The sequence below is a fragment of the Columba livia genome, chromosome 1 (assembly GCF_036013475.1).
Source record: "Columba livia isolate bColLiv1 breed racing homer chromosome 1, bColLiv1.pat.W.v2, whole genome shotgun sequence".
NCBI lineage: Eukaryota > Metazoa > Chordata > Aves > Columbiformes > Columbidae > Columba > Columba livia.
In genome coordinates, this window is record NC_088602.1 from 29462045 (window position 1) to 29583940 (window position 121896).

The window sequence follows — 121896 nt, forward strand, 5'->3', positions numbered from 1 at the left end:
CCCCATTCATTTTAGCTCGTCTGCCAGATCAGAATAATTAAGTTAAGCCACTGCCGCTTTTTTTCCAGTGCTCAGTTAAGTGTTCAAGGAGTGCAACACCCGTTAGGCACAGGCCACATCAGTGCCATGGTGTAATTGCTCAGTAGAGGTTAACCCCAAGAGCTGAAGTCCCAGCACAGAAAATCTTCCAGCCAAATCACACAATCATTCTTCCTGCTTCTTCCCAATATCATGCCAGGGACCAAACGATTACACTTGCTCTGTGGAGGGAGGGAAAAGTGCTTCACCAAGTCTCATTTCTAGCAAACCGTTCATACCACACAGGTTTGAGAAGACCGAGGGTGTCATCAGATGTCAGAGACACAGTTTGGGCTGGGACACAACCCCAGGGCTTGGCATTTACACCCCACTGAGAACTTCTCTGTTAACACAATAAATTATTCAGCCCCTCATGGGGTTTTCACCATATTAATTTCTATACTTCCCTTTGGGCAAGTGACCACCCCTGAGAAGCTTGGGGTTCTCCAGCCCAATTTCTGACACACCTGATATAGGGAGGAGAGACAAGGAGCCAGGTTCAAACCTGGTTGTGAACAAGTGCTTTGGATTTAACTTAATCAGTTCAACCACTGGCAGAGCAGGGCAACTTAAGCACTTGGGAAGCAGAAGTAAAAAAAGTGACAGGAATAGAGAGAGGTAATAAAAGTTATGCCTTGAATTTCTCCATTGCACCTTTGCAAAATGTATGGGTCCCTTTCATTCCCCCTTTTCTTCCCTTGTTCCGCCAACATGGAGTCACTGCATCTGCCAGGTCTTGTACCCTCCCCAGCACCTCCATCCCCTCCAAGATGGCCAGAGACCATCTGAAACTGCTGTGGTGGCACCAGACGGGTGGGAAATGGAGACTACCTGGCTGTGATGGAAAGTGGGGGTGAAGGAGCTTGGACTTCTTCAGAGTGTAGTGGCCAACCTGGGGAAGCCACAATCTGGAGTTTACAGTGCTACCAGGAACTACCACCGTCACCAACAGTGAGGCTCTGTGCCTTTGCCTGCAACTTTGCATTAACTCAGCCATCTCCACTCAACAAGACGTTCTCCTGCTACATACCCATTGTAGACACACCATAGGAAAAAATATCACCTACAAATCGCATGCAGACAACTTTCCCTGCAATTATGGGTTCAGGTCAGTCTTGTCCATCTTCCTGCTCTTCCCAGGGCTGCATCAATGGCCCCAGTCCTGCAGAAAGCCAGACACCTTTCCAGAGGGGTGTCACAGAGATACAGCATTAGCAGTGCATTAACCAAACCTCCACTTCATGCATGAAGAAGGAAATCTAAGACTGCAGGACATAACATGTGCTATTTTGCCTTGGACAGATCCTACTGCCAAATTCATTAAGTTACTCATAATACCACCTGACCAGTTACAAGAGGGGGAAAAACCAGCCATAAGAAAAACCCAAATGACTCCAGCGTGGGAATCACTAGCCACAGTGCTGGCTCTGCTCTGAGCAACGGCAGACAGCTTTTATCCTTTGGGCTGCAAAAGAGATGATTTTTTTAACGCTTTTAAGTGACTAATCTGTAAGCAATGCTTTAAATTCCTGCAAACCGGCTTCCCTTGGAACTATTGAGAAGTGCACACCCAGCCCCTCCAGCACACAGAAGCCCTGCCACTTGGGCTCTCCAGCAGCCCTGGTAGCATCCCTAAGTTTGCACAGCTAGGTCTCATTATTCAAATCCTGTTGCCTAGTATTAACTCTCAAATCTACATTTAAGCACCTAAGCAGGAATTAATACAGCTTCCCAAAGATCCTAAGCACAAAGAGCTCTTGTTAAGAGTTTGTTGAAGTACCGGTCTCCTAGTGAATCTGTTTAAACTACAACATTCACCTCGCTCCAGGGCTGTGAAATTCAGTCCTTCCCTACACAGCTAATGCTCCCAAGCCTCTTCCCGCAAGAGCCAAGCTTGTGAGTGTCCTGGCTTTCATATCAAAACACAGGTTAGATGCAAATACATAGAGGAGCTATTTCTAAAAGCCTGTAGTGTGTGAAGAGTCACCGTACCTTGTTTTAGAAGAGGCTTGAAATACAGTGGAATGCATCACGTTGGTAGAAATTCGTGAAGAATGGTATTTTTTAAGTAAAATGTATCTGGACATTGAACCAAAAACTAAAACTATCCTAGTACTAAATGGAGATACTCCGATATCATTCCCACTCTCTCCATTCCAAAGCCAGGAAGCCTCTGAAAAACTCTGCAGAATCTGAACCTTGCTGTTCTTACAGCTAGAAAGTCGAAAGGCTGCTTTTCCCTTCCACAGCCCGGGCCTTGCCCTTCGCCACAGGCAAACTCCCGTCCTGCGCATGAGCAGAACACAGCAACAACATTCCAACTCACAGAAAAAGGCCAACTCCTAGTTTTCCATTTGCTTTCTTGTAATTCCGATTAAAAATCCGTTTGACTATGAAGCCAGTATTTTATCATCATTCCACATCGACTCCAAGAAAACATAAGAGGACAGGGGCAGGACAGCTGATAAAATGACTAGAGTAAATGCGAGAGAACAAGGAAGAACAAAATATGTGAGCTGGAAGAGCTCTGAAAAATTAAACAGCAAGATGCAATCCAGGATTCTGAATGACCATGCAAGTAATTCTGGATGAAAAATTATCATGAGATAACTGAAGTAAAATATACTGCAGTTGCTTAAGAGATACAAAGGACGATAGACAATTAACTAAAATAAGGATAATCTAGAAAATAAGAAGTTATTTCACCAACATCAGAGGACTAGACAGAAAACAGCAGTGGCGTTGAGTGACAATCTGTAGGTGACAGCTCTCCTTGCCAGCTATGTCACGTCCTGCAGCTGCAGGGGATAAACAGCTCCAGACATTGCAGTCATCATAAGACTGCTCGCTCTAAATGAACAGAACTTTAAGGATTCTTTTCAACCAGAGCCATTTTTGAAAAACAAATGACAACAGGAAGTTTGTCAAAAGCTCAAGAATGGGTGGTAAAGAGAGATTTCCTGCACTTTTTTTGTGTAACTCACCAGTATTACACTGAGCACACATCTCAGGAATACAATAGCCTTTCGTTGAACAGATGAACTAGTAAGAATTAAATTCAAATGACATAGTTATTACCAAAAATTTCAAAATGAACTAACAAAGATAATTAGTGAAAGGAGGACAGAAAGGATTAATACCATCCAAATACCAGTGTATTTAATTAATTAGCAAAATGAAGTCTTACTATCTCAGTAACAGCTTTTCAAAATAAGAGCTGTTATCAGGAGTTTTTTAAAAACAAAAGCATTGCAACTTTTCCAGAATGGGAAAGACGATGAAACCTGTCAAGATACACACCAAGTGTGAAGGCTGTAGCAAGTGGAATTAGACCTAATATTTTCTTTGGTCAAAAGATTAGTTCCAAATTTAAAAGACAACAATTTTGATAAACTAAACTTTAAACACACATTCTACAAAAAAAACAGGTCCTTCCTTTTGTTGTCAAAAAATATTTACCTATACATGGACATACACACAGGAAAGTATGACCTTGCAGTTTATTATTTAAGATACAACTTTCAGGTCACATGATTACTATCCACTGACAATATTTCTATGATAAGAAAACATCAATTTCGATGCAATTTTTCTTCCTTTCAAGGTTAAGCACTTTCCCAAGCCTCAAATCTCTTGAAGATATTCCTTCTTTTCCTCAAAATACTTCTGAAACCACTCAATGTGTTCAATCTTCTGCTTAACGCTGAGGTACGGGTTTTTCGAAAGCCCACAGATGACTAGTTCCATGAAGTGGCGAATAGGTCCTTGCTTGGGAAAGTCTTCAAGGTGTTTCTCCAGAAAGATATGTTCATGGAATTCAGCATCATCCTCCATCCCTAACGGAAGGGAAAAAACCAAAAACAGACAAAATGACAGTCATAGTACAACAGGGAATTTATCAAGGTAAAAAAGGACACGGTGTGCAAGTAATCTTAAATTAATCAAATTATGGTTCGGTGTCTTTTAATTCTTTTGCACAGTTAAGCCAATAACGCAGAGGTGAAAGAAACTGCAGAATTTTAAGATATTAATTTCTCCCTCCACAAAAAATGTCAGCATGTTATCATACTACTGTCTACCATATTACTTCCGTTTTGTGCTCTCATTTATAAGAATATCGAATATTTAAATCAACTTTCTCGCTGGTAATCTCGCTGAAAGTTGATGCCAGGGCAGGAGCAGGGGGGATAATTCAAACAATAAATCAATCTTCTTGCTAAAAACCTGTTTGTTCAATATGTGAAAATTTTGATTTATCATGGGTCCACCTTTTAGATTGTGGACACTTTCTTAATAAAACACTGATTGCCTAAATTGACTAAAATGAGAAGACACAAGTGTACATGTAGTTTTTCTAGCTAGGATATGATCCATTATTTGGCAACACTAAATCAGGAGTATTAAAACTGAGGTAATTAAGCCATGTCATTCCTATGCTTCCTATTTTGTTAGAGCTTCTGAAGTTCCAGCAGAAAAGATACACAGCTCCTGGATGGAGAAGTCTCTAAGCTTGCATTCATTAAGCCTGCATTATTTCTTTCCTGTTTTAAAATGAGAAATAGTTCTATTTTTCCCACACATTTTTCCCAGAAATATACCAGCTATATGGTACTTTTATCTCTCTTGTCCTTGAAAAAGAAAGCACATTTCCTACTTCAGAAGCTCTCTTCTTTTCCCCTTATGTTAAAAGGAAAAATAAAGGTCATGTCAGCTTCAGAAGGTACATTTCCGCTGTGCCTGGAAACCTATGTCCACTTACAGAAGCAGAGAGATGATCCTTTTAGCATGCCACCCACACCGACTTTCCCCAGCAAGGGTAAGTGGAATCTCCCTGTACCTAGAAGCTGTTGATTGCTTTCACAAGCCATCATCCCTTCCAGATTTCCAGACTTCTGCTGGTCACAAAAATCCAAGAGAAATAAACCAATGAACCCACTACTGAAAGAATCTGAATGCTGCTGCTAGTAAAATTTGGTCTTTTGGATGCTTTCCTTTTGGGGATGGAGGGTGTCAGAAAAGATTACGTCTAATTAATAATTTCTCCAATTTTCATCTCTAACCTGAAAGAAATTAAGCCATGTATAGTCTCACACAAAAATTCAGGTCAGAAGGAATGATTCCTTTGATCTCCCATTTGTCAAAAACATGACATATGGCTTGGGGATGAAGTGCTAAGTCTAAACATTTCAGTTAAACCACATATTTCAGTCCTCGAGAAAGTCTAGTGTGTCTCACAAAAAGAGACCACAACTGCCCAAAGCATCAGAGGCTGAGACCTCTCATGGGATTAGATGAGATATGCTTGCATGGCTTCCCCACCTCCAGCAAGGCATAACTCCTGCTGCATGGGAAGAACAAGCCTGTCCCTTGCCCCCTCAGAAACCTGACTTGAAAGAACATGGTGGGAGTCTAAAGTAGAGGATTTTCTTTACCGACCTCAAAGCAAGAAGTCACTCACTCTCAATATCCTATTTCCAAACCCCTATGTAAACCAGAAAGTCCAGGGAATTTCTCTAGCTCTCCCAAGAGACAACAAACCTTGCCTTAAAGATGACATCTCAAATGCAAGTGTCCATCCTTACACAGAGTCTTGCTGACATACTCATCATAAATAAAGAGGACCACGTATCCGGATCTGGTGGAAGATGACCAAACAATCTGATCTAGTGAAAGATGTCCCTGCCCATGGCAGGGGAGATGGAACCAGATGATCTTTAAAGGTCCCTTCCAAACAAAACTATTCTATGATTGTAGGATTTTTAGAATTATAAATATCACGCCTTCATAGTAGGTCCCCAGGATAGACCCAGAATTATTAAAACAAACCAAACCTAAAATGATTGCATAACATCTGCCACCTCTCCTGGCAAACCGATGCAACGCTTCTCTGCTGAAAATAGCATCTCAGCAAACAGCCACAAGAGGAGTTGGCAAACTCTCGCCTACGGAAGCCATCTGGGACAACTGAGGCATTAATTTTCTGAGATTCCCATTAAACCCGTCACTTTTGCCATAACAATCTCTGGCCCACCAGAAGCATTTGCTCCTCAGAATGAGGTGCTAAAGCAAAGTAGCACCAATAATCTGCACTGTCCTTTTTAACCACTGCACTCCTCAGGATCTGAGTCATCAAGGCATAAATACACAGAAATAATTTTAAAGAGGAGCAGAAATCAACACTTTTCCCAACTTTTTGCCACGGCAAGTCATGGAGCAGAACTAAAGCTACTAGAAGGAGAAGAGGCAAGCAGAAAGGAGGAGGAGTGAGAATGATGTTACGCAAGCTATACTGAAGGTTTGCTAATCTGGGAAAAATTAAGCAGAGTTTGGAGAGATGTAGAGAAAAAAAGGTAGTTTTCTGACTAACAGTAACTTCAACTGCATCAGAGAAGGGAAAGGACATGCGGACGTGAGCACAGAACAGGGCAGCGGGATATGGGGAAAAACTGCTGCTGGCCACTGCAGCAACCCTTGTGTGCACCCACATCTTCAGATGTTCACGTCATGGACAGAGAAGTTTTAAAAATCACAGCCTTGCCCTGATGCCTCAAAGCACTCTAACTAGAACACCAGAGATGCTCTGGAGCCAAGAAAAACAGTTATAAGCTGTCTTCTTTCTCTTTTATACTTAAAATTTTATGGGCTCTCATAATGCTAAAAGTTGAGTATACATGCTTCCTAAATAGAAAATTTAATTACACGTGTGTTTTTAAAGCCATGTGCTTGTGACACAAAAGAAAAATCACACATTTCTTGATACAGAAGTAACGTCCTCCTATTGAGGGAAATAACTGCTACAAAGCTGCAAAATTAACAGAGGGAATGAGCATCTTTCTTTTGCAGAGCCACTGAAAGTACAGTATATGTTGAAATAATTGGAGTGAGGCTTTCAAGCTCTCAACAAGCGCTTTGACATACCTGACCTGATTAACAGCCTGTGGCTGGCAGTTTGATCGGCTGGAATTTACTGACTTGATATTTCAACCTGAGAGGGGATAGATTTTTGAATGCTCCACTGGAATTTTCCACGACTGGTCTTTGTGGACAAATCAATAAAGATTCTTGTTTAAGTATATGCAAAGACTCTTTGTCCATTCGCCACCCCATCCCAGACAGCACGGTTCCGGCCGCATTGCTGCAACAGAAACAACATTCGCTGCCAAAGACGCCCGGTCCACTTATGGTCCCAGACAGCAGGGTTCCAGCCACATTACAACAACAGAAAAACCATTGGTGGCAGTGGTTTTAAACTTGCAAGAACATGACTAGAATACACTCAGATGTCTACATGATGGAACAAATCAGTTCCGGGAGCAGTGATTAAATTCTGTGAAGAAACTGCAAAAATAGGATGAGAATAAGCATTAAGAAACAATGAACCACATTATGCAATTTGCAGCTTGGTAAAGGACAGATTTTCAAAGACTCTCAGCTTCAGATACTAACCTGTTTTGCTTTCAGTGACTGAATCATTCTGAAGTAGTTCTGTTTAATGTCTTAAAAAAATAAATAAACCACACACCACAGGCAAGCTCTACCTGAAGTTAAGAAGTCCCCATTCCTAAAGAGTACACTTGCTTTCTGCACATCTCCCCTTCCTTAACATTTTTCTCTCTCTCATTCCTGGCTTAACTTCACACAGAGTTTCTTCTTTTTTTTTATGGTAATAAAAGTAAATACAGTGCACAAAGATGTCTAGTTAAGACAGATGCCCAGAGCGAGTGAATATCATGACTGTTTTGCTTATGAAACAGACAGAACGAAGGGAGCAAACAGCTGTTTAACGCTCAGCCAGTGCAGATATGGAACTGGCAGAGAGCTGATGAGGATCCAGCCAGCCACTTGGGCTGAGAGCCGCACCAAAGAACAGAATGAGCATTATAAAACTCACACAGCAGCTTTAAGATTTTCCATCCTCTGCTAGAAGCTTCTTTAAAGAAGTTGCACAGTAAAAGGTATTATGTAATAGCCTTGAATGGCCTTTTGGTGTTGAAAGCGTCAGGACTGAGTGAGAAAAGGAGGGAGAGAGTTCCCCCCTTTTTGGCAGCAGCCAGTGCTCAGATCAGCCAAACCACCTGCAGAACTTCACCAGACAAGTGCCAGAATAAGTTCATCTGAAGCATCTCTGATTTGGGACAGTTGGAGAGTTATATTTGTTTACTATCAAGTGCATGACTCATAGCTGAAACACTACGTTAAAACAGTCAAAGGTCACAGCATGCTCTAATTCTCAAAAAACATAAATAGAGACAGATAATACAAGTTAACAGTACACATACCAGCTTCATTGTCAATTGGATATTCCCACAGTATTCCTTCTTTTGTCCACTGGATCATCTCCTCAAAACCGTTTCGAGGAGGCTGTGCAGTTACTGCTGCAACCTCCTTTGCAAATTCCAGATCCCAAATTGTTGGTGAAGATACTAAAAAAGAAATTTTGGAAAGATCTGTCAGGATGCCAAAGACTTCTCCTTAGCTAAAACAAAATCCTTTAACATTAACCTTTACACAGATTACAACTTTCAACTGGCAAATTTTTCTACTTCAGTTGCCAGCCTCACCTTTCTCAATAAGAATTCTCTGTTGAAATGGAAGTCCATTAAGTTCTTAAATGTCTGGCGAAAACATATTCTGGACTCCTAGGGGGCAATTTATTTTTAAAACTTTCACACAGTCATTTTTCTTTTTTGTCTTTCACAAATTGTACATATGACAAACTCTGAACTTGACTGGTGCACTCTGCTAAAGGAATCTTGCTTACTAGAGTTTTCAGGTACTTCACAACTATACTCAATCTACAAATGATGGCAATTCCTTCCCCAGCACTCCTAAGTTTTTGTCTCTTGGGTTTACGAAACCCTGATTTCCTATTCTTCTCTCAAACCCTTTAGGGACGCATCTTTCCTGATGCAAGTCATTATTTTATTTTATCCAAGTGCACTCATATGGCAGCAGAGTCACTCTGAAGCAGCTGCTGCCCCTCCGCCCAGGAGAACTGGTCATGAGCCCAGACTGGGCGGCAGGGCTGGAGCGCAGGGGATGAGCTGTCACCAGAGGACAGGGAGGAACTGCCGGGAGCTGTTGCTCCTGGAGCCGGCGGACATCCTGCTCCCCTCGGCTTTCACGTCTCCCCCAGTTACCAATTCACCCCGAGCTCCTCAGAACAGAGACCTTGATGTGAACTCAAATATCACAGTCCACATGAAACGGATCACAGCCAATCAGCTATTATTTTGCTACTCAGAAGCGTCTTTAAATCTTGGACGCAATTTCATCTTTGGCTCAGTGGCTCACAACTCTACTGGATTAAAAAAATCTCCGCTCTCCTTTAAGAAAAATCAAACCAAAAAGGCAAACAGTATTTTTACATACTGAAAAGTTTTTAATTTTTTTGTGTTAAATCAGAAGTTACTTTTTCAAATTATTTCTTATTTAGCAGGGAAGTTTCCAGAACTATCTTCCATAGCTGCCTTCTTTGATTTGAGGGCTGAAGGCAGGAATAAAATAACAGACAAAACATAACATGAGAAACCATACCAGAATGAAGTTACTGTCCACATCTTAAAGAATACCTTCCAGTAATAACACTACTAACAAATATTCTAATGGAAGAGAGCAGAAACTCATTTTTTCAAGCTTGAAGTAAACGTGACAAACATTTTCACCTCTGTGAAACTGCAAATAATACTGACAGTATATGTTAACAGTTACGAATAATTTTTCCACTATGCCAATTTACTTCCCAGTTAACATTCAGGTTTTCAAAATAAATATTGAATATACAGAATCAAGTTCTCTGTTATGAACTTGCTTTTCTGTAAAGTACAAACAATATTTTAACTCATTATCTCCATTAATATAAGCCAATAAAGTGAAAGCAAATGAATCAAGGTATCAAGTTATACGTTGCTGTTTCTTGAGATTAATGCAAAATAAATGTTTGTCACCAGGCTCAGTGAGAAAGCCAAATAATAAGCTTCCTGGCTTAGAATATATTGTAGATTTCCCCAAGGCTACCCAGAATCAAAGACAGAAACACCATATAAAAAGCTGAAAAAAAGCTTATTTCTTAATATCTAATTACAAATCCAATAAAGTCCACTTGTTCTCTTACACAATTTGTGCACATTCCAGTTCTCTGTTAAAAAAATAGTGTATCTCAACTTTTTATCTCGAGTCACCAGTATGTGCTGTTGCATCTGCATTGTGCTCATGCAAAAAAGAAAGGTTAAATTCTCACTGTTTTACCTGAGTAAATTTGATTCAACACCATTTACTTGAACAACGCAGTCGTCAAGATAGTTAAAAACAAACGCTGCATCATTCGTCATGTTTTTATATGTAAAAGGGACCAATTTTAAGGAAATGGGCAATCTTAAAAAATAGTAAATTGAATTCCATTCTAACAAGTAACTTTCATAGTTCAGCACCGAGGTTGTTGAGTTCAGAAAACTCACAGATGCTTGAAAATACGCAAATAGCACTGTCAGCTTCCTGAAGAAATTACATAAACAAATTAATTTCTCTCTGCAGTTTCAAGTGTACAAAAAAAAAAGGAGAAAATTACTCAGCTAGAATCCAGCAGAAACTAACAGTCTTTTTCTTGAAATGGAAACAAATATGTATCATTTTATAATCTATCAGAGAAGAATACTAATTCTGCAGATGCTGGCTTTATATACAGTTCTAAGTCACTTCACTGAAATAAAGTCTTTTTTCCAAAGGGCCCCAAAATAGCTTAGAAAAATCAGTGTATTAAAGGTCAGTGCTAACAATGCACAGTTTCACTGTTCAGAAAGAAGAGGGAGGGAGTTCTTTAAATTACTTGCCTGTATTCACACACTCTTAGCCAAAACCCAGTCTAGTAAAGCTAAGCCCTCACATGTGAAAGCCACCCCCTTACGTGGCATTAAGACTGTTCCTGCAGTGCTGTGCCTTTCAGGGAATATGAAGGTGGGTCACACCTGGTTTTGGTTTTATCTCATGTGAGTTTTGGCACATACATTTGGTAGACAAGGAACTGCCTGCACAGTCAGATCCAGAGAATAGTGGTCAGCGGCTCAACATCTGGATGGAGATAAGTGACAAATTGTGTCCCTCAGGGGCACATATTGGGACCAGTACTGTTTAATGACTTCATCAACAACATCATGGGATTGAGTGCATCCTCAGCTAATTTGTTGATGACACCAAGCTGAGTGGTGCAGTTGACATGCTTGAGGGATGGGATGCCATCCACATAGAGCTGGGCAAGCTCAAGAGGTGGGTCCATGTGAACTCCATGAGGTTCAACAAGGTAAAGTGCAAGGTCTTGCACCTGGGTCACGGCAACCTCTGGTATCAATAGAGGCTGGGGGATGAAGGGATTGAGAGCAGCCCTGTGGAGAAGGACTTGGGGATACTGGGGGATGAATGACTGGACATAGCCAGCAACGTGTGCTTGCAGCCCAGAAGGCAAATCTTATCTTGGTCAGTGTGGCCAGCAGGTCGAGGGAGCTGAATCTGCCCCTCTGCTCTGCTCTGGTGAGACCCCACCTGGAGTCCTGTGTCCAGCTCTGGAGCCTCAGTACAGGAAAGACATGGACCTGTTGGAGAGGGGCCAGAGGAGGCCACAAAAATGATCGGAGGGCTGGAACAGCTCTGCTGTGAGGACAGGCTGAGAGAGTTGGGGTTTATCAGCCTGGAAAAGAGAAGGCTCCAAGGAGACCTTACTGCAGCCTTTCAGTACTTTGAGGGGGCCTATAAGAAAGATGGGGACAGAGTTTTTAGCAGAGTCTGCAGCAACAGGACAAGGGGTAATGGTTTTAAACTAAAAGAGGGTAGATTTAGAAAAGATATAAGGAAGAAATCTTTTACAGTGAGGGTGGTAAAACACTGTCCCGGGTTGCCCAGAATGGTGGTAGATGCCCCATCCCTGGAGGTATTCAAGGCCAGGCTGGATGGGGCTCTGAGCAACCTGAGCTAGTTGAAGATGTCCCTGCTCACTGCAGGGGGTTGGACTAGATGACCTTTGAAGGTCCCTTCCAACCCAAACTATTCTATGATTCTAAACATTTATGAAGAGCTTCACAGCAGGTAAAGCAGGCACTTACAGGATCTTTCGAGCTACATATACAACACTAAACAAGAGAAGGCCACAAACCAACAAAATATATGGGCTTGGTGGTTTTGTGCCCTGCTTATGTGTAGCCACCCCAAGAGCGTTAGTTGTTTCCCTGAGATTACAGCCTTGTGTTTCTTTGCCATAAAACAAATGCAGCAAGTTTGCAACTAGACCAAATAAGCTACTGGAGCCAATTTACCCGTTCTCCAGGCTAGTTTTACACTCACAGAAGAAAGACTGGCCTTAGTGACAAAAAGCCACTTACTGTTCAAGTTCAGTAACAGAATGTCCTGATTAGTACAGAAAACATTAATGCCTGACACTGCATGGAAGTTTGCTTACTAAAAATCAGAGTTACATTACAGTATTTATTTTTTTATATGTCTGAAAGCAGGAAGTTAACAGGTCATAAGTCTCCTCCACAACAGTGAATCTCTTGATATTCTAAATATTCGGAACTTGGCTTCACTGGGGTTTCCATTATTGAATTTCCACTAACCTGTTTGCAGCGCCTTTTCTGTTTCTGTAGAAGCCTTAGTGAATATATTAAGTCTCCTTCCTACTTTGAGACTTCTATAAACAAAAAAGAAAAATCATATTAAGTATTTCACAACACTGCCAGATAACAAATTTAAAAGCACAAAATATTCTCATGAACTAACACAACTCTGGAGGAAAAAAAAAGAGTGGGACTCTCACTAAATCCTCAGACTTTTAACTGTTTGTCCGTAATAGAGCTTCTCAAAACATTTCCATGTGAAAGAATGAGCATAAATCAAACATCATATTTGCGGTCACTTTTTACGGAAATATTTGGGAATCTGAACAAAGCTAAACAGTATCAAACCACAGTACTCAAGCAATTTTACAAAGTTGCAACCAAAAAGTGAACCTGGTGATTTGTTTTCTTTTTCCCCTGTTAAAAATATTGCACAATTCAGGAAGAGAAAAGGCAACAGTTAAATCAAACAATTCCTGCTTTATGACATAGATAGACTTTTTGGAAGATTACACAGCCACCTTCTCTGCCATATGGCAAACACTCAAAGTATATCTGCACAGTATATTTTAAACAGCATCACCCTGATGCTCTCTTTTTTGAATATAAGAGTATTTCACTCCGACCATCTATTTTAAACCATGTTTATCTTTAGGCATGAGCCTGTACTATGTTTTTTTTAATCCAAGAGTCGAACAAGTAATCAAAATAGATTTTCTTATAAACAGAAAAAAGGAAAACCAATGCCTTTACTGTAGAAGACACTGAACTTTAGAACAAATAATTATTTTAAGCATACAATCTTCCAGGTTTCATCTGGAACTCTAATAGTTCCTACTTCATGTTATTACATATTCACTGTTACCCTGGCAATACTTGCCCTTCCTGACCTCAAAATTTCACCTCACTGGATTCACTACAGATTTCTGATGGCCACAAACCACTTCTGCAAACCTGCTCTTGCCATATTGCATTTTATTGATGTAACTACCCTGAATCTATTTCAGCACTGAGCAATTTCATTACAGAGCCTTAAAAGAATGTTGATTTAGGATTATATTTTCCTGTCTGTGTGTAACTCCCCATAACACTGGCCAAAGATACAAGCATCACTTGGAAGAAAATTCATTTTAAAATGACAACTTCAAATTACAATAAAACAACATTGCCAGTTAAACTTAGATATTCTTCCTAACCCACATTATCAACGTGTAAGTATACCTGTTAGATTTTCAGGGATGCAGGAACTAATGTAGGACTGAAACTGGAGACAGTTTGCTCATTACCAGGATTTTAAAAACTATTTTAAGATACTGTTCCTGAAGTGATATACCAAGTCCAGTTTCATCACACGAAGAGAGTAAGACAGCTTCTCAGGCATCACACATTTAATAAACCCTCTCAAACATAATTGAAATTAACTTTATCTTGCAGTAAGTTAGTAAATGAAAAGTTTAGCAAAGATATAAAGTAATATACACTGTACAAACAGGTAATAGCTCAGGTTTTCAGTTTCTACTTCTAGATCATATTATTTCTATTCTTTCAAACTTTGAAAAACTTTTAATCCAACGTCTTAAATAAAGTAATTTCTCACAGTCAAGAATCACAGCCTAATAACAAAATTACTTTCATGTGACTACCAACTCTGATAATTATCCCCAGATTAAAAATATCTATGGAGTTATTCAGCAACTGATAATGAAGTCAGTTCCCTTGTTCCTCAAACTGGCAGCTTATAGCCGAATTAAAATATCAGGACAGAAATATCTAAGTCAGGAGGGCTTGGTCTAGAACCTTGTTCCACTTCTTCCTTTCAGCTTCTATTACAAGAAGCCCCTCTTGTGCTTTCTGCAAGCTCCACATTAGGAAAAGACAGGACTGTTTGCTGTCTTGTAACATCAGAGAGGCCCCAGACCCAAACCTCCCCAACACACCTTAACGGTGTGGTAGTTCAAGAACAAGGAATCCACTCAGAAATATTTCAGCAAGGAAGCTAAATTCTTCCAATGACTGGCTATAGCCACTTCTTTGAGGTTTCTGCATGATCTACAGGCTCAACTCATGCATTTCAATTTGTTCCTTGTGGGACGTCACCACTCTCTGTTTACAATAAACTGAAATAGATGTCTGGGCCAAAGAAGGCAGAATATTGTACATTTACTCACCCATAAATTTATGTTTTGTTTTGCTTTTCCTTAGTTATCCAAATTCTGTCTTGGGCATTACCTATCTAAACACAAATGACTCCCTCAACTTCCAGCCCCTAACCTTAAGGAAAGGTGATTAATCTGCAAAAAGTGATTGAAGTTTGTGATTGCCAAGTAAGGAATTGTGTTCTGGATCCAGCCCAGCAGCCTCTGCTTAGGAGTCTGCTTCTCTGCTTCATCATCACCTTCATCCTCCCCCCAGCATGGGAATGGAGTAGTGGAGGATAAGGGTCCATATCAGGCCAAGGATCAACTTCAAGTGTCCATCAACTATGGCTTAACTATCGATGGAGACCAGCTTGGTGCTCTCTCACTGCAGGAACTCTGCCAAACTATAAGAGCACTCCTTAATTCATTGATAGACTGGCCACATAAACCAGCAGCAAGATAATTTTGAGGGATACCATGAAATCATCATGTAAGTTATAAAGTTCATTTCATAGACAATTACAATGTCACGGGCAATAAAGAAATCATAGAATGACTTATTAGTTGCAACAAGGTGGTAAAAAAAATTTTAAAAACCCCAAACTTTAAAGTCTCTTTAAAACCTCAACAGAACTGATGAAACTTCTCAAAATACGCAACATTTATGGAAGTTTTCCATTAGATGAAAGTAAGCCTTGGAAGTCTCCACTTCCCCTTAAAAAACACTTATATGAAACAGTATTACACATAAGTGAAAATAATTTAAACTACTTAAAACAAACACAATTACATTTCCACAAATATTTTTAATTATCTACAATTTAATATTTAAAAAATGCAAATTACTTGATTAGCTGGTTATCATTAACAAATCTGTGCTCACAGAAGTTTACTGCAATGCTAACAGCACTTTTCTTGAAAAATGCTTAAGTTATTCCTTTAAGCTCTTAAGTATCATGGTGGCATAAACATGTACAACTAGATTTTAAATATTATCTGTTAGTAATTTTTTGCACAGTCCTTCTATTAGAAGGGAACACAATAAAAATACCTTCTGGAGTCAGAAGACTGACGTGAGAGTCTTTCAGACTTGATTCTTTGCCCATCCTCATCGAAATCCACGGAAATACGATTGGATATCCTCACACCTCGCCGAGCTCGAGACTCCCTTTTAACCGCCATTTCTGAAATAACGTTGCTGAAATTAAAAACACAAATGTAAAACCTCAAGAAATTGAAAAAGCAAGGAAGTTTGTCACGTTTCATAAGCCTCTGTAAGACAACATCATAGATTCCTCACAAAATATACCCATTTTTAAGTTAAAGTTAAGTTAAAGTCTTACTTAATAAACCACTTCAGTTCTTACATTCTATACAGGTTAAATTAAGAGTGCTATTTTAGCCTACTAAATCTACAATGAATGCTTGCTTTGAAATTATTTAGTTTCCAACTAAAAGAAAAATTTCCTGTATCTGCATACCAATATTTGGAGTGGACTTGGTACATTTTGCTTAAGTAAATTAAGAATTTATCGGGATACAAGGAACCACCAGTTTTTTGGACAGGAACCAACACTGCTCAGGGACAGAGCTGAGCTGCTGCAGACCAAAAGGAAGCTTGCCTTCACACATCAGCTGACATGGGTCAATCATGTCACCCTAATATGTAGGTCACCTTTCCTGATCCACTGCAATCTCTCACATTGCATAATCACATTACAGCATTAACAGAGCACATCTTCCCTCATAATTCTGAAGTCAAAATCTTACGTGAAGAGCAAACTCTTTGATCTCTTCCAGCGTCGTGTGTGGCTCATTCTGAACACAAAGGGGAAAACACAGTGCCTTTCTGCCTCCGCCAATCCATCCCCTGAACTGGTAAGTCTCTTGCTTGGTAAAGACCAAGCTGGCAATCTTAGTCACAGTTATCCTCTCTGCCCAACCGCTTCCAATAACACACAGTAACCCAATATTGCAGCACTCAAGTTTTAAGACATAAATACTGTCCCAAAAAACAAAAATAGGGCAAGTCAAAAGCACTGCATATCCATTTTATGAAAATCTGAATGCAATTCAGACTATGTTTTTGGCAGCTCAAATCAAGAGATTTTACTGACAAGAAATAAATACTTTTGGAAAATTGTAAAAGCTAATTGCCACAGTAACTCAGTAGGATTTCTCTTCAGTTTTAAATGTGGTTTCAAACAACAGAACCAGAACAGCATAGTTCTTCAAGCACCTACTCTGAAAGAAAGGCATCAGAAAACAAGTTCTAAATAATTTCATTTTAATCATAAGGAAAAAACAATCTCAGATTACTTGCGTATCTCTCACCAGAAGTTGCTCTATGAAATGCCTAGCGGCATTGGTGAGCTGGTGTTGGATCAGAAGCCTGACACACTGGTGAGGGTCAAAGGGACGTAATTCCTAAGGCCAGTCACAGCCAGCCCAGCACAACCGCTTGACTTGGCTGTGACCTGCAAGGCTGGAGGGTTCCCATGCTACAGGGGATCAGGCTTCCTCAGAGCAGCCCTCCTCACAGCTGACTTCCATTTATTTGTGGTTTTGCACAGTAGGTCTAGATAGACTATGCTACTAAGCTCTCAGAATATGCAATCCATGGTGTCACATTTCTCACTGGGAAGTCCTAATGTCAACTCATCGTTGGTATATGAACATTTCTGGCAGCAACATTCATCACTCTACCATTAAAAGTGTCTCTGCATTAATTAAAAACAAAACTACAAAGATGTCTTTAAAGCATTTTTAACAAAAAAACATCAGATTACAAAGTCATACTCCAAGCCCAGCATACTTACAGTGGTCAGATATTACATGATATTACCTCATGTCCAACACGAGGTTAAAAAAATCCAAGTCCCTAGATATTTCTGCCTTCCAGAGATGGGAAGAGGTAGAGCTTTTGTAACAAACACAGATTCTCTCTCCTTCCTGATTACGAACAAATAATTACAATACTAAAAATGGAGAGACAAGGAGCTTTGGATATATTTTAGCTTAAGCTCTAAATTACCGCTCATCTTGTTCACCCAAAACAGGAGCTGAAATTTAAATTTGTAGTGCTGCTGATTTTATTCTAGTATAGTGCTGTTGTAATTTCCACTGAGTGAAACTTCATCCCACACTCAGAAAAATAAATTCCTGTATTATTAATATTTTCCCCTCCTAGCAAACACACTGTCCTCATGCTGTCTACAAAACAAGCCAAGGAGGAGACTGCAGACAACAGTGACCTCTGGAGGTCATGCCACAATCCTGGAAAAAAATTAGTACAAGTCAAAAGATCTGGACAACGTACAATTTACTATATAACATAAATCTCAATAACAGCATCCTCATTTTTTGCAGTTGAGCATTATAAGGCTCTACTGCTTGTGAAGTTGTGAATTGTTTTAATAACAGAGCAATACATATTGCCTTGTAAAATGGGTTAGTATACTAAATGCAAAACCTCTATAAAAAAAAATGAAAAGTTAAACTGCACATGTTCTCTTGTCAAATAAAATTCCACAGAAAATAATCATGTCTGAATAAAAGTAACTGCTTCCTAATATATTAGTGTCTTGTGTGGATTGAGGTATTCTGGAGTATGAAGTCGTGCCCCAGCAAGCCTGAGGGATGCTGGGCTTTTTAAAAATAAAAACGAAAACATTTTAAACACTGATCAGAAAGCTGAAAGTACCACATTTATCTCAGAGCCTGATTGCGAAAGGTTACTATTAACCAAGTTTTCAGTCATGAAAGTCAGCAGGAGATGCTGGTCTTTCCTGAAAACTCATCCACTGATAGGAGTTTCAAACTGTTACCTAACTAGTAAGGAAGAAAACAGAGCTTTTCAGCATAGAGTGGAGGGAAAAAAAATACAACCACCATATGTATATTCACAGGGAGAAACAAGCTACTTCACAAAGCTATCTCAGGGAGTAGAAACTGCCAACTCCAAGCACAGCAAGCCAGCCACGACATTCCTATTCAACCAAAAAGGCCGGTTTTGGTTGAAGAAAATGCATTTTTCTAACCACAGCAATTTATCCACAAGCCTGTTATAAAATATTGTAATAGCACATCTTAACCCATCAATCAACTATATAGAGTCAGTATACAGCTGCAAGGACTTCAGCTTTTAAATTTCTGAAGAACTTAAACTCCTTTTCAATAGAAAAAAAGCCTTTCTGCTTAGACTACAACTGCCTTAGACACTTTCTTGCACAGCAGCCACAGCCGGGTAAGTGCTACAGGGAAAGCGCAATGTGTGGTGAGGACAGTGAGCCTCTGATGCCAGCAGGCAGATCAGCCTGTTTAAAGAAGAGCACGTATACCTTAAGGAATAGATGCAGGTGCACAAGATTAACCACTGCACATATTAGCACAGTCAGTATCAGTATGGTCCTCCAACATTCTTAACAGGTACTGAAGCAGATTCTAATTACATTTAAGGTGGCCATCCACACCCAAGGCCATTATTAAGACATCTGCATGCCCTGCTCTTCTGAAAATCCCAGTGACAGAGATAGAACAACCTCACTGGTAATTAATAGTTAATATTCTTTATTTATTCCTTATTTATTCTCCTTAGATTAGGAAGTGTCTCTTAAGCTTTTTGGTAATACTGCACACATGAAGAGAAAAAAAAAAAAAAAAAAAAAAGAGGCAGAAACACATCAATTCTACATAAAACAGCCAGACTTCTAACCTTTAGAGCTAACCACTTTGGCTCTAAGAGCCTGTGGAAAGAGAGGTTGTTCTCGAGATCTCCTGTATTCACTCTGAAAGGACATTATGAAAACAGATCATATACACACAGCCTTTGGAGATGCTGGCACGTACTACCTACAACCATACTTCCTCCTCAAATAGCACAGACTTCACACATTTGGAGAGAATTTCATTCTGCTCCACACAATCATCATTAGCACTCTTGGCAGAGAATCACAAACACAGACTAAAAGGGAAACTTGCCTAGTGTTTCCCTTTTCCCTTCACAACCACTGAGGAACAAAGTTATTCACTGAGCGCTGCATATCCCAGTCTCTTTGCAACCATCTAACTCAACCTATTCACAAGCATCTGTCACGTTCTTCCTTAGGTTTCACTCACTTAAAAAGCAGACACCAGCCATGAACATCACTAGCTTGTTGGCTGCTCTGTTTGTAGTGCAACACATATACAAAGCAGATCCTTTAGTAATCCCTAGATCAACTTACAAATAGTAATACATGGGTCAAACTTACATCCTGGTTTGGGACAAATCCGTTTTCACAAAATAGATTAAAACTAAGACAAGCAGGCTGCAGTTCACACCACAAACAGCCATAACAAAGGTTTCACATTCCTGTTTTGCTGAATATCCAATTTTCTATTTAGTTAAGCATTTCACCTGGATGCCTTAACGCCTTATTTTCTGAGTAGTTATCTGAATACTAGCTGAAAAGAAAAAACAAAAAGAGAATTAAAAACCTGTCTTCAACCATCTTCCAAAAAAGCTGTATGCGTAACTGTTTCAATTTCCGAACAAATGTTTCTCATCTGATTGAAAGCCACACTGGAAACAGAGTTAAGCCAAGAGATGAGTTTCTAAGGTTGACTGGAAAGTTTTGAAAGGAAGGGTGGGGCTATAAATAGAGCTGCTATAGTTCAGTTCTGCAGAGCTGTCATGAAAATTCACCAGTCCAGACAGAGTGTCTGAAAGGTCTACAAACCCATCCATTGTGTGAGAATCTCAGAAGCTTGGGAAAAAAAAGTTATTTTGCTAGCCTGTCCAATAAAGTAATGATCCTGGGCAGGAAAACAATTCAATTTCTGCAAAAACATTTTAGAATGAGGATGGCAAAACTCAGGGAGTATGATATAACCAGACCACTGATGTTCCCAATATTCATTCATTCCAAGGATAACCTGTCCAAATGTTTTAGGGCCATCTTTCCAACACAGAACCCAGTCACCTTCAAGATGACATTGCAAAATCAGAATTACTAACATTATTGAGAATAATATTCAATAAACAGACCGTATGTTAATAACTCCTGCCTTTTTCTGTTTATCTGTGGTTTCTTCGTGCCGTCTTAGCTGTGCAAGTAGTTCCGATTCTGTTTGTTTCTTGTTGAGTGGTAGGGAAGACGCGACTGCAGAAACAGCCTTCACCAGTTCTGGATTTAAAGGTTTGCCTCTGTAAGAAACACAAAAGATATGGAAATCAAAAAAAAAAAAAAAAAAAGCCTTAATATATTTAAATTGTCATTTCTGTACTGTCATTTTATGCCTCAATACCTCAGAAGTTACAGTTACACATTATCGCAAATGGGAGTGGGCAGGGGGACGGCGAGGTTTGCCCTGTGTTGCACTAATCATCAACTGCCAAATGCCACTGACGAGCTCTTGTTCTCAAACCCGGGACAATGGCAGCCCTGCGCCACTGCGTAGCCCCTCGGATGTGAAGCCTGAAGACCACAGGCAGCAGGGACCTGTAGGGTTATAAACACGAGGTAACGCTTTGTGGAGAGGAGCCACTCGCAGGACATGGCAATCATTATACCATTCTTCAATATTTTTTTTTTCTTTTTCCTCGGTTTTATTGTATTTTATCTGAATTGTATTTCCCCCTTCCCATTAAAATAACTTTCCACAGGCAGATTTTAGTGCAACCTTCCAAGAGTCTCGGTGCAGAAAAAGGTAGCAAAAGCTAGGAAGCACACAATATCTTTTGTCCAGATTCTCCCCTGTGATTTACTCACTCTACATGTGTATACCACATGCCCTTACAAGATTCTTTTCCATACTTTGAAACGGCATTTGATGCTTTATTTTGTTCTAGATGATGAAAAAAGCAATTTGAAAAAGGAGAAAACAAGCTAAGAAAAGTTTGTTGTACTTTACCGCTTGATGTCTTCTGTAGTCCTCTGAAGCACAGCACCTTCACCGTCCGTGCCTTCCAGCTTATCTGTAACTTGATTTTTGACCTCACGGGTTTTTAACTGTTGGAGTTTCTTCCGGTAGCTCACTTCTACTTTCATGTTGCCAATAAGGTCCAACAACTTCTGCTTTGGTGTTTCTGGTGTACCCTCCTGACTTTTTGATGCCACTTCAGTGGTGCTGTCTTCAGAAGCGGTAGATTTAACTTTCTCAGTAGAAAGCACGCTGCTTGTGCTGAAGAGTTTCTGTATTTTGCTAGATGATAGACAAAGTCTAGATAAATAAATAGAAAACAGAAGTTAAAAATAGGGTCCAAGGCTGAATTTTGTAAGCCTAAAAAAAAACCCAGCTACAACTGCCTTGGCCTAGTTGAGTGCAAACTGTGTATGTTAAGTACACATCATGTGTACCTTTTAACTTCTGAGAAGGTCTACTACAACACTATTAAAAACTCTCAGTTATTTATGGTTTCTTCATCACAAAAATCAAGTAAACAATTGTATTTCCTCCACAAAAAACTTGTATCTAATCTCTGAACTTAAAGCTTTCAAAGTATCTCTGCATTAGGTAGCAGACGGAGAATTTGAATCTACCAGTAGCTGATACTTAAATTCAACAGTACTATAGAAAACCCACTGAAACTCTTAAGATGAGGCAGAGATCACTCCTAGCCACCTGAAAAAGGATTGCACACACCCATTTAGCTTCACACCACTTCACACTTCTGGTACTACTATGGATCACATTCCCCTACCCTATGCCCCGCAACAGAGCAGCCAAGCACCTGCACAGCCATAAGGGGAAATGCATCCAGCTGCAAGATAACCCAGTAACAAACAAAAAAGTAATTTTGATTATTTTTCCCTCTGGAACAGTGCCTCTACCTAGTTTACCACATCACTGAAAGAAGCTAAAACTGGCATGGTGCAGGCGAGGATGCAAAGCCAGGGACAGCAAGGAGCTGCTCAGGATTTATTGCAACAGAGACACAACTGCATCCTCTGGAAAAACTATCATAAAGAACATAATAGATGCTAAAATGAAATATTGTGAATCTTTACATTCACAGCTACTCTTATTTTTTTTGTTAATTCACCCTGTATGCTCTTTAAAACTATTTATCCATTCAGAGACCTTTGCTTACAGTGTCAGAAAAAGACAGCAAGGCTGTAAACCTTAAGCATTTGAAGCCAGATTGCATTACTGTATTTCACCTACCATCAAGCTTGCCTTCTGCTCAGAAGCCTAACCTTAGAACGCAAACACGGCTACAAAAGAAACCAAGCTGCTTTATACATGCAGCTATCACAGTATCAGAGCTTGTTCAATCCTATTGAGATGCTTCAAAATAAAAAAAAAAAAAAAAAAAAAAGCACACACCTGACTTTTAATTGAAAGCAGTTAAAATCTTTAAATAAAAATGAACTTCCAAATACTGCTCTTAGACGGTGCTTTGGGCACGTCCCTCTGCTGACAAGCAACACAACTCTGCTGATACACACACTGTGAAATTAAGCTCGGGTGACACACACATGTGGTTTCACACGGAATCACAGAATGTCAGGGACTGGAAGGGACCTCAAAAGATCATCCAGTCCAATCCCCCTGCCGGAGCAGGAACACCTAGATGAAGTTACACAGGAAGGTATCCAGGCGGGTTTTGAATGTCTCCAGAGTTGGAAACTCCACAACCTCCCTGGGCAGCCTGTTCCAGTGCTCTGGCACCCTCACTAAGAATAAGTTTCTTCTTGTATTTAAGTGGAACCTCCTGTGTTCCAGTTTGTACTCACTGCCCCTTGTCCTATCATTGGTTGTCACTGAGAAGAGCCTGGCTCCATTCTCGTGACACTCACCCTTTAAGTCTGCACCACTCAAAGATGAGCAGGACGAAGAAGAAATCAAGGTGAGAGCCTCCGCCCTCTACCGCACTCCGCTCCCCCGTGGCCCCAGCCCCGGCAGGACGGGCGGACTAACCCTGCCCCGCCGGCTGCCCGAGCGGGTTCACGCCCCGAGGCACCGGGAACAGGGCAGCCGAACGCAGGGCGGCGGCGGGCGGCACCGAGTGGGCCCCGCCCGCCCGCCCGCCCGCTCCAGGCGCCACGGTCATGGGAGAAAGTCGCTAAAACACGAAGCCCCGATTAACGCACAGGCCAGCGCGGCAGCCCGGGCCAGGCCAGGCAACCCAATCCACGACGGGCACGGCCCCACCTGCGGCGAACGGGAGCAGCTTTCCCGGGGAGCCGAGCAAACCCCATCCCTCGTAAGGCCGTGGTGTGGGGCGAGGCGAGGCGAGGCGCGGCCGCGGACCCCGGCAAGGCCCCCCCGCCACCGGGCGCTCCCTCCCCAAGGTGACGGTACCTGCCGGGCCTCCCCTCCTGCCGCGCTGCCCCTGCCGCCTCCCGGCCGCTCGCTGGCCCGGCGAGGAGCCGCGCTGCGAGCCGACAGGAGCCCCCGGCCGCGCCGCCCCAGCCACGGACGCGGCTCCACATCGTGCCCGCGGCGCGGCCACCCGCGGCGGCCCGTCCCCCTGCGCCGTGCCCCCGGCGCTGCCGGGCGGGAACGGGAGCTGCGCCGAGCGTTCCGGGCACCAGCGTTCCGCCTGGAGCGGCGGCGCTGCCTGGTCCTCTGCAAACCCGTCTCAACCGCGGGCGCTCTCCTACACGTTTTCATTCGGAGCCAAGAGTCGCAGGCAGGTAAACCAAGACTTGGGATGGCCCCTGTGAGGCAGCTAATGGTTGGAGACACCCAGAAGCTTCGGGGAAGGTGCAGCTCTCACCACTGAGCAAACACAGATACATGCAAGAGACCACAAAGCGCTTCATCGATTTTATGATGAAAAGAATAGTGGTGTTTATTAAGTGTGTGTGTCTCATCAGATATTTCCCATTATTTCTGTCACTGAATACTCATTAAATTGGCTCTGTGTTAGGGACACCTATCCCGCCCCAGCAGGATGATGGCTCACCCATGCCAGTTTCCTGAGTATGTATTTCTTGATATTTAACAAATAAATCTGATAGATTCAACACGTTCAAGTTCCAAAAAGAGTCTTTTTTTAGACTCTTGTTAGCAGTACAGGTGAAGACAAACCAAACAGGCAGCAGCATCCAGAATGGTGCTGCCATGGTATCTGAAGACCAGTCACCTCTTCAAAGGACGGACGATATTGTATTTCAGAATGTAAGTTGCTTTAAGAAATTTAAAACTAGATTCGTTTACAGCCAGCTAATACAAGGGTCTCTCATCTCTCTCTAAAGCTTGTGGTACTGAAAACATTAAATATAAAACATCTGCCCACAGGTTTCAGTCTGCATGGCACTTTTGGCACATGGCTTGTTCCACAGCAGTGTTTTGGCACCCAGCTCCTGTTCATTTCTCACTTCACGCCATTTTCAGAGGGAGCTCAGGAGCCCAAGGGGTGCTTGTGTGTTCCTTCCAGCTGGGTGGTGGACATCAGCCACAGCTCAGAGGTATTATATAAGAAGCATGAGCTGGCAAGGGAAGGGAAAAAGCAGAAAATCTTCTTTTTCTGGACAAAATCTATCCACAACTAGAGACTGACTGGGCTTACAAATACCAAAGGGATGAAATCTGGTGTTTTTCCAGTCTCTGCTCCAGGATATGCTCATGATAGCTTTGGGGTGTCCAGTCCAGGGACAGATACATACAGTGGATCTGCCTTGAGGCCTTTAGCTGTTGCTGTGGAAAATGGCATCCTGCTGTGAGCACAAATACTAAAGAGAACCCTGATCTAGCTGAAAAGGATCAGAGGAACTTCAGATGTACCAGAAATGGAAGGAAAATTTTGGGTCTGACTTAAATCAGTCTGAAATCAAACTGAAAACAAAAATCCAGTGAACTGGAACTGCTGCTGTTGGCCAGTTTCCTCAAACTCTGCCTGACTTTTGGCAATATTAACATGTCCATGTGTTTTTTGTCCTCCAAGGTTTTTTCCCTGTTGCATGCAATTGCAATTTCCAAACGACCTTTTTACCCTTTACTTTTTTTACCATTATTACAACCCCCCCATATGTCCCCTACACAGATCTTTCAAGCTGGGTAACTCCACTAACAAATAACTTTGATTCCTAAAAATCCATTCCTCTGTATCACAGCCCTCCCTCCCTGTGAGCTGCTGCCTGGTCATATCATGTTGTCCTGCCTGAGGCAATGTAACAAGAACAATTCTCAGAGTTTGGTTGATATTCAGTAACTAACTCTCCATAACTCCATTGCATGCCTGAACTATTAGTCATTAGGAAAATGGATAGAAGTCTTAGAAAAATGTCCAAGAAACATACCAGTTTCAGCTCTGCATGTTGGTCTTTTAGGTTCCTGTTTTTCAACGAGATTTTAAGGGTAAGTATTTGCGGCTGGCTAAAAAACAGGCAGAAGAGGCTCATGGTGCACCATAACTGCATAGCAACTGGTTATCAAGAATATTAGGCAAACTAAGAAAAATAAAGAACAGAAAACAGAACCTGGAAGTGCAATCCTTACACTGCAAAGAAAAATTCCTCCAAAGACCTGTCTCTGGGGGTGTTTTACTCTGCTGTAACTCAGATCACATCAACTCAGTTCCTGAATGCAGCTGAACACCTCTGATGTTTTCACTCTGGTTGGAATCAGTAGTCACAGTAATGTTTGTGTCACCAAATCTGCTCCAAATTACTTTGGTGGTCTTCAGCTGCCTTTTCACAGAGCAATGCATCTTGCGCTGCCCAGCTGCACCATTTACCTGCATGTTCTCCATTCTTTTAGAGTCACAGCAAGCAAATACCAAGTGATAACAGTGACTGCAGCTAGTCTCTTCTCTCTCTTGGAATGATCCCTATAACAAGAACATGAGCTTTATTTTTTTTCTCCTCAGACTTGCACTATCCCTCATCCCTGTGCTTCCAGAGAGGTTTGTAGTAAGGTCTTCAATCCCCACGCTTACTAGGAAGATGCCACAGTCCAGGAAGTTCTGGAGTTCCCAAGGTGGTGGGACCGTCTATGCTAGCAATGAATTGGGTCCAACAGAAACAGACTAGCAGACTGAAACATCTAGTGCTGAGGCTCCTCACCTCTGACTTGGCGAGTCTATTTTGCCTTAGGTTAGGGACAAACATCCTCGTGAAACATAGGATTCAAAGCTGTTCCCCAAACCTTCACTTAATTTACTGCAACCTACTCTGGAAAGGCCAACACTGTCCTTTCACTTACATTTGACAGTAGCACATCAGTACCCAAATCACCATCATCTGTGTAAGGCCTTACATGCAGCAGCCATCTTTCCCTCCATGTACAACCCCCATGTGGTACTGTATTGCTTGACCCACCTCTCTAAACAGTCCAGACAACATCCACTGCAAGGTTTAAATGGTCTCATTTATACAGCTCTGGCTGCTATTCTGGGATGATACTTGTGAAGAACTGACGTTCATTGTCCTGCAAAATGAGGATTTCCCCAAGAAAGGCAAAATGGCTTTCAGAGGGTAAATGGTTTGCCTGTGGTTGGCTGGAGATGGTGGGTCCAGGAGACAGGCTTGGACTGCTAGGATCCTGCAAAATGGAAAGGAATGCATGTGACAAAGAAACCCTTTCCTTTTCTGCATCAGACAAGTTTCCATAGCATCCCCCTCCCAGCTTTTCATCTCCCAGAGGTTATCCATCCCTCCAGTGCCGAAACACTCCGCTCAAGGGGGTTGTGCCCCTCCTGTCACACAGTGGGCCATCACATCCCAAAGCAAATCACCCATACCCCAAGCCAGACTCTTTCAGTCCGAGAAAGCTCTTCCCTGTTCCTGCAAAGCACTTGCAAGGCAAGCTCTCTGCACAGGTCCCATTTCTGTCTTGCCTAAATCCTTTGAGGGGATGACTGAAATCAGGCCCCAAACAAATTGTCCATTAGAACCTCCACACAAGCACGGTGCAGGGGCAGATAGCACAGTTTGGCTTAGTAGACACGGGTGCAGATAGCAGAAACAGCCATGTGGTGGCAACATGCTCATTGTAGTACCACATTTCACAGCTACAAAATCTCCCAGGCAACATTTCAAGTACTTTCATCCTCTCCATCTTTTGTACAGGGTCCAGACACCAGCAGACCAGGCCTGGTGGTCTTCTCGAGGAACGTGGTTATGAACAAGCACCCTGAAATACTCAAGCCCTGTTGTTTCAGCTGGCACATGGTGACAGCAGGCAGCACGTGGTTTAACAGCATATTAGTTGATTAGTTGCAAGCTTCATTACATTCGGGGTTAGATACTTTTCACCAACTGAATCATCCAACAGTGCTGCAGTCCTGCTAAAAAAGGAGTCAGCTCGCAGGTCAACATTCTTTGTGACTGAACAGTAATCTCTAAGTATTTCAGATCATTTGAGATGCACAACTAACTTACTACCACTAACTGATCACCACAGATTCAGCTATTATTTCTACATTGAATAATTTACAATTTGATTTATTGTTTCTAAAACCACTTGTAGCCTGTTCTTCCTTAACAATTGCCATATTTTGAAGAACAGCCCCAAAACATTTAAAGGAAAGTTTCAAGGAAATAATCATATAGAAAAATCAGCCATATTTGAACCCTACGATTAATTAAAAGTGATGGGAAAAAACATACATTTAACTTCCTGCTATTTATAATGCTTTTTCCTTGGTTTGGGCTTTGAAAGTAGGAGCAATCGGTTTTATTTGGGGGAAAATACCAGAGATCTAAGCTCAAATATGTAGGTCTGTGTGTCTCAATCCATGCAAACATATGTGCAATTCAACAGGGATTGCAGGCGTCCAGCACTTCCCTGGAACACTGGTCTGGCAGGGTATCTCAAGTATTACTGATCACTGATAGACATTACAGGACTGCTCATTTACCTTTCTACAGGCTGTAGTGTCCTGCTGCTTTCAGCTGGGTATTGCTTCTGATGAGCCTTATTGCAAGCACTTCAGTTAATTGCTAATCAAATGAGAAAAAAGAGTTTTGTGCAGTTTCAGCTGAGGAAAGTGGTATTAACCCTCATCACAGTGTTTTAAGCCACTACATGCCACTGTCCCCAAAAAGCTATGAACACAAAAGTGACATCTTGACTTAGGAGAAGTCACTTGTTGATCTACAGCAAATTGCTTATGAATGTCTGTCCATGTCTGGTTTGATGTGCTACAGGTCACTCTTGTTTATGCACCAGTAAAGCTAGAGGTTTTAGCAGACGTCAAAACAGGAACACCTTTTTAATGTGTGCCTCCGCAATTATTTCACCATTCAATACAACTAGAGAGGCTGAAGAAAATCCTTTTTATTTTAGTCAGTATCTAAAATGTCAGGTATACCTTTATAACTTCAGACAGGAGATTGTAGACTGCAGTATCTTTATTTTTTAAGATAGCTCCAAACCTGTACAGCTTAGTCCTCTAACACGTATGTTAAACTTAATGGGGCATTTTGTATTTTGGGAAAAGGAGAATAGTTGGTTTTGTTTTTTATAACTGTTATTCAGTCATATAGTGCAAAAAAAAATGGTCACAGTTAATTTTCCTTCCCCTCCATTGCTTGAATGACATTTTTTAAAACTGTCAAACACTGCAAACTAGCAGGAGGGGAAAAAAAACCCTCTAGTGAGAGTGGGGCTGCTGCATGAGTGCCTGTCCCAGCAGTTCTGCTGGGGTTCCCCTGGGAGCACAAACTGTCGTTATTTCAGGGCACTTAATTCCTGAACAAACCCTTCTTTAAAAATAACAAAACACCCACCCAAACAAAACAAACAAAACGTATTGTGATTCTAATTGATAAATTCAGTTAAATCCTGCTCGATTAACTTTAAACACAGCCCACCAACCACAGGCTTTTGGGGGAAAGTTGAGCCCGCGCAGCAGCGGCCCGACTGCTGCCCTCACACCCACCCGAGCGCCGGGCAGGGGCCTCCGGACCGCAGGGGTTCGGAGCGGGACCGGGACCGGGGCGCTGCTGCGGCCGAAACCCGCTGGGCGCTCCAAACCTGTCCCCGGCCCCGCCGCTGGGCGTTCCCCGCCCGCCCGGCACCGCCTCTCGCCGCTGAGGGCACCGCAGGCCACGGCGCGGCCCGGCCGCCCGCCTGCCGAGCGCCTGCCTGGCCCGCGTCTTCCCCGGGGCCCCGGGGGGGCTGCACCGCCTCCCTCAGCCGCCTATATAGGGGCAGGGGCGGCAAGGCTGCCTGGGCGGGCGCTGTGGTGAGTGGTGGCGCCGGGGGGTCGGCGGCTTTGCCCTTTCCGTGGGCGGGCGGAGCGGGCCGGTCGCGTCGAGCGCGGAGCAGACGAGTCCCCGGGCGAGAGCTGGGCTGCTCCGCGGCCTGTGGGGCCTGGCGGGCGGGCGCGGGGTGCAGCGCTGCGCCGCCCCTCGGGAAGCGCCGGGCTGCGTGCGGCCGCCCGGAATAGGCGTCGGGCCGGGGTCCGTGCGGGTTCGGCAGCCACCCCGCCAAAGGCAGGGTGCGTGTTTCGGGAGCGGGGGTCACCGGGACCGCAGCCCGAGCCTTCCTCTCCTGAGGAGAGCCGCCCTTGGGCTGTACCCGGCGCGGAACCCGCGGTCAGGCCGCTGAACACGTGTGGCAGCCGGGAGACCTGAGCCCGGCGTTCCTGTGCTGACCTTGGGCAGCAGTCACAGCCCGCCTGGCCTCTTGCCAGGAGCCTTTGGGTTTTATCTGCTTGGTGTTCGGAGAACACATCAGCAGAGAGCGACCTCTGGGGCCGCGGGTGCAGGGAGCGCTCTGCGGGACCCCTAACGCTAAATAACGCCTCTGTGTTTGCAGGTTTCGGACTTGGTGTCGCTTTGGAAGCGACAGAGCTGTTGCTGTGCTGTAGTTACAAGCAGTTTGTACTCTGCTAGTGTTATTACAAATAGGAAAAATAATAGGAGGGAAGGTATGTGCGTGTATAATGCCGGTGTAGTTTTGACTAAGTCTTCTGAAAGTGGTGATGTGAGCTTATGGATCAGGAAGCTAAACTTCCTTGGCTCTTAAAATGTTGATACTTTTATAGGCATCTCTCTTTCCTTCTGCTGCCCAGCTTTCTGTGGGTGATTTGGCACATGCTCCCTTTGGGCACTGGCACAAGTCCATAAGCACTCAGCATGATGCAAGCAGTGTACATTGTGTTGCTCTCTAGTAATTCCCTTCATTCAGAGGCTCTCTTGCTGATCTATTTTTTTTCCTCTAAATGAGAAGGAAAACTATGAAGAGCTGTGAACACTATTGAGTCATATAGGAGAATAAAGCCTAACTTGGTCTTGGAGCCTCTGTTTTGAAATAACACCTAACATACTACACTGCCAGTAGTGAGACAGTTTGAATCCGTAACCACAATTTGGAAATCGGATGTATTAGTGCCATTTATTACAAGAGTAGTGATTTATTTTATTTTTTTTTTTTTAAACCCATTACATTCAGATCCATGCAATGCACCTTAAACAGATTGGACACGTGCAGTTACTTAGTGTCAGTACTTGGCCTACTGGGGTTCTTTTTTAAGCTTTGGGAATAATAAATCTGTTTAGAGACAGGTTTTCTTAAAGCCTTGCTTGAATTCAAGTGTCTGTGCTTGTAACAGAAAAAATGTAAAAAGGATGTGGTTCATAGGGTGTGTTGGTTTTGTTTGGTTGGTTTTTTTAATCTTTCAATGTAGTCTACTGGAAATAATGTTTCCCATTTGTGTTATTCCAAAATATATATTGGGAGACAATAGGCATCAAAAGAAACATTACAATAGGTAAAAGAGTGAAAAATGTTCCGTTTTCCTGCAATACTGTGCTTGAAGACAGGCTTAGAAGTCAACGAGGGGCTGATTCGTGTGTGTATTTGTGTGTTTTTTTTAAGACTGATGCAAATTTTTTGACAGCACTGCCAGCCAAGTGTCTAGCTCAGTGTTGTGGTTCTGAAACAGTGGGAGCTCTTTGGCTCTGTGATTTTTCTCCAGATGAGTAAGCTTGTTTAAACTGCTTACCCAGTGAAGGTACCTTGCTGCAAACTTGAAAACTGAATGTTTTATTTGAAAGTGTCAGCTTTGTGGTTTTGCTTTCCAGCTGCTTTCCTGAGGGATGAGATGTAATTCGTATTTGTAATATGCTGGTGTGTGGGGGACTTGCGCTGGGAACATGACAGCCAGATGCAATTCTAGATGTTCATATTCATTCCTTTTCGACTCATATCTTCTGAGAACCACGTAGAAATAACTAACATGCCTGTATCATCATTAATACAATTTTCTTAGCTGCTGTTCACCATGAGGAGAGCAATTCTCTATTTTGTTTTATAGCTGGGGAGCTGAGACAAAGGGGAAAATATTCCTGCCAGCTGGCGTAGTCACCTGATGCAGACTGTGCCTCTGTAATCAACAGAAAGGTAACGCTCAACACAGCTCCCTGGAGCTACTCTTTGCTTTCATTTGCGAGATCCAGGGAGACTAGAAGCTGGAAAGCCCAAGTAATCCAAAGCCAGGCAGTGGTACTGCAGTAGACTTGCCTAATGTGGCAAAACTAGCCGGTCAAAATACAAATATTCTACATCTCAGTCCTGGGGACAAGCATTTTCTTTCTCTAAGTGGTTTAGAGCAAGCTAAATGGAAAAGTGGAAGTGAAAGCATTTGTGTGATGCTTTTTTCTGTCAGAATTATTGTTGTAAATCATATATGCTTAATCTTTCTTTTCCCTCAGGAGAAAAAGACTCAACTCCTGCCAGGAAACAGGAGACTTTACTCTGTAGTAACTGATAAACAAGTGTGAAGCATGAGAATCAACTCTGCTCTTCAGGCTGCTATTGACCTCACAGCAGGAGCTGCAGGTAACGCTGGAAAGAACTTAATTGCGCAAAACCTCTGAGGGACAGTTTTAATACCTTTGCAAAGTGTAAAAGCAATTTCTCATTGCTATAAAAAGCCTCGCCTCTGCATTTTAAGGATATGGAGGTGAAGCAACTGACCTCATCCAATGTTGTAACTGCACTACTAGTGCCTCAGCCCTGGTGAAACCTCTCCCAAAAAACAAAGGTGTAATGCTTATTTCAGGCTAATAATTTTCCAGGAGGAGGTTTAAGTTTTGCTGTTAGTTCTCATGCTTACATGAGTTTAAGAATCAGTAGAGTTTTGGAATTAACTGTGTGTGTGGCTGAGGTGCTGCTTTTGTCACAGGAACCCTCTCTAATTGAAATGGGCAAGAGCCTGTCTGAAGGGTTGTTGGCTCAGACAACATGCTGGTGTAAATCTTTAAAAGCTGGGAAACTCAGTAGTAGATCTGATGATCATGAATGTACTTCACTAACTTCTGTTTTAGTCTAACCTGTGCTATAAAGTTCTGCTGGACCAGTTATGACTGTCACAAGCATAAAAATAGTTGCATTGTCTCTTTGACATTAGCATGAATCAATTTCTAACTCTCCCAGGGAAAAACAGTCTTTTTGACATTTCTGAGCTTCATCTGTGGGTGAAAAAAGCTGTTGCAGAAATATTGGAACAGCATTTGTGTTAAGGGCAGGCTTAGCCACAGAGGTACTAGTTTCTGATGGAAGCTTATATAATGTCAGGAACAGATGACAGACATTGGGATAGAATAGTTAATTTGTCAATGTTCATACAGAAAAGGTGGCATGAAAGATTTGCTTATTGTACTGTTGTAATCAGTTTAAACAATTTAATGTGTTGGGTTTTTTTCTTTTCCCATACAATAGCTGTTGCAATCAGTCCATTTATGACTGTGTTAATGCTGTGGATATGACAGTATAAATGGTGTTAAGTGTATTCGAGGTACTTATTGGAGGCCATTTGTCAGAGCGGAGTTAACCTTAGAGCAGGAAGAAAGCAAGAGGTGACAGATAATGTGGGTCTTGTGTGGCACCTTCAGAAAGCATTTGGTCTGCCACCACACTTTGCTTAATATCTGTGCAGTTCTTCCCAGTTCTGCGTGTGTTCCCAGGTGTTTAAATGGGAGGTGTGATTGCTTTCCTTCCCAGGAACGCTGCTGTTAATGCCCAGGGCAGTTGCACACCCTGGTTTAGGAAGCTGACTTTCCAAGTTGAATCCTGGCATGTCTCATCTTGGCTACTGCAGGAGCTGGAAATGAGCATCAGCTTACGAAGGCATTGTTTGGTGATACTGTTCCATGCCCGTGTTCAGGCTAACAGGGTGTGCAGTTGAGGCTTGCCTGGTTTTTGGCAGTAGAGCTTAGAGGATCGTGGAACTAATAACGCTGTTTTCTTTGGCGTAGTTCTTCCTTCAAATAAGATGGAGGAATTCAGAGCTTTCTTAACAGGACTTCAGTAATTCTAAATCATTATTCTTGTTCTTTTTTACTTCTGTTGTAATAGGTAGTTTTACTGTTCCTCTAGAGTTTATTTTCCATGTTCTTTCCACATACTTGGTATTGCCTATGTTCATTGGTAGTGCCTGTTTCTATATTATATACATCTCTGCACCCTTTAGAAAGAGTATTTAACTAGGCAAACAACTAGTTTCTCCAGCAACCATGTAACCTGGTGTTACCTTTCTCTCCAGATACAGTCTTTACTAGCTGATAAGCAATGATATATTGCGGCAAGTTAATTCTGAACAAGAACAAATAAGTAATTTAACAGCCTGCAGGTCTTAGTCCTTTGCCTAGGTTCTGAGCAACCTCTAATCGCTTCTTTAAGTGGGACTCTCTTCCTCATTGTTATCATGTTATTATTAAGACCACGTTTGTTTAAATGTTCAAGCAGGGTTGACTCTTTTGTTTTTCTCGTTTGTTTTGCTGTTGTTGTTTTAGACTCTTTACTGCTGGCTGGAAGAATTATTTTTTTCTTTAATATTTTAGATATCAACTGTGACTCTTGGTCTTTACCTTGAGGCTTAGAAAGTGTATTGCTGTAGCTTACTGGGCTTCTTGTGCCACCTCCTATGCCAGGGCTTTTCTCTTTTAGGAATATCTACTCACAGTTGAGTCCAAATTTTTCAGCTTTGTGTTCCCAAACCCATTCCTGTTTTTTCTGGGCTTCTTCCAAGAGCCATTATTTTACTACTTGTGGATGTTTTAGGTCTACCTTTGCACAGGAGCCTTGCATTTGTCCTGGCTTGCCTGCAAGTAGCATTGGCTGAGCCTTTCCAGCTCTGCTTTTCATCTGAGCCTTACATGGGCGTTACTGGCCTGAGCCAGCTACTTCTCTCCTTGGTTATTGCCTCTAGAGCAAGAAGCTCTTCATGCAGGGACACGTGATTTGCTCTGAAGCTTTTAATGATCCATTTGGTTGAGAATGAGGTTTTACGGAAGCTAAGATCCTGAGTACCTCCTAAAGGCATGAAGTACCTCTTTGCAGAGGAGCAACAATGTTACACAAATGTGTTTGCAAAGACTAAAACAGATTGAAAATAACCCTGATTAAACAAACATGCTTAGTCGTCTTCTTTCCACTTAGAAAAAAAAATCTTAAAAACAAATTTGTGAATCCAGTTACTTCAGTTTCTTTACATTATCTGCATTTGCAGATAACTATTTCACTTTCATAGCTGAAAAAAACATTTTGTTAGCTTGCCCTCTTTAAGCTATATGCATGTGAACTGTATTGTGGTTAAAGATCAGTTTCTGGTTTGGGATGGTTCTTCTCTCTTGCTAAAAAGGCAAAACCGAAGTCTATATAAGGTATGCTTATCATATGCTTCCTGTTAGGTATTGGCTTCTAATAGATTGCTGTCCATGTACACTGGTATTTCTTACTGGAAAAATGTAACATTAACTCTTTCTGAAGACTACTGAATTGTGTTAGATCTTGTAGAAGAACACTGCACTGTGGGCTGTGGGGTTATTGATGACACTGATGGAAATATCTCACAAGGTCTCAGGGTATTGACCTTGCAGTTCCATTTGGGAGAAGATAACATGTTGAGAAACTTTGCCCTTTTGCCTTTTTTTTTCAGCTTATGCTGGACGCTTTCTTCCAGTATGTGGGAATAAATGTCAATAAGAATCATCTGGAGTTTGGAAGTAAAGAGCTTTATTCTTTAGTGATCAATTTATAATGCATCATGAGTTTCAGCACTCTCTCAGCAGTCTTCCTCTTGTCCTGGGGGAATCTTTGTCTCACTTGATTACAAATCTTTCTGGTTTTTGTTATTGCTGGAACGTAAAATCAGAAGGCTTCTGAACCACTGCACTAATGGGCAAGGGAAAATGTTGCTTAACTCATTAACACAAGTGACTTGATTGCAGAACAATACCTTTAATTCAGCACCTGTTTGTGTAAGTGAACCGATTCATTTAGATGCTTTTAGTAAGGTAAAGAAATATTTAATGAGAATCAAGCTGTTACTGCTCTTGTGCGTTATTTTTTTTGTTAAGGTAACTAAATTTACCACTGACAATTGATGACAGTCTTCTAAAATCAGTGCAGTTGTCTTTTCCTGTGGATAATTCATGAATCTTTGCTTTCTGTGTGATTTTCACAATACTGCTGTTTGTGTATAAGCATTGCAGTTGTGAATAACCTTCAGCCACCCTCTTAACTTCCACTGCTTGCTTAGGTGGGACAGCATGCGTGCTGGCTGGCCAGCCCTTGGACACCGTCAAGGTGAAGATGCAGACCTTCCCTGACATGTACAAAGGAATCGTTGACTGTTTTGTGAAAATCTATAAGCAAGTGGGGTTTCGAGGCTTCTACAAGGGAACGACACCAGCGCTTGTAGCCAACGTTGCGGAGAACTCCGTTCTGTTCATGTGCTATGGATTTTGCCAACAACTTGTGAGAAAAATTGTTGGAGTAGACAGGAAAACAAGGCTCAGGTTAGTAATAGAAATGTTTCCTATTTTAAAATAAATAAAAAGTCATGTAACTGTTACTTGCAAATACTGTGTTGTCAGGGTGCAACTGATGTCCCAGGCCCCACTCTGCCAGTATGCACTGTGGTAACTTTTGGAATATAGAGCTTTGTGCTAGGATATGGTGTCTTAACTACAACAGAGCCATCTACTTGTCACTGCAGCTAGCTGGTTTAGATAACCACAACTTAACTGGAGTATTTACGACCTGGAACATCTTACCAAAGGGAATGAGCATTGCAACACCTGAGAGTTGGTATTCCCTTAATCTCTAGGTTGTTCTGATTTTTGCCGGGTAGGTAGTGGTTCCTCTTACTGGTAGGCATACTAAGGGGAAAGGACACTTTTCTAATATTGTCTTTCTTTTAAAATGTATTTATTTAAGGTTGAAAAGCGTGAGTGGTGATGGTGGTTAGACCAAGGGGATGTTTTTGTGCAGTGTTTTATCTATAGTACTGGCAGTAAGTGGTTGCCCAAGGAATGAGAAAGAGAGGAAGTGTTTTAATATTTACTCAGAGTCCTCTGCCAGGCTGGGTTGTTTGTTCAGAGGATTTCTTGAATCTGGTGTGATCCAGTCAGTGACTTTGGATGTCCATTGAAGCACTTGTCCAGTCTCTCCTTACATTCCTGTTAAGTTCCTTGCATCTGCAGTACACTTGGCAGGGAGTTCTGCAGGTGATAATGATTAATTCTGTAACTGGAAGAGACAGTTGGTCCTTAGCCACTGTCTCTGTGCCACTGGGATTTTGTAGAGTTCTATCCATTGCTCCATGCCCCTTTTCCCCACATGAACCCTGTCCTAGGTAGAAAAATCCCTACCCTGCTAGTCAGTGAGGACTCGGGAGCCATTTCTTTAATGGTCCTTGTTGCCTTGTTCTTGTAATTCTAATGCTTCAGGGTGTGAGCTCATGAGACCAGAGTGGTGCAGAGTAAGGGTGTCAGTAAGTCAGGGACTTATGCACTGGCATAATGAACATAATCTCTTTCTAGCTAGGATGGCTTTTCTCCAGGTGCATCACTTTAGAGCTGTCAGTGGTCCATCAGGCTCAGTGTGCCTTACTGTTACCTGTTTCTCAAGGTATGTCTTCTTTGCAGCACTGAGAGTAGCTGCACCTTCTCCATCCTTGTGCTCCCCACAGTGTGTAAAAGACTTCTACTGTGCTAACTCCATTAATTCAAAGAGTAATGCGAGGTTTACCACATTCAGCCTTTTTTTAAATAGCTTCATTCTGCCTCTCTCATGTCTGTCTCCAAATGGAAGTAGCTGAGGAGGCCCTGAGTCTGCATTTGAGATCTGACATGACAAGGGCAGCTACCCAAGTGCAAGACAAGCATCTAAAAGTGGTATTATGTGAGGTGTTCTCCTGTCACATTCAAAATGTGCTGTATCTTAAGACTGAGGCCTGCTATGAAGTAATATGAAATTATTAAGAAACTTATATTAATTGCTCTCTACTTGCATTTTCTTTCACTGTTTTCTGGCAGTTGAGACCTCGCAGCTGAGACAGAACTGTTTTCACCTTTTTTATTGCTTTCTCAGATCAGGGATTTTCTGCTTGCTCAGCATACACACCTGTTAAGTTATTTGTATCCTCTGAAATGTAGGAGGTAGGTCTACCAACAGCATACTTGGCTTCTTAACCCTCTTTTGTGATCCTTCTTGGAGGCAGATCACAGACTTGCAGAGGTCTTAGCATCATCTTTTCAAGTGACTGAGACAACGTGTTTAGGGTGTATATAGGGGAAGTAGCACAGGAAAATTTCCAACCATATATGTAGGTGTACTGCTCCACATCTTTGGACCAGGATACAGAATAGAAATGTAATTTTAATGTGCAACAATAGCAAGTGCCTCTGACATCTTGCCCTGCTTTCCTTGGTCAGGTACTGGTACTTTTCAGATCCAGGATGGCTGGTTGCGTTATTTGCTGACTGGAGAGCAAAGAGTGTGACTGCATGGCTGTCCTAGGAAAATAACACTAAAGGGTTTAAGTTCAACTGAAAGATTTCTCCCTTGGTGCTGCTACCTTGGTCCTTCATCTGGATCATTGTCGGGGCATCTTATGAGGTGCATGTATCTAAGCAATTGCTTATCACTTTTTCATTATTTTATAGTATTTGAGATTTCTTAAAACCAGCTATAATAGTTTGGGTTTGCTTTAAGTTACTTTTTCAGCAATGCTTTTAAATGGCTTGTAAATAAACTTGCCTAGCCTGCCTGGATCTAGGGATACCTTGGTCAGTTTGAAGCCTTGCAAAACTGTTACAAGGACAGTTAAAAACCAACACTTTTTCCAGTTAAAGGAATACATGCTACTGATGAGAGAGAAATGCTAACTTCCATTTATCTTTTAACATCCATTTAGTCCAACCAAACTGATTTCATTCCATGCTAAAGTCTAAACTGAGACAACCAAATGGAAACAGAAGTGCTGAATTCCATTTGTTTTTAAATGCCAGTTTAGTCCAAGCAAACTGATTTCATTCCATGGCAAAGTCTAAACTGAGAGAACTACTATCCTTGTTCACCTCAGTTTGACTTTCTCAGTATGTGACTAGACATCTTCAGCAGGTTATTTTCTTTGAAAAACAAGATAAATGCCTTTTATAGAAGTAGCAGTGGTGTAAGAGTAGAAGATTCTTGCTCCTGTGCTGTGTGATCAAAACTTTCCCACCTGGAACAAATATTGAATTAGGCATTTTGAGTTGAGAGGGAACTTGAACAGGATTCAAGGCTTATCACTTCTGCACTAAGGTTCACTATATTAAAGACCAAAGCCTAAACAGTGGGTGTAGTTGAATTTTTGTATGTAGAAATAAACATCAACTGGCAAAAGTAAAGATCTGAATTATGGCTAAATCTAGTCCTTTATGTACATGTGTCAGAATTCTTTTCAAGTCTGGTAGCATCTGTGTTTTTCTCCCCTGAAGGAGCAAGGGTCCTGTGCACCCTTCAGTGCATAGTTTTAGGGCACCTCTTCCACAATTTTTTATCCTAATGTGTAACCTTATTGCTTTGCTCTAGCTCATTGCTGAATGACTACAGCTGCATACTGTATTTTTAACTCTGCCTTGCTCTGTCTTTAGCTCTATTAGGTTGCATCTTGGATCCCTGTGAAGCCAAACTTTATGTGCTGCAAGAGGGCTGTGCAACCAATGTTGCCGTTTATTTACTGCATATTATTCAGTTTCTGCTCTGCAGCCAATTACTGAGTTCTTCCACTTTGAGAGTTCTTGTCGGTGCCATATCTGAATGTCAAAAGTTTTATTTCATGTCACAACTTAAATTCAGTGATGCTTCTGTAAGAGAAAAAGTTGTAGCTTTAATCTGTGATAGTATAGGTGTATAAAACTGCTGGGCACAGGGCAAACATCTCCCTTGTATGGAGAGAATTTCTGTGCAGCAGTGAAATCAGCGTCTGCTGTGCTGACTCCCTGGGTTCTGAAAGAAGATAGAAGCTCCACTTGGTCCTATCCAACACACAGTGTCTGTAGGAGCCTGTTTAAAGTGTATCATAAAGCAGCACAATCCTGGAATGCCAGTGTTTTGAGCCCTGGCAGTTTAGCAGCCAGATTTTGCGATGTGTGTAATACCACCACAAAGTAAGCCCCAGTTCTGGAATACAGTGCTGTCCTGTTCAGTGCTGTGGTTTACATTTGTCTGCACTCTCTGACTCACTTGGTTGCATTCGTGGCAGTGCATCCATAGAAAGATCATAGTGGTCCATTGTGCTGTTGTTTCAGATTTCTAGCTTCTTCTACTGAAAACCAGTATTAGTACTGGTAAGGTGAACTTGTGAACGTTGGCCATCTGTATGATGTAATTATTACTCTTATTCTCTTTGAGGAAGTAACTAGTACCCAAAAGTTGTCCAGTAAAACAAATTTACAGAAATTTTTATAAGAGCAAAGAAAAGGAAGATTTGATAGTGCCTATTCTGCTGCAATCACTAAAGTATAGCAAAGAAAGGTAAAGGTTGTGATATATTTTCTCAGGTGTGAGAAGGATGTATTTGAGTTGCATATGAAGACGGGTGACCAAGATTCTTCATCTCCCTAGTTCAAGTAACTGCCCGTTTCCTTTGAGATTCTTTCCCTCAAGGCTGTCTGTCAGTTTTTCTTGATATTTGGGGTACATGTTGAGGAAGCTGGTGCAGTGGCTCCACTGCACTGAAGGCCAGTGCACAAATACCTTCTGCAGTTTCTCTTTTGCAGCGATCTGCAGAACGCTGCCGCAGGTTCCTTTGCCTCTGGCTTTGCCGCCCTTGTCCTGTGCCCAACGGAGCTGGTGAAGTGCCGGCTGCAGGCCATGCATGAAATGCAGTTGTCAGGAAAGATAGTCCAGGGACAAAAGTAAGTATACACCTTGCCCAGTATCCCTGAAACCCTTTTATGTGTTTTTATTGCTTTTACAATAATTCTTTGTTGGCTCAGAGTCACACTTGTAGTGCGCTGTTAAACAGAGATGAGTTGCAACTGGGAGGGTTGCAGCCTGGACATTATAGAATCATATAATAATTTTGTGTCATAGGGACATGGTTTACTGTTGGTGTTAGGTTATTGTTGGACTTGATCTTAAGGGTCTCTTCCAACCAAAATTATTCAATTATTCTATTATTTTTGTTGGAAAAGACATTTAAGATCATCAAGTCCAACTGTTAACCTAGCACTGCCAAATCCATCTCTAAACCATGTCCGTAAGAACCTCATCTATACGTCTTTTAAATACCACCAGGGATGGTGACTCTACCACTTCCCTGGGCAGCCTGTTCCAATGCCTGACAACCCTTTCTGGGAATAAATTTTTCCTAATATTCAATGTAAACCTCCCTGGTGCAACTTCAGGCCATTTCTTCTCATCCTGTCATTTGTTATTTGGCAGAAGAGACCAACACCCTCCATGCTACAAGCTCCTTTCAGGTAGTTGTAGACGGCGATCAGGTCTCCCCTCAGCCTCTTTTTCTCCAGTCTAAACAGCCCCAGTTTCTTCAGCTGCTCCTCATCAGACTTGTGCTCCAGACCCCTCACCAGCCTCATTGCCCTTCTCTGAACTTGCCTGAGACACCAGTAAAGCCAGGTGCCAGGGAGGGGCTCCTGGTGGGATCTTTTTCTAACTCTTACTTGAGTCTTCTTGTCTACACAATGGATCTAATCTTTAATTGTAGCTGCAGTTGCTTATTGTTCTATAACCTTCTTATTATCAAGCATCACTAACTGGATCCACCTCTCTATCAGTACAGTTTGGTCAGTAGTGAGGGGTGTTATTCGAAGGGATGGTCCCCTTGGATTTTACCGTGGCCTGCCAAGCACTTTGTTGCGGGAAGTCCCGGGTTATTTCTTCTTCTTTGGAGGATATGAACTGAGTCGGACGTTTTTTGCCGCTGGGAGACCAAAGGAAGAATTAGGTATGGTGCTCCTTTTTCCAGGTGGATTCTAGCATGCTGTCATGGGGGACATAAAGGAGGGAGATATGCTAATAATGCACAGCAGCTGTAAAATACATTTAAAATGAAGGAAACTGCACATAGAGAATATGGAGTTCAATAATTCATTATTATATATACACAAAATATAGAAGTAACCACTTTCCAATGGACCAGGATGGTAGATGGAGAAAAACTACAGTGAGCAAACAGTAATATTATGAAACTACTTAATCTGGCTCTACAGTGTAATGTGTCTCTGAACAACTTAATTTCAGAGGCTGTTTAGAGCCATTTTGATGTCTTTAGCTGCATTCTCTTGAAATGTATGTTCAAGTGTACGCTGAGATGTGTGCTGACCATTAGCTGTCATTACAATGGTAGTAAGAGAACACTGGGATTGAAAATTAGACATGAAAAAAATGAGGGGGTGCCAGAATAAAGATTGCTTGTCTCCTGTTGAAAGACTGCACAGTTGTACTTTGTCTTGCTGGCAGTTAGAATTTCAACTGCATGCATTCTTGTCTTTGTTGCAAAATGTTTATGAACATCTGTGAAACACAAAATGAGGTTGCATCATGAAAAATGACTCATCACAAAGTAACTTCACTGTTCCAGATAAATCTCTGAGTGATTGGTGACACTATGTGGTGTTACTCTAAACCATTTCACAATTAGCATTGGAAAGTGATTACAAGTGTGAAAGGAGTGCAGTTAATTTAGTTAATACTGTCAAAACAGAGTTCAGGGTTACACTTTTTAGCATGACCAATAATCTAAGAGACACTCCTTATAACCTTTGATCTTCTGGTTAGACTTGCAATTTACCAGTGGCTTAAAATTAAAGGTCTGGGGGGGAGCAAAAACTGCTCTTTTGTCATAAGCAGGTTCCTCTCTGTTTTCTTTGACTCTGTAGATTAAATAATGTGATATTTTTGTTGCTGCATATTTTGTGGCTTGTATAAAAGCTTATTTCTTAAATTTAGGTCCTGTTCCTTTGCTACTAAGTGGAGGTTTTGGAGGCAGCTGTCTGTGGATTGCTGTGTATCCTGTGGACTGTGTCAAATCTAGAATTCAGGTTCTTTCCATGGCTGGAAAACAGACAGGCTTTATGGGAACACTTGCAGATATTGTGAAAACTGAAGGTGAGTACACAGAAATCTATTCCACTGATAATGTGTTGGAGACAGACAGTAATGCTTTCTAAAAAATGAAAATATAGATGCTTCATCTAGTTTGGGAAGCTTGGAATATAGAAATTGAGACCTCTGTATCTGCTGTGCCTCTTGGTGCAGGAGACAATTAACTCAAAACTAACAAAAGCTCAGTATGCATTAAAAGCAGATAAAGGAAGGAGTTCCATTACTCATGACCAAACCTATACATGAAAATTTAAAGAATCAGTGAAGTTCAGTACAGAATTTTTCTTCACCTCTAAAAGTTAATATGTGGCTGGCTGAGGGCTGTTTGATAAATCAGTCCTGTTGAGCCAGGCAACTTAGGCCATCTACCTCTGTGTCATCTCTGGAAAAGGCTGACACCAGGCGCTTCAGAAGATGGTGTGAGAAGGTACATGGCAGCAGATGCCAATCATGGCCCTGTTACTAGGGCAGATACTCAGCAGGAATCTTGACTTGGGGCACAGCTGCTGTGACCTGTATCCTCAGGTGACCCAAGTAGCCTTCTGAGGACTCTGTCATACCTGAGCCAAGCTTCTAAATGGCTAAACTCATGTTACATTTCATTATATTCCTTCTATATCAACACCCATGACCCTGTGGTTTTCTGCTACACCAGTGAGTTTAGCTCTGTGTGTGTGTGCCCCTTTGAGCAGAAGCAGCGCTTCAGCATCCTTCAAAGGCAAAAGCACAGGGGTTGATACAGATATACATTTTAATAAATTGCTAACTGGCTCTGATTTCATTTCCAGGTGTACTTGCCTTGTATTCTGGACTAAAGCCAACTATGATCCGAGCATTCCTGGCCAATGCAGCACTGTTCCTTGCCTATGAGTACAGCCGGAAACTCATGATGCAACAAGTAGATATTTCTGATAACTTCTAACAGAGAACAAAAGCTCATTTAAGGATCATTTAAGTAAATGATCAAAAATGGTCGGAGCAGGGTAGAATAATTTACCTAATTTTAGGAACTCAACTCTACTTTAGAATTTGTAATCTTTTAAATTCAGGTGATTTTATAGAGATGTGTACATGCTGCTTGAAGTGGACCAGCAGAACTATTTTCATCTTGCAGATTCTGAAGTAGGTATATTGTATGTCATAAATGTATTTTCCTAATCTGCAGTGGTGCTAAAAAGTTATGTTGACCTGTGGGTTTTACTGTAACATCCAGCAGTAGGCTGTGACTTGTTTAAAGCAAAGCACTGTTTTAAAATCTGTGCTGTGGTGTTGCTGGCAGGTGTCTGACTCAACCAGTCCTGTCTGATCTTGCTGAGTGTGACTGACTTACACATACCCCTCAGCTAGACCCCTGTCCTTCTCCAGCACCCTTCTGCTCTGTGATTTTCAAAGGTCATGGCAGTTGGTGTCTGACTTGAGTACTCTGTTCCAGTGACTGGGCTTACAAAAGTAGGAAGGGTTCACCCTCTACCTTGTACACCTTAGATCTGAGATTTGCCTGTGTTTGAGATAAAAAAAAAGTGTAAATACTTTATCTAAAGTGTCCATGCAGCATTTGTAACAAGTGGGTGGCAGCATTTTATTCTAAATCCTTCCAAGAAGTGCTGGAATATAGCAAGCACCACTGAATTAAACACTTAATGTAAGGCAGACTGCTGGAAATAGCTGCTGGCTCAGAGCACAGAACTATAACTGTGCAGGCTTCTGTTTGGGTTACCTTGACATGAACAAGTCCATGTCTTTGAAGGACAGGAAGCTGAAGAGAAGCAGAATCTTTTCTTAAGGACAACTGATACCCCATGGTATGTGTGGTGTCATGTGCACTTACTTGGGCTGGAGTCCTGCTGCTTGCTGTGTCTCTTCAGCTGAGTGGAAAAAGCTCATATGACTGGGTAGTTCATACCACCTTCAGCCATGGAGGGCATGCCCACTTGGTCATGTCACTTCATTAATTGCATGGTCAGTAACACCTACTTCTGGATACTACTTTTATTCTTGAAATAGGATGTTCTTTACACAAGTATGCTCTGCCTTCTAAGAAGCAGTTACTGCCTATCCTGGGAGAAGGCAAATCAGGGCAAATCCCTGACTCAGGCCTGGAGATGGACAGTGGGATGTTGTATACCATGACAACCTAGGCTTGTCAAAGGCACAGACAAGCTGTCCTTGAAGGTTAGAGTTCTTTTACCCACCAAGATCAGAGCTGTATAACCATTAGCAACTTGTCATAGCAACCACAACTTATGACTGACAACTCACAGCAAGAACACATTTCACATGTTCCAGCTTCCACTTCAGACACCAAGAAATGGGAAAAAGCCTTAAGTGTAAATAAAAGCATCTCAATGTCTGCTGCCTCTTGCAGTGCAGATCCACTGCACTGTTACAGCCTCTTAGGTGAAAGGTGGTTGCTACAGTTCCACAACCTCTTCTTGCCTCCCCCAGCCTTCATGTACAGCAGGAACTGTTTATCTCCCTTTCATACACCCATGAGAACAAGCAGCTATGCAATTTACCTCAACTGACTGGTACACTAGGGGTGGTAATACTGCACACAGTACTTTAAAGCAAATTTATGCCAAATGTTTAAATAATCTGGGTACAAGGGTGAGGCTCTAAGAGGTATAAGACTTCCCCTTCTTTTCAAAGTTGTCTACCCAAGATAAACAGTATATTTGCATATGTTCCCAGTAGTTATGACAAGGTGAGAAATGACCCCACAGCAGTGGAATACTAAAAATCTATTTCTTAGATTTGTCTTGGCTTTCATTTTTTAAAGCTGATGATTGCAGCTTTTAATACAAAAGTTGAAGCTTCAAGAGAAGCAGGATATTTAAACTGAACCTACAGCAAGAAGCTGGTAGCCAAAACAGACATGCATTTTGAGAGTTTACCTTTTGAAGTTTATGTAAAGCTGTAATTTTGCCATTCACAGCTGCTTAAGCTGTACACATGTACCAGTTGTTCAGCTCCAGACTTTATGTTGATATAGGAATTCACTGGAATAAAGTTTGATTTGGTTAACTGAGTACCTGGCTACTGTTTATGCAACAACCCTTACCAAGCTTGTCTAGCAGAGGAGCAAATAGATGTTAAAGTCAGTATCACCACCCCCTCCAGAAATAAAGGAAAAGGCTTTTTGCAATCATTGAATGTATAAAGGCCATAAAACTGAAGGGAAAGTGCCAGCTCTAGGAGGATGCTGTGAAACAACGGCATGTTTTACATAATCTACTATGGAAAATAAAACCCATGTTTTGGGCCTTGGTCTGGTGCTTTGTTAGTATCAAATTCAGTTCTAATATTAGAGTTCAACTCAAGTTCCAAGTTTCAAGATTGTTGATTACCATGATACCCACTACAAGGGTAAGTGTCCTGCCAGAAGAATGCCAGGAGCCCAGCACAGGGCCCCTACATTCCACATGTAAGGGATGAGTGTCTGCTACCCTGAAGCCAGAGGTGGTCCATGCTGGAAGACAGGTAGGAACAGTGGTTACCATCTTCCGCACACTGGTGCTGGGATCTCCAAGATGCAGTATCTCCCTGATACAGCTATTTTTGTTACTTGTTCCTGCTTACACAGTAGTTTTTACTTAACTGTGTGCTTCAGCTAGAAAAATCTGACTTGCTGTTACAGCCTGTGCTGCTACTACACAAAGAGACTGGCTTACTTCATAAGCAGGAAGAAGGTTTGCCTTATTTGCCCTGCAAGCAACAAGAAAGGGTATCCTAGGACAGCAATATCCAATTGCCAGAGCTAAGCCAAAAGGAACTTAGTCATGAGCCTCTCCTGGCTGCAATAAAACAGCATCCTGTCCCAGCTCCGAGTACATCTGGTGCTGAGAGAGAAGCCTTATCTGCCTGCTTGTTCCATTGCCCTCCAGTGATACAGCTCTGGTGTAAGTGGGCATTTCATATTTCTTCCTTTCCTCAAGCCAGAAGTGCAGAGGTCACATTCACTTCACCAGCACCCCTTAACCTCAAGGGGCAGTTTACCAAGTTTACATACAATAACATGCAGCCTCTGGAGCAACACTACAGTTTGAGGAACAACATTGCAGAAGCTGAGCAGTACACCTTTGCTGCAGCAGCCAGGCTCTAACAGCAGATGCTGGAGCCAGCAAACCAGGCAGTTCTGACCCTCTGCTTACACCCTGCGCATCTGTCAGAACAGATCGGGAACACCACATCCCACTTCATGTTCCCCAGTACAAGAAAGGCAGTGATACTGGAGCAAGTCAAGCAAAGCACAAAGAAGGTGGATGGTGAAGAGAACTGGGTTTGTCCACCCTGTCACAGAGGCACCCCGTAGGTTAATTTAAGGGACAACAAGGTCCAAAAACAACTTTTATTAAACCGGTGAGAAACAGGGTTTTAGCACTCCAAAAGTGACTTAAATACAGGTTCGGATATCAGTTGAGGAAAATTATTAAGGGGCAGCAACTAACAACAGGCGGTCCACAGAGTGCATACACGTGGCTTCACCAAAACAATGCCAGAGCCATCCCCCAGTCCCGGAGAAGTACACACTTGCCTAAACACGGTGCAGAATTATTTTTAAAGAGATATACATACTCGTAGTGAGTATGGAAAGTGTACACTCATGATTCTGCAAGGGTAAATTTATAATACACTCACAATCCTGCAAGGGTTAATTTACTTACACATGCAGATGTGCACAGAAGGAAAATACGCTCACGATTGTGCAAGGGTTAATTTTACACACGCTCATATGGAGCACGGAAAGTTACACATGCATATGTGCATGAAAAGTATAAATATACTCGCAATCCTGCGAGAAGTTTTACTTACACACGTGGCGGCGAGGCAAGCGGAGTCTCCATCCCGGGGAGGGGGCTCTCGGAGGCAGCATCTTGCTCGTGCTCCGAGAAACCCACACAATGGGTGGAGTCTCGACGAGAATCCCGTTTTTATACTGGCTGATCAGATCTGACTGTAGGCATTCTAGAAGCTTCTCTGCACCCCCACACTGTCTGTGGGTGCCCCTGAAGCCTCCAAACATCCCCCACACGGGCCGCAGGCTCAGTGTGCCTCGGCACTCCCTTCTCCTAATGGCCCTGGCCAGGGTGCTCTGGGGCCAAACAAAAGAAGCTGTTAGCCTCAAGTAGCAGAGAAAGAGGGAGATGTGCCCACTCCTTCCATACTGAAGGAGTGAGGGGGAGAGAGAGGGGTTTGCATTCTGCCACACACCCCTAACAGGTTCAGACAGATCTTACTGCTGTCTGCAGCTACTTCCTTCACATGAGGGGACAGAACAAGGCATATACAGGGGCAGGACAAGAACTAACAGCCACAATCTGGTACATGGGAAATTCCAACCAGAAAGGAAAAGTAGTTATAGGATTAAGACTTGTGTGAAATCTCTACCCTTGGAGATCTATAGAACTAAACTAGGTTTTGTGAGCCTGCCGCACAGTAGTTTGGACAACACAAGTTGTAGCTACTTCCACTTAAATATCTAAGTGACCCGCATTCACTCTACCCTGCACCTAGAACTGTGAACTACTGGTAGAACACTTTTTGTCATTGAATACATTTCAACCTCCGCACTTGAAGTGCAGCACTGACAGAAGCAGTTTCCAACTCCATAGGACTTTTCCAACAGCCCAGCTCCTAAATACCAATTAATTACACAACAATAGCAAAACTGTTCATACCTGTACTTCATACTGTGCCACTACCCTCAAGTAAGCACCTGGAAGGTATGAATTATCTCCACCTACTCAACTAGCTAGTTATTATCCATGGAAAGCTATGGCAGTCCCCTTCTGCTCTTGGTTCCTAACGATAAAAAAAACAAACACCACAACACACAAAACACACAAGCAGCCAATGTCAACACATTTCACACCAAGACAGGCTTGAACAATCTCCATAGGCGAGCTGCACTGCTGAAAGCAGTTGTAAGCAGAATAAGCATTGTCTGTGCACTACAGGTTTAAGTCTGGCTCAAGGGGTCAGTGAACATCTGCAGCATTAACTCACAGGAGCAAGTGCCCAGATCACACCCCTCACATGCAGGTATTGAGGCAAGCCCAGTTAACCAGTCACAGGCAGCTGACATGCTCATGAGCTGATGTGCCTCCTCAGCTCTCTACGGGGACATATAGTGGCAGAGAAGCACCTGTGCAGTCTGCAACCTCCACAGTCAGCTCCCAGGCCAGGTGTTGTCCAAAAACTACATCATGGATCTCTGTTTGATACCAAGACTTCTACTCAAGAAGTATTAGTCTGTGTCTGCCAAATTACTATTCCTCCCTCCAAATCTGACCTGTGGAAAACCCTGCTGCTCAGGGAAGGTGTATCAGATATTTCCAGCAGTCTCCTGCAGACTGCTGGTCCCCACCCACCCTCAGGTTAATGCTCTTGCTTAAAGACAGACAATAATCTTAGATTAATAAAGTAGGGATTACCTGTATGTAGAGACATCTAAACCCCAAAGGATCCACCAGCTTATTACCATGACAGCCAGCTGATACTAAGTAACTCTTCAGAGGATTACTGCTCTGCACAACAGAACTTCATGTAAGTTTATTTGACAAGTTGTATCTACACAGAAATACATTAAGTACATCACAATGAGACTGCTTCACTTTACACTGAAGCAGCAAGACAATCCCCAGGAAAAAAAAGATCCATTTTATGTTTCCCTTCTTTTGACTTTCCCTTATGGCTCAATAAAGTTCACCTCCACAGCAAATGTCTCGCTATAGACTTTCCACGTTTTAGACTTGTGAGGGTTATCCAGCTCATTCCTGGGAAGGTAGAGTCTGAAAGACAGAATTCAGAACCATATCTTACAGCCTAAAACATGATTTTCCTTTCAGCCTCCCACAGGAACTTCAAGCTCAGCCCTGGAATATTAAATAGAGCCCCAAATCTTGAATTCAGACACCAGCCATGCCTGCACAAGGCTTTGCATCTGAAGTAGTCTGAGAAACATAGAATTAACTCGATCTTTGTCAGGCTTGTTTGCTAGTTTTTGTTGTGGGGATTTTTTGGGTGGTTGTTGGTTGTTTTTTGTTTTGTTGTTGTGGTATATGTGTGGTATTTCTTGTTGCTGGTTTTGTTTTTTCTTCAGAACCCCACAATGCAGGACTGCTCAAGTAAAATCAGTGTTACCTTCAGCTCAAGGCCTGCTGATGGGATGCAAGTGGCAAGACTTAAATAACTGATCTTCCTAACAGCAAGGACTCTATTCAGTACTCAGACCCAGCCATGTTCTCCACTTTTAATGCTCACCAACTTCATGTCTAGTTATCATTTAACAGCACTTGCACATCAGCTGTGGCTGAATTAGAGGCCCAGAGACAGGAACATCACCTTAGCATCTGTTCACTTCTGATCAGACCTGGTCCACCTGAGGTCTACCAGAATTCTCCAGGCAGAAAGGGAGACAGTCTCTACTAAATCATGTTTAAGAGAAGGTCTGGTGGGGCATCATCCCTAGCCCTGGACTAAACAAAGCACTTGGGTGAAACTTGAGTGGCACTGCTGCAGGGCTATCAGCTAGCATATATTTCTCCTGGCACCGGTTTCATCCAACAAGATACCTGCACTGCTGGCTCAGCATATTAAGTTGCGTTTTAAACAGATTCATGGCTTCCTCTACACATGCTCTGATGGGATCAATTAAATAATTGTTTCCCTCCTATTCTGGTCATGGAGAGGAAAGTAATTATATCTCACAGATCAATTTCATTGTTCCTCTGTCTAAATCTATCAAGTTTGGCAGACAGAAGAGAAGGAGGTCCTGTCTCTGCATTTCTACATCACTCCCCTAACAAGACAGACAAGCCCAACTTCCGCTGGCTGGAGCTCTACCAGTATTTCTAGTCTCTACATGAACAAACCATACTAATTTTTAGCTTTTACAAAAGCATGGAAAGGAGTTAAAGAGCCTTCATCTGGGATCCCAAGCCTCAATACCTCTAACTCTGATCTTAATGTCTGCCTGCTGAACAAGTTCCAGCCTCTCAGTCAGCCATGCTATAGAGGATGGCAGAGCTGCCTTCAGTTTGAATAGTTAGCATTACCTTTCTGAATTCAAGTTTACTAACAACACTTAGAATGCTGAGGAAAGAGTCCAATCGATTAAGTTGATTGAGATAAGGAGCTCACATATGTTTAAAACACATGGCACAGTGCGTGTGCCAACTGTCTGCTCACCAGTTACAATTGAGAGTTGGAGACCAGCACCCACAGAGGAGCCAAGATCAGCCAACTGTCTCAGCTTTCAGTACCATGTTTAGGAACTTTCCACTCTGTTCAGACATCAGGGGTTAGGATCTGAGGGCAATCGCTATGATTACTTACCTGTTATTTTCAATAAAGGAAGTGTTGAACCAGAAGAAGAATGGGCAGTCATCATAGCCTTTTGGGAGATCCTAAACACAACAACCTTGTTTAAGTACTCCATTAGATAACAAGACTTCTTTGCAGAGCAAGAGCACCACCTATTCTCAGTAGTTTGGTTTACAAAGCTACAGTGCTTGAGTCAGTACACTTGAAAAACCCAAAAATCACACTCAGATCTCTGTTTTCACCAGTTACTTCAGGACTAGGTCACTCAATACAGTGAAGTAAGAGACCCATGTTAGAAGTAGAAGGTACTCAACTAAGATCCTTTGGTTGTACTGTATGAACAGACAGATGCCTCCCCCACCCACACAGGCTGATGTAGCAACATTTGCTGCATCGCCCACTGCACCAGGGTGAAACAACAGCTGCTACAGGAGGGCCACCCCCCACAGCGGGAGTCCCTGGGGTGCAGCACAGATTCAGCCCCCCACAGCCCAGCCAGCACCCAGCTGCTGCTTGCAGTGCAGCCTCTGCTCACACTCACATGAGGGTCTTCATGCTGGTGTACTTACAGAATGTGACTCAAATCTGACCTTCACATCACCACTTATAACAGGGCTGTCCTCCAAGCCAATGACTACACAGTCACTTTCAGAATCAAAAAAGAGCTAGATAATAGAATAAAGTATTACTGTTATGGAGAGTTACTGCAGAGACAAGGCACCAATTCATAACAATACCTAGCTACTCACTCATGATATACACATACAATAGCAGTGCTACAATAATAGCCAACAACTTAAGTTGCTCTGGTCAGAGTGAGCTATGACATTTAATTGACTTCTGTGGAAACCTTTCACTATCTTAACACTACTTTTCCCGTGACTTAGCAAAGCTTAGCTTTTTCATTCTCTCAGAATTTAGAGCATATATTTATTTAGACAGTTTTATGTCCACTATTGAACTTTTACAGGAAGACACTTTTGACCTAAGTCAGCATTCAGCTCCGTGACTCACAGTATCACAGTATGTTTGGGATTGGAAGGGACCTCAAAAGATCATCTAGTCCAATCCCCCTGCTGGAGCAGGAATGCCCAGGTGAGGTCACACAGGAATATGTCCAGGTGGGTTTTGAATGTCTCCAGAGAAGGAGACTCCACAACCTCCCTGGGCAGCCTGTTCCAGTGCTCTGGCACCCTCACTGAGAAGAAGTTTCTTCTCAAATTTAAGTGAAACCTCTTGTGTTCCAGCTTGATCCCATTACCCCTTGTCCTATCATTGTTTGCCACCGAGAAGAGCCTGGCTCCATCCTCATGGCACTCATCCTTTTTAATGTTTACAGATATATAAAGGTCACCCCTCAGTCTCCTCTTCTCTAAACTAAAGAGACCCAGCTCCCTCAGCCTTTCTTCATAAGGGAGGTGCTCCACTCCCTTAATCATCTTTATTGCCCTACACTGGACCCTCTCCAGCAGTTCCCTGTCCTTCTTGAACCGAGGGGCCCAGAACTGGACACAATATTCCAGGTGTGGTCTCATCAGGGTTGAGTAGAGGGCAAGGAGGACCTCTCTCGATCTACTAACCACCCCCCTTCTAATACACCCCAGGATGCCACTGGCCTTCCTGGCCACAAGGGCACAGTGCTGGCTCATGGTCATCCTGTTGTCCACCAGGACCCCCAGGTCCCTTTCCCCTACACTGCTCTCTAATATGTAATTTCCTAACCTATACTGGAACCTGGGGTTGCTCCTGCCCAGATGCAGGACTCTACACTTTCCTTTGTTAAATTTCATTAGGTTATTCCCCGCCCAACTCTCCAGCCTGTCCAGGTCCCGCTGGATGGCAGCACAGCCTTCTGGCATGTCAGCCACTCCTCCCAGCTTAGTGTCATCAGCAAACTTGCTGATAGTACACTCTTTTCCCTCGTCTAAATCGTTAATGAATATATTGAATAATATTGGCCCCAGTACTGACCCCTGAGGCACTCCACTAGATACTGGCCTCCAACTAGACTCCGCACCATTGACTACCACTCTCTGGCTTCTCTCCTTAAGCCAGTTTGCAACCCACCTCACTACTCTATTGTCTAGACCACACCTCCTCAACTTAGCTGTGAGGATGCTGTGGGAGACTGTGTCAAAGGCTTTACTGAAGTCAAGGTAGACCACATCCACCGCTCTGCCATCATCCATCCACCTTGTTACATTCTCATAAAAGGCTATGAGGTTGGTCAAGCACGACTTACCCTTGGTAAAGCCATGCTGACTGCCCCTAATAACCCTCTTATCCTTGATATGCCTTGAGATGGCACCAAGGATAAGCTGTTCCATTACTTTCCCAGGGACAGAGGTGAGGCTGACCAGTCTATAATTACCCGGGTCCTCCTTCTTGCCCTTTTTGAAGACTGGAGTGACATTTGCTTTCCTCCAATCCTCGGGCACCTCCCCCGTTTCCCAAGACTTGGCAAAGATGATGGAGAGCGGTCCAGCAATGACTTCAGCCAGCTCCCTCAGCACCCGCGGATGCATCCCATCTGGACCCATGGATTTATGGATGTCCAGACTATTTAATTGCTCCCTAACCCAGTCCTCATCGACTAAAGCAAACTGCTCCATTGACCTGGCTCATCCGGGGTCTCAGGGGTACAGGGCTCCCCAGGACAGCCTCCGGCAGAGTAGACAGAGACAAAGAAGGCATTCAGTAATTCTGCCTTCTCTGTATCTTCTGCCATCAGGTCACCCACCCCGTTCATCAGTGGGCCTACATTGCCTCTGGTATTAGTTTTATCTGCTATGTATTTGAAAAAGTTCTTTTTGCTGTCCTTGACCCCTCTTACCAGCTGTAATTCTAAGGAGGCCTTGACTATCCTAGCTGCCTTCCTACATCCTCTAACATCAGCGTTATATTCTTCCCAAGTGGCCAGCCCCTGCTTCCACAACCTGTAAACTCTCCTCTTCTGCTTGAGCATACCCAACAGATCCCTATTCAACCACGCAGGCCTCCTGGCTCCCTTCCTTGACTTCCTTCGTGTGGGGATGCTCTGATCCTGAGCGTGGAAGAAGCAATCTCTGAATGCAATCCAGCTATCTTGGGCCGCTTTTCCTCCAAGCAGTCTTGCCCATGGGATTTCCCCCAGCAATTGCTTGAAAAGGCCAAAGTTAGCCCTGCTAAAGTCCAGGGTTGCAATTCTACTTGCTATTTTGTTCCTGACACACAAGATGCTGAACTGACACGATTTCACAGTACTCTTACCTTGCAGTTTGCTTGACTGGCACACACACATTCTAGTACAACTTGCTTCCTCACTATTATCTGGACCTTCATATCAGTTCCATTGCCTTTCCCAACTCCTAAGAAGAAAGAGTTGCATTATACCATAGTACATACATTGCCAGAAACAAGTTGTCATGAAAACTAAGTGCAATCCTATTCAAAAGTGCCTTCTCTTCAGAATGCCTTCCTATAGGCTTTAGAGAACTCAAATCCTTAAGGTAGCTCAAGATTCAGTGGTTGAAAGCAGTATTTTGAAGCAGCAGTGAATTCTACCAGTGGAGCAAAACAGGCTAATGTAGAGTCTAGTTCCACTGACTGAACAAGAACAGCCATTTGAAGTCCCCCTGAACAAGTAGTGCTGAACTTCTGCCTTTTATCAAAATTATAGGTACCTATGTACAGAAACAGATGTGTATAATGAAGCTGAGAAACATTAGTGGATGCAGTTCTGCATGTGGAGTTAATCTCACTTGAAAAGTGATTCCCCTCCCAAAACAGAGCAGGTTGTATGCGAGCCACTATTTGACCAGACACCCAGAAAGTGACAGAACACATGCAGCAACTGCACTCCAAAATGCTCTTCACTGTATTTTAACTGTGCCATTCAAATTCTCAAATCCCAGCAAGTCTGCATTCCTATCATAGGGTTAGCAAGAGAGACAGAGATCAGCTGCCTGTACTAGGAAGCCATTACCAGGTAGAGGAATGCCCAAATTCAAGAGTTCTTACCATGTATAGAGTGGATTTTGAGGTTTTTTATTTTGAGTTGTCTCTCTGGTGGGAGTTTCAAGTTATACTTGTTTTTCAGGATTTCATAATACCCAACATACCTACTCTGTAATGCAAAAAACCCAGACACATTATGCAGTTTATGTACCCCACACAGACTAATTCTAGGCAGAAGTAGGATTAAACAGATCATCTACTTCAAGTTCTTAGCTCTCCTTAGTCTAAAGCTAAGAAGAAAGTAGGGATTTATTTTCCTTCCTCTCCCCAATTCAAACAATCCTCTAAACAAATTCAGCATCTATATTTTTAAGCAGTGTTTAAACTTCACACTCTAAAAGAAATTCTTGATTCAGCAAGAAGCAAAGAGCTTTTATATTGTAGCTTTTTAAAGGACAGAATGTTTAAGTGTACAAGATACTTTAATTTTACAGAAGAACATTCTGAAGGACAATTGTACTTCCATTCTATTCTACGCTAGCAACTATAGTACCTCTGTCACCAGCTTCATCTCACAGTAAACAGTGAAATAAAATGAGCAAAGCCCCTAAACTGTGGGCTGAGGCAATAGCTTGTTTAGTATTTCTTCATGAATGCAGTCACCAGAGGATTCATTCCTCCACTTATCCACAGAGCCATAGCCCTCCCCAGGCCAGGCTGCAGGTGACAGTGCACCCTTGAGAAACAGCCCAGTTGTCTCACGGGGTCATGCTCCTGTGAGGGTGGGCAAACACTGCAACAGGCTGCCCAGAGACGTTGCATGGATTGTTTAGACCTGACTAGACATGGCCTTGGGCAACCTGCCCTAGCTCATCTTGCTTGAGCAGTGGGGTTGGACTGAAAGCTCTCCTAATCTCAGCAATTCTGTTATCTTGGATACCATAACTCAGATTTGACGATTACGCAAAGAAAGGCATAAGGAATGTGCTTGGACAATGGGCAGAGGGGGGAAGATACAGTGCAACCCTACCAGTTGACAGTCTTCCAGCCCTTAGAGCACAGAAAATTCAAGAGTTAAGCATTAGCAGGAACCCACATCTCTGAAACAAGGCAGGAAAGGTGTGGCAGCATAAGCACTCACAAGGCTAGTATTGGTTCAGCTACTCTTACTGGACCTGCTCAAGCTTACCTGGGATGGAGTTTCAACTCCCTGAAACTTGGTACTTGTGCTTCTATCAGTTCTTCTCTCCCCAAAGTAGTCCAAACTTTCCTACACAGGAAGATAATCAATGGTTAAGATATTGATCCCAACACCATTCCCCTTCCTGAGAAGGGGCTAGTAAACTAGAATTACACTAATCAACTGCAATACAGGAAGGCAAGTGAAATTATGCAATAGTAGTTTTGATACCTTTTGAAGAAGGCTTTTAACTAGAATAATTAGTAATTAGAAAGTCCAATACATTAAGGCTGTCATCCATGAAAGACTGCTAACAAAGCTCATTGAATGAGGAGAGCAATAAGCTTTTTAAGCAATTGCTTTAGAACCATCTATATTTCTCAAGTGGTCTGTGACAGACCAAGCTGAACATCAGTTCAGATCTTCACAAACCAAACTCTGAGAAAAACACATGATTAAATGGATACACAGTCCAGCCAGACTACCATGAGTGACCGGGGCCTTCTGCAATCCAGGTCTCCAGACTGACACACCAGACATTGGATATTAAAGCAGCACATGCATCTGTCCTGGCCAGGACTTGCTGATCTTTCTCCCTTTCCCCAGAAGGGCTTCTTGCTGCAATGCTGGCAGTCAAGGCAAGACAATTCTTGATACCTCACACCACTTCGAGGGAGGTTAGAGAAAAAAACTGCACTTCGAAACAGTGACACTATGTTTAGTAAACCACGCTCAGAAGTCATCTACAGTTTAAGAAAGTCCTAGCTCAAGATCCTAGATCTGCTATGTCTCAGTTCTTCCTGATCAAGAATAGTCTTCATCAGAATGGAATTTACACAGCAGCAATATTTGCAAGAATTTTTTTGTAAAGCAGGTTGTTCACAGTACCCTTTTTTCAGTATAGACTTTTTGCAGAATATTAGTGCATTTCACCAATTAAGTAGATTCTTCTTCTATTAAGTAGGAATAGTATAAGAATCATAAAATAACCATCAGTTTTTACCTTTGCACTCTCAAACTGGTCACTGTCTATGAGCCAGGTACAGACCATTGTTCCAGTCCTGCCTGTATTAGAAGCAAGAGACAGGTTGAACTACAGGAGTTCAAAGGTATTGAGGATTATTTTTGTGCAAATGAAGTTATAACTTTTGAAATAGAAGAGGTAACAGGAGATAAGTGACACTTCAGTAGTCAAATGGCCATGTTTCTGGGAAGAATGAGTTAAAGACAATATACTACAGTTTGTTAACTCATTCCTTAAAAGCAGACCCCACATTTCTTCATAGTATTCCTAGAGATACTTAGGAAGCTGGCCAGAATCTGTACACTCCATTCAGTGGGGACAGAGTCAAGTACACACTATGATTAGGTTACAGACTGGCACCTGCCAATGCTCTAAGCCTCATAAGTTGCTTCTCCGCTCCAACTTGCCCCACCCCTCAGCCCCACTAAGGGGGCACCAAGACTGTTAGCACAAAGACTCCAATATAGTCTCAGTTTCAAATTTAAAAATCTCAGAGGTCAAGCCAACCCTCCCTATACTTGTTCTTCAAGCTGGTTTTGGCCTGCAGATAGTTTAAGTGTTCAGATTTGCAAAACCTTTTAAATTATGGTTTCAAGTGGGGGAAAGAGCCTTCTTTAGGTTACATAGCCACCTGGTTTAGGACAAGTATCTGCAGTAGCAACAGTAGGTGGGTAAAGATGCAGCAGATGTTCACAGGGAAATTTTGCTTATTTGTACAGCTACCTACAAACTTCAACAGCTCCTGCACTACTACAGGTTGTGGATAACACCCACAGATCAACTCATGTGCAGTAGCTTTGGTTAGCCTGTTCCCATTACATTGTATTCTATCACATAGTACCTTGTGTGCCTACAATACTCCGCCCCGACACCGCAAGAAATTTAAAAGCTTGAGGTATATTACAGTGCAGGATAATCCACATGGGTGACTGGCTGCCAGAGAGCCAAAGCAGCAACTTAACACTTTTGTTCACAGCAGTTTCAGTAGCTCACTATTCTGCAGCCTCTCCTGAGAGACTGAAGTCCCAAAGTCAGGACAGCAGAAAGTTAATGAAGACAACTTTGAGAGATCAGATGCCATCTTAGATTAAGAACCAATTCGGGCTACCTAAAAGTAGGGTTGCATAATACAAAATACACAGCACTATAGTATTGCTAGTCACAGTGCCTGAAGAATTTGTCAAGTTACACTCTAAACCCAGCTCACGCTATGGCTTAAGGCCATACTTGCATCAAAGAAGCTGTGATAAGAATAACATGTAATTTGTAGCATACACTGATTACACACGAGAAGTCCTACCTTTGCCTCCTTTGCAGTGAATTGCTATGATGTTCTTTTCATCTTGACTCATCCATTCACGGACACTGGCAGTGAATTTCAGCATGTCCCTAGATAAGATTAGTGGAATAAAGCAGATGTCCGTATAGAACTACCATGATGTACGTACTTCTTGTTGAGACTTACTGTAGTGCTGGGACATTGTGGTCATCAATAAAGATCCTTTCCACCCTGTAGTGGAAGTACTTGGGGTCATAGCCTTTTTCACCTACAAAGAAAAATCTGGAGTTATGCCAGTAAAGAGAGGAATAGACTTGCAACAACAGAAGTGGCTTGTGACACACAATTGCTGGTCTGAGCATATACTGAAGTATAGCAGTAAAAATAAACAGATCAAAACGGAAAGGCTGTGAGAATCTGGGTAAAACCATGTTTACTTAGCTTCCAGTTTTACACATCTCACTTTTAAGTGAAAAAATCATCTCCAGGCCCAGATGGCCACTCCTTTCCATAGGTGTTATCTAGAGATCTGAAAGTTAATGCTCTGATGTACTGTCAGGGTCAGCCACAGCAACAACCACCTACAAAGTGGTAAGAAGCTGCTAACACCACACTCATCTGTGACCCCTCATCTATTCTGCTGTTGGCTAGAGGACAGTTTTACTTTTTCAGGACTTAACTATCAATGCTTCTATCTCATACCTTGTCTGCTTCCAGGTCTGATGCTCTACTGTGAAAGCAGAAACAGGATAGTTGTTCCTGAAGTATTTTTCATTTTTAACTACTCATTTGAGGTGGCTAAAACACTTTCCTGCTTAATCTCATTCTTCTAAGCCTTCATTAGAAAAATCCTCCAACATCACCCAAAGTTTTAACCCAAGTTTAGTTTTCCATTTCTTTAGTAAGAGTTTTGGAACACTGAAGCAATTGTTCAGCATCAGCAAGGAACTCTTAACTGCAAGGCATCCAGTATCTCCTTTGGAAACTTCAGTACAATGTATTAGATGCTCCAAGTCAATAACCACATTCAGGACAGAAGACAGGCAGAGACAGCTGTGTCCTTTTGACAGACTGAATTCTTGGAGATCTAGTATTGCCAGCATCACACACTGAAAGGAAAGTTTTCTGTTTAGCAGTATTTCAATACAGTCAGCAGCTAAACATACTTACTGCAGAGATTGTAGACTTTATAGTGGTTTGCATGTTTGGTGTCCAAAAATCTTGCAACTTCCTAGAGCAATAACAAGATACAAGTTCAGAGTAGTCAGTGCTCTGCTCCTTATTTCCATTGCCACCTCAGATCCTACCCCTGAGGTAGGATCAGCAGCTGCAATCATTCACAGCCCTCAGACAACAGGCCTTCCCAGCTCAGATGCTTGTCTGGAATAGAAGTACTTCTACAACAATCTTCCCCACCCTACATATTTATGTTTCCACAATACCATGCCGCATAGCTCTACAGGGGATTAACAGAGGCCTTTTAAACATCTTTATTTAGATGAGTAGACAGTTCTCACCACTCATACTATTACCAGCCTGAGACAGAACTGACGGTTCTCTGAAACACTTCTGAGGAACAGTAGCATCAGAGCAGTGTGTACACATTGTGAGATACATCCCACTAGGTGTAGCTAAGAGACTCTGACACAAGCAACACAGCACAGTTGAGACCACCGTTTAGTCATTCCAACCAGCCAAGACAGCAGGACTAGGACTGACTTGACAACCTAGTCCACATGGAAATTAGTGGGAACCTAGAAGTGAAACACCAGTCAGAAATACCAAATTCAGTAGACAAGAGATTTTTTACCTCTATAGGGTTCCTATAGAAAGACTGCTTCCCAGAAGATGGAAATGACATTGCAATAATGCGATCTGCAGAAAAGACAGCAATCAGAAGTAATGGCAGAAGCCTCCCCACATGTAGGAACTACATGATCAAGAGCTACACCTACCCATTTCTGAGAGGTTTTATTTTGCATTTACGACAGCTAGAGCAGGAGACTAATGCTTTCTGAAGCATCAGCTACCATTAAATGTCAGTCTCCATAGGTTCATAGGCAAAAATACTGTGAATTAATCAATAGTTTCTCAGCTTTGGTTCCCTAGGTCTCATAGGGATTTCTGTCACTGCATACAGCATGGACAACCTCCCTCCCAGAGGGCTAATCCTTGAGAACAGCATCAGAGTCTGGAATTATATTTCAAAATCCCACAGAAAAGGAGTAGGCCTGCTTTGACCTCATACTTAAATTTCACAAGTCTAAAACATTGCCTGCGTTCCATGTCAAGCACTCATTAACTGAATAACTAGTGTTAGCAGCATGCAACATGCTGCAAAGTGTCATTTGCTTCTACAAACCAGTAACATAAGTGAGGTCCAGATCAAAGCCATCTTTCATATAACGTCTTTTGTTTTCAGAGACCTACCAAAAAAAAAAAGTAGAGTTAGTCTTCCAAAGGAATTCCCAAGATCAACAAGTGTTGCATATTATTGGGGAAAAAACACAACCATCTAGACTCTGAACTTACGTAATGAGTAGCAGAGCCTCATTTTGCTATAGCAAAGATCACAGCATTAGCCAAGGATTTGTGTTAAATTTTAGGTAGAAGCTCCATACAGAGTTTTTACCCCAAAGTGTCAAAATTTATTCTAGTGGAAAGAACACTGGGGATTCTTTGCAGACTGCAGCATGAATCTCATTGAGTGTTTGGGGGCTGGGGAAGGAAGAAGAAAAATCAAAGGCAGCACAACCAAGACCGCATATTCCTGAGCAAGAGGACACCCTTGAAGCTTCAAGTACCACTTCAGTGTCCCTGATGAAAATAAGAAGAGGCATTTACAATGGATAGGGCTTCAACAGCTAAGGTCATTTTGTTTTCACCTGGAATAAGCAGCAGAAGCATTAAAATTCCCATCCTCTCCCATGTGAGGGCAAACAGTCCACGTACCACACAAACTAGAAATTATCAATAGAGACACATGGTGGTGTTGCAGTCACTTGGCTATGCTGGCCTTCCAGGTCAAGCTGCTGCTCACTTGAACAAAGGTCAGAATTACTAGCTATACTCAAGTTGAAGGCAAAGCTCTGGTTCCCTGTCAAGGACACTGAACAGACATGCTACTTAGGCAATATCACCATTTGCAGACCAATAGGCTGTGGGCAGTCCTGCTACTCACCATTGATGGCTGCCTGGAGAAAGAAAGAGTTGGAACAGAAACTTTGATATATTAAGAAGCCAACTTACCATCCTCCTGGTCACTACTTCAAGTTGCTTCTTTTGTGAAGCGAGACGAAATATTCTTATTAAGATGACAATTCTCAGAACTCGGAGGAAAATAACCATTCTAGACAAGAGTCACATTCACCATAAAAGAAAATGAGCACAATTAAACTTCGATGCAAAGCTTAAAGCTATTTAAAAGCTGTTTCAGAGACAGTTCAAAGCTTTGTTTCATATATTGAACCAGAACTTCTCAGGCTGATTTTGGAGAAATATTGTACTTGGAGAACACCACCATTTTGAGGGTTTTTTTTTTTAGGAGTACACATTCTGAACAGCTAACAGAACTAGGAAACCCTCCACTTGCTCAAACAGACTTTTCACTGGCACATCTACCAAGAAAGCAACAAGTTCCTTTAATACCACCCATGTTATTATCCCTAAATTCTTGTTCCTTGAAGCTTGTTCTGAAGTATACATTTAACTGCAGGTAGCTACCCGAAAAATAGCTGAAGAGAGAAGCTAGACAGGCTATATACATCATGTCTTGATTAAGAAACCTGAAAACAGATCTGTATAAACCCTGTGTTTAATCATTCAGCAACTTAAGCAGATGTTTTGATTTGAGGAACTTTGAACTGCTGTTGAACTTTGAAGCAAGATGCTTATGCAAGTAGTTCTATGAAACAACTGAACAGAAGCAGCTGCTTTCACATACCCTTAGGGACTAGGGCAAACTAACCTCCATTCCTTAAGGAGGTATGTTACCTAAGCATATACTTTTAAGTAGCACATGCACATATTTCAGGTCCTGATACACTTAGGTAAGAATCCTGATGAACGCCTACAGTAAGGGGGACAAATATTACAGAAACATTAACCCACTGCCTTCAGTTGAAAACAGTCTGCTCTCCACTGATGTGGAGCTTTAAGTCAGGAAGACATGGTTGTCCTGGACACCTAGATGGAAGTTTCCATTTCTCCCTCAGCTCCTTGCCAGTCCAGGATCACCCTACTGTTTTCAAAACACAGCTCCCTTGGAGCTAGTAGACAAGGAGATGAACTAACACTGGTTTAAAGACTCCAATAGCCCCTCTCCCCAGCTTGACCCACAACCATGAGAAGCAGCTCTTCAACATAAAAGCAGTTTGCATTCTGCCTTTCAAGAAGTTAGCCAGTTAAGCATTAGCTCTCAGACTAATAACCAGTTCTCATTCCTCAATGCCCTTTTGTAAGTCAGTTTTCAAGGAAATGAGTAACCCAATCCAATGCACATCCAGCTAGACCAGACTGGAAACAGACCATATTTATCCATCAGGACATGTTACCCCTATGGACCACCACCAAAATGTCACTCATCACACCATCCGCACAAATGCTGCACAGATTCTGATTATTCTGCAATTTATCAGGTGCTATATGACCACTGTTTTCTTCTTGAGGAAGGTCAATGAGCAAAGAAAGGTGATAAACCCCAGGTAGGCTACTGGGAATTAGCTGGATTGTGTGGACACTACTGAAGCGTTAGGTGCTAAGACAATCATCTCAAGATTTGTGATTTGGCCAAGTCTGAGTTATCATCTATTGCCAGGTAGTCAGAGCAAGACTGAAGAGCCCTTCACAAGAGAAGCTTTGCAGAGGACCTTGCATGGGTGAAATGGTAGGCCCCAGCTCAGTGTCTTCAGAGAATCAGTGTGAACTCCTTTTCACATGACCCAAAAAGCTTATTCTAAATCCCCATCCACTTCACCAAGTCAGAATACAAGGTACTTGCATACCCCAGTCTACAACAGGATGGGGCAGCACAGGATTGGGCCTACTACTAACACAACCTAGTAAAGACAGCAGCGCAGATTACCCTGTCACAGTGCTATTCCTCCTACCTTTAACTGGATGCTGCTAGATTAAAGTTGCTTTAGAAAAATGTGGCCAGAAAGGTGGGAAGAAATCATTTAACTCAGATTAATGTTTAAAAAGACCTAGAAGGAAACAGACTTTCATGATCCTGAGGCCGCAAAAGCTACTCCTTTGACAGTTCTGCTTTCTGAAACCTGAGTTTAGCTGGCATTTGAAGAGATAACTATTGCTTCCAGGTGTCTGTCTAACTCTGGATTCTTCAATAACTAGAGTTTCTTTTAGATTAATGTTTCTCCATTTGTGCCTGGTAGCCAGTTGAATTGAGGGTAGGGGATGATTTAAAAGAAACAAAACACACACAACAACAAAACTGAAAAAGCCAACACACCACACACAATCAGCTTCTTTCCCTGGATGATGCAAGCAAGTTTCACTCATTCAAACCTAATGCAGATAAATTAATCTTAGGGTTGTAGTTCTGTCTCCATCAGGAAGGGATTCCTCTCACAGGTTATCATCTGATCAAGCTACAGAAATCAGATGGAAATATAACTTGAATTAACTTATGCACATAAACAGCATGTTTTCCCTTCTCAGGGCATGGATGAAAAATCCAACATATGTTACCATGGGATTTCTGGAAAAGCAAGGTGGAAGAAACAAGACAGTGTGGTAACTCTCTCAAGATCCATTAGATGAAGATTCTCCCTGTTTGTCTCATTTGCTCTTAATAATCCAACTCTCCTTTCTGACCTTTTTCAGACTCTCTATCAGAGCTGCTGCGCACCTTCCGCCCAGCAAAAAAATGCTTGAGTCAGATCATTCGATGGCCTCACTATTTACTTTTAGTTACCCCAACTTACATGTTTAGATCATCTCTGCCTTCAGAACAGGGACAGTCTATAGTATAACTGTTGACCCAAGTTAGGTGTTTCCTATCCCTCTTTAGTCTGCGCCATGAAATACTAGCACTGCCATATGTGTGATGTAGTATGCACACATCTAGCTTACAGATACCCAAGAAAATTCTTAGAAAACTATCAAGAAAAGAGAGCTCACATTTAGCAGCTGCCAAACCATTCTTACCTTGGTATCTGATCTGCTGCAGCAAGGTCTGAGAAGGAGTATGTCATATTAATTAACAGAGTGCCCACCACTATGAATGCATCCAAAATATTCAGTTTGGACCGGAAATAGTTCCTGAAGCTGAAATAAAGGAGAGTTTTAGACAGATGCCTGTGTGGATAACAAAGATTAAAACATATCTTCAGGAAGAGAACCACCCATACAGAACTACTGCTAGAGACAAGCTCTCCTCAAGCAGTTCTTAACAGTAGCACAGAAGACTCACTAAGAAAATAATCTTACACCTGGCCTCCACACAAGTCACAGCAAAGCTGAGGCACTTTACAAATGCTCACTTAAATCAAAAGTGCTTTACAGATTATTCTATAGAAGGGTAACACCAAAAAAAAAGACTAGCCATTGTCTAGAACCAGAAAGTTCACCTACAGAACATCCATGTTCACAGTCCAAGCTTGAAGCATGGCTTCCTTACTAGCCTGAGGACTTAACACACTGACTTAACTTTTGCCCATGTCTTACCCTTCAACAAACACCCTCAGGAGAACATCAATGAGGAAGAAGAGTGCTATTGCCAAGGAAACACCTTCAAGAATCTCTCTAACACCTTTCTTCTTCTCACTGATAGCCAGATCCACAATCACGACTATAATGTCCACAATGATAAGTACAACTCCAAATACCCTGCAAAAAGAAAAATACAACTTGAGAGCTAGGAATGAATTGCTGACATTTATTGACTGAAGAGCACAAGCTCAGAATTTTGTTTTAAGCTGTTCCAGCAAGAGTGTGTTCTCTTGTATACATACTGGGGTGTGCTTCTATAAGCAGCTGAAGGATTCCACAACATGGGCAGTGAGATTGAGCACACTCTCAGCAAGTTTGCTGGTAACACCAAGCTGTGTGATGTGGTCAACAGGCTAGAGAGGAGGGATGCCATCCAGAGGGACCTGGCCAGGCTTGAGGGGTGGGCCCATGCAAACCTCATGAAGTTCAACAAGGCCAAGTGCAAGGTCCTGCACATGGGTGGGGGCAACCCCAAGCATAAATACAGGCTGGAAGGAGAATGGATTGAGAGCAGCTCTGAGGAGAAGGACCTGAGGCTGTTGGTTGATGAAAAGATGAACACAACCCAGCAATGTGAGCTTGCATCCCAGAAAACCAACCATATCCTGGGCTGCATCAAAAGCACCATGACCAGCAGCTCGAGGAAGGTGATTTTTCCCCCCCCTCTACTCCACTCTCATGAAACTCCACCTGCAGGACTGTGTTCAGCTCTGGCACCCCAAACATAAGGACATGGACCTGTTGGAGAGGGTCCAGAGGAAAGCCACAGAGAGGACCAGAGCATCTCTCCTATGATGAAAGGCTGAGGCAGTTGGGGTTGCTCAGCCCAGAGAAGGCTCCAGGTAGACCTGATAGCAGCCTTTCAGTACCTAGAAGTGGCCTACAAGAACACTGCAAAGGGAGGGGGTTTTTTTGTTTTGTTTTTTTTGTTTTGTTTTTTTAAAACAGCACATAGTGATAGGACAACAGGTAATGGCTTTAAACAGAAGAAGGGTAGATTTAGGTTAGATATAAGGAAAAAATTCTTTACCATGGGGGTGGTGAGGCACTGGAACAGACTGTCCAGAGAAGCTGTGGATGCCCCATTCCTGGGAGCACTCAAGGCCAGGTTGGATGGGGCTTTGAATAATCTAGTATGGTGAAGGGTGACCCTGCACATGGCAGGAACTAGATGAGCTTTAAGGTCCCTTCCAACCCAAACCATTCAATGATTCAAACAGCATTAAAGTGATCTGTGCAGAGTACATCATCCCTGTGGAACTGTAAATCTACTTCTGACTCAACTGTAGTTATTCATCTGTATTTGCACAGCTACCTAGAAGCAGTGCAAAACTGAATGCCTTAGGGCACACAACTGTCAGTGCTGCCTTTCAATCTGCTCACTTTCCCTCCCACTTGTGTCATAGTATAGTCCATTAAAAATAACTGTCTTTAATGGCTTACTTTGTTTCGGCACCTAGACTGCATACAACTGACCAACTGGTTGTTCAAAGGCTGCCACAGCCTGGAGTAAGCCATTGAAAAGGCTTTATCCAAGTCAACAGCATTCACAGTTCTGATTTTTAGCTCTCCTTTGAGAACCTAGATACCTGTTTAAGACTTACTTCCCAATCAAAGTATTAATACTTTTCTCAATTCACCCTTTCTGGGTGTATTCGGAGGTTTAGTACTTTCCAGACAGAGAGGCTGGAGTCACAGTCATTCAAGGAACTCTCCAAGTTCTTAAACCAGAAATAAGGACTATTTCAACCCTGCTCATACCATTACAAGCATGATCTTTTACCTGAATCCAAATGACATCACAAATGGGGAAATTTTTCTCCTAATTGCACTGCAAGAGAAGAAAATTGGCATCAAGAAAAGTGACATTTTGCTACTGGTATTAGCCACGAGAGCACTGTTACGTCCTTCTGTTCACATTCTTTTCATTTTAGAACTCTGTATAGTAGTAATTTCTTTAAGAGGAGATTATTCAGTTGCATTCATGAAGTATATAGGCTAAGACAGTACTTGAAAGCAATGCTTTGACCACTTGTTAGAAAAAACACTCATCAGCTACAGACCCTAGAAGTACAGCAGTACGTACTCATGCACAACAGTATTCAGTGTCACAATTGTAGCGAGACTAGAAATCTGGCTTAATGCCCAGTTATAAGCTTTAAGAAGTGGGCTTCTGTAATAGCTGTTGGTCAAGAGGATGATTAAAGGACAAATGTCTCTCAAGGTATCTTGTTCAAGATATTAGCTTATTGTACCAGAGGTTTTTTTTATTTATTTTGTTTTTTGTGTTTTGTTTTGTTTTTTTCTCAGACTGGAAAAAGCTGCATTTGTTAATAGCTCCACTTATGCTTCTGTGCTCTTCGAACAGAGCAAGACAAATCTTCCTTTTACCTTTAAAAAGAAATATTGGTTCGGCTGTCAGATTAAAAACTCAGGAAAATGAGTTTTAAGAAAATGAGTTACTGAAGCCAAGTTCTTCCAACTGTGGGAGTTATCTCCAACCCCAGCAGGGTTCAGCTCCTGTTTTAGTGCTAGAGTTAGGTTCGGTTATGGTGGGACTCAATCATCCTGAGGGTCTCTTCCAACTGAAACAATTCTATGATTCTATAAGATTATTTGTTGCCTCTTTGATATGCTTTAAGCCTTCTGGTTTTAAGCTAGGCCTTTGTGTCACTATCTCAGCAGCTGAAAGTCTCCTTAGGCTACACCAAAAACTAAGTTAAAAGGAATTATCTGCAAAACCGAGGTTCTGATCACTTGAAAGACAGATTTCCAGTCTGTTAAGTAAGCTTGGGATGACTTAACTACAGTGAGCACTGGAATCTTTTAATGGACACTTAAAAGAAAACACCTTCTAAAAGTATATCACTAACAGTATAACCTACCAAAAGGTTCTAACACACCAACAAAAAGTGCTGGTAGATTCCTTTTGTATTGTTCACATATCTACCCTCTTTCCTGTTTTATACAGTTACTACATTTCCCCTCCCACCACCATTAGAGATACCACTGTTACAGGAAGTCTCTGTCAGCTCAATAATGCATATTGCACCCCAGTGATCCTGCCTGAGCTACTTGTTTTCTCAAGGGCAACCTGAGCATCGCATTTCACTTGGTGCATATCCTTAACACCTTAGTAACTCAATTTAAGACAAGGCTAGATATATTTGAAGTGATGAGGAAGCATCTTTCTAGGCTTACTGATTGCTTCTTATTATTAGGTTCACAGTTTAAACTAAGGGACAAGGTCTAACAAGCAAACATCTGCATCCTTAAGTTGTAGTATCCACTTTTCCAGTGGAAGTCAAGGATGTAATACCAGGTCTTGCCTTGAAGGCAGCCTAACATATAAGAGGTTCTCGCATTCATAGATGTCTGATATCTAAGGAAGCACTGCAATAATTACACTAACAGCCAGCTGGTCTTTGAGTTTGCCCAGTCAATGCAAATGTAGTAGGTATAGGAAGACTTCAGCTTTCTCGGTCTGAGGACAAGTATCTTTACCAGATGCACTTAAGACTGAAATATATACACACCACTCTAGTTCAGCCTGCCAACATCTTAAATAAGTTGAAGAGAATGTGGCACATTTACTCACATACTTAGATTAAAGTCTTTGTGAAATATGTTTGTAAATGCCAACTTCTGAATTCTAGAAAGACATGTTGTCACATAGAAGAACCAAGATAACAGGCTTAGTCTTACTGTTCTTGAGCTGCAGGAACAGAGAACTGTCTATTCGCTTGTCACTGACTTCACTAAGTATGCTGGGAGAGTTAGTAACTGGTGACAAGAGATCAACAGTTAGAAAATAACTACTTCAAGAACAGAGTTAATTACTAGCAAGTTCAGACATGGTGAAGGCATGATGCTTATCATTTGCCCCAAATACTCATTCACCTCATTTTATCAGAAGCATTTGTTCTTCTGTGCTCTCCCAAACTCTATCCTTCAGGGAAATTTAATCACCACAGTTTGGACTACCCATTCTCCATAATGATGGACTCATAGCTAGTTCTTGTGTTGGGCTTTCATCTCTAGAGGCACAAAGAGGCTTCCTGAACTCATCTTTATTATGTACCATATCAAATGTCAATATCAAGTGATTTACTGGGCTTCAACAAGCCATCTGTCTTATTTTGGCTCAATGGCTTCCACTTTCAGGGGTAAGCAAGGCATTTACTATATTATTAGCTTACTTGGAACAGCTGTCTGGTTCATTATCCTCATCACGACCATCATCAATCTTTACTGTGGGCTCTTCTGCTGTTGGAGAGCTGGCAAAGAAATAACATGAGTCACATACTGATACAGATGTCAACTTTACACATTGCTACCCTTCATTGTTCCAGAGAAAATATTAACTGTCAGCTGAGCAGCAGCCTGGGCCAGAGCACAGGCACAGTACCAGGGGAAGAAAGATCTCCCACATGTTGGTACCACAGAACCCCTTTGGCTTGTACTGACCTGGTTCCACATTAGCAATCCATCTCCCAAAAGTTTCTCTTTCGGAGAAAGGAACAGGTGTGTTCAGCAATAGGATAAAGGGCTTTGAAGTAGGACATCTGAGAGTCCACTGAGGACTTTAAAGTCCACTCCAGACTCTGGAAGTACTGGAAACATGCACATGCAAAATTGCTTCAGAGAGTCCAAGCGACAAAGAATGCTGTTACAGTACACTACTTGTTCAGAGAATAAATGTTTTCACCAGGAAGAGCTATAGCACAGAGATGTTTTTGTGCAGCACAGGATACCAGACAGGAAACTGGAAGAGTAGAGCAGCAGCTGAGCTAGTGCTAGGACAGCATTTTTTGGCCTAGTCACTGTTTGCCATAACTTCCTTAAAAGGGTTTCCTTAGATCAAGTTTTTGTTCAGCCACCTCAGAATCTTTGAAGGTCACCTGATGACTTCAGAGAAAATAGAGTGCAAAATTCAAATCCAGGAGTTTCTAATTCAGCCTTCTCCACAGAAAGGCTGTGCTGTGTAATAGCACAGCCAGCGTTTGCTGTGGCTCTGCCTCTGGCATCATTGCTTCTCCGACAGAAGCAATTACACAGACATATTCAATATTGACATTTCCCTGCTGTTCTGAGGCAATCTAGCATGATTGAAGCATTAGTGTAACAACTCAGAGGATCCAAGTATTCCTCGTCATGTACAATGGCCCCATGCACCAGCACCGCAGTGTGGGCTAACCCCCTCTTAATCACAAAATTTATTGATGCATTTCCTACAGTTTCAGCAATCAGTACAGGTGGTTCACCACCTGCACTCAGTACCAAGCCAAACAGAGGAATTACTACCCCCCCAACAATTTTGGTATTTAAAGGCTAATTTTCCAGCTCCAGTATCCTCATTTTGTTTCTAGAACTGAAGCAAAGCTCTGGCAATATGTAGCCATTCAGCTTTGCTTCCCAGCTATTCTTACAGGATACTCACTTGGGAGTTTCCACTTAATGTACAGCTAAAATGCTTCACTCATTAAAGCAGGTTTTTGCTGCTACAGCAATTTTGCTGCAGGTCACTTGTTTATACTTGCAGGCACATGAAGTGTACCAAATGCCACCTTCTTAACCTCTACTGTGATTAAAAAAAAAAAGTCCAAATAAGAATGAGTGTTTTGGATTAGGAAGCCAATCTTTAATACAAAAAGAAAACAAGCCAAGCCTGGGTACACTGTTTCCATTGTGTTCTCACACAAAAAAAACCAGTTCTAGATAATGCTTTCCTCTGAGGGAGGGAGTTTGTTTTGCTGAGCATTCTACAGCTGCTTGTTGTCCAAGCTGAAACAAGCTCTGCCACAAGCTACTACATCTAGTCTTTGACTACTGGGGTGGAAGAGAATAAGGGTATACTAGAATAATAACCTATTTCCTCCCTACACACACTTTCCATACAGAGCATAAGCTTTTCTGACTGCTTACAACTATAGGGAACTTCAGACTTAAGGCTTTTAAGGAGAGAAGAGCATCTTGCTCTATGTGAGACCCTGACAGTGTTTCTGGATGCTAGAAGAGAGCAGAATTTATTACCACAAGTTTATTATACCAGGGCTGGGTGTTCTGCCATTCTTAGTTAGCTCTTAACTACTTGCAAGAAGTCGACCATAACAGCACATTTCTCTAAAAGATATCACTCCTCTCAGACAACAGCACTTTAAGGAGGGGGTGGGAGATACAAAGGCTATATGCTATATAAACTCCAAGCACTGTGTCATTATTCTCTTTGTTATGTTTAAAACACTAAGAAACCCTAGCCAGGGGACCACACACAGCATACTTCAAGCCAAAAGCCTCACCCTGGTACAGTCCATTCCACTCACCTGGCTGCTCCTGCCAGCTCTGCCCCCTGCTCATACCTCACCGTTGTCATCTTGTCTGTTGTTGCTCCACTGGCCTCAAGAGAAGCACATCTAGTTAAAGAGAGATGAGCACAAGAAACAGTCAACACCAGCATCCCATAGCAGCCACACTCATATTACCAGCAGACAGGCTTCTGCTTCAGGCATTTACCCCCATAGTTGACAAAACACAACCTTATCTATAAAGCTCGTGAGAGTCAGGGCACTCAGCAATGCGAGGAAGGGGCTTTTTTTAATCGCAGTATGCCACAGTGACGATAACTTTAAAGCAGCATCTTCACCAAAGGATGAAACATCTTCCCCTGCTTCAAGCTATGGAACACACAAGAGTCCCAGCCAGCACCTCCGGGAGGGGCACATCCCCGGCTGGAAAACCGGGGAAGGGGGTCCAGGAGCTCCCGGCGCCGCGCATCAAGCAGCCACTCGGAGGGGCGATCCGCGCTTCGCCCCCCGGAGCCTCTGCTCGCGTACACCTGCCTCGGGCTCAGCCTCACACTCCCAGGCAGGGAACCAGCCCCCACACTGGCGGGTATGGCCCCGCCGCAGCCTCCCCGCTCCCCCGGCGAGGGTCCAGTGCCCCTTCCCGCCATGGGCCTCGCACAGGCCCGGCGGCCGCCACACAGAGCCTGCGGCTCGGCAGCCCCAGCGGAGACAGCCCGCGGTGGCCGCAGCCCCTGGGAGCTCCCCCTCCACCCGCAGCCCTCACCTCAGCGCAGCCGCCAGGCTTAAAGTCGAGCCCGGACACCCGCCCCCGGCACGCCGCAGGCTCAGCGGAAAGTTGCGTTAAACTTCCTGAGGGCTGTACTCCCGACCCTCCCGCCTTCCCTCGCCCGCCCCGCGGAGCCCCACTCACCCGCCGAGGCGAGGCCTAACCGCGGAACGGGAGCACGCCTCATCCCCCCCGCCGGGCCGCGGCTAAATGGTCCAGCGGAGCCGCACGGCTGCACCTGGGCCGGGCCGGGCGGCACCGCCCGCTGCCATGGCGACGGCCCCGCCGCCGCTCCCGCCGCTCCGCGGGCTGCAGCAGGTGGACGGCAACGGGCCCGCGGCGGCCACAGGGGCCTCTCGGGGAGCTCCGGGCTGGAGCCGGCCCGTCCCCCGCGGATCATGCATTCCTGGGCCCCCAGGAGCGAGGAGGGCGCCCGCCAGCCCACCCCGGCAGGGCCCGCCGCCTTCCCCCGAGCCTCAGCCACTCGCCTTGTGTGGACTTCGCTGCTGTGCTTTGGTGCCTCTTACTGCATTCCCCTGAGCTGGTGGATTGGGGGGGGCTGCAGGCCGGTCAGGCCCCCATGGCCTGTGACAGCGACTGTCTCCATGCAGGGCGAGAAGCACGTAACATTGAGCACTTAGGCTTTTCACATAACATCGAGCACTTGTGTTTTTGCAGAATCGGAGCCCGCACGGCAGAAACGCGTCGCGTTACCCCGTGTTCCGCAGAGGCTTCACACCTGCCCCAGCGCTGCCCCGGCCGCACCTCACGGTGGAGTAACCCTGCTGGGGGCCGGGCTGCCCGGGGAAGGGCTTCTGCAGCACGGCGAGCAGCAGAGGGAGCTCCAAGCGAGCTTTTGGGGGCTGCTCCCGGCGCTGCGGGAGCTCGGTCACGGTTAGGTGCGGTTACCTGCTGTCAGGAGCCTTTCTGGATGCCCTTTGCCCGAAAGAAGTAAAATCTTCAGGATGAATGCTGAGAATAGGAAGCATTTCTGGGCAGCAAACTTAATAGAAAGTTTGCCTTTCACGTGTATATATGTGTGGGTAAGCGGCTAGCACAGACAGTGCTACCAAGTAATGAGCTAAATGTGTTTGGTATATTCAGATAATTATGTATTTGATAAACAGCCAAATGTGGACGGAAACTAAGTCAGATTATGAGAAGAAACATTAATTTGCTCTTAGTCCTGAGGAAAAACTTTACATGTGCAGGTTATTTGATCCTGTGGACCATATGGGTATCCTGCAAGTTACTCTCAACAGGATCTTATGCCCATGGGCTGCCTTCACGGCCAGTACCATATTGGAGAAGGGTGTAGAAATATGGGAGTCTGCTTTCCTCTGTCCTGAGCCCTGTAAGCACCGAGGTCTGGAGCACAAGTCTGATGAGGAGCGGCTGAGGGAACTGGGGCTGTTTAGCCTGGAGAAAAGGAGGCTGAGGGGAGACCTGATCGCTGTCTACAACTACCTGAAAGGAGCTTGTAGCATGGAGGGGGTTGGTCTCTTCTCCCAAATAACGAGTGATAGGATGAGAGGAAATGGCCTCAAGTTGCACCAGGGGAGGTTTAGATTGAATATCAGGAAAAGAATATTCACAGAAAGGGTTGTCAGGCATTGGAACAGGCTGCCCAGGGAAGTGGTAGACTCACCATCCCTGGAGGTGTTTGAAATGCCTTTAGATGAGGTTCTTAGGGACACTGTTTAGTGCTAGAGTTAGGTTATGGTTGAACTTGATGATCTGGAGGGTTTCTTCCAACCAAAACAATTCTATGATTCTATGATAAGGTGTGAAGGCAGCGTGGGTATTGAAGTGGACTCTTCACAGAACATCCTGTAACAAACAGTCGAAGGAGGAGCTGGAGGCAGGGGGGCTTCCAGTTCGGGGTTCAGACTGAATGCCAAGGCCGTAAGTGAATCAGCTTGATAGATGCACTTACTGTAGAAAGGAAAAACAACTCTTTCCATTTTTCATCATATAGGTAGACACTGCCTTACCAGGGATAAAACCATAACTGTTCCTTTCGATGTTGCTAATCTTATCTTAGAGCACTGGTGATGCTGTAGAAGATGTGCCAGCTCTCATGCGTCATCATGAGTTTCCTGGTGGCTGGTCTAGTTTTCTTAAAATTTTAACTTCTAGAATCAGATGATTAAAATAAAAACACGAGTTTTTTATTAATAAAATTAAATTTCTACCTCTGAGCTGCTGAAGAAAAGCACAGGAACAAGATCCAAGGTTCATAAAGCTAAAAATGAAAAGGAAACTTTGAAAATATTCTGGTTTTAAAATTCAAGACTTGTAAATCATTGTCATTGTATTTTGCTGGTTAAGTCATGATACTGACATTTAAAAACTCATAATCCAGTTCTGATCCCTTGACAATTATTCATCAGTGTAAAACAGGGGAATTGTCAACAAAATGCAGAAAGGATTGAAATGTTCAGTAAATAATCCAGCTACATACTGGGTAAAGAGCAGGATGAAGTATGCATATCTCAGGGGGGTGATGACATACTTTACATTCCAGAAATAACAGAGAGGGTGGTAAGCAGAATCTCTTAACTCGGTAGATTTTAAAATCAGTAGGTATGGCTCATTTATGTCTGATATGTTTAAGACTATCAGATACAAATGCCAAGAAAAATAATTTTATTTTTATAAAGTCTTGGGGTAACAGAAATATGGAGATAAGTGAGGAAAAAAGCCAATTCTCTGCCAATATTAAAATCAGGTGGATTATATGACCTGATGACGATAGACCTGTCAGTTTGGCTTTGCTTCCAGACAAAATGAGAGCAGAGTAGATAGAGGCTTCAACTAATAAAATATTAAAGGAGTTTAGTGATAATAATTAATGCAAATCAACATGGGATTAGGGAAAATAATTCCTTTCAAACTAATTTATATTTTCTATAAAAGATTACAAGTTTTACTGATAAAAGTATTTAATTGCTTCTGTAAGCAACTGTCTGGCTAGAAAATCACATTTGATTTAAAAGGTAGGAGAATATAAACTCAATCTGATTCACACTGGTGAAAACCCAGCACACTAGTCTTAAAATAACCGAAAAGAGAACCATCCTTAAGCAATTCCTTTCCAGAGAGGTTCTGCAGGGATTGGGTGTTTTCAGCTGTTCAATGTTGTGTTGTTTTGTTTTAAACCATACGCTGGATAAAATCCCGAGTAATCGAGCCTGGAGCTGACACAGAGGTAAAAAAAGTGATTGGATAGAAGAATTGCTGCCTAGCACTGAGTAAACTGTAACATCTGGTAAGTCCAGATGAGCAAGAATTGTGCTTTTCCCTGCATCCCCTGTCAATCTCAGAACAAAAGACCTCGGGGCAGTGCTTTTCAGCCCTTGGTACCTGAAGGACCATGCAACATCTTTAAGAAAAATCCTTGGTCTACTTATAGTCCCACTGACTGTCACTGCGAGGCACCTGCCACCTGCATGGGGTATGTGTACACATGTCAGAAAGCTTGGAAGCATTTCTGGAGTAACTTATGTTGCAAATCACAATCATCTCGGCTGGAGGGAGTAATGTCATGGCAGGTCAGACTTGGAGTATCAGCGACTATATTATGAAAACAGGTAACTGAAAAATGCTGGGGTAGCAGTGGGGAGGAGCCAGCCACAGGTGATTGTGGCATGTGGCTCTGTGACAAAAGGAATAACAAGATCCTTAGATCCACAAACAGGAAATGTGTTGGGTTGGAAATATTCCTTGAGCTTTTGGCTCCCATGTGCTCTCAGCTCTCTGGTCCTGGTAGCCACAGCTCTAGAAGGAAGGGGGAAGAGCCGTGATGTGAGTAAAAGGCTGAGAAGTGCACCTCATCACACCTGAGACAAGGAGCTCAAACCTATCTGTCTTCTAAAAGAAAAGGAGTGACTTAATCATAGGCAGTCAGGACTGGATCTGGAAGAAGGTCTAGGTGTCCTTAAATGGGTGTAAGCAGACTTTAAGCTTCAAAATTTAGATCTAGAAATGTACCTGCTTAACATTGCCTAACGCTAGAGGTAATTAAATTAATTTGGTACCTCAGACCACCCCAGAACGTGCAGTTCTTCTGTGCGTGCCCTGGACTTTTCTGGCCACCTATCTCTGCTGCTTTCCCCTGCCTAAGGTGGATCAGGATCCCAAAACTAGGCAGAGAGGTACTGCAGTCCCTGGAGCCCCCTCAACAAGCCCAGTGAAACCACCTCCACCACACACTGCCATGCGCCGCCCACAGTTCTTTTCACCTCTGTGTATGTGCTCTGCGTGAAACAACCCTGAACAAACTCACCCCGGGAGCAGAACTTGCTCATTCTCCTTCCCCATGCCAGGTGAGTGCCCTCCCATCAAGTGCCCTTCCCTGAGGATGTGCTTGTGCCCAGACAAGCTCCGTGCAACCCCTCGCTCTGTGACCCTGCCGGCTTCCCCCAGCCTGTGCACCCACAGCCAAAGCAGCTGCTGGGGTTTGGGTGCCCAAGACAGGGGCAGGCAGGCACACAGGGTTATTGTAGTTGGACCTACCCTTGAGCAGGGAAAATGACATTTGGCAGCAGAAGGCTATTCCCCTTTGCAGAGTGAAGCGTCACGAGATTAAAAAGGCTGCAGGATGAGACTTGGCAGATTCAGTCTCAGGGGGAAAAAAAAAACAACAGACAATGTGGGTAATTAAGCAGTGGAAGAGCATGCTAAAGTCTGTGGCTGATTCTTCAACACTGAATATTTTACACCAAAATGTTTTTTCCTCAGAAATACTACAGTTCAAATGGGAGTGAATTAGGTCAGGAGAGTTCTCTGACCTGAGGTAGGTAGAAGATCACACAGATAATCCACCTATTCCTTCTGGCCTTGTGACTAATTCCCTTTGGTACAGCTATTCCTGATGTGAGATCTGCTCGGACCTGTGTTTGCCCTCAGGAACTTATGAACTAATTACGTTTGTTGTGTCAACCCATTAGGTACTCACAGGCTGCACGCAGACTCATTAGTTAGACTGAATTATGTCTTTGCTCTTTGAACGTTATCAAAACATTCAGATCTAGCATTTTTCATGGTCTGCCACCATTACCCCTTTGTACACAGATTTCTGCGGTTGCTCCTTGCGAACAAACCACAGACCTTTCATACACATATACAGGTTTCGGTTATTTTGTAGATTGAAACTATGATGGCTGATGTCATCCTGATCTTTTAAATTTATCTTACTTTTTATGAAATCCTTTATTGTTAGATTAAAGAAGTTTCAGACCTCATAAATTACTTCTGTTTTAAAAAACATGGCAACCCAGATTCCTACAGAAGATGTATAGTAGCTCACACATGGAGAGCTTGCAGGTCCCTGGTATCTCCACACCTCAAGTGCCTGCAAAGGAGCCTAGTCCATGGTCTCTCCCAGTGAGCAGGTTGCTCACTGAAAGTGGGACATGCTGAAGAAGTATAAGAATGATGGTAAATGCATAAACCACTTGGATTCAGTGCAAATGAGCCATTTTGCTTGGAGCTGTCTATCGACTACTCCGCGTTTTCCTAGGGCACAGCTAGGCAGTCAGACTCTTGCTGTGAAAACCTCAGGTCTCTGTAACTCCTTTGGAGTCTGAAGCAGTCTGCCCCATTTCTTCCCTGCCTCCTTTAAGAACAAACAATGAGGAACTGGTCATAGAGTTTTGAGAGGCCACCACTCTTCCACCTGCAGTGATGTTCTATTGGGCTCTGGGAAGTGAAGGTCCATCTGGTGTCATCTTCATGTCTTCAGCCCCAGTCATTCTTTCTGGGGGACCCCAGTGCCCCAGGACTGCAGGAATAACAAGAGCTGCCCCAGAGCCACTGTCTTCATTCACATTTAGCCACCAATTTGCATTCTTGCTGTGCTGGCTTTCCATTTAATGTGTGAATAATAGTGGTTTATGACTGTTATTCAGCACCTACGTACTTTTGCTGGAAGGAGGGTGGAGGAGAGCAGGGTGGGAAGGTTTTTACTCAATGAAACTGTTATTTGCTGACAAGATCACTGAGTATCTTAAGAAGAGGGAATTTGATCTCCTTCCAAGTAACTAAATAGGAATCTGCAAGGCAGAATATGTGTGAACCACGTGTATTCCAGGGAAAAAAAGAGAAGAGCATTTCCAGTCCCATTGCCTAGGGACTTCAACATCTGTGAGGAAACAACAGCAGTGATTACACAGTGTCCACGTTCTTTACGATGACTTGATTATTTTAGCTCTGGGCCAGTGGAACAGTACATGAACACACCCTCCCACTAGACCCACCTCACGTGAACTCAACCTCACGGCAATCCCTCTCTTGTGCTCCAGACATTCCTAAACCTTCATCTAGCTTGGGAAAATAAGTTCATCATGAAGCAGGTATGCAAGGAACATGTTTCAGCTGACTGGGGTTTCCACATGCAGACATTGCTGAAGCTGACACTGGTGGAGTCCTTTAGAGAGCATGAGAGTGCTCCAGGTGTCTTGGCTCTGAGAGACGTCTCGGGGGGCCCTGAAGGAGAGTTGGACTTTGAGTCCTGCTCCTGCAAAGCTGGAGTCACATAACACACACATGTGAGATCCACCAGGACTGCAGCTCCACCTCCCCCTCTTAACAGCACAAGTCAGAGACGTGGGGCCCAATGCTCCCTATCCATACAGCCCAATGCTCCCTGGCCATACAACCCTGCAGACAGCCACAGGCACCCTGCTGCCCACACTGTGACCCCAAGGCTGCCACTGCAGTCCTGGGCCAGTGTGCAGTGTCCCAAGCACTGTCTGACTCTGGTAAGGACGAGGCTGCTGTGGATGAAAGCCCCAGGGGGTGGTATGCAGTCCCTCTGTGTGGTACCCCAGCACCCTGCTGTCAGCATCAGCCGCTGGCTGAAGGGGCAAAGAAAGGGATGAGGAGATGTTTCACTCATTTGATTTCACAGCTTCCAAAAACAGCCTAAACCCGGGGGTAGAGAACAAGTGAGCAGAAAAGCACTGTTTACATAATCCTTTGGCAGTGAAGTGGGTCAGCGGTTCTTGTGGGAGAGAAGGAATGCAGTTTTTAAGAAATAAACAGCATTGCTGTACTTGGTAATTGCTGGACAGTCCTGCTTTCCTGAAAAGTAAGACAGAACTTTATGATGGGCTTATATGCCCAGTCTTTTTGCCTCACAGTCTCTCCTCCAAACACAGCTCTGTAAAAACGAATGTTACTGCTGTTTACTTTAAATTAACCTGTAACTCCTTGGCCATAATGCAAAGGGAGGCACCCATCTGTTTGTTTGTGGTTATTTTCTCTCTTCCACAAATCTGCTTGTTTTGTTATCTAGCAAATCTAATCATCCAGCTCAGAGGAAAGTTACACAACTGCAAACCTCCTGAGATTTCAGTCTAATAGCAATTCTTGCTTAATACCCTGATGTTCACTTCTTGCTTCAGATTTGCAGCTCCTTTGGTGCTACAGCTGTGCTGTGCTTTTACATATACACCAGATAAAACAGCAAAAGGAATGCTGAACGGAAAAGCTGTGTTATTTCCACCTTGCAGGACTTATTGAAATGAGCCTGGCTGTATTAAACGTGAGATAAAACTCCCGAAGGGAGCATTAGTCTGAGTGATTCATATAAACACTTAAAGAGTCAGTCGTGGTTGAGCTTCCTAGTCAAATAAGGTGGGTAATGGTGCGCAAGCAGCAGAGCCCCTCTCCTTTGGAGAGCACCGCTGATAGAAACCAAGCTGTCATTTATCCTCACTGGGAAGCAGCAGGATGAGTATTGGGTAACAACAAATAACCTGGGGTCTGGGTAAATCTTTTCTGTGGAACTGCCTAGTGCTGTGAAATGTTCTTCATCTGCGCCCTTGATGTGGGCCATCTGGAGAGGAAAATCTCATCAACCTCTAGAAATGCAGCCAGTTTTATGATCACTTTCTTTTGCAGTTGACTTTTAAGGGAGATAATCTTATCAGGAGGAAGTCTGAAGGAAAGGCAAGCTACAGGTATGTGCGCTTCATACATGTTGATAAAGGTGTAGATGAAATTGCTTTCTTTCCCTCTGCCTGGTTTTCAGGAGCTGTTACTCAAACCCATCCTTCCTGTCAGCTTTTTGCCTCCACCCGTATCCTATGGGGCCTGATTCAGAGCTCCATGCTGGTGCTGCAGCCGCTGCTGTGTGGTGGTATTAATGTATGGGTCATGGACTGGCAGGTCCCCTGCTGTAATACTGAACTCTTCTCTCTGTGGGCTGAAAAATGACGCATGCTGGGGCACCCACCTGTGTGACATCTTTTATGGGTGGCTTCCATGGGTGCTCCTTCCCTGGGCTTGCTCTGGGGCCTGCCTGCCCAGCTTGCAGGCGGCTGGCTCCCCTGTGGCAGCGGCTTTGCCGGCTCTGGAAGCACCAGCCGCTGCAGGGATGCTAATAGAGCTGTAGCTGACACAAAGCACATCGCTGAGAGCATAGAGCGGGGTATCCAAGTTTCTGCAGCACTTCCAGATGTGAAGCGGGGGAGTCACATTTAGCCTATTTTTCAGATTTTAAAAAATATTTCAGATTTTTTTTTAAGCACCACGTGAGCACAGTGTGAACAATTTGTACTGCGTTCAGCTGCATGTTCCCAGTGGCAGTCGCTCAGCGTTTTTTCTAGCTGAGACTCTCTGACCAAAGCCCCATCTGTGCGTTGGGGCATGTCAGCAGCAGAGATCTCTTCCACTGAAATCCAAGCAAAAACTACCCTGTGCCTGCTTCGTCCCACGTGTGACCTGCCCTTAGCCTCTGAGGAAATCCCATCCTGGCAGACCACTCCATGGACCGAGGAGGGGCAATGCCTACACTCACTCAACCAGGAGGAAAAATTACTCTTAACTTTGTAGAGTTTGAACTGAATAAGGACTGTGTGATTTTGGCCCATCAGTTTGGCAAGGAGTGCTCCAAAGAGGTGTTATTGCTGAGTAGTTCCCTATGTGCATGGGCACTCGGGAGAAGAGGCAGAGGCTGCTGGAGGGTCACAATGGGTATTTATTTCTCCAGGGAGCAGGAGCTTGAACCCAAGCCTCAGTTCTCCTGTCAGCATGCTGCACTGGTGCTTCAGCTCCTCCATAACACGCATCTTGGGGATCAACATCACCAATTTTGTCCTGACTGCAGTTTTGAGCAACCTCCTTAAAAAATCCTGCAGCATTTTCTGGGGAATTAAATATGATTGAGGGGGAGTTAAGTTGTGAGAGGAATTAAAAGAACTTCCAGTGCAGCCTGTTAATGCTTCTTTTCAGGTGATAAGAAATGAGCGTGATGATGCCCTTGCTGCTGCTGCTCCTTCTCCTGGCCAGCTTTGGCTCACCTGCACCCAGGTTTTCGGTGTGTATCTCTTAGCTGCTGTCTGTACAACCTCTGAATGGTTTATCCTTCCCAGTCACATAGAGATAGATGCTCCCCACAAAAGGGACATGGGTCTGCAAGAGCAGAGCAAAAAGCTGTCAGATAGGCTAAAGTATGGTCACTCTTGCTGGGGCTTCATGACATTAGAGGGTGGGCAGTTCTTTGAATGGCTGGATTGACATTGCCCCTTAAAGAAAAAAAAGAAACTTATTTTATGGCCACTGAAGAAATACTCCACTCCATTCCCTCAGGGAAAACTGCCTTCATTGATTCATTGCAACTTTAAAAGCAGGAAGAGAAAGACGCAATCTGTAGTCTCCTGATGAGCAAATTACTCTTGGGACACCCCAAGGAGGTACCGAGCAAGGAGAGCTTAGCAAGCTCAGGGCTGTCTGCAGCAGTTCCCCGCGTGCCTTGAGCCTGGAGATCCCCTGTGGAGGAAAACCAAACGGCCTAGGAGGAGGAAGAGGCAGCTGGGAGGCCACGTTTCAGCATGCTGGTCAGTCTGCTGTCCTGGGCAGCTGCTTGTTTTGCTTATGCCTAGAACTGGTCCTCACCTGGTATTACTGAAGCCAGCTTGCTCAGAGCAAAACCAGCTTAAACCAGCTTCTTATTGCACAGGTTTAGTTGTCTTGGAAGAGATTTTGCTCTGTTTTGTTATGTTTTTAATGGAGTAACACCAGCCACATATTAGATTGCTGCTGAAAATATTTATGCCGGGCAGCATGGGCCAGATTCTAGTCTTGGTTATGGTAACGCAGCTCTGAAGTTACTCTGCTGATCCTGTAGGTTCACTGCTTTCCACTGATTTGCACCAAATATCAGCTCTTTTATCTTCCAGATTTACAAGCAGGTGTTTCTGGAACCTCACTGGTTTGGCCTGGTTGCAGTGCAAGAGCTGTTTTCCCCCCCTCTTACTACTATGAGCAGTTTCATAGTCTGCAAACACTCCCTTTGAGTTCACTACATGGGAGTCAAAAGAACTTATTTTTGACCATTTTCTGTGTACCTGATCATATTCTGGGGTGCTCTGAGCAGTAGCAAGATCTTTATAGAAAATCCTTTTCCACTGGGCTCAACTCAATGGCCCATTCTGTGCATTATTAATGTATCTTTGAGAGAGACCACCATTGAACTACCTTGATCCTCAAAGGCAGTGTGGTATGTTAGGGTCAAGAGGAGACAGATATTCCTTCTCTCTGCCTCTCCGTTCTTACCACTGACTGGAGTGTGGGGTTTTTTTTTTGTTTTAATTTCTCCATAGGAAAAAGATATCTGCCTCCTAGACAATAATAAATTAAGACAAAGGTTAAAACAGCTTCAAGACCTGCTTTATATATATGAACTGCAACTGAAGGACATCCTGGAGAACACTTACCACAGAACAAGAAGTGGGCTGTTCTCAGGCAACAGGAGCGTGCAGCATGAGGTGCTTTTACCCACGACAAGTGGAAATTTGATAGTCTACGACCAAGGTACAGTTTGCAGTAGCATATGTGGAAATTTCAGCTTGCCACAATGTTTATTTCTCCCTGCAGTGTCCAATATTTTATTTCTGCCAAATGTTTTAGAATTTTTAAAGTGGTTTGTGTTTTAAAATGCAGTCAGATACATGGGAAGGAAAAGGGCAGATAGGTGGCCCTGGTACCAGTGCATTTCCTGGAGCTGGAGTCAGCTGTCCCAGCTTTAGGCACCTACCACCCAGGTACAAGGCACATACCTGCAGGTGGGCTTCTCACCTGGGGCTCTGATGCAGAGAGGAACAGTCACCTCTCAGGTATTTTCCATAAGACCTACTTTAGACATCTGCTTTAGGGAGAGGTGAGTCTTGCTCTTGAAGTTCTTATGTTCCTGGAGTGACTTATGGGAGCCCAGAGTGCCTGACCCAGCTGCAGGTACTGAAATCTGTTTGGAGGGGCCCACCTCCCTGTTCCTCAGGTCCTCCGTCACTTCTGTGGCACAGTAGCAGGCATGCATACTCTGTTCCTTGGTGTCACATTGAGAACGTGGTGATAAATGGAATTGTGGCCTGTGGCCAAGATTTTCTCCTTCATAGGCATTACACTGAAACTAGAAAACACTGAGGTCCTGAGAGGTGCTCTCCTGATGCAGCCCTGGTAGAGCTGGTCACAGGACCTTAGACTCTTATTTTAGAATTTTTGGGTGCTGATCCAATCTGAAGTACAGCTGAGATTACCTTAAACATGGTAATTAGCTTCCCTGCAAATGAACTTGCTGATGGAGCCAGACCTGGTCCTGCATTCCTCCTGTGCTATAGTCCCAGCCTGAGCTGCAGCCGTCCTGTATCTCACCAAAGATTTGGGAATGACCCCCTGAGTGGGCATGGCTGTAAATGCTCTCAGGCTGCTCTTCGTCAGGCCCAGCAGTTCACGAACCAGCATCGCTACCACCTTGCTGAAGCATTTGCTTTGGCTTTGCAGGGCTTGCAAAGTTATTATGCAAGCTCTCCACGTGTCCTTGTCCCGTATCTCAGTGATGTCTCCTCTTGGCTGCGCATACCCCTTTGCTTTCCCCCCGCTCTGTTTGACAAACTGACACTGTTCTGCCTAGACTGCTCCGCAGTGTACAACAGGAAGAAGACCAAAAGCGGCTACTATCGGATCAGGCCCAGGGCGGACCGAGAGCCTTTCCTGGCATACTGTGACATGTCTGATGGTGGGGGCTGGACTGTCATTCAGCGGCGGAGTAATGGCAAGGAGAACTTCAATAGGTGGGTCCACCATGGTTGCATCAACAGGGTTTGCAGTGGGGCCTCCAGCTCCCACCCCCTGTTCTCCTGCCTGGCAAAACCCAACGTCTGAGAAACGGGATGTGCAAGACTGTGCTTTAACAGTGATAACTGTGTGTTAGGACAATGTGGGGGTACGTATTGGCAGCAGGAGGCCATTTTCAAAATGGACCTATAGTGCCGTTCCATAGCTTGTCTGCATTTGAGTGTGTATGTACATATTTGTTTTATAATTATTGGAGGCTGTCCAAGGGTCCAAATTGGCAGGAATCTGCTGCCAGCACATAGACTGGGACCTGTTGAACACATTATCTGCTCTCATATTAGGAATTATGTTCAGCATGGTGTAATATTTATTTCCTTATTCAGATCATTCAAAAAGATGCCAAACCCCTGCTCCAGATTGTCCTTTCTCTATGCAAAATCCCAGAGAGGTGACTCTCACCTGAAAATCTCCAGAGATGCTTTGCTAGCACAGTAAAGAATAAACATCCCCAAGCAGATTAATTCACTGTCATAGCCCACACAATTTCAGGGCATGTCTAGTGTCTCTAGTGCAGTCCATTGCAAAGCTGCCTCAGCTGGCTTTAAGCTGGCTCACAGAGAGTGGGAACCATCTAGCCATGGTGGATGAAAAACACCCTGAAGAGGAGCATTGACTAGTACGTACATGGATCAGGCAGGATTAATATCCTTATAACAACATGAGAGAGGGAATAAACAAGATGTTAGTAAAGCTGGAAATGATGATACACAGGAAGTATATGTGAATATCAAAGATAATATAGAAATAAAAGAGGAGATTTTAAGAGAGTGAAATGATAAGAATAAAGTAATGGCAGGAGATTTCTCTTAGAAAGATGAAGCCAGAGAATGTTCATGAAAAGTAAATACATATCTTTGAAGGACAAGTTGCCACATCCAAACAGTGATCCTTCCAAAAATGCAGAGATGAGAGTGGTCAGTGAATCAAAAACAGGTTTAAATGGAACATGGATGGGAACACAAAGCAAATCCAGATACTTTCCTTTAAACTTCATCTGGAAGCTTGTGTTTGCAGCTTCTATTCAGTTTCTGATTCTTCAATATACCCCGTCATACATCCAAGACTGCAGCATATTTCAGACTCCAACATCCTTTTCCAGCCAGGAGTGCATTTGAATTATGATTTGCTGACGAACAATATCAGATACTTTGCTGCAGACCAATATGACAGCTGCTGCTTTCCCTTTCCATCTAACTGACAACCTCATTCTGCAAACACTGCATCTGGCAGTCTGAAGGTTTGATCCAGTGTATGTGCGTGCAGAGGCTCAGCAGAAGTAGTAAGCTGTGAGTTGTATTTGCTCCTAAGGCAGAGTGACAAATCTCAGCTCAGCTTGCAATGAAGCAGATACTTTTAGAAAACAATGTGTAGAGTTACAGCTGAAGTTCTACTTGTTACCATAGTTAAGTCTCACAAACTCTCTAATTCCCCCACATGCTGAAATTGATATTTGTATTTCACTGCAGAAAATGGGATGATTACAAACTGGGATTTGGAAAATTCCAGGGCAACAACGATGAATACTGGCTGGGCAATGACCACATCTATGACCTGCTTGCTAGAGGTACAAGTATCTTCCCTCCACAGATTTCTTTCCAATTTGCATGAGGTAGTTCATTTAACAGGACACCGCTTTGTGTTTAGGAGAGAGCTCATTAAAGATTGACCTGATGGACTGGCATGGGGAAAGACGTTATGCCATTTATGAAAATTTCCAGCTTGGAAATGAGCAGGTAAGAAATGGAGTGAGTGGTGATTTGCTTGTATTATCTGTCACACTGGGGCACCTGCATGTGCAGCATCAGACTTCAGCACCAGGGCTGCAAAACTTACCTGCTCTGGTGCCCTGGGATTCCTGGTTTGGCTGACTGACAAACAGCCCTGGGAGCAGGGACGTGAGCCTGGGACCTCTTCTTCACAACCACTGGGTGCCCAAGCCAGAGGGTGACAGGATCATGTGTGCTCTCTTGCTAACTCTGCTGCAGGGCACAGGGATTCCCATGTGTGTTTGCCTCCAGTTACAAGAGTCTTTCCATGAGGGAGGAGCTAAGGTTTGAACCTCTGCAAGGAAACAGAACCCTGTTCTCCTACTTTCTGGAGAGTGTTCCAGGCTGCACATAAAAGGCAACCACCAGAACAAACCCCCTCTACTGTTTCAAGCATTGAATTCTAATCAAAGCTTTGAAAGAGCAGTGGTAAGTTCCCATCCTGAAGAGAGGTACCTACAGCACTACACTTAGCATTGAAAGCCCAAGGACAGAAAATCCTTGTATTTTCATGTTTGCATTCTAGCTTTAGTCAGCATCCTGCTCAATGCAGGCACTGTTCTTTGCGGGCTTACATTTCTGAGTACCATGCATAAGTAGCCTGAATACCCAAGGACATAAGTTCCATTGCTTGGACCAGTCCTAGTTCCAACTCCATCACAGCTCCAGAAATTTATGCATTATGTTCAGATTGAAATTAGAGTTTTCTTGTGAAAAGTTTGAACAGCTTCATTTTAATACCTTACTGCTGTTTTTCATAAACGAAAGTGGGGCAGGAAAAAGCCCACACCACAAAAGTAATTATCCATCTCATATCAAATGTCTCTTAGATCTGTTAGCTGTGCACAATGGAACTATTCTTCTAAGTATTCTGACCAGGATGGGACCGTTTAGCTAGAAATTGGATGGCTTCTAGTTCTTGGAGAAGCAAAATTCCTAAGGAGTTGCTTTAGCTGAACAACTGCTCAGTTTATGAAGGCAACTACTTCGTGCAGTTTCATACCAAGTTGTTCTTGATGAGATAGGAAGAGCCTTCTAGCTTGTTGTATAGTGTATCAAATGGTTATTAAAATACAGTAAAGCCTGAAGCCCTTTGTAGCAGCAGCAGTAATTAGCAATCCTTTCTGGAAGTTTAAATCCCGTATTGAACTACATTAGGATCATTAAAGCATGGGGCCAAAAGTCATTTTTGAATTCAACAGTCATGCCTTTCACAGTGGATACAATGGCCGGGGCAAATTTGGTCTCAAAAATGGGAGGAAAAACAGAAAGAGCTGATTCCAAAGGCAGGTTTCACACATTCTTGCAGGACAATTACAGGGTATGGTTTGGCACCTATTCTGGTAACGCTGGCGACGCTTTGTCTGGTGGGAGCAGTTTTGAAGACCAGTGGTCAGCTTCTCACAGAGGGATGCAGTTCACCACATCTGACAAGGATCACGACCGATTCCTGGGAGGCAACTGTGCGTTAGAGAATGAGGGCGGCTGGTGGTTTAACAGGTATGGAAAGCAGTTGATTCCTCTCAGAGGCACAGGGTGTGGGTGGCTGTACAGCCGAGGGGACTTGCCTGCTTTACAGCAGCTGGAGGTTGCTGTGTGCACATACCACCTTGCACAGCCAAACCTAAGATGTTCACACCTACAGATCCTCAAAGGAAAGCAATCTGCTTCTTTCAGTATGAAGCAACACCTGTAAATTGCATTCATTTTAAGAAAATATGTCAGAATAAATGCATAGTGGGGAACAACCCGGAAGAATAGGTGTCTAATTATAATTCCTGAAAGTGCTTTGGGTTATATCCCACGAAAGAAAATTGCAGCCCCTGCAAGGTGAAGTGTGTTCAAAGGACATTTCTCTATTGTGGAGCATGTCTAGGGGGTGAGCTAAGCATAAATAGTCCCAATGGTATGTCTGCTAGTTGGGCATAGCCCACACATCAACAGATAGGGACTCAGGCTCACCAACCCTGGGAGCATGGACACAATGCTCTCCGCTTTTCCCTGCTTTAGTGTAGAATGAGCCTCTTCTTTGACCAGACTCTCATCATGTACAAATTGAGATCAGTGCAGCTACAAAAATGTACATTGACAGTGTGATTTACCGTGATTAAAAGATTTCTGCATTTTTAGGTGTCAATAGTTAGCTGCCTACACTTGAGCTAGCACCTACTGAATGGCACCGATGTCCCTCTGTTTAGGCAACTGAATCATGTCCCTAGTTAATACACTTGAAGGAGTCAACAGGTTGAATTGTCTGACCAGTGTTGGTGTCTACTTTATGATGACCCACATGCTTCTCTGGGTGCCACTAAATGCATTAAGCCGATCTCCATAGGCTATAATAGGACTTCAGATAACCAGTTCAGTACAGATAGGTGTCTGAACCTGTCAAGGAATCCCACCCCAGTATTTCTAAGTGTATGTTGTGTAAAAATGGTACCTTGCTGCAATGTCTTCCCACGCTAAATCTGATCTCCGTTTCTCCCTCTCCTGCTTCATTACAAGGTGCCATGCTGTAAACCTCAATGGGCGATACTACAGAACAGGAAGGTACAATGGAACCCATGACAATGGCATGGTTTGGTCTACGTGGCACGGGATGTGGTACTCACTAAAATACTCGGCCATGAAAATCAGGGCTCCATTCTTTGTTGACAGTGAGAGTGGAGATGGTGAGAACAGCCAAGGCAGCTGAAGTCTGCTGCTTTGGAAAGACAAAAAGTACAGCCTGAAAAGAAATGCGTATGTTAATAGCCAGCCCTCTGCTGCTGCCAATCACCAAAGATGCGCTGCGATAACTGGAGTTGCATATGTTTCTATGAGCTAAAGCTAACATCATGAGCTGTTTGAGCACAGCAAGCCAACAATTTAATGGAAAAGTAATGGATCGCGGTCATGGAATAACCAGAGTTTTCTCTTTTAGCAATTTTTAGGACTTTTTTGGAGGGATGAAGCATGTTCAAGCATGTTCTTTTAGCTATCTGTACTCTTCATGGGCTAAATCTTTCTTATCTTGATTTTAATGGTTGGTGCCTCCATTACAAGAACACAAGAGAAACAAGGTGATGAGGGCATCTGGTGTGCCTTCCTTAGTGCTTTGCTCTGGATCAGGAGCATGTTTTTAAGCAACTCGCCCTATGGTCCCCAATTGTCACACTTCAGTTGTAGAAGGCTTCTGGAGGGCGTGAAACCAAACCAGTGGATGGATGTGCTCCAACTGCTAATGCGCATCCAGACTAAGGCCACTTTGGAGTAAACCTTCACAGCATGGACAGTATGGACTCTGGGCTTCATCACCAACAGCTTCCCCCTGCAGATCCACTTCTATAGCACATCGTGACATGTTAATGCAGACAAAGACAATGCTGCCAACCAGACTTAAGCCCCAGATTAAAATTAGGCAGATTTTACTAAATTTATGATGAGCACAGATATTCTTAGGAGTTCATAAAATGCAGTCATGATTCATTTGTGTGTTCTTGTGTAATTTACCAGATAACTTTGAGTTATTGAAGGGGGATCAGAAAGAGGAAAGTGATTGAAGCATAAGGCACACTGCTTTCATTGTCTCATCTGAGTGAAATGGTAAGAGCAACAAAGATAAATGAAAGAAATGGAATACTGAACATTTATTTTCCACAAGTTGTTAACAACAACAGCTAAAAATGATTAGTAGTATCAGCTTGATGCAAATAATTTAACTACCGTGTTGTCGAATGAATTATAACAATTTTTTAACTGGTAGTTCTTTTCCATTTATTTGCTTTTAGATCCATACATACTGTAATTTGTATTATATATCCATAGTGTGAAATAAAACCATCTGAGTGGGACTTAACACTTTTGTATCTGTTTTTCAGCAGTAGGGACTTGAACAGAAATTTGCATGAAAATCTTGAGAAAGCTCGCAATATGAGAATTTCATTATTTTGGTGTCATCTCTGGTGCTTTTGCAATTTCTGTCCTGGGTAGCTGAAAGGGTCTGCAAGGTACATTTAATTTCCATGGCTCGCACCATCCTGGAGACAACGCAGAGACATGTGAAAGTTCAGCATAGAATTTGTTTTGGTTCCTTTGCTTTGTCAAGAGGGAAACCCTGTTCTCACTTCTTCCTAGACATCCCAATGATTGCAAAAATCAACAGTGGAGCGCAATGGGGCAGTGCTCCAGGGAGTGTGCTCCTAAGCCTGTGCCCTGGCCAGACTGCACCACTGCCCTCTTCCCAAGAGCTGGCAGGTACCCACATGGAACGAAACTTGCACCTACAGCTCTGAAATGAGGTTTCCCTTGTGAAGAAAGGGCTGTGAACAGCCAGCACCTACTACTCTGTTTCTCATCACTACTTCTGTATTTTACAATAGTAAAATCTTTGTGCAAGGTTCTAACTGCATGTTGGGAACATAAGGAACCACTTTGCACATGTTATAACCATGTGGCCACTGATGCAGTGCTGAGGGCAGCAAGGACAACTTTTGTCTAGGCAGAAGACATAGAAGAATGTGAGTGAAATAAATTAATGCCTTCTGGCAGATGATGCTCCATCCCATTATTCAGTAGAGGGCTAAGGAAGCAGGGTAGAGATTAGAGACTAGTGATACTCAACTCTGCGTGCTGGAAATCAACTACAGCACCAAAGGAACACTACTAGTGTTTTGATGGTTCATTGAGCAGCCAATAACCCATCCGACAATGGAGTATCAAGGTGGATATAAAGTCAACAGGGCTTACTCAGACAACTGCCACTCAGTCCAGCTCCCCAGTGGGTGAGCAGTGATAGATGTGAAGACCAGAGCACAAAGCCTGCGTCAGTATGGAGAGGTAGGCATTACAGCTGGACTGCCTTCAGCCAGCATCAATATGTTAATAGTGGTTTTTTTTCTGTCTCTCAGAGAGAAAAAGGGGCCAAGATCTGACAAGCTGGAAGAGAAGGGGTCTGCCTTCCTGTCTTACATGTAGGATGTACCTAAGTCCATCTAATGCATTACAGGAGCTGTTCTGAACACAGCACAATATTGAGGCAAGGTTGCAGGATGCCACAACTGCCTCAGAGCAAGGCTGCCCCTCCTCTGCCCTCCTGCCACTCAGAGAACCCCCTTGGAGATGCAGGGAACCCAGGGCTTTGTGCAGGACCCTGCAACTCCCACAGCAAACCCTAGGAGGTGTTTCAGAACCTTATTTATTTTAATAAACCGGGGAAAATGCCAGCAGCACAGTACTGATTTGATCTGGGTGCTACTGCCAAGTTCAAATCACTCCTACTGAAGGTTAGAGAAATGCTGAATGTTGCTGTTGGATCTCCTGTTTCTTGAGGGTCTCCTGTGCCCAGAGGCTCACTAAAGCTGTATCATAGAACAGCTGAATCACAGAATGTCCTGAGTTGAAAGGGATGCACAAGGATCATTGAGTCCAACTCCTGTCCCTGCACAGGACAACCCCACAGTTCACACCATGTGTCTGAGGGTGTTGTCGTCTCTTCTTGAACACTGTCAGGCTTGGGGCTGTGACACCTCCCTGGGGAGCCTGTTCCAGTGCTCCAACACCCTCTGGGGGAAGAACCTTTTCTAATGTCCAACCTGAACCTTCCCTGGCACATCTTCCTGACATTCTCTCGGGTTCTGTCACTGATCACTAAAGAGAAGAGTTTGGCACCTACCCTTCCTCCTCCTCTTGTAAATAGATCACGTATCACTGTAGGCCTAGTGCTGACAGATCCCTGCTTTGGGGTGAACACGCTTCACACGGTGCAGTTTACCCTGGCACAGGGGCGCTAAGCAACCTGAGCAGTAATTGCTTCACAAAGCTTATTTCCAGTTCATTTAAGTCAATTTAAAGACTCGTTACATTTGATTAGCCTTGGATCAGTGCTCAAGTGTGGACATGTTCTCAAACGCTTTAAACAGCATTTCAAGCTGACAGTTTACAGGAACACGTAGCCAGTACAAACACGGTGCCGGGCCGAAGGGCTGGCTGTTGACAACGCGGGGGCTGGCACAGCTCCGGGGAAGGAGGGAGCTCGCAGCACCCCGTGAGTCAGATGCGGTGCTCCAGCACGAGCTGCAAAACTACCCATCCAAAAGGCCACGCAAACAGGGCAGCTTGATTCTGGCAGTCAGATTCTTGTTCCCCCTGGGCTGTCCCAGCCAGCTCTCCAGCTGTGTGCCTGTCACGTTACCTGTGAGGCTCTGGACACTTCAGTGGGGTGCCGTCGCTAAGTGGCTAATGCACAGCAATGCTCCTCTGTCTTTAAAATTGGTGTTGGCTTGGAGGGGGAAAAAAAAAAAGTGTGGGATTGGGAAATCTATCTTTCCACTCAGTGAGCCAGTTTTGAGAAAGGCAGCAGCAAACTGCCAGAGAACCCAGCACATGCTAATTTTTCTTTCACACCTGTTTTAAGGCTGACAGTCCCCTGCCTGAACCTACCTTCTCTCCCTCCATCCTCCACGGACAGCATCTCATCTTCTTGTTGCCCAGCAGCATTCTCCTGGTCTTTGCAAATGCCCTGAAGAGATGGTTATCTTAACAAATGGCAAGCAAAGCCTCTGAGTCATTCTCGCTGGCCCAAGTTTTGTCTCTGTTGTTAACTGGGGTTTCAACCCAGCTCTGAATACTTGCAGCAGTGTGTAATTGCCAATTTGCGATCTCTATTTTTTAAGCACGACAGAAAAAAACCCATCACTTTTGTACTTCACTATAAGATTCTCTGGGAATCACCAGATGTTGTCAAGCCATTTTATTTTTTCTTTTTGTTTGCAGAACAGGTATTCATCAAATAAATTTGTTGTTCACTAGTTTTGTTCATAATTTATTTTGACCTTACCATAGTAGTATTATTGTCAATTTATTCACATTAAAAAAAAAGTTTAATAAAGGCAAAGATGATTATGGAAAGGACAGGTGATTCAACATTTCTCTCACTGCCTTTTACATGTGCTTAAATGCTGCAGTGACATTTCTGTGAGGACTAAAATATGATAATCCTTTTTCTTTACCCTCCCAGTAGCATGCCCTTTAATACTAATGTCCTGCAAATATTTGTGCATTACTGTTTTCTTGGTGTAAATATTGGCAGAAAGAAATTATCAAAGTCTTGAATGCTGAAAAATGCCCCCTGAATTTTAAATTCACTCAAAGTATTCAGCATCAATTGTTTGCACTTCCAAGCAACCGACTAAAAGTAACACCACAATATGACTTATTTAAGCAACTACGGCGAAACAACACAGTTCAATAGTGACTACCAGAAAAACAATGAAAACTACTCACGACTTGAGGTTTGTGTTTTCTAAATGGGAAAGGATTCACTAATTAGGACATGGTTGAGGATACTGGACAATGGATGCGTTAGGACATAATCTACTAGTACACAGCCCACAAGGTGGGAAAAGCTTGATCAGTGGCATTCACCATGTATGACGCAGGAAACATGACTGCTTGCTGCAATACAACGTACTGGCTATTCCTGCGTCACACCTTTACTAACGTGTTCTCCCAGGGTATTTTGTGTGTATTGTGCACACAAACATACAAAAAATTATATGGAAGCACTTTCCAGTAATTAGGAAGGAATGTGTTTCCACAAGCCAGACTTGGGGCATTATTCCTTCTTGCTCCGTGCAGAGGGAACGTGGTTCCTGCTGCTCCTTCCACCAGAAGTCACCAGATCCTGCATATCCTCTCCTGCACACGCCTCTCCTGCAGGGCTGCAACGAGTCGCTTAGATCACCAGCTTCTCCACGCTTAAAGTGCTTGTTTCATCCTCTTCATTTGAGCCAAAATACCCAGGGAGGTCGATCATCTGCTGTTCTGCCTCTGTTAAGCCAAAAGTAGTATTATCATAAAAGGCAAACTCAGGGTCCAAGGGGAAGCTCTGGCACTTGTCCTTTCGGTACTGGGCAGGGCTCACGCTTTGGCCTCTCTGGGAATTATCTTTGCCAGCTGAGCCTGTTTCCTTCCTCCAGGCACCTCTGGGGTTCGGTGAAAGACCCCTCTTACCTCGGCTGGGCTCGGGCTTATCAGCTGCCTTCTCCTGACCTGCAGGCTGGCGGTCAGTGACCAGGTCCAGCTTCTTCACCGGGGGACATGGCCTGTGGTGGCACTTTGCATCGTGGCCCTGCAGTTCACACCCCAGCACGGCGCTGTGGGGCTGATCCAGCTTGTCACAAGTTGGATTAGCGTTTCTTGATTTTGGCCGCATCCTGTCCTCCAGACTCTGGTCCCACATCCTGGTCCTGGAACTGTAAAGAGGAGTCTGTCGGGGGGTGAGGGTGGACATGCTTCTCTCTCTGAAAGGCCTGGCCTTTTTAGTTTCATGGAAACTGGCCGTTCTTCTAAACTGTGGGTTTCTGTGAGAGCCCCTCTCAGGAAAGTCCCCTCTGTTATCCTGGTGCTTGAAATGAGCTCTTCTTATCAAGGTTTGCGTAGGGCTCATTGCAGGATTGGCCTGCGAGAATGGAAAATCCAGCCTAGGGTGAGAGCTTTCCCCCAGGAATTTGGGCTGACTGGCTGGCTGGTCCAGAAATGGAGATTTGATCCTAAATTTGTTTGTCGCTGCCTCTTCTTGGTTTTCTCCGCTTAGGGGAAGCATTGTGGTGGCACCAACAACCGTGTCTGTGAGCGGATTCTGAGAGACGTGGTACACCTTGGTGGTCTCCGTCAGGCCTTTCTTCTTCATCTCTTTTAGCTGCTGCTGTGCAAGCCGGTAGCTAAAAATTGGAGGGATTATTTTTTGGGCATTTGGTTGAAAGTTCTCACTTCCAGAGGCATCATCTTCTTGGGCAAATTGGAGGCTTCGCCTGTAGGTCAGAGGAATGTTAACAGGGGCATCCCCTCCTTCGGCAAAGCTGTCCCGCTGCTTGTTGCCTTGGCAAATGTTCTCTTCATCGGAGTTTTTTCGGAAGCCAGGGGAATGGACGGAGCTTCGGCGCACAGCCGTGCTGCACTTCTGAGCTCTGCAGAGCTTCCTCCAGAGGGTGATGAGAACAGTGGCAAAGATGATGAACAAGCATAAGGAGATACCTGTGATAGTGACTATATTATTTGCTTTCTGGTCCTCTCCCGGCTCGACAGAAGGTGCGGTGGGAGGATTGATAGCTGTAACAAAGAGCACACATGTCTGTCAGAGTTTCGCTATCAGCATTTTGGTATTTTAGGATGGATACTTAACTACAAAGAAGAAGTAACCAATCAGCATAGTAAGTTGTTTACCATTAAGGTTTGCTCATTGTAGGGGACTTGCTACTGATCACTTCAAACTGACAGGAACAGATCTCCTTATTTAAATCAAGGGTTCCATGGACCTTTTAAATGTCATAATCACTTTTGCTTCTTCTGTCATTTCCATAAGACAATCCTAAATATGTGTAAATTAGGCTAACCACACTGGCCCTCCTTTATGAAATAACAAAGATCCCCTGTGGAAAAACACTGTAAAAGGGGTAAGAACAACCCAAGCCAGGCTAGTACTTCAGGTATCACTTTAAAATTATCTTTAGGATGGCTTAAGTGGGTGTGAGAATTGAAATTATCTTTAGGATGGCTTAAGTGGGTGTGAGAACTGCAGTGAGCAGAGAGGCGGCGTTAACAGATTCAGTGTAACGTTTCTAACCAGCCCTCTGCAGGTGCTCCTTCCAAGGCCACCCGGTGCCCCAGCCACACAGGACAAAACCTTCCTCTCCACAGCAGGTTCCTAACTGAGAAGAGGACATTGCTCTAGTGCCCCTGGCTTTCTGGTATTGACACTCTTCTGTTGTGGACAGGAGATGGGCCTTCAAATGGGGAAGACTACTCTGCAAACCTGTACTGTGAATATCTCAGAACTTTCCACAGCCCTATTTAAACCTCTCACTTGCCCATCGCATCACATTATAGATGGCTGAACCAAGGGCAATTAATAATTCTTTTTTTGGATGAAGTCTCTAGCATTTCAGGGCCAACCCTGAGAAGAACACGGCACAGTTAAAAGTGGATGAATTGGTCCATCGGCTAATTTTAGTGTGTGTCAGCACTCCCCAATCATCAGCTCCGTAAGCCCATGAAAATGCTGTTGGAGGAAAAGGCTGTTCAGATGTAGTTAACAAGAGCTGACCATGAAGCTGTGAGCTCAAACTGAATCACTTAACAACCCTTCCCAGTCTCCGGTTTTATCCAGAAACCAAACCCTTCCATTAGAGTGATAGAGAGTTTACTGTAAAATTTGCCAGGTGCTCCTGCCTGCACCACAGTGACTATCCAGCCATAGGAAAAATGTGTCTGCAGAATAATGAGAAGCAGACACCATATACTTCTCATAATCCAAAAAAACACTAATTCAACAGTGAGCTGGTAGCGCAGCTATTAGATGTGCAGGATGCACAAAGGCACTGATGAACACAGACCAGAAGGTCTAAGGCTGCTACAATAACAGACGTGCAGGGCATTTGCTGGGCAGGAGACCCATTTCTTTTACTGAGGGATAACTGGCAGCACTAAGACTGGTATTAAACTTTATCTTCATGTCACTCTGAGTTCGACACCAGCATAATGAACATGACCATTGCCTGTTCTGCGTTTTCTGGAGGATCCCCAGGACCTGCATTCAGCCCAGTGCCCCATGCCCGGAGCACAGAGCTCTGCCGTGCCAGGGGCCTGAGCCAGGCAGTAAACATGCTGAGCGCAGGGGAGAAGGCAGGACCAGCATTTGCTCAGCTCAGTACCACCGCAGCAGAGCAATTCACTCACTGCTCATCCTTCTCAGACTCGCAGTTTTCTAAAGACTACATTTGCTATCTGTAAAGCACATTGTGCTGTACCATTTGGAGTAGAAAGCTAACAGCTAGCAAACAGGAAGGTTCAAAACAGGACTTGGTCACGTAGGTTTGCTGCTCTCCGTCTCTTCCCTAGACTCTGTACTAGTTTCATTTATTCAGCCATTTGCTCCATCTGCTGGACTAATGACTACGAACATAGTTATGCTGAAAAAACCATTTTCCTGCTTCAGAAAGGCATGGACAGTCAGAGGGTGGAAAGGGTGACACAGGCAGCAGATGAACACTGTAAGATCACAGTGTCAAGTCACTTCTTAAGCAACAGAAGATTCAATGAGATGTAAATCACATGGGTGATTATGTAAAGGAAGCTGCCTGATGTGGGAGCAGGAGGACTGGAAACCATGTGCAAGAGAGAAGTGAAGTAATTCCTCCAGTAATTGCTCCAGAAGTAATACCTCCACCTCCTATGGGTGAAGGTGTAGGTGTCCTATGCATCTGGATTTTCTATCTATAAACTGTCTTTACTAAACCAGAGACCTCACTGGACTCTGAGGCTTCTCCAGACCTGCTGAGCGCCATCAGACAGTAACTCCAACACGACTGCGTATGCACATGACAGCTGACCTCTTTGGAAACCATTGCATGCCTTGCACAGTTGCACCCCCTCTGAGAAGCACCAGAGAGGCCCATCACTTCTCTGCATGTGTCCAGGACACACCCCACACACACAGACCCTGCTCTGGGGAGCTTTGTGCATCAGGGTGGCTCTCTGAGCTCCAGAGGAGTGGGATGGAACTGGCCAGCAAGGAACCAAGTCAAACACTGTACTAAATGAAATACCTCGCCAGCAGGTAAGAGGAGGTACAGAATAGCAGAGCCCAGTACCAGCTATAGAAAAACACCAACTACCCCACTGCATTTTGCTGGTGACACTACTGCCCACAGCAGCCTGAGAGAGTTTGGCATAGAGAAGACAACCAGCCCTAGAGCCTGGCATTAGTTTTAAGACGGGGGCCTAAACATCTGAGTTGTTCCTCTCTGCTTACACTCACAGCTTTACAAAATAAGCAGACTCACATGGCCAGCACTTTCTAGTCATTAAAAACGTCATAAACCTTAAAAACAAACTGCTACAACATCCCAAGGGCTGCTTGAACACTGACAAACTGCAATACCTAGCTTGACGGAATAAAATTTTTAGTATTTTTTCCTTCATCTGACCTTTTGCTCAATACAACCCACTTCTCACAGTGCTCCACAATACATTTCAGTCCCGCACGTATACTTTTGAGGTGTTCATTCAACAAACATCTTGAAGCTGGTTCAAGCCAACACCTCCATCAAAAGAGGAGTCCTGCCCTCTTGCTGCTCCAACTACACATTCTCCCCTTCCGCTGCCCTTCCCTTTCAAGTGGCACAAGCATTGCAATGGCCATGTGATAAGCAACTTCCCCACAGCACCAAACTGTCCATTTTTTAGCTGGCTCTGTTCTATTTTTCCACACTGAACTTTTGCCAGTGCAAGGAAGCGAGCACTGTGGAAGCAGCTAAAGCAAGGGGTAAGGCATTGCTCCATTTGTAATAGCTTAAAGTATCTGTTCAGTTACAGCCAAAGAGCCTCAGAGACTGCACAGCCCTATGCACCTTCCTTCCCCCATCCCTCCCAGGCTGTGGCACCTGTGGGATGGGGAAGGCACTGGAAGCTTCTCGACCAGCCATCTGAACAGATGGACCCCAGAGCCCCTTGGCATCAGCACCTTCCTTTTTTGCAGGGAGTTTGCAAGAGGCAAAAGTTTTATGTGGACTGAGCACCACCATCCCATTGAAAGGGGCCACTTCTCCTGCCCTCCACACTGGCTGCAAGCATCTGACTATGGTGCTGGCACAGCCTCATCCAGCCCCACCAAGGAGCGGCTGCATGCTGCTGTAACCCCCTCTTGCCTTGCAGGAGGCTCGGGTCTCCTCTACCTGCATCCACTTGCCACCCAGCAGTGCCACCCAGCCTGCCCTGTCATCAGATAGCAGTGGTGGCAAGCTGGAGCAGGGGGAGACCTGGCACTGCCACCTCAAAAAACTCCCAAAGTGGGAACCCCTTACTATGGGTCCCAGCTGTAAACAACCCTCTTTTAATAGGTTTCCACTTTTTAATAGGTTTCCATTGCCTGTAACTGAACTTGTCCTCCTGTCCTGGTATCTTTCCTCCAGCCCTTTCCCAACCATGCTGGAGATTTTAAATGCCTTCCATGGCACTCACAGCATGCAGAAATCCTCTTACTTCGGGGAACCCTATCTCCAGCTGTCCTGCAAACGCATGTAGGCTCCCACCCTACTACATCAACCACAGGAATGTGACACCTCCCCAAAACCAATATGACTGAAGGAGAGATCGGATGCTTCCATTTCACAAAGCCCTTCTAATAACATGCCCTTTGATTCTGCCAGGTCACAGGGACGAGGACAGCAGAGTTACGCACACAAACACTCCTCCAGCGAGCACAAGGACGTCTCCCTCGGCGGTCCGGCACAGCCTGGCCTTGCGGGCGAGGAGGTGAGGCACTCTCGGAAGCGCTCGCGGACGCCGTCCCCGCAGGTGACGCTGCAGGGGCTCCAGGGCTGCCACGGGCTCCACGTTTCTGCAAATACAGAAACACACAGCAATGAGGAACGTGTCTGCCTCTTTTCCTTTAAAGACATAGCCATTTGTCTTCTCTTATTTAAGAAAAACAGCAATAAATAAGCAAGCAATGCAAACGGCAACACCGAAAGAGCATCCAGGGACCTGCTCCTGTTCCCATCAGAGCCTGGAGCAAAACTCCCACTTTTTGTTTTCCTTTCTTCACTGCAGTGCCAGCCAGCAACACAGCGGTCAGTCAACTGGCAGGCAGGTTCTGCCTGGAACAACAGCAAATGGAAATTAATCCACAAATCTTTGGAATGGGTTAGTAATTTATATATTCATCCAATTCCTGCCTGACAAATAGTGCTTTTACAGCAAGATAACTTCATTGACTTAAATGTAGTTACTCTTGATTTATATGATTATGAAAGGAGGATAAGCCTACAAGGCCTAATGAAACAGCAATATTGGTTTTTCTCTTTATTATCTTCTCAGCACATAAACGTGTTATTGAATCATTCATTTGACAGCTTACAGGTCCCTACTGTTTTATTGTTTATGGTTAGGCAATTAACTCAAGATGAAATTTTGCAGGTTCATTTCTTTATTTTAAGTGGAAGCAAACTCAGGTTCTAATGCTACCTCAAACATTATAATTTTTTAATGTGTAATGAAAACCCTCTTTTGCTTAGACAACATCTTCATCCAGTGTTCGACACTCAAACTTTACAGAAAGAGACTGCTCCTGCCCATATCTGACAGCTGTGACACTGAAATACGACCACAACTTTATAAATCCCAAACCAATGCACAAGTCCAGGTGCAGCCTTTAACAACACACATGCTGGGAACCCTCTTATGCATCAGTTGACTCAGGGACCTGGGTTTGAAATGTGCCAGAAAGAAAAACAATAGATCACTTACTTCATTTCAACGCTCACAGATAAAGTGGAAGATCAGCTAAATCACAAAATGTAGATTAGATTTGCTACAGTTTGCTATTTTAAACAATTTATGGTGCTGCTACCGCCAACACCGGTCATGATCTTTAATTTGCTTTGCTGCTAGCATGCCACCGAGCTCCTGATCAGTGAACAATTTATGATGTTAAAGAACTAGACAGTGTTGCATGACTGCAAATGGTTTCATTATTTCATGTTGTATTGGGTGCTGCATTGTTCATAGTGTGCTACTATTTTTAAAACTCTTAAACAAAAATAAATACAGTTATCTTCTAGTAAACACGAAAATTCAACTGCTTTGGACTCTGTCCTATACATTTTTGTGAACACACCAGTATGCATAATGTTAATGTGAGCAGCATAACAGAATGAGCGGGGCTGCTCCTGCCTGCAAGTTCTCGCCTTTGTTGCACGATGGGGCCCGGAGGTTTTGAGCTCAAGCTTGTGCTGTCAGCCAGGGCTGCGATGGCGTGTGGGCACTTCCTCGTAGGATCATAGAATGTCCTGAGTTGGAAGGGACCCACAAGGATCCTCGAGTCCAACTCCTGTCCCTGCACAGGACAACCCCACAGTTCACCCCATGTGTCTGAGGGTGTTGTCCAGTCTCTTCTTGAACACTGTCAGCCTTGGGGCTGTGACACCTCCCTGGGGAGCCTGTTCCAGTGCTCCACCACCCTCTGGGGGAAGAACCTTTTCCTAATGTCCAACCTGAACCTCCCCTGGCACATCTTCCTGCCATTCCCTCGGGTTCTGTCATTGGTCACAAGAGAGAAGAGATCAGCGCTTGCCCCTCCTCCTCCCTTTGTGAGGAAGCTGTAGCCGCCATGAGGTCTCCCCTCAGTCTCCTCCAGGCTGAACAAACCAAGTGACTTTAGCTGCTCCTCATACAGCTTCCCATCCAAACCCTTCATCAACTTCATGGCGCTACTCTGGACACTGTCCAGCAGCTTTACACATTTTTTCTCCTGTGGCGCCCAAAAAGGCACACAGTTTCGGACACATGCACATCTGTGTGCACACATGTTGCAGTAGAGCTGCCTTGCCTGATGCAGAGCAGAGATGGGCATGGTGAGACACCCCACTGGTGCTGCGGTTTTAAGCCCACACAACAGCAAGTGACCTCCCCGGCTATTTACCACTGACTCTAACACAATACTCCAGTATGTGTGATCCCAGGCTGTCTTTCACTTTGTGCTCTTCACGCACCTCTCTGCTTTCACCCCTGAGCTGATGGAGCTGTAGAGCTGCAAGGGAGAGGAGAGGAGCCCAGGGGCAGGCTGAGCTTTCACACTTCTCAACCAGTCTGTTCCCAGTAAAGTGCAAAATGGAGCCACACTGGATGGTGTGTGGTGTTCAGGAGAGAGAGGATGCCAAGGAGGGGGGAACTGGGGAGGTTTGTTAGGGTAAAGAGTCCCTCAAAGGTACAGGCCCTGGACAGCTGCAGAATCACATTGGGCAGAGAGCAGAAGTAGCAGTGGGGGCAGTGAGAAAAATGGCCATAATCAATAGTCAGTCAAGGATCCACTGATCCCTCCTGCAAAAGACTTCATTGTATCACAGTATCTGGGGATCTCACAACACTTTTCTTCATATCAGTGTCATTAAAGGCTCCAGCAGTGTCCCTCATCACTGGCAGAGGGAGGGAGTCTCGCTGGAGAAGCATCCACCTCCTCAGGGACTACTTTATGTGAGCAGCTTGGTGAGCCCCTGCCATAATTTCCAGAGCATGAGCCAGCCCATTTCCCTCTCTCCACACGCTCTGCTCATTTAAACTTCTGTTAATTACAGTCAGGTGTAGAGCCAGACCCAGAAAGGTTCTTGTTGCCTCCAAGGCTAATGCTAGTGATAGCGGAGGGTACCCAGTAGCCTCCGCATTGATGCCTCTGGGCTTCAATGTACAAGAACATTCAGGATGAGTAATTTTCTAATTTTGACGTCAAATCTACGATGTGCCCATTGCTCCAGGGCACTTCCCATTGATTTTGGCTGAGGGCAGAGTTCCTTAGCAAAAACATGTGGCATCCGTAGCTTTGGGGCCAAGAATATGTGCCTTAAGCAGCAGGAGAGCAGGAAATGCTCCCGCTCCCATGAAAGGAGATTTAAACTCCTGCAACTTGCTCTGCAACCTCCTGCAATTACCAGAATGTAAAAGAAAATGAAGCATAGTTTATTCTCCCCTAAGGAAATGAAATTATTAACCTCCGTTAAAGACAAACAGATCCAAAGTGCCAGGGGAAAAAGCAGAAGGTATGCACTGCAAACTATCTCTAATAAGTGTGATTTTTTTCACATACAATTGAGGAATCAATTATCAACATGAAGACATCTAACTGATGAGTTAGTCTGAAATAGCTGACAGTTGGCAGATCTGCCAACATGAAAGATAAATGCAATTAACTGTGTTAATTGTTGCTCTGCATAAGTGTCTCCCCCCAAATCTCCGTGTTTGTAAGAACTTGGGGCACACAGCGCTATCCAACAGTGCAGTCAGCGAGGGGTGCTCAGCATCACCCCTGCAGCCTGGCGCACGGGATTGTCTGAAGCACTTCAACAAGACCAGTGATATGGGACAAAATCACTTATTATTTAGAGGCTCATGTAAATGCCTATGTCAGCCTCGGGGTTTGCAGAGCACTTTGTGGAAGCTGAGTTTTTAGGTCCTGAGACTGGGTGCACACATGTTGGTGTTTGGATAAGACCTGGGAAAGCACCCTTCTAACCTGTTCCACATTTCTCTGTTTCCGGGGAAATGAAGCACTGAAAAGCTGGTGTGTTCCAACACGTTATCAATTTGGACACTGAAAGGACAAGGTTCCCTTCATAGGAAGAAAACCTAGACTCTGCCTAGGCAAATTACAGTCTTTTTCCCACAAACAGGCATCTTTAAGAATTGCTGAGATGCAGCCTAGAAATTTTGTTCAGAAGTAAAGAGCTATCCCAGTGAGTCTGTAACACTTGATTTATTCCTAAAATGATTTGGCTGTGGAGATGAGGCATTCATTAAAACAGGAGAGACAGATAGGGCACAAACAGCCCTGGCATTCCCAAATTCCCTTAATCTGCCTGTTTCTAAATAAACACAAGACAGGTGCAGATTCAGGCAATAGAGCTAATCAGTCTCCAGATTTTCCTGCAGATAATAGCCAGGTCTGATTCATATAGTCTTATTCAGGGACCAAGAATTTAATGGAAGTTGTATGTCCCTGCTTGACCCCTAGATACTCCACTTATTCCTCCCTTACTGAGTGCTTTCCGATTCACAAAGTCTTCCCCTACCTTCCTCTTTCCCTTTGCTGGCAACAGCTGCACTTCTTATGCCCTGATGACCTCCAAATAGCTTTTTTTTTGACAGTTAGCGAAAGGCAGATGAACAAAATTCAACTCTGCTGTCAGCAAGTGCAAGACACTTCACGGGGAGTCACACCAAAGGTGAAACCAGTCTCCAAAGTGTAACTAAGAACCATAAAAGAAAGTTAATTAACACCAGCAATATGAAGATAATATGCCCATTTCTATGCTGTAACGATACTCTTTAATTTTATCAGTCTCATCCCAAACGTTTTAAGTGGGATACAGGGTAGGACATGGAACATCTTCCTAAGGAGTGCAGAAGTCTCACTGCTTAAACCCCAGATAAGGAAAATATAGGATAAAGCATTGAAAAGAATGAGCCTGCAATGCATCTGTTGCTGGGTGAGATGATCTAGTAGAGTTTCCTACCTAAGACATTCAAATAATCTAGTCAAACACAGGGAAAAAATTAGCTGCATGACTCTGCCTAAGCCACCTGTGTGAAACAGTTAACATCCCACTGAGATGAATGAACTGACTCATAACTCACTGCTATTTTTTCACAGTTTTCCAGTGGAGTCTACAGAAAGCTGCTCAAGTGCTGACTTAAATTTCACAGACATATTCCCCAATTTAAGAGATACATCCCCATTCTTAGACAGCACAGGTCTTTTTGCAACACTCGTTCTGAAGCTGTTGGCCTGGGCTGAAAAAGCTGCTGTCCTGGCTGGCTTAGGACCACCATGAGCCTTCTCCTTCCTACTCCAGACCCAAGCCAGATTCCTGTCACATAGGCTGGACCAAACCTGGCCAGGATGAGGAGTGAAGAGTCAGGAATACAACTAATGTCTGATCTATGGAAAACGGGTGTGGCAAAATAATATTTTATCTCTTCTTCTGTGGTTTGGATGAAGATAATTTTAATGATTTAGGAGCTTTGATTTTTTACAAGACAATACCTCTGCTTCATACTAATAGAGCATATGCTAAATGAAGTAAGAACTGGCTGAGTGACAGATTTGATATGGAATTGTCAACAGAAAACCATCACCAAGTGGGAAGGCACTTGGAGAAATTCCAAAGGGATCCATATAAGGCTCGGTGTTGTACAATGCTTGCCTAGTTGACAGAGAAGTAAATATAAAACCCTTACTGAGAAAATATGTCACTCCTGTGATGACATAAGTGAATAGCACAGTTATATGGAGCAACATAGGTTACTTGCTAAGTTAGGATAACTCAAGCAAAGTGGATCACAAATCAGAAAAATGTAAAAAGTAGGAAGATGGAAAACAAAGTGTACCTGCAGGATGGTAGATTACATACTGAAAGGTCATATGCAAAAAGAGCTCAAGAAAAGTTTACAGGATAAAAGTTACAGCAAAATTAGCTAATTTCCACCCATTTCAGTGGAAATTAAAGCAGAGGAGCAATTAAGCAGGGGTGCTACTGCCCAAGCAGCACTGGTGAGGAGGACATCAAAAATAGCAGTCAAAGCTGGTACTTCTGTTGTCAAATAAAAAGTACTGTTAAAAAAAAAAAAAATGGAAAGGGAGCCAAAAAGACACAGAAAATTAATCAAATCCTGAAGAAAATGCCTTCCAATTAAAGACTCAATCCTTTCAGTTTATTATAAAGAACACTGAGGTTATCTGGAAGGACTGAGATGATCTGGATGTGCAAACGCCTTTGTGGGGAGAAGACCGTGGATGGGAAACAGCTGTCTCCTCTAGCAGAGAGCTGCGGACTAAGAGCCAGTCACTAGAGGATGAAGCTAGATGAGCTTTAGTTATGAAACACACAGAGTTTACCTTAAAAATAAAATCAGGGCAGAGTACTGAGAGAAATTACTACAAGAGTCTCTGTTTTGTGGTGCCTTCAACAAAAAGACTGGGTAACTCTGGGGGATAAGGGGCAGCGGAACGCCAGGCCTAGCTGTGGGGCTCAACACCAGGGTAGCTGGATGAAAAGCGATGGCCCACGCTGCACTGCAGCCCTGACCAGAGGGGTTATCACCTCTCCTTGCCTGAAAACGGGTGAGCTCAGGAAGCCCAAAGGAGAAAATGAGTGACTTGAGGGAGATGCCTGTGGCGCAGCAACAGATCTCAGGTGTCCAGGTCTGTGCAGGCCACCTCCCAGTGCCTTGCCACAGGGTGAGGGGCACATCTGAGCTCAGGAAAGGGCTTCCCAAGGCAGCGGGGAGGGGGACGGCCATCGCTGGCGGTGCAGGTTCGCTCTGCCTGTCGTGGCTCTGGGCTGACGCACCCCTCCCAGAACACCCCACTCCTTTCAAACACTGCCTCGGGCTTTGAAGTCTTGCAGATACAGGCACGAAGTCAGATGTGCTGTAGTCTAATTAATTTCAGGTTGACATTTTATTTACGGCTATGCGGTGCGGTTTCGCTTTCATCGGCTGTGTAGATTTGACACTTCAAACTTGGCAGCTATTGACTTTACTCTGTTCTTCACAGGCGCAGTCTGATTCTTTCGACTGTGGTTGTAAGGTTTGTGCTATCGGGGAACCCAAGGAAACAAAGTGGATTGCATGGAGTCATTGCTTAATGTGGATCTCATCAATTAAAAGTCAAATATTGGGCACAGAAACATACCTATGTCATATCCTAGGTATTCATCTGTCAGGGTAATTATCTAGATCGCATCAGTGTAACATACCACACAAGCACAGAGAAAGTATTATGATACTCTCTTCCTTTTTCCTTCAGAATTATCTCCATTAAGAAAATAATATGCTTTCCTTTTAAGACAGACTATCTTATGCCAAAGGAAGAGTGCCAACAATGAATGCAGATGGGAAGTTCAGATGAAGAGAGGAACTACGTACCAAGTTTGGCATATGGTGAAAACAGAGGTCATTTTTAGTACAGAGTGCTAATTAAAGAGCTAACAGTTTTAGAATTCATGAAATGGTAGAAAGTAAGACTGCATGATGCTAGGAACCTAATTAAGGTAGGCTGTGTCTAGACTGTGTTCTATGGAGCATGTCCTACACGCCTGGTCTCCTGATGACCCCGCTCCAGACACCTGCCCATGAAGCACAATGACCCTTTTTTGGCTTGAGTTCCTTCACTTCTTTTTCAGGGAGACCAGGGCGGGGAGGTGTAGAAAATGGTGTACATCTCAAACCTTTCAACCCAAATTCTTTGAAGCATGCAGATGGAAAAGACTAATTCATTATGTATGGACATTAGCCTGCTCCAAATGAGAACATTCACTTTTCTGTTCCAGGGTGTAGGCAACACAACCCAACTCAGCCCCAATCCCTTTGTACACATACAGCCCATGTCTCACTGTAGTTGCCCTCCACAAATGAGGGATGAGAAGGACATTTGGCTCATCTGCTTCCTCTGCCATGCTACCGTGATTTGTAGACTCTGCCAAACCATGTACTGACACCTCTGAAGCTACATCTGCATACGAGGTATAGATATAAATAGGAGGTATAGATATTCCCTAAACAGGGATGAGGAATAGGCTCCAGCTCTGTCCTGTGTTCATACTTAACAGTGATCACTTAACCATAATCATTCACGCTCCTGGAGATGGTTTTGGCATCTTCCAACCAGCACTCTCCCAGACCATGCCTGGTCATGGACCAAAGGACTATATGGACCACACACTGTCCCCAGTTGGCAGTTTGCATTATTCTAATAGTTTCTGGGAGGAAAAGAGTAGCTATACAAATGTGACCCACGATCTGCCAGGTGGCTTCATGGGTCAGAAAATGCACCCTGGTCTGTTTTAAGCAGTAGCAGAGACATGCTTGAAAGCCTGCTTGAAAAACCCACAAGCTGTCCAAGTGATGTGACAGTGTCGTTTGCTATGGCCAAATCCTGATTCATCTCACCAAAATTTTGTATCTAACAGGTAGAATTCTAAACTCCTACAGCAAATGGGCTAGAGAAAAAGACTCCCAGGTGAGGATTCAGCCCATGTATCTTCTATGCCCACGACCTTTGTGGGACACCTGTCTTGACTAAAAAGCTAAACAACTACTTTACGTTGGATCCTTGGCTTTTAGACACTTAAATGTAGGTAAGACTAATCCTACCTTTAGTGTCTAAAATCAGCCAGATCTCCTGCAATAGGTTCTTACCGCACTAAGAGACACAAGTTTGAGTTTTACCCAGACTAGATAGATACACCATTCAGAATGCCCTAAACATTTCTGACTGGTATTTAGTGTTAACTTAGCGCAGTTTTAAGCTACCACAGTGGGTCTGCTACCAAATGTCATTGTGTATGCCTCTATGTAACAGCCTGTTCTGTCTTGTTCCCACCTGCACATGATATTACAACTATTTTGTCTGCTGTAGAAGACCCAAAAAGTAGCTATTCAGTAGGAAACACTACAATCAAACCTATTTATCATTGCCAGTGTTGGCTGGGGAGAGTGATGATTTTGGCTAAAATAGGACAAACATCAGTACAAACCCATATTCCTTTGGATCATCATACACTCCTTAGCTCTTGTTGGGAAATGACTTCGGTTTGAGAAATTAAAAAGGTCAAAGCAGTATTTGTTCTTCCCCACGTCAAACAAAGTGCAGTTAAAGTCTGTCCTGTTGTCTCCTGGGTGAAGGGTGTTTTCATACAGCCAAGCTGTTCTTTGACTAGGATGCTTGAGAGCCTCTTTATAGACGACAATTTTTCCACTGATAGAAGTGCACGGTGGAGAGACTACGAAGACCTGAACCAAAGTTTTGCATGTTGCTTCTGGCGCCACAACCAGTCTGTATCCAAATTTGTGGAGGAGATCTATGGGTCCCATGGAGGCAATGACGGAATGTGTTTCTAACGATTTCAGCAACACAGTGATGTATGTTTCTTGACCAACAGGTGGGCAATCAAACTCTACCCACTGGGACCTAGAGAGTGGGATTCCTTTGCTAGTTCTAACACCCAGAGTCTCATCAGAGCTTACCCTTCTGAATTCATAAAGGGTGCTGGTGAATATCACATCCAGTGAAACCACTGTCTCGTTCATGGCACACAACTTCTCATTTGTAAAAAGTCCAACCTGAAGGGAGCTCCCAAGCACCTCTGAACTCTTGTTCAAATCAATGTGAAATACAGGCCACTCCACATGGAGGGTGGACATGCTGCTTCTGCTCTGCTGGACAGCACTGCTATTATTGCTGGGAGAGACCATTCTGAACAAAAAGTCCCCAGCACTCTTGAAATGGAAACACTCGAACTCTACAATCCCCTGCGATTGATTTGCTGGAAGCTGTTTTCTTGCAATTATCTCGTTGGTGCTGGCATCCAGCAATAGGATGGATGGATGCTCTGCTGTCACATTACCACCACCACCGTAGTACTGATATTCCACAGACACCGTGTCATTGCTGAAGGCTACATGACCTGGGCGCTCCAACAGGAGATACTCCACTTCACCGAGAACTGAAAGGAAAAGTTTCGCAACAGTATTAAGAACCAAAGAGACAACTTATTATTTATCTACCTTATGGAAGAAAACACAGATTTATGAAGTGGATATTCAAGAAGCAGTTCCCAAACTTTCTAAAGTTTATCAGTTCACCAAAAAAAAGGGTCCTAGTTATAGTAGTTAAAGCTCACCACCTTTCCTTTGTGCAGGGACATGGTTTGGAGCAACTCAAAGTCTCCTGCAGTAACATGCTCAGCAGAGAGGTTAAAAACAAGGTTTAAAACCAAACCAAACCAAAACCAAAACACAACAACACAACAATAACAAAAAAGATTCACAGAAAACTTTATTTTTCAGTATACATTCCCAAACTTCTCATCTTCTTTGACTTACAGATTCTTCAAGTCCACTTCATAGTGGCCAGCTGCTGTTCTACTTACTCTAGATATAATTTAGCCATAAAAGGATGGTAGTTTCTTAATACAGACATGTAAAAAATGTCCCTTAAATTAAATAAAATAGGAAGTCTGCGTGACGCTTTTTGAAGCCTCTTCTCTTGCTCTCTCTTATGAATCTTTCATTTTGCTCATTTGCATCACAGAGACACTTGAGTGAAAGAGCTGAAAATAACAGTGATGGTGACTGCAGCACTTTTCTTGTCTCAGATGTGGTGCAACATGTCTAAATGACATCATTTCATTATAAATGGCGCAGTCTTTTTGAATGTACTTCTTGCATGACCGTGTTTGTGCAAGTTGCCAAATTATCCCGAGACATGCCATAACAAGTGGGGATAGATGATATCTAAAGCCATGGATTGGGAAGATCACATTACTGTTCTTAGCTCAGATAGCTTTTCTGTGTTGCTTGAAACTTAAGGATTTCAGACACAGAAAGGTTATCTGGAAAATGGGAACTGCATACATCTATTCCAGATATAGAATGTGCTGTGAGACATCTTTATTTAATTAATTGTCTGGGAAAAGGCTTCTGAGTCTTGGATGGAGGGTGCTATGGAAGTGTAAAACTTCGCTTAAAGCAATCCTTTCATAAGTAGTATCAACTAACAATACTTTGACTTGTTAAATCTGTTACACATGTCTTTAGATTACCTCAAAGAAAGCTTTGCTGGAAAAACACTGCAACTGCCAAGGCAAGCACTCAGAAGTCAGGAGTAGCAGGATTCGTTTCATATAATACTAGACACCAACCACTCTAAGCCTTAATTTGAGTTAGTCACCTTGGGTTCACTTTCTTGTCAGCAGGGAAAATTTTCAGGAAGAAATTCATCTGACCAGCTATAGACATTTACATCAGGGTGAGGTACGGTGTGCACAAGAAGAGCCTATTACTCTCCAGCAGCTATTAACACGTCCTTAAAATAACCAGCTCCAACCACATCTATAAAGTCCGAATGAGGGTGGCACGCACAGCCTTGCACATATAAATCATGCATAAACTGTTACATATATGTACTATAACTCAGTCTTTAATTTGCATGACTCAGTTCTATTTTTTCCACAAGAAGCTGCTTCATTGGCAGATGGATGGTGCTCATTACCAAAAGGCTCTTTTGTTCTCATCCTCCCATGGGTGGTCCCATGTATTATTGACTGTACACCATCCAAAATCCATCCTGATAACACAGAATTATTCATTTCTCTTATGGACTCTTCTATCATGCTCTTATCATAGTCTATTAGTGCATTAGAAATATTAATGAGTTTATCCTTCCAATATCCCTGAAAGATGAGACGATGTCACTATTCTTGTTTAGTGTGTTAGGAACCAAGCATAAAGGTGAAAACTGTCAAGCATCAGCTAATTGTGGATGCCCCAAGAAACCCAGAACTTGGTTTTACATACAATGGTCCTTCAGATATCCAAAGCAGGATCCCATTGATTCCAGCTGTGGGGAGCACAAGGCACCCCAGCAAACCTGATCTCAACTCAGACACTCAGAGAGCAGGAAACAGACCCTGAATGCCTGTGAAAAATGGCTCTCTACAAATTGCCCAGCAACACATTCTCCTTCCTCTTCATGTTTTGGTTTTGTCACCTGTCCCTACCCATATTTTCCAGTCTTGTTCCTACTGTCACCTTCTGTCAATATCTGTTGGGTACTATCCTATATCTATTACCATTACCATGGTTCTCCAAACTCCTTCCCTTGTCTGTTTGCCTTACAGCTCTTCTACTTTCTCCTGTTGTCTGGGCTTGCGATTACCTCCAGCAAGTCCCCACCTTTCTGGCTCACTGCTGGCCTGACAGCAGAGAGCACAGGACAAGTATCTCTAGTGCCTGATCCTACAAATGTAGGGGGAACTCTGCTGCCCTGGGCTGGAGCACGCACAGCATTGCACAGGGCTGGCAAGAGCCAGCAGGACTTGGGGCATGCTCGACCCTTCAGAGAACTTCATTGCTAACTCATCCACAAGGGCTTAGATCTGGACCAAGTCTGGGCAAATCCTCATCAGGGCAGCAGAAAGCATGTCCCAGGCCACTGTGAGCACCCTAACAAATGTGAAGTTCCCACAAGTGTGTTACAGTTCCCCAGTGTTTTTATTTATTTGAATAAGGGCAAAATGAAGCGTTTCTCTAAAGGAATTGGCTAGATTCAACTCAGCTGAAACATTACAAGGGAAAAAGAAATCAGACCATGGCAAAAACCCAGCATGAAAAGTTTCAACTTCACACTTTAAACTTAGAGCAAAAACACTCAAGTGATAGTAATGGAAAGCATTGATGTTTGTATCTACCGCTCTACTGACCTTACTCTCTTTTACAAATATCTTGACTCTCTTGCACTACTTTTTGTTTGGAATGGCTCAGTTGAGAAGAATTAACACCAGTTTGTGTGTGTGTGGGAGGACTGCAGAGAGGCCAGGGGACCGCCACATGGCTCCCATCACCCCTAATGCAGATGACTCAGGAGGTGAGGGAAGTGAGCACCACTGGAGGAGGCTGCCACAGCACCGCAGAGCTCTGGCTGGTGCACCCCAGTTCACAGCATCCTTTCCCCCATCTTTGGTTAGTAACACAAGAACTTTGCACTCGTGGACAGTCCATGCAGCAGGTTTTTTTACAATGCTCCAAGAGGTGTCAGTCAGAAGTAACCAGTCTCTACCAGTCTCTCCTTCAGCCGCCTTCCGGCCCACTGTGCATGTGACTGTGTCCCATGCCAAAACTTGGCCCCAGTTGTTTGGACAGCCAGTCAGGGGCAGCTTTCAATGCATTTGTATATTTTTGGTTGTCATTACAATGGTCTCACATTGAACAGAGCCTGGCTGTGGCACCAACAACCTGCCAGAGGAGCCTTTGCAACAACTCGCGCTTCGAAACATCAAAAGGAAAATCCTTGTTTTCACTGAAGAGTAAGAAAAATTATTCGAGGGTGCTATTCTGATATTTATTTATTTTAATTGTGTTTAAGCCAACTCGGATTGTGCTGTTGGCTTGTCAGCCACCAGTAGCACAGAGCTAAGAAGAACAAACACATCAGAAAAACTGATAAGAAATGAGAATACTGTTTTGTTGTATTTTAGGGCTTTTTTTAGCACTACAGTAATTTTCCAGAGCATACTGGATCATTTAAAAAAATAGCCCCGGTCTGAAACACAGAAGTCTACGAATGAAATAGTTATCTAAAGACTTTGTACACATCTGATACTCAAAATGTGTAGTGCATATGCAGAACAGTTTGGAAGTAATTTTCTGAATTATGGACTACCCTTGAACTGGAAATACGGCAAAAGATGACACACCCCAAGTTTGCAGCAGAGATTTTGCTCTTTAACTGCAGCTTGTAATTACTTACTGTGCCACGCTTTATAAAGTTCAGGAATAATAGCTTTTACCTCCGAGCCAACTAGTTGTGAATTTCTACAGGACACCAAGAACCAGAGGATATTGCAATCATTCACCTCACTTCTTGGGTTAAGTGAATTTAATACCTACCTTCACTGTGTCCCCCACTCAGTGCACTGTTCCTAACTTGGCTAGTTTGTCTTCTTAAAAGAAGAAAGGGCACTAAAACCCATAGGAAAGTATCTCCACATCTACTGGAATGAAGCTCATCTAAAATATGGCAATTCTAGATTCTTTACACCTTGCAGTGATCCCTTGTTCTAGAGTGGAGATGGAGCAAGAATAGAGGCCTGAGTAGCTGAGCATACTTAGCATTCAATCATTACCTATAATCAGATTTTTCTCGCTTACAAAAGGACAGCAAACTGCACCCATTTTTTTGTCCATTTATCTCCTTTGCAAGACATCGTCTGCCATGTGGTGTGTGAACTACCTGCTGCTACAGCTCATTCCATAAGCGCGGACTAAACAATTCTTTTTCCATTTTTTCCACGCTAGAGACATTCCAGCAGTGCATGACTTAATCCTTTAGCACGGTTTGACAAAGTACTGCAGCTGTCAGAACAACACCTGCTTTTAAATTAAGAATGTAATTTTTCAAAACATGTATTATTCAGGAATTAAGAGTCACATTTACAAAATTTCTAATTCACTGTGCATTAAGGAATTAATTCAGTTTGCAAATCTACTTCCCACTTACTACATTCTTGCAAGAGATAAGATGCCATGCACAGGGTGCCCCTCAGCTTGTAGATATCTTACAGTTGTCTAATTTGAACTTGGAGGTCCAGCCTCCCTCCTTGGCTGCTGACGGTAAGAAAGAGGTGCTTTCTCATTCTGCACATCTCAGACTGCAGATGGGTTGGAGCTGCTTTTAATATGTGCTGATTTGTGCGTGGACTGCTCAAAGGAGACTGATTGCCTCTACTTGGCTGCCTAATTTTACGTGAATAAAATGGAACGAGTACAAATACCATCCTTTGGTTTATTCTTTGGTCAGAGAAAAGAACAGCTCTGTTGTTCTCAAAAGTTCTCCAACTGGCAGCTTTGGTCCATCAGATGGGGAGCTCACTCAGTTATAGGAGGCTGCCTGTACTGTAGACGCTTACACCTCAGCCAACCACCACGGGTTCCTTTTATCGTTAACGGAGAGAATCAGGTAGTTGTATGGCACAGTTCCCCCCATTCTGGTACGGATACCTAAAATAGGTCTACCTTCCATAATGTTCATTAAATATAATGAAATATGAGTCTTACAAAAGAGCAAAGTTATAGTTACTGCTTCTAACACAGCCAGCCCCTCGATGATGCCCACAGAAATCTGTTCATTTATCTTGTTTATTTTTCTGAGCACATTTACAGCAGGAAAGGTTCCTGCCACTCTGATCTAAAAGGGCAGGTTATGCAAGTTGCATTTTCCACCTAAATATTGCATAAGATCTAGTCTTTATTCTGAGCATATCAGTGGTGGCTTCTGTGACACCTGATTTCAACACATCACCTGAAAACAGCATCATGCAAATCCACCGTATGAATACACATCTCACAATTTTCCCTTGACAGCTCTAATACTCACCATAGTCACACAGCACTACTAACAATAGATTTGAAAAATCTTTCAACATCTGTTTCATTCTGACCACTGAGATCCCAGGTCCTTTTACTCCTCATGTCCTTCTTCAGCTCCAAAGTGCAGGCACTTTTTTCCAAGAACACCTGAAAGTTAAAAAATTACAGCTGTGTTAACTTTGCTTCACGGGATACAAGAAGGAAGACACCTTGCTAATAAGTAAAAAAACCACAACACACTATAAATCAACACTTTTCTCCCATTTACTTAAAAATTACTAATACTGTATCAATTACTAATAATGTATCAACTACAATTCACTGCACAATAAATTTTCCCGCCTGAAATGTCAGCTCCTGAGCCAGAACAAAAAGACATCACAATCATTTACCTTTGCACTGCAGTAACTGCTGCTGTGGGTGTCTCATACTAAGATCAAGATTCATGGTAGCAAAATAACAAGTATTTATACAAAATGTAACTCTGACCTCTGCACATATCCATACTGGAGATTTATTGCTGCTACACAATTTATATCACTTGCTGTCAACTGCTTTCAAGCATGAAAGAAACTTGGTAGAAAGCTACTATTTTGGTCCTCAAACCACACTGTTTTTCAGGTCTAGTAATATATTTACTTAATAGATTTATAAAAGACCTATAACTGGCTTTTATGTCATGCAGACTGATCAGATGGAGAAGGTGCTAACTTCCACTTCTCCTCCACCATTTTTTATCTCTACAGCCTTGGTTAAGCCAACAAAGAGTGTTCCTTTTGGCGAGTTTCAAAAGTTTACGTCCATGTGCTTTAGACTAGCGTTACTAAGTCTCTTAACAATCACATAACACAAGTTGGAAGCACAATGATAGCAGCAAAACTAATGGTTCGCTTCAGAAACAGAATTAGGGGGGAATCTAAAAGGATAAGATCTAGCTCAAGGAAACTGTTCTCAAAACATAAGAATTGCACTGCATAGGAGCGCCGGCAAGTCAGTCTTACCGTGCTCACTGTCAGGCTAACGTGGAAGAAAGTTCTTGTTCCATGAAGTTTACAACCAAACTTCATGAGAGAAATCTGTCACTGCAGCAGGCCTAAGTTAGGAGCGATCAAAGCTGCCGAACATATAGGTAAAATGGAGGAACCAGGTACGGCAAAGATCAGGTATGTCTTTAGGAATCACAGATGAGATATTTCAGCAATTACATTGCTAGACTTCTGGAACTAAGAGTCAGCAGTCGTGTTATTTGAAAGCTTTTCAAACTGTTCTCCGCGCCAAGTGGCTGGAGAGAATAATTTCTAAGAAAAGACTAACGGCATGGCTTTGCTCACTAAAAGCCCATTACAATAATAACTGTGCGTATCTGAAGGGAATAATCATCATCCGGCCCACGAACTTGACAAGGCTCCAGGAAGAATTAGATAGGGACAGTGATACCGCCACCACCCACAATTTCACCTGATATGCCGTAAATTACAGGAAGACAAACCTTATGCCTCCAGACAGGGGCGGGCGGCTCACAGGGACATCCAGCCGGCCCGGGGCTGCCCCCAGCTACCGGCAGCAGGCACGGCATCGTGGCTGGGATGCTGTTCTTTTCACGTGTCATTACTGATCATTAATCGGGTAATCAAAACAAAGTGGTCTAAGGCAGAAAAAGCAGGTTTCAATCAAAAAAATTAAAATAAAACGTGATAGATGCATCCGCTTCTAGCATAACTGCTCAAGGAAAGCGGCACAAGTTACGCAGCGCTGCTGTAAACTGCTCTGGAATAAAAAAGGGAACAAATGCCTTGTGGGCCACAGCCGTGATTGTGCTGGATCCTCTCCATTTCTAGCTTTCCTAGTTGAGTATTATTCAAATGGCTTTTGCAAACACTTATTTCAGAGTCACACACTGACAGGTGAAATTCAACTAATCCTAATCTCAGTCTAATAAGTGGCACGCAGCAGAAGGGAATCGAAGCTATGGAAGGGAGAATAAATCCTCAGGGAAAAAAAAAATAAAAGAAAAAAGCCTGCAGGGGAGAACACTCTCAATCAAGACAGTCACTTTGCATCTTAATTTGTGTGTGTTAGCCTGACACAGGTAAAAGCAGCCTGGTCCATGAGACAGGCACATGGCATCAGCAAACAGCAGCATTAATCTGCTCCCCTCTTTCTCACCCCATGTGTTGCACTCTGTATTTATGGTACAGATCTCTCAGGACAGGGTCTCTTTCTAACAGCCCAGAGCCAGAGCCCTTGGGTGTTTCGGTAACGCCAGCCATCTGTCAGACCAAAACCTCCTTCCCTCTGTTATCGTGGCTCGCTTGGGAAAAGACTCTGGTGTGCAGCAGGGGCAACACCCAGGTTAGAAATGGCGTATTTGAAACAGCACCAAAACTAACTTCCAGTTAGTGAGATCAGGTGCCTCTGGAAGCCTCGCCTGGGGCTGATTCACCCTCTGCCGTCACTGCGCTGCGGGGGAGCCCTCCTGCCTCACCTGCAGCCTCCTCAGGCTCCCGGCTGCAACACAGCCCTGCCTCTGACAGAACTCCAATTCAAGTCTCTCCAGGAAGCCTCCCTGAGTTTTTGCATATTCGCTAGCTCAATTCTAATGGCAACTTTGAATGCAAGAACTGCCAGCCCATTTCTGATGTAGTATTGCCCTGTTCCTTCTCCGCTCTTCCCCCACAGGTTTGTTTCTCTCCCCTCCTTCAGTTTTCCCTCCATTCACCTTGTCTCAGTTTCGGACAGGCCTTACGCTGATGTCTAAGCCTGGCTCAGACTTCTCCCCTCTCCCCTTAGTCATCCCTAAGCTAGATTTCACTTTTAGATCTTCTTCAAAAATATCCACATCTTTCCCTCCTGTCCTCCAGTCTATTATTTTTCCACTTTCTATACTCACATAAAACTTTGCTTTGCAAGGCAGACAGAACATCTTAAATGGTTTCTCCTCTATTCAGATCTTCTACCTAAAGTTCATTAACTTAATGAGATGAAAAATGATCGAATGGAGAAGGCTATCACACTCTGAATAATTGGCTTTTTTAATTTATTGCTCTCATGGACAAGCACGGACTGAGGCTCTATTATGTGAGACGCAGCAGAAGCACAGCAACATAAAAAGATGCTTTCTTCTTCCAAGAGACGGTGTAATGGGCTGACTGGAAGTGGAAGACTTCCTCTCCAAAGGGAATTGGAAATGACAGATGAGGGGATAAGCCATGAACGGCCTTGGAAATGCAGACCAAGATGTGTATGTGTAATGCAAAAGACACAGGAAAACTTCAAGTCCCTGCTCTGCAACAGATTTCCTGTGCAATCTTGGTCACATCACTTAGCTTTCCTGTGTCACAGCTCTCCACTGGAAATAGTACCTCACTGTCTGGTACAGTATTATGAGAGCAAATCCACCAGGAGCTGCAAGGCTTACAAGCGCTACTACAGTGTCAGGAACTGTGCAAGAGCCAAAGATGCAATGTACAATTTTATTTACAATATTTTTTGCTAATAAGTAACAGAACAGATTATATATACACTATTAGAGCTATGTATCTTCATGTATCCAAGTGATGTCCCTATTTCTCTATGTCATTAAAATCACTAAGTATTTTGTCATCATTTCAGTTTTACAGAAGAAAAACAAACAAATCCACCCAAACCAACAACAAACCACAAGCCAACTGGATTTACGACTCCCAGTACTTTTTGCAGCAGCATCCAAGGCCACAGAGCAGACATGACATTTCCCAAACCAGCCACCTCCTCCAAGTGCTGTCACCTGCTGATTTAGCACTGCTAACCAGTTGACAGCTTCATCGACTGCAAGAGTACAGCATTCAGCAGCTACTCCCCCTTCAAAACGGAGATGAGAGGCAAGTGAACCCTGCAGTTAAGAAAGGGCTATCAGGAATTAATCAGCCAGTGCACGGTGAAGCGCTGAGTTTAAGGAGACCACAAACTCACGGCGCTTGAAACCTCTGTGCTTTGGGAGCCTCATTCACACAAAGGGGAGTGCCACCGATAGATCCCGTATTTTGGCCCAGCCGCAGGTACCCTCAGTCCTCTTTGCAAATCCCCTGCGGGAGCAGAGCCCTCCCCTGCCCCAGCTCCATCCTCCTTCAGCAGCCAGGAAGGAGCCAGACCCTGCTCACCTCTCCTCCAGGCACAGCCCCATGACCTGAGGAACACATGAGACCGGAGTGGGAGAAGGGCTCAGGGAAGGAGTAAGTTAGGAGGGGGGATAAGGTTAAGGACTGATCCTCTTGGAGCCAGCCTCCTTCCTCGCCTGAGCACTGCCCTGAGCAGCGGGACATACCCCATCCATCCCAATGGACCCAGGGAACCTGCCAGGGTCTGGAGTGATGCTGTCAGAAAAATAACATTATCTTTGCGAATTTAAAACAAGCAAAATTTTGCCAGAACATAAAGGAAATAAAAAAAAAAATCCCAGATGAAAACCAGTTTACTTAACAGCTGCCCATTAGTGAACATTTTTCAGTCATATCTGCAACCCAAATTTTGCACAATTCTGGTTTATGCATGACAGGCAGTAAAATAGGCTAGAGACAGAAAAGCCTCAAAGTCCCTAAATCCTCTCTATATTTCACATGAGGGGTGCCAAACAGCACGAACAACAAAAAGAAATGTGTATCTGCAACATTTCTGCAAATTTAAGATCTTTTCTCTGTACAGAAGGAAACAGATTAATTATTTTCAACTAGCATTCGCTTATTGCAATGTGAGATCAGGCAGCTATTGAAGTGTTACCACCTGCTGGGAATTTCAGAACTTCCCATATAATCCTCCCCCTTTGACATTAAAAAGGGAGTACCTCAGGTGTGCATCACATTTTATCAAAATCTAATCACTGCTGACCAGTCAGAGTGGTCAGGGCTAAAAATATGCCACTTCTCAGAAGATATTGAGTTTAGCAAGGGAAGTATATATGTGATGTGTGCCACAGCAGGGGGCTAGAGCTGACATCCTCAAAGGCATCTCTCATTCTTATTTACACATCAGACAATTTTACATTGTTATCAGATAATGGCTTTATTAAAATTATGCATCTAAATTCACCAGGCTTACACTGACAGCACCAGATTCCCTGCGTGCAAGAAAAGAAAAAAAAAAGATAATTAGCTGGTAAAGCATATTTTCATCAACATTTGGGGTCTGACCACACAAAATTCTGGGATTTCTCAGCTCCTTTTGTATCAGCTCAGCAATACAAGAGCTAGCTGGCCAGCAACATTTGTCCTTTGAAACCTAAGGGCTACAGTAGACTGAATATATAGATGAGATTTACTTTGGAAAATGTACAGTGGAAATAAGTTTATTAAGCCTAAGGAGATTTGGGAAGGTGTCCAAGCAATAATAAATAATGGATGCAAAGAATTAAATACATTAGATCACCCCTTATGGCATAAGGGATGGAATGCAGTGATCCATTCTTTCCTCTCCCCTCTAGATTAAAATATATATATATATATATTGTTCACTGTTTCTGGAATTCCCCCTTTAATGAAGCTTATCTTAAAGATCATAGTATGGGGAATATATATTGCACAGCTGGAATAATTAGAAATATGTCTGGAAGCAAGTCTGAGGTATCATGAAGTGTCACTATTAAAAAGAGAGCTGGGAAGCTGTCTCCTACGCCTTACATTGATTTTGTTGTATAGTTACGTGATTTTGTCTGGTCTAGCGACTGATACCAAGTAGAAATCACAAAACACACTGAAAAACGCTAAAATTAATCCTACTAATCAAAGACTCGGAGTGACAGAAACGTAACAGTTACTGTGGCAGCGCTACCTGCGCTTCGGGAGCGCTGAAACACCGCGCTCCGGGCGGGACGGTCCCGGCCTCGGGGGGAGAGGCGATCGCAGGCAAAATCCAGGCGGAGGGCAGGCACAAAACCTCAACCTGAAGTCACACGGGTAGTTTTAAAAACCGGAATAACCAAGCGTTACGGCAAACACACCACGGTCCTGTCAGCGCTTCTCATAAGCGACCTGCGGGCTGTCCGCAGCCTGTGCCGGTTGCGGTCCGCGCCACCCAGCCTGAGGCTTCCCGGGGCTCCCCGGCGCAGCCCGGGGCTCCTCCACGGCTCCAGCCCCTCGTCCCCCGCGGCGAGGCGAGGCACCGCCGCCCCGGGGAAACGCACCCGCGCCCCGCGGACGGTGCCTGATCGACGCCCGGGGTCCCCCGCGCCCGCCCCGCCGCTGGGGGAAGCTCCGGCCGGGTCGCGGAGCAGGGGCCGCGGCTCTCCCTCCGCCCGCCCGCGCTCACCTTCCACGCTGCTGCCTTCGGCTCTTGGCGGGCGAAGCGGCCGCCGCACCGGCGCCGCCGGCGGGACGGGCGCACAGGGACGGGGCTGAAGCGCGATCGTTCCCGCGGAGGAAGCGCCGCCGGGGCTGCCCCTCGGCGGGCAGGCGCTCACTCACCTCCGGCGGCGGGGGGAGGGTTGAATGGCGGCGCGGCGCGGCTGTCAGGGCGGCTGTCAGCGGGGCGCGGGGCGGCGGCGGGCGCCGTGCGAGGGGAGCCCGCGCCCCTGGCGGCGAGGCGCGGCGAGGCGAAGCGCTGCCCTGCCCAGCCCTGCCCCGCTGGGGCCGCGCCGCCCGCACACGCCCTCCTTCCCGCCCGCCGCCGGGGTGTGGCGGCCCCTGTGGGACCGGGGCCTCCGGGAGGGACGCGCCGCGGCAGCCCGCTGAGGGAGGGACGCGCCGGGATCCTTCGCCGTGTGCGCCCCGGGCTCAGCCGCCACCCAGTCCCGGAGAGGGCTCTGCTGTGCCCCGGTGTTCAGCAGTTCTCTTCGTGGTGCGCGTTGTGTGGCGCCGGGGTGAACGGTCGTGGTCTTCTCTTCGGTCATGAAGAAGCTGGAGAGACGTGATG

The 121896-nt window shown here is 43.8% G+C and overlaps 5 protein-coding genes across 15 annotated transcripts; 2 read left to right on the forward strand and 3 right to left on the reverse strand.

Annotated features, from left to right (window-relative positions):
* Positions 1-3564: 3564 nt before the first annotated feature.
* On the reverse strand, positions 3565-24289 carry MRPS31 (mitochondrial ribosomal protein S31). The gene is made up of 7 exons (XM_065052559.1): positions 24107-24289; positions 21713-22021; positions 20847-21005; positions 15870-16016; positions 12681-12754; positions 8358-8501; positions 3565-3914 (listed from the first exon to the last, which is right to left on the reverse strand). The coding sequence occupies exons 1-7, from the start codon at positions 24235-24237 to the stop codon at positions 3703-3705; spliced, it is 1176 nt and encodes a 391-aa protein (XP_064908631.1). The 5' UTR covers positions 24238-24289; the 3' UTR covers positions 3565-3702.
* Positions 24290-29722: 5433 nt separating this feature from the next.
* SLC25A15 (solute carrier family 25 member 15) lies at positions 29723-46126 on the forward strand. Of its 5 annotated transcripts, XM_065052578.1 has the most exons (9): positions 29794-29939; positions 30515-30626; positions 32016-32101; positions 32413-32539; positions 36243-36501; positions 40753-40890; positions 41773-41942; positions 42947-43105; positions 43891-46126. In XM_065052578.1, exons 4-9 carry the CDS (start codon positions 32485-32487, stop codon positions 44022-44024), a joined length of 915 nt encoding a protein of 304 aa, XP_064908650.1. In that variant the 5' UTR covers positions 29794-29939; positions 30515-30626; positions 32016-32101; positions 32413-32484; the 3' UTR covers positions 44025-46126. The 5 variants fall into 5 exon arrangements, with proteins under 5 accessions (XP_064908658.1, XP_064908650.1, XP_064908661.1 ...); XM_065052586.1 differs by lacking the exon at positions 30515-30626 and having other exon boundaries at positions 29723-29939; XM_065052589.1 differs by lacking the exon at positions 32016-32101.
* Positions 41848-73471, reverse strand: LOC102092343 (phosphatidylinositol 3,4,5-trisphosphate 3-phosphatase TPTE2). Of its 5 annotated transcripts, none has more exons than XM_065052554.1 (19): positions 72647-72766; positions 71902-71991; positions 69778-69855; positions 67362-67409; positions 65534-65695; positions 65015-65134; positions 62096-62195; positions 61209-61272; positions 60657-60721; positions 60017-60077; positions 59033-59114; positions 58868-58956; positions 57547-57608; positions 56553-56633; positions 55427-55532; positions 54677-54774; positions 51997-52092; positions 51440-51510; positions 41848-41978 (listed from the first exon to the last, which is right to left on the reverse strand). In XM_065052554.1, exons 2-19 carry the CDS (start codon positions 71949-71951, stop codon positions 41939-41941), a joined length of 1473 nt encoding a protein of 490 aa, XP_064908626.1. In that variant the 5' UTR covers positions 71952-71991; positions 72647-72766; the 3' UTR covers positions 41848-41938. The 5 variants fall into 5 exon arrangements, with proteins under 5 accessions (XP_064908626.1, XP_021142550.2, XP_064908609.1 ...); XM_021286875.2 differs by lacking the exons at positions 41848-41978; positions 72647-72766 and adding exons at positions 49631-49893; positions 73138-73471; XM_065052537.1 differs by lacking the exons at positions 41848-41978; positions 72647-72766 and adding exons at positions 49631-49893; positions 72794-72999.
* A 6679-nt stretch (positions 73472-80150) lies between these two features.
* On the forward strand, positions 80151-89415 carry LOC102092042 (fibrinogen-like protein 1). 2 transcript variants are annotated; one of them, XM_005501850.4, is made up of 9 exons: positions 80151-80290; positions 80558-80616; positions 81890-81974; positions 83260-83470; positions 84567-84726; positions 86257-86354; positions 86435-86523; positions 87866-88056; positions 89062-89415. In XM_005501850.4, the coding sequence occupies exons 3-9, from the start codon at positions 81900-81902 to the stop codon at positions 89249-89251; spliced, it is 1014 nt and encodes a 337-aa protein (XP_005501907.1). In that variant the 5' UTR covers positions 80151-80290; positions 80558-80616; positions 81890-81899; the 3' UTR covers positions 89252-89415. The 2 variants fall into 2 exon arrangements, with proteins under 2 accessions (XP_005501907.1, XP_005501908.1); XM_005501851.4 differs by lacking the exon at positions 80151-80290 and adding an exon at positions 80293-80397.
* A 3856-nt stretch (positions 89416-93271) lies between these two features.
* THSD1 (thrombospondin type 1 domain containing 1) lies at positions 93272-121609 on the reverse strand. Of its 2 annotated transcripts, none has more exons than XM_065052665.1 (5): positions 121294-121609; positions 115022-115161; positions 108624-109592; positions 99776-99934; positions 93272-95646 (listed from the first exon to the last, which is right to left on the reverse strand). In XM_065052665.1, exons 2-5 carry the CDS (start codon positions 115077-115079, stop codon positions 94271-94273), a joined length of 2562 nt encoding a protein of 853 aa, XP_064908737.1. In that variant the 5' UTR covers positions 115080-115161; positions 121294-121609; the 3' UTR covers positions 93272-94270. The 2 variants fall into 2 exon arrangements, with proteins under 2 accessions (XP_064908737.1, XP_064908742.1); XM_065052670.1 differs by having other exon boundaries at positions 121449-121585.
* Between the last annotated feature and the right edge of the window lie 287 nt (positions 121610-121896).

What these genes read in the sequence shown, in the direction of transcription:
- SLC25A15 (XM_065052570.1), top strand. Translation starts at nt 35,643, where the DNA reads ATGCTGGACGCTTTCTTCCAGTATGTGGGAATAAATGTCAATAAGAAT. An exon ending in GACAGGAAAACAAGGCTCAG is followed by an intron (nt 36,502 to 40,752) that starts GTTAGTAATAGA and finishes TCTCTTTTGCAG; the next exon opens with CGATCTGCAGAACGCTGCCG. An exon ending in AAGATAGTCCAGGGACAAAA is followed by an intron (nt 40,891 to 41,772) that starts GTAAGTATACAC and finishes CCTCTCTATCAG; the next exon opens with TACAGTTTGGTCAGTAGTGA.
- MRPS31 (XM_065052559.1), bottom strand. Translation starts at nt 24,237, where the DNA reads ATGTGGAGCCGCGTCCGTGGCTGGGGCGGCGCGGCCGGGGGCTCCTGT. An exon ending in CAGGAGGGGAGGCCCGGCAG is followed by an intron (nt 22,022 to 24,106) that starts GTACCGTCACCT and finishes TTATTTATCTAG; the next exon opens with ACTTTGTCTATCATCTAGCA. An exon ending in CAGTCTTCTGACTCCAGAAG is followed by an intron (nt 12,755 to 15,869) that starts GTATTTTTATTG and finishes TTTTGTTTATAG; the next exon opens with AAGTCTCAAAGTAGGAAGGA.
- LOC102092343 (XM_021286875.2), bottom strand. Translation starts at nt 71,951, where the DNA reads ATGACAACGGTGAGGTATGAGCAGGGGGCAGAGCTGGCAGGAGCAGCC. An exon ending in GAGCTGGCAGGAGCAGCCAG is followed by an intron (nt 69,856 to 71,901) that starts GTGAGTGGAATG and finishes TTTCTTTGCCAG; the next exon opens with CTCTCCAACAGCAGAAGAGC. An exon ending in CCAGTCAAGCAAACTGCAAG is followed by an intron (nt 52,093 to 54,676) that starts GTAAGAGTACTG and finishes TCTATTATCTAG; the next exon opens with CTCTTTTTTGATTCTGAAAG.
- LOC102092042 (XM_005501850.4), top strand. Translation starts at nt 81,900, where the DNA reads ATGAGCGTGATGATGCCCTTGCTGCTGCTGCTCCTTCTCCTGGCCAGC. An exon ending in CTATGACCTGCTTGCTAGAG is followed by an intron (nt 86,355 to 86,434) that starts GTACAAGTATCT and finishes CTTTGTGTTTAG; the next exon opens with GAGAGAGCTCATTAAAGATT. An exon ending in GGCGGCTGGTGGTTTAACAG is followed by an intron (nt 88,057 to 89,061) that starts GTATGGAAAGCA and finishes CTTCATTACAAG; the next exon opens with GTGCCATGCTGTAAACCTCA.
- THSD1 (XM_065052665.1), bottom strand. Translation starts at nt 115,079, where the DNA reads ATGAAACAGATGTTGAAAGATTTTTCAAATCTATTGTTAGTAGTGCTG. An exon ending in AGTAGTGCTGTGTGACTATG is followed by an intron (nt 109,593 to 115,021) that starts GTGAGTATTAGA and finishes TTTTCCTTTCAG; the next exon opens with TTCTCGGTGAAGTGGAGTAT. An exon ending in CTCGCTGGAGGAGTGTTTGT is followed by an intron (nt 95,647 to 99,775) that starts GTGCGTAACTCT and finishes TCTTTGTTACAG; the next exon opens with CTATCAATCCTCCCACCGCA.